Consider the following 139391-nt stretch of genomic DNA (forward strand, 5'->3'; position numbering starts at 1 on the left):
ACCAAGACCCTCTCCCCTGGCGCGCTCCTCCATCAGAACCGCGTCACCCTTCACGCTTCAGCCTCGTTAGCGCTTCCCGGGCTGAGGAGAGCCCCGTTACCGCGGCGGGTGGGGAGCGGGGAGCGGGCTGCGGGCGAGGAGCACGCAGGGCCGTGCCGGGGGAAGGCTCGGGGTCCGCCGGCCGCGGGCAGCCGTTCCTCTTCTCCGCAGCTCTGCCATGGCGGGAGGAGGAGGATGCTGCCGTGGCTCCGAATGACTCGTCCTTTCCAGGAAAGCAGCCCCCCTGAGTTTTTGACCAGGCTTTACCGGTGCCAGCCCCCCTCCCCGGTACCGTTCACCGCCTAACACCTCTCGGCTCGCTCCCCAGGCGGCGGGGCGGGGGCCGCTCGCTGTGTCCCCGCCGGAGGCAGCCGGGCTGGCGGCGGCGCCTCCCCCAGCGCGGCGGCCCCGGTTCCCCCCACACCCCCCCGCCTGGGCGCAGCGCCGCGCGGGGGAGCGCCGCTTAAATGCCTCGGCCGCGGCGGCAACAAAGGCGGGCGGCGGCGGGCGCCGGAGCGGCGGTGAGTGGGTGGGTGAGTGGGTGAGTGCCCGAGCGGCGGTGAGTGCCCGAGCGGGCGGCGGGGCCGGGGCCGGGGCCGGGGCCGCAGGTGCCGCGGGAGGGCGGGAAGGGCCGCGCCGCCCCCAGCCCGGCCAAGCCCCGCGGCCCTCGGGGGTCTCGGCGCGGCCGGGCGGCCTCGAGTGAGGGGCGCGGGGCGCTGCCTTGATTGACAAGTGCCTGCTCCGCTGCGGCGTGACTTTATTAATTCCTCTTATAATCATTATTGTTATTACGCCATAAATATAAACTTTTAAGCGGTAGTTGTTCGTGGCTGTAGCTGCCCGGGCTGCTCGTCCCCACTGCCTCGGGCTCCTCTCGGCGGGAAGCGGCGGGGCCCCGGCGCGGCTCGGCAGGGCTTTGCCAGCAGAGCCCCCGGTCGGTCCTGGCCGGGGAGCCTGCCCGGTGCCGGCACCGAGGGAGGTCGGGCAGGGATGAGGCAGATAATGCCAGCGGAACCCGCACCCCGCGGCTCCGGCTCCTCCTCGCCCCCGCTCTGTGCTTATTTCATCTGCATTCAGCCGGGCCTGGCTGGCGTGGGTCAGTCCGCACGGACCTACGAGTTGTAGCAAGGGAGAGACACCGTAAGTAATTTTAGAAGTAGCTAGATTTGTTTTTAATAGCTCACAGCAGGTCAGACTGCAGAAAGGAAGAATAATGTTTAATGTGTTTTCTGTGTTGCCATGCACTAGTGTTTTCTTTTGGGGCACATCTCAGTTGCTGTATTTGCGAGTTCCCCTGCAAATCGGGGCGGTGGAAGGGGACCCGGGGAGGTAAAGGAATGAAAACTGCTGCTGCTGGATGCTGTTTCCATAACTGCTTGCTGCAACTGGATCTAATCACTGACAGTGTGAAAACAAAAATAATCCGAGAGGGAAAAGGTGCTATCGCGGGGCAGCTGGATGTAGCAGGAGATTTTCTTGGCTGTGAGGGAGTGAGAAACCAGAGCTGCCTATTAATGCGTGAGGAACGAATGTGTAACTTGCAATGTGTGACTCCTTCCTTCGTGGCACGCTCACCGGACTGCACTTGCCTAAAAGGTTGGTAGCTAACCTAACGGGATTTTGTAACCCTCCTTACACAAAGGATTGTGGAAAAATTTTCCTGAGCTGGGATAACCTTAACTATGTGGGAGCACTGTGATGCACGCCTGCGCCTCCTCCTGCTCTCGCAGGGGAGTCAGTGGAGGGAGACCCCAGCGGCGTGGGGCAGGCTGACCTGAGGCCTGGTACCGCGGGGGCGGGGGGCAGCTCTCTGTCACAGCTTTTGCTGCAAAACCTGGCTGTCGGCCTTGGTCGTGCCTCTGAGAGTTGTTCTTATCTGCTGGGGTCCAGGACAAGATAAGGTAACTGGCACACATGCCTTGCACTTCACAATCGTGCCCTTTTGCCTGGGTCACTCTGTCAGGGAAGGTTTAAGCGAAGCTTTGAGTAACTGAGGAGTTTGTATAGACGTGAGTGATGTTGAGTGTTTCCCCAGGAGGAAGAATATTCCCAGGAAAAACCTTCCCCAGAAGGCCCCTGGGACAGAGGCCAAGAGCATCTAATGAGGCAAACTTTTCCTATTAGCTGCAGCTTTTGCTGTTGGAGGGTGAGGGCTTGGGGGGCTGGAGTCAGCAGGCATGGGGACCTCTGAGGGCAGGCAGCCCATCTCCAGGTCTCCTCTGCTCCGAGCAGCCGATCTGCTCACCTCGGCATAAGACGCTGCTTTGGAGGAGATGCAGGTGCTGAGTCTAGACAGATCATCTGCTTTCTTCTGGTTTAGCTAATAAATTGGTTCGCCGCTGCTGGAGGTGATGGTGCCGCAGAGACGAGCAGCTCTGCGGTGCTGAGGAGGAGCTCGGGGAGCTCTGGCACAGCCGCCATGGGTGCTGGGGACAGGACAGCCGCGCCGGGCTGCAGCTTGGCTCCAGGCAGATCTGTCCGCTGGCTCGCTTTCCTTCGTTTCGTGGTCGCTTCCCTTAGGCACACGTAATACTGTGGAAGGAGCTCTGGTTTGGGCTGCGTTCCTACGCAGCGGCGGTGACTTAGCGTGGGTTTTGTGGGTATATCGTGGGGTTCTCTGCCTAAACGTGTGCCTCTGGCAATAGGCGGTGGCTGGCCTGCCGATGGAGAGGGACAGCCAGCCTGTGCGGTGAGCTGCCGCGTTACCAGCGGGGCTGCAGTGCTCAGCTGGGCAGGTATCTGTCTCTTGCTGACAGCAGATGTGAGGTTAAATTTCAGAAAACAGGAGGAATATGTGATCATCTCTACCTGATTCCTGCGCAAACAAATATTGTTGATGAGGCTTTAATAAGCAGGCTGATGGCTACTGGTTGTTTGCAAATAAGCTGTAACTTGGTGTGGAAATGGACGTGCGTTGTCCTTCACTGAGACCTAGTTTTCTAGGGACAAAACAGGCGCCTACGTAAGTCTGGATGTGAAGCGATTGCTGGCAGAGCCTGTTGCAGGAGCTGGAAACGCGCAGGAGGAATTAGAGGTGCCAGGATGAGGTGGCCAGCGGGGGTCTAATGAATGGCGAAGCAGACGCAGCCAGTAATGCTTCGTATCTTTAACTCTGTCCCTGAGACGGTGGTGCAAGAGGAACTCGGCTGCGGAAGCAGATTACTGTATATTCAGAGGCTTATTTCCCTGCCCGCCTCTGTCCGAGGATAGATGTCCTGCTGAAGGGCAGCCCTTTGCCGAAGGTAGCGCGTGCGTGACGCCGCTCACACCAGCGTCTTGACCACAGACACTTGGGAAGCACGCGTCTCTGCTTCTGCGTTGCTCCAGACTGGAGGAAGCGGGGGGTGATAAAGGGTGCTGGTCAAAATCCATTTCAGGTTGTCCTGCCCTTTGCTCTCAGGCTGGCTGGCGCAGAGGAGATGTTCCAACTCAAATTCTTTCCCCTCCTGTGCTTCTCCTGACCCACCTGATCCGTTGCATTGGCAGATTTTGGAAGGGCAGAAATGATGCAGCAGAGTCGTGGTCGTTCTCCCTTTCTGCAGGAGAGGCTCAGCGACACGCGCAGCGCCCAGTGAACATGGCATTTTCCTCTTCTCAACTCGACGTTCACAAAGATGACAATAGAAGATCTCATGGAATTGTTTTGATGATCTTTTACAAAATGCACAGACCTTTTCCGTAGCCCTTAGATTTTGCAAGAGCGATGTAAATCACAATTCTGCCACAGGATTAGCAATCCAAGAGCATTATGAATCAATCTGATACTTTGTCTTAACCGTAGCCCTTCTTAGACTGATGACCTATATAAAGCTTTCGCTATAAGTGCTTCACTGAGGACAGGCTTTGTTTCTGACTGTAAGGTGGTGCAACTGCTGGAGATCTTTGTGTCTGGAGAACATTTTCATTGAGATTATGTAGAGATTGATTACAATTTCTGGTGACTTCAGATGTGCTTGAAGTCTGTGCTGCTTGACTGGTAACTTGTCTGTGAAGTGTGAAATAGAAGTGGTTCCTTTGAATGTTCTTTTAATTATAATTGTGCTGATTAAAGAACTAGAAGATGAAATAAGATGCTTTCAGTATAAAGTGCTCTTAGATGTCTAGCTAGCAGGGATCATTATTATCAGATGCTCTAATCACTTGTGTGATTAAAAACCTTGGAAAAATATGTGTGAACCACTTGTAAGAAAAAATCAAGGTTTATTGCCTTTCTGAAACGTGCACTGCCGTTCAGCCGTTAGTGAGATGTGCGCCCAACGCTTCCTCCATAAAATCCCTCCTTGAGGCTCACCGATGGTACCAGTGTGAGTGCACATCTGTTTCTTCCACTCGCAGGTGAGTTTTCCTTCTGATTGCTGGAGTAACGAGGTGAACGATGATACAAAGGAGGGTCTAGAACTGGGTCTGTGAAGCAGTGACTTAGCTGTTTTATGGCAGCACTTAAGCCCATTCCTACCTGTTCTTGTGATTTCAGCTCTGCAAGATAGATCCCTGAGTTTGAAGGATGCTGGGAAGCAACAAGAAGTGCACGTACACGAGAAGTGTGTGTGTGCTTCCCAACGTAAAGGTCCTTTCAAGTGGAGTGTGCGTATGGCAGCACGTTCACCTGCAGATCCGGGGTGTGGAATCTAATTTGGTCCTGTGAGCTGCTGAGGAGCTCATCGGTGAAACTGGTACCAGGGCTGCGTGACTGAGCACTCCTGCGCAACGCAGGAGGTCTGTCCTCTTGGGTTTTGTCTCAGCAGGTCCCAAGTAGTGCCTCTGCTTAGCTCGGGTTTGCCGGTCCCTCAGCAGTGTTTGGAAGCCGCCTGCTGAGTCTCTGCCTTGGGCGCTTGGCTTGCGGTGTCTCTGACCTGACAGCTCTGCCAGCATGTCATCAGATGATCTTAAATACCTGCTCATCATCTGTTGCTCACAAGTTACCACAACCCCTGCTCTCAAGCAAAGGTTGCACAGAAAGCTCTAACATGGCATCTTGCTGCTGCTTCTTCTGATAGCTCAAAAAAGGTCTGTTTATGAGATCTGTATTTAAAATAAAAACATTGCACAGAGCAGCGCCCCCCCCCGTTACCAACAGGATGCTGAAGGGCAGGGAGGCCTCCGCTCTTTCACACTTACTCCTGTGCCCCAGATGCCTTTGCCTGGGAGCGGAACGTCTGCGCAGGCCGAAGACGAGAGCTCTTTGCCGGGCTGCGCTGACATCTCTGCGCGCTCCCGATGCGCGTTTCCTCTGGGAACTGGCAGCTACTGAAAATTAACTGAGCGAAGCTGCTTGCTGCTGGAGGAAGCAGAGAACCTCAACGCATCCAGCGCAGGACGCCGATCTGTCTGTCTGCGCGTTGCATACTGATCTTCCTTCCGCAGCTCCCGTCGTACCGCCGGGCGGGTTTGTCCTGGAGCCCTGGCTTGTGCCTGGGATTCCTGAGGGCCACAGAAACTGCAAACAAGCTAACGCTCCCCTCATGAATGTTGCGTGCATTCCCACGTACGATGGATGAAGCGGTTTGCATTTTCAACTGTAAAATTTTGCAGAAAAATAGAAGTTGTTGACAGCAGTGATTGATTTTTTTTAAATATGCGTTATGGCTTGCCCTTTGTATCTTTGTAATACAGCATTCACTCATTAGAAAAGCAAAGGGGTTCAAATCAGCCTGGCTGCATTCACTGGATTTTCTGCAAATACCCCGCGTGTGCCAGCGGCGTCCCTGGTCTGTGGGGAGGGTGTGCTGGCACTCCATGGGATGGGATGCCCATAGAAATTGTCACGCCAGTCTTGCAGCAATGATAGCTGCTTTCTGAAATGGATCTCCTGGGGACTAAAAGAGATCTGTGGTTGCGGTTTTCCCCCCTGCAGATGACTAATCTCAAGGAGCTGCTTTTTATCTTGAAATAACATTTTACTCTCAATACCAGAGTAAGGAGGTTTTTGTTTTTTCTAAATTTGTGTGTAAAACAAAATCCTCAGGAAACGCTGCTGGCGGAGGGGGAGCGTAGAGCTCCCTGTGCTGTCTGATCCGAGCGGCTCAGGCGCAGAGCATCTCGAAAGCAATCAGTTTGTCTTTTAAATAAATAAATAAAAATCATCTCTGATTGCTCGGAGGAGACACCCGCATGCTATGAGTGGCATTGCCTAGCAGGACGGAAAACGTGAGCGTGATCCTTTGTTAGCTATGTCGGGACGTTATGTTTCTTTGGTTGGTCGGTTTTTGTTTTCTCCTGTCCCCAAGGTATAGTTCTGCATAACTTAAAGATTTTACTTTGGTCCAGGGATGGATAATCACCGTGTTATTTCTTGATTGTCCTTATGGCCCGACTGTAATCCTGCCATTCTTGGTGCAAGGGATCTTAAGGAAATTAGAGGTTTCGATGTACAAGATTATAATGGTTGGGATCAAGCTATGTATTTTTTTTTGTTTTGTTTACATTTTTATATAAATATATGTTAATACTCCACCCAGCTCTTATTTCCCCAGCAGAGATTCAGTATAAAGAATTGTTGGGGAGCTGGGCGCTTCGTAAGTGAGGTCCATCAGCAGAAGCGGAGCAGAGATGGAAACGTGGTGGTCTGGCTCCTCTGTGCTGGTTTGTTCATGAGCGAGTCTGCCTGAAACACCGTGTATGTTTTATGAGGGTCTGGAAGGTGCTGGGTGGACTTTGCTGTCATCCAGATAATTGTCTCTGTGAATTCTGTTCGTTTCCCATTAACAGCTGTTCTTGCAATCTTGACATTCACTTTTCACAAATGCTTGTGTCCATGAAAGAGCGGGGCTTTCCTGGGAAGATCATAAAAGAGCGACCAGTTGTGCCTTAACAAATTGTTTCCAGAGCTCGATGGCGTATATTTTATGGAGTCTGTAACTCTGCTTAGGAAGCTGCCTCGTGCCTCTCTGAACGCAACGCGTCCTGGAGAGGAGCCTCCTCTCCAGTGAGTGACGTGCTCTGGGTTACGCCTGACAAGTGCTGCAGGGGCAGGTTTCAGTGGAACAGAGATGGGACTCGGGTTGAATGAATTAGGAGTGGAGATGACAGTGGATTTAGATGAGATCTGAGGAGGAAATTCTTCCCTGTGAGGGTGGTGAGGCACTGGCACAGGCTGCCCAGAGAGGTTGTGGATGCCCCATCCCTGGAAGTGTTCAAGGCCAGGCTGGATGGGGCTTTGGGCAACCTGGGCTAGTGGAGGGTGTCACTGCCCATGGCAGGGAGTTGGAACTAGATGGGCTTTGAGGTCCCTTCCAACCCAAACCATTCTATGGTTCTGTGATGAAGCAGATAGTCCCAAGGATGCGTTTTAGTGCTGGAGGCAGGGGGATTCCTGAAGTGCCTGTAACATGAAAGGGTGTTTTGAGAGCAATTCTGGAAGGACACTTTAATTCAAGAATGACTCATGTGATGGGTTAGTCAGGCTTTCTGCTCTTGATGCAGAGTGGGGACTGAGGGATCACTGGCATTTTCAGGCTCTTCACATTTAATTTAACGTTTATTTAAATACCAGCCATCTTGAATCTGGCAAAATGAGTAGTTCACATATGGATTGAGGAGTCTGAAAAGGTGATGGAGACTTGACGTTGAGTAGTGGCCCCACGTGTTGTGTGCACAGACCTCTGCTGAGCTGACCGTGTCGAGCTGGCAGCAACGCTGCCTGCTCTTAGCTGGGATCTGGGAAGCACAGAGAGATGGGAGAGCTGCTCGGAAGGAATCATCTCATTTTCTTTAGATTTATCTGCTGGTTTTCAGAGCAGTCACTACTTGCTGTCTTCTATTTTATTCTTTTATAATCTACCGTGGATGTGGCCTGGGAATATTTTAGGTCCCGTGGATGTGGCTCAGCAATTTCAAATGTGGTTAGAAGTGCGTTTTTAAAAATTGAGGTGAACTTCTTCAAGTCTGCACCTGGGGTAAAAATCAAGATAATTTTCAAGTGTGGTGTAGCTTCCTTCTGCTTTTCCGCTCTTTAATTTTGGAAACTTCTTATCACTTGGTAAATGACTTTGCAAAACACTAACCTCTTTCATATGGACAACACCATTTCAATGAACTACTTGTTCTGAGGCATTTTCCCTAGTTACTAGGGGAGTGCAATTGGATAAATATTTTATTAGATAGTCATGGGTTGTTTAATTAGATGAATAGATGATCGTATACGTGCAATCTACGGAGAAAAATTCAGAAAGGTTAATTAAAGATTAGTTGTAAAATTTGATGTCAGAAACGGCGTTAAGTTTCAGCATGGACGCTATTAAATAAATTTAGTTCATGTGAATGGAAATGAATGCAATTTAAGCTTACCGTAGCTACAGATGCGAGGGTGTACCAGAGTCATTAATGCATATTAACTCATACTTTTAAAATTCATGCCTGCCATTAATTTGGCCTGATTTTTCCCATCTGTCTCCATGCAGACAACATACCGGAACCCTGACTTTTTTTGAGGCGTTGCAGAAATGCCTTTTTCCCCCTACTATCCCTTCGCAACCTCCGAGCTGAGATTTGACGCTGGGTGAGGACAGCAAGCAAAACCCCGTGGGTAATAGTTCAAATGCTTAACTTTGCGCGTAAATGTTGTCTCGCCAGTGCCAGCGTTTCACACCTGTGAAGCGTTCTTGGGCGCAAACGTCACATCCTGCCGCGCGCGCACCGAAGCAGGTGGGTGCGGCGGTGGGGTGGCAGCCTCCGAGGCTGCAGGAGGGGGGTGGCTCCGTCACAGCCGCTTCTGCTCGCGGCTCAGCTCCGCCGTCTGCAGGGATTTAAAGCTGAGTCTTGGCCTGTCTGTTTGTCAGAGCCCTTATCGGGCAGCACTCAGCACCTTGGTGGTGGTCTGACCTGGGCTGAGCTGATAAAACCAGTCACTGCTTTCAGGAGGTCTTGGGTCTTTCTTCCCAGCTTCCACCCATGTGGACCTCCCCTGCTTGCTGTAACTCCGTAACCTGGAAGAAAACAAACCCGGGGGGTGATCAAACCCTACGCAGGGCTCCCAGTAAGCGCAGGCAGCGGCTGCGAGCGTGGTGCCAGCCCCCCGTGTCCCTGGAGCGTGCAGCCCCAACAGATGCTGTTCTGGGCCCGCTGGCCCTGGGGGCTGTGGGACGATGGCGGTGACTTTTGGAGAGCGTGGCCCGCCACGTCTGCCCTAAGCTCACCTGCCGGGATTTCGGTAACCGCAGGCTGTGCTGGTGGTGGGGGTTTTGTGGCTAGATTTTTCCATTGCTGGCTGCTTTTCTAAAGTGAAAACATGCTGGCTGGGCAAGAAGGTAATCACGTCCCGCTTCTCCCCACCTGAGATTGCCCCATGGGCTATTGCATGTTTTAATGCTCCTTGTTGCAATCTTGCAGTGGTTTTCAAGCATTTCTTAGGTGGGCAGCCTCGAGAGCACCTTGCAGCCATTCCCAGAATATCAAATCTGCACACCTTTTCCCTTGGCCAAATGCCTGGCTAACCATATGCCCCAAGAAACCACCTTCTCCTTCCAGTATTACTCCTTCTAGCCCCTCTCAGCTCCTGCCAGATTCCTAAGTAGCCGTCTCCTAGATAGCTTTGGGGGTCTCTGGCCCTTGAGCATCTTTGAGGCCCCCCCCCCCATCTTTTTGCTTTCTTTCTCTTAGGTTTCATGAAAACAAACTCTGGAATTGGAGAAAAAAAAAAAAACAACAAAAACCTGACCCAAAACCAACCAACCACTCCAAATGTCCAGATACGTTCTGCCTCTCTTCTCTGTAGTTACACTTGCTGTTTTTCCCCAAAGTGAATTTAGCTGTTGGTGTTATCACTAGTTCTAATGAATTTTTTATAGCCAATTACCAGGAGTCTATTAGCTGTGTGTTTGTGTCAAAAAGTAGGTGTACTGGTTCAGAGCAGATGAGCTGCAAAAACTACCCGCTTAAAAAAAGCTCGGGGAGAAGCTACTTTGGCGTTGCTCACTGGAAAAAGAGCAGTTCTTCAGCTCTGGTTTGGGGAGGAGGGTCGAGGAAGTTGAGTTTATCTATCTCGAGCAAGATGGGTGTGAAATGGAAGTGTTCATGCTCGCAGTACCTTGTCTGGAGAAAGCAGTGAGAAACTTCTGCAAAGCCGGTAGGCGTGGAAGAAGGATCCTGCTGGGGTATTGCCTGGGTGGAGCTGCTGCTGGGGCAAAGAGATTGGATTAGCCATCATTCGCACAGGTAATCTTTCTTCACGGCCGGGAGGTAGCTCCTGCGTGAGCCGTGGCATGGGTTGGCTGCGTTTCTGTTTCTGTATTGTGTCCTGGTGAAGTGTGGGAAACAAAGTCCTGCCTGACCTTGGCTTTCAACAGAAGTTTCTAGCTCTGTTCATGGGAAGGTGGTGTGATGGCGGGGGATTTCTTCACTAGCATATCCTGGTAACGTCGCAGCTTGGGTGTGTGTGCTTCCCCAGGCATATGGTCAAGGTAGCAATCAGTAACTGGATTTTCAATCCCTGCCCTTGAGGGCTGTAACCCTGTTCTGGGGTAGCAGAGGTTGAGGTCTGGCAGCAGTGATTGTATCGTCCCCAAATCCCCGCCAAAGGTCGCCCCTTAGTGCCTGCACTGCTCTCTTTCTTGGCCGCTGAGCCCCTTTTCTGCAGAAGGGATGGTGTTTGGGGTACTGTGTCTTCTGCAGTGCAGTTGCCTTTGTCCAGTGTTTGCAAAGACTTGTTGCTCTGAGGCGGAGTTGGGCCACCTAAGCGTAAACTGGCAGTATTGTGAAGCGTTTGGATTGAGTGAGGGTCAACAATAGCTTGTTAGGCTGAAGGCATCAAAACCAAGCAGAGCTACGTCCCATCAAAATGAACGCAACTCATGGAATTCCTGTAGTTCAGGCTACGTTCATGCCTTTGATTTTATTTTTTATTATAATTTATTTATAAGAAGGTTCCGTTTTGTAGCAGAGGTAGTAGCATCAGCCATACCAGAATTTATATATAAATGCAGCAGTTTACATTGTAGAAATGGCAGGTTTATCAGGTATTATTGTGTCCTTGTGGAGCTTTTAAGCTGTCAACCTTGGCCTCAATAGCAGGAGGAAAGGGTTGCAAAGCCAGGCTCGCAGAAAACAGGATAGCATTTAAGTTACACAGCCCAAATTTGACTTGTGTGTGCGCTGCAGCTTCTGATTGCACGGTTTCACAGCTGCTTCTCAGCATGACGCTGCCTTGCTCATTTTGCACAACGAATGTCTATTTGTAGTTTTGTGATTTTGGTTTGGGTTTTCTTTCCTTTCTTTATGCTGCTTGAGATTGTGCTTTACTGATTGTGCTCTTAAACCCTGCCCCAAAGATAGAAACCCAAGTCCGCTGTGCTTCTCTGTGGTCTTCTCATAAATGTCACAGCATCTGCAGTTTGCAATGTGTTTGCGGGAAAGTATCTATCTATAGATGAAGACCTAAGACATGATCAGGGTGCTCAGTCAATTTTGGGTGCTCTTCTGGGAGTTTGCCAGGACTTCGCTCCTCTTAATAATTTGTGATGTCCCTGAAATGCAGTTCTGGTGCTGAGAGCTCAGCCCATGTGCAGGCTTGATCATGGGTCTGACCTTGTGCAAGGGTCTGGCAATAAGGGATGTGAAAAGGTTATTTTAAGATGTTTGTTTGGTTTCATAGCAGCTCTAACAGAAGCAGGCAGGAGTTGCTTCTCTCTGGCAGCTTCGATTTTCCTCTGTCAGGGGACTTTTTCTGGCCTTTGTGCCTTATTTATGGCACCTTTTTTTTAATTATTTTTATTTTTAAACTTACGTAGTGGAAAAAACCCTAGGCAGAACCTTGCTTCAGTGCTGTCATTCAGAGAGTGCTTCTGCTGCGTGAAGGAAGTGTGCTATGATAAAATGAGGTGCAGGATTATAATGCTGTTGGGGTTTTTTGGTGTTTCGTAATGTGTGGGGAGAGGAGAAGGCTGTTCTGCCAGTGGCTGGGCTCCTCAGTCCACCACATAGGCTCCTGCCGCTTGAGTCATGTGTCAGTGGTAGCAGTGAAACAGTCTTCTCTGTGGACCATCGGTGGGGAGTACGAGGCGCTTCGCTGACAGCTTGTGCGAGGAGGATTTGTTGGCTGGTGGGCACTGCTGCCCTGGGGAACCGTGGGCTCTGTCAGTGGCCCGACAGGCAGGTAATTGCTCCAGCCATTGCCCCTTCTCCAGCTGGTTCCCAGACCACCTCCAGGTCCTTGCCTTGGTCTTCTTCATTGACCAGTCCTGGTCTGAAGCTCCACAGCATCTCATTCCGGTCCTTGGCTGAGCCCTTGTCTGGGTTTCATGTCCCACTCCTCTGCATCTGGCAGACCCAGGCCCCTTCCTTCCTCACGTCTTCTCCTCATCCGACTGACATGAGTGGTGGGTGCAGCTCTCTGCTAGCGGTGGCGGGCATTCGTGCCCCTGCTCCCGGGCAGGATGCCCTGTGGCAGCATGTGGGTGCCCTCCCGGCCGTGCTGGCACCCGCTTTGAGCCGCTGGCGAGAGGGACCTGCTGCACTGCTTGCCCTGGGGGCAATTAATGATTTTTCTATTTAACCATAATTAACCTGACAGGCGGGATTTTGATTATGTTGTAGAACGAGTCGTGGTGGCAAGATTTCTAGTTTTGGGATGAATCGGCATTAACAATTAAGCAATAACCAGTTTCCTTTACAAGAACACAGACAGCAGGATGTTTTCCCCTGCCGAAGCAGCCGCCAGACATTGGTTGTGGTGCAGCTGGGGGAGGCGGGAGGGGGAAGTAATTTCTCACCTGTAGAAGGAAGAAGGAAGATAAGCCGTAAGGCTCTGCCGGCTGCCAGTGGGAGCGATGCTGAACTACAGCGCAGGCTTGTTGCCTCCTCTCGCCTCCTGGTCCCACTGCCTGTGGTTACTGGGTTGGTGCACATACCTGTCGCGCTGGAGCCTGGGTGTTACTAGGGCATTAATCAAGTCCCTTCAGGCAGATAAACTCACCTGGGCTGGTACGAGACCTTCAGCATCCTCCAGTATCTTTCCATACAGATCCGCTGTCTGAGGAGGGAAGAAGAACTGGTGATATATTAATGGTAATTTTTACAACATTGTTGTGTGTGAGGGGATAATTTTAGGTCCTTATTTAACCTTGGCATCTTCCAAGGTATCTTCTCTCCCAGTAACTCCCTGTTATTATTCCTGGGGGTGTGAACGCTTGCCCTGTAGAAATGCTGTGCGGATGAATCTGTCAAGCCCAGGTTTGACCAGAAGGCAAGGGGGGCTGATCACTCCTGCGCTCGTGGCTTGTGGGACAAGCGCTGACGATTCCAGCTCTGCTGAGAGACGCTGCCCATCCCGCAGCTGGTGGCTGCCAGCTCCCAGCACGGGCTCTGTGCACATCTGGAAGGAGCCGGGCTGCCAGAGGTGCTCCTGAGCAGGCAAACTTGCTGTCCCGCTGTGGCGAGGGGCGCGTGTCCCCTCGATTCTCTTACTTCCTGGAGATGCTGGTGAATGTTTCCAAGCATCGTGCCCTGTTAGTGGGAGGGAGCGGACGGACAGCTGAGCAGCTCCCTCGGCCCCAGCCTGGCCGTTGTGCTTCTCCCCCAGCTCTGCGGCTGCCCCAGGCGCTACCACGGCAGAAGCAGCACGGCTCTGATGGCATCTCTGGGTTCGCTTTTCAGTCATGTCTAAAGGCTGGCTCGGGCAGGGAGGGGAGAGCCAGAGGTGGATTGCTGTATGTTCTTAAAAGCGTTGTCCCTGAAGAAGTGCTGTGTGGCTGGACAACCAGTGTGCAGGGCTTGCTCCACCTCCTGTGCTCCTCTGCCTCCCTTTTCTCCCCTGTTTGCATCGTTTCCCAAACTCAGACGTGCCCTTTCTGCAGGTCACAAAGCCCGGTGGGAGCACAGCCTGCAGCCAGGGGATCTTGCGGCTCTGCTGAGCTCACTGGCCGGGGATTTCCTAGCCTGGCATGTAAACGTCCTGGGGCTTAGGCTCATCATTACTCATCCAGCCTTCCTGTACTGCATTACAGCTGTCCTGTGGTCTGCCTGGCCAAATTTCCTTGCCGGAGGGTGGCTTGCTCTAATTGCTTGCTGTGATGGCTGACCCCTTGCTGGGTGAGGTGGCTTTCAAAGGTGCAGCTACGCTGAGGGGGAAGCAAAGGATGTTACTTTTCAGTCTAGCAGCCAGCTCTTTGTTTTCCTCCCCTTTGACCTAACCCTCAAGTGCCATTTTAGTTTCGTTATTTCTTACCCAGCAAGAACCTGCATCAGCCGGTGCTGGTGGAACCTCAGCACCCGTGGTAAGGCATTGCGTGTCGGTGTCTCTTTGCCCCTTCTTTTTTTCTGTCTTCCACCTTTCTTGCCTTTTACCCCTCTTATTTTCTATCTTCCTTCCTTTTCTCATCACACAAACTTTGTAAAGCCTAGGCTTACCTTTTTCCCCACTGCTTTCCCTCCCCTGCCGTGGTGTGCTGCAGTGGGTCAGGGTCCCCGGCTGATTTGAGCTGGCCGTAATTTGGGATATCAGCGTGTCAGGACCCGTCCTTAAGCTGTGAGCGCTTGGGTTCCCTGCTGAGAGCAGAAAGCTGAGCTGCTGGACGCAGGGGTGAAACATGTGCCGGGTGATGCACATACACTGGAAACTTGCCCAGGGCAGGATAATTATGGGAGGCGGTGGTTTTTTCGAGCGGACCGTGTGCTCTCACTTGCTGAACAGTCTTGTGATTAATATCTTATTTAAGAGGATTTTAGGACACGGGCTGCAGTTACACTGAGTTTCTTTTAGAAGGAGAGGTTAGAAAAATAAACTCTGTAAAGGCTTTTTTGTGTTTCCAGCAAGGGTCATCAGCGAAGTGCAGCGCATCACTGCTCCGCTGCGTCAGTGTAGGCGGCGGGTTTTGCTGTTAGGGGGTCAGTGGGAGAGGGGTCCGCAAGAGGGGCTCTGCACGTGCCTTTATACAGGCCGCATTGCGGAGATCTCCTTAGGGACCCAGAACTCCAGTGCCGAGGGCGAGTTCTTCTGCCCTGATGGCGGCATTACCAGCTCTCCCTGACCCTGGCTCCTGGCCTTAGGGGAGTTCTGCAGCCAGCAGGTCTTCGCCAGCAGATTTTGCCTTCAGAGTAAGGCTGTGTGGTTTTACTTGAGCACAAGTTATCTTTAAAGGTGTTGGCGGCTCGGTTGTTGGCGGCTCGGTTGTTGGCCTTACCCAGGACACGCTTGCCCGTGGTGTGGGCGCAGCAGCATCTGCAGGCTCTGGGTGTTTCCTTGTCACTGCTGACTTGCTGTGTGGTCCTGGCTGGTGGTTGTAATCTCCAGTCCGGTGGTCCCTGTTCAGTCTGATATGGCTATCTAACGTCTTCCCCTTAATTTCTTCCCTAGGCTAGAGAACTCGATTAAAAGGGAGATGGGAGCATGAAGAATTGTGTGCAGAGCACGGATGTGCTCCCCATGGTGGCATCTCCTACAGATCTTACCTGGCAATCTGCCCCTGCCTGGAAGGGTTTGACAGGAACCGCTGCGGACAGCGAAGGAACCTGGAGTTGAAGGTGATGACCATGGCTCTTCCTCTTCTTTTCCCTGCCCCTCTTTTCCCTTTCACACACCTGCAGCAAGAGCACGGCCGCCGTCGGTGTGATGAGGCCACGTGCGTTCAGAGGCGCTGCCGTTTGCACGGGGGCTGTCTGGTGTTGCGTGCAGAGTCAGGAGGACGGTAAAGAAAACAGGAGGGGTGCTCTGCCGTACCCCTCGTAACTACCCTATGCTTCTCTTTTAAAGCAAAATAAAACATTTATTCTGCTTCTTGTGGGAGTCCTTGTAGATGGTTGATACGTGTTGGTTGTGCTCCAGAGATACATGCCTAAGATCCAGTGATTATTCTTACTTGCAGAAAATTAATATAAAATGGGTGCTGGGGGTCGCTTCGGTTAGGGCTTTCACCAGAAACCCTCTGGGGTTCTTCCCAGTGGTGCTAGGTTAGAGTCATTAGCTGGCTGCTTTCATAGCTGACCGCTGCTGAACGTGCCTCAAGTGCTTTCGTTACTGGTGCCACTGCTTTTCCTTTCTGTCACTCTTCCCCACTGGCACGCTGCCCCTTATTGCCAGCTGCCTCCTGGGAGCTGGTCCAAAAGATCCGTGTCACGCCCTGAGTATTCCTAGAGCTCCGTGCTTTGGCTTTGGGCCTGATTAGTGCAATAATTGCGTGAACGCTGCTGCCCTTTGGTATACAGTGAGTGTACGCCGTGAGGTTTTGGTCATGCGAAGCGAAACTTTTGGGCAGCCTGAGCCATTGCAGTGACTGGGGAAGGTGGTGATGCTGGGACCCTCCTTCCTCTTGTGCATGGGAAAGCTAACTTAGCAGGGGGCATTCTTAGAGGTGACAACAAATACAAGTATTGAATTCAGGCCTGCTTTCACGTGGGAAGAAGGTTTGGGATGACCTCGTTGTGTAGCTGTTTCTTTAAATCCTTAACTTGCTGGCATCAAGAGCACCAGATGTTGCTCCCCACTTCCTCTTCTGCTGGTAACACGCTAGTGTCCTCTGCTCTGCTTCAAACCTGAATCTTTAATACGGAAAATGCGCCACTCTTTCTTCCTTGCTGGCCAGGGAACTCTTCTCCCTCCCAGTGTTGTATTACCTTTAGCATTGCAAACCGCAGCGCTTGGGCTGGGGCGGCGGAGCTCCAGGTGCCTGCCTGCCCGGGGGCTGCTGGATGCCCGTCCCCAAAGAGGACAGAGGGCAGCTAAAATTTGCACGGATGTCACAGACAGAGTAGTATGGGGCCTGGGGAGCACTGACAGGAGCGACCACACACTGCTGGAGGTGAGTGGAAAAGAAAGAGTGTGGCATGTTGCCTTGGGCATCTTCGGGAGCTGCTTCTTTCATGGGGAAAGAAGGGAACTAAGCTGGAGACAGCTTGGCTTCTGCCAACGTGGGATTTGTATGGAATAGAGAATCAAAAAGCAGGTCAGCTATGGAGCTCCGCCTCTGTAAAAATTCGGGGTTTTTTGAAAACAAGGCGGGGGCGTGTTTAGTTTTGTTTTTCTTCCTTGTTCCTCTGCGGAAGTCCTCTGCTCGCTGGACGAAGATGCGTCTTGGGGTGTGACCTCGTGTGGGCTGGTGAGACAGCAGGATCTCGTGTAGACACGGGAGTCATCCTCCCTCGGGAGGCGTGGGAGCACGCGGCAGCCCTGTGTGCAGGTGCAAATACAGATGTGCAGCAGTGACGGGTTACTGTTATTTTGGCCTTGGTCGAATGCCAGTCTCCGGGACAGCTGAAATCTAAGGCCAGGCCAGCCTCTCAACCACAGGTTCGCTTTTGGTGCAGAGATATTCCTTCTCTTGATCTGCTTTGCCAACACTGAACTGAAGAGTTACCTTCCATTAGTGCCAGGGCAAAATCTTTAGCCCCTTTTGAAACGCTGAGAACTCTTCCTGTGGAACAGCCAAACCCCAACCCCCTGTTCCTAAGCACGGTTTCAGACTAGGCAGCCTGGTTAGGCCTGGCTTGTAATACACAAAGGCTGCTGGGGGAGTTGAATGTTTGAAAACCGGCAAAGTGGTATATTTGGTCTGTAATATCTGTATCTCTCTGTCTGCCCAAGCCTCTTGTCAGCAGTTACGCTGTGTAATGTGTTAATATCTGAAATGGAAAAGGGCCTTTTATCTCTCCTCCTTTGGGCGCATCTGAAATAGGGAAGTAAACCCAAAAATAGGCGCACCCCCTCCATCACCCCCCGGTGCCTCCATGTAGCCGTGTGGGAGCTCTGACCCCCGCTCCTGTGGGCAGCGTTTGGGCTGAGCAGAGCCTGCCCCTTGGAGGAGAGGGGCTGTCCGTGTGTTGGGGCTGGGTGGTCGAAGGTGGAGGAGAAAAGGACGGGGATGTGCTTCGGTGTGTCGCGGCCAGGTTTAGCAGTGGTTCGCCAAGGTGGGTGTCCAGACCGGTGGAGCACACTCGCAAAAACCTTGGGCCACGTAGTCATGTATCAGCCCCGAAATGTCTTGGTGAGCAGAGGACACAGGCACTGCACACAGGGGATCCGGGAGAGGTGGGAGAAGAGCTGGCCGAAAATGCAGATGAGGAAAGGACTTCCAGCAAGGAAGGTCTGTGGAGGGTGGGAGGAGGGCGGGAGGTGGGTATATGGATCTCACCAAGGCGGGGGGGCAGCTGCCTGCCACTGCACTGTGGGGAAGGGCCACGGAAATTGGGGCATCCCGTCGTGCGGTGCCGATGCTGGGAGGGGTGTGGGAGGATTTCCCGGGAGGAAGATGAGAGTCCTGCAGATGCAGACGCGGTAGGAAGGCACCCGGTTCCTCACGGGTAGCACGTATATCCGTCTCCAGCCCTCCTCCCCTCCTCCCTGCAGTGCTGTGCATCCTTGGTGTCTTAAAAACAACTCTTCTAAGTACCGCTGCAGTCAGAGGAGCGGTTTCGCCGGGCGCTAACCACCAGCGCTGCCATGCGAGCGTTTGATCCGGCGGTGCAGAGCACCTTTCATCTTCCCGGGCAGCAGCGGCGGCCTGGCAAAGTCAGAGGGAGCCGGCGCCTCTAGACGAGCGCGTGGGAAATTTCTGCTCGGCTTCCTTGCTCTCACACAGATGGTTTTTCACCTCTTTGGGCTGTAATCTGGTGAGATCTCTGAGAGCTCTGATGTTCAGTCAGCTTATAGCAACCTCCCAAAAGAGGTCAGGGGAGGTTAGCTGCAAGCGTGCTCGTTTCTGAAGCGCTGATGTGCTATCCTATTTGAGGTGGCAACAGATAAAGCCAAGATAAGGCTTTATATACAACCCAAAGTGAGAGGAAACTAAAAACTGGGGCAGGCTTATAATTTTTACCACTTTGCTTTGGGGAAAAAAAAAAAAAGAGAATTACTGTTCCTAACTGACTTCAGAAAATATTCATCAGACTGATGCATTTTTTTAACTAGCTATTTCTGTATTTGATAAATTCAGAGATGACTTGTAATTTCCCTTGACGACTTACAACTCTGACCTATATGTGTGTTGGGCAGCTTATGAAAAAGCTTTTATTTCAGCAATATCAATTTGTTACTGTATCCTTAATGCATTACTACCGAATTCAAAAATAGGTGGGAATAGGTATATAAGTACATACATATATGTATTTGTTATATATTGGAGACACACACGCATTTCAGTGGAAGCAGAAGAACTTTAGCTGAATTGGCCTGATTCTTGAAAATAAATTAAAAAAAACCCCCAAACCCGAACAAAAAGACCAATGAAATGCAAATTAATAATCCCAAAATAGCGCGAGGGCTCTGCTAGGCTTCTCTGTCGTTTTCCTTTGCTTTGATATTGGAGCGTTGCAGCTCCTCCTACGCGAGAGGAGACCGTCTCACCAGCACGCCCTGGGCTTGGTGGCTCTCTGCCTCGGAGGCTGCTGGGGCGATGGCCTGAGGATGGAAGAGAAACTGTGTGCCTCCTGCCAGGAGACGCCAGGACGGCCAGGGCTGCGTGCCTTCCGATGTCTCTGCGACAGAGCTCCCACCCTGAGAAGCTGGAGTGGGAGGTGGTGGGACAGAGCGAGGCGTGCCGTTGGGAAGGATCCCTTCGGCGAGAAGGGGCAGGAAAGCGGAGATGAAGGGTTGCCCAGGAGCAGCTCCATGAGACTATGGTGGCATTCCCGAACAAAAACCCTAAAAGCTTGTCCCTTAAAAGCATACTGGAGTAAAAGTAGGCAGATTTGTTTAAATAAAATGAAGGAGTAACTTTTAACCTAAAGCTTTTCCACTTTGAGCTTGGATCAGATGTTGAGCAGCAAGAAGAAATGGCCTTGGCTGAGGTAAATTGGGCATGTGCTGGAGGTGGCACGAGACCCCCCTGCCAGCCTCGAGCACCCTGCGGGGTGTTGCGGCGTGTGAGGTCACCGCTGTGTGGAAACGCCGTGTGCCCGCTCTGACGCGGTTAGGCACGGTGCGTGTGTCCCGGGGTGTCCTGTCACCCACCCCCAGCAGCTGGCAGCCACCGCTGCGCCTGTGGAACATCTCGGCTGGATTTCGCCAGGTTCCTTGTCCGCACAGAAGCGTGTCTGCTGCTGGGATGTGGATGGGTTTGGCACTTGCGCTTACCTGTGCGGCCCGTCGAGGCGTGGTGTTGTTAGAGATGACTGTACGTAGTGTTTGCTGCACAGACTCATCTCAGAGACGAGTTTTGCAGTATTCTGCACCTTTTCCCTGGTTTGTAAAGGTTTGTTTCAACCAAATGACAATTTTTGATGCTGCGGTGCAGTTTCCTTCTTTGAGGGTGGGGGAAGCCCCAGCAAAGCACTTTGGTCTTCTGTGTCTGGGCTGTTGAGTTCTTACTTGAAAGAATTGGGTGGATTTGGGGATTAGGCTTCCTGAGTGATGCAGCATAGATTTGGTTAATGTTGAAGTTCAGGGCATCTGCTTCAGTGATGCGCTCTGGACCAAGATTGTGGCATCGAAGCTGACCTGCTGATCGCCCCACATGTACCATGTTTCCATCCATACTGGGAAGTAGCTTCTGATCAAAGAGGGTTCAAGTCAGGTGAAACCCAACAAAAAGAAGCTTTCCAAGAATGGTCCAACATCTTGTGGTTGCACCGGCTACTTGGGTTACTGCATTTCCCAGCAGCAGGACACCAACAGAAGTCATAAGGAACACTCCCTCCTATCCCCCTGATTTTTCACATGCGCTTTTTTGAGCTTCCCTTTAGGATTTACTTGGTGAAGAAGATGAAGTCGGGATTGGCAGTGCTGACTGATATGGCGAAATGCTGGAAGAACTTCAATATTAAATCAGAATCAATTGGCGATGTTATAGAAAGAAATATTGCAGTACAGATAAATTTAGGTTTCTCTCGGGGGATGAACTTTGCGAATTAACGCTGTTACGTGTGTGCTTATCTCGGGGCCCTCCAGCTCTTAAGTGCTAGGAAATGGCTCTGGTTTTGCAGTTATGTTTAGAAAACAAGGTAGGGGTGAGGAGTGGAGTGTTGTAACTAGTAATGGAAATTACTGGTGGTTGAGAATGGCCTCTTCCAAAGCCATCTGTCGTAGGCACGACAGATGCCCGACTTCTATGTTTGGGGGGAGTTTCCGCCACGAAAGTAGTAGTCTGGTGCCTTTGTGGCCAGGTGGCACTGAGCGGACGGGAAGAGAGCTGCGTGCCCATGGGCAGGAGTCGAGCTCTTGGCAATGACGTCTTCCTCCCATATCTCATCCCTCCTCCCGTATCTCACCCCTTCTTCCAGCGAAGTGCCGGCTGGTCCTAGGGGAGGACAGGGATCTTTCATTGCTCTGGGAGGCTCAGAGAGCTTTTTTAGGTCATGCAAGAGCTCTGTAAGACTGCTGAAATGTGTTGTGCTAAATGCGGTACGAGAGCAAATATTGAATGGAGGAGATATACAAAATGTCTGGGGCCTCCTTTACTGCGTTAGGGAGTAACTTAACGTTTCTGCTGGAATTAGCTGCCTAGGTCTCCTCCTCCATGCTGTAAGTTGCTACCTGGCTTTGATGAAGAACACGTTTGTGCTGGGATTCATCGGTTGTCTTGCTTTTTTTCCGCTTTCTCAGCCACCTCGTTCTCTGTTTCGTGCACCTGGTTCGGCACGGTGCGGCGAGCCCTGCACGCTCAGCTGGTCTGCCGTCATGCCGTGCGCGAGGCTTGCACGCTCAGCCTGGTGCCGTTTGCACGTGTGTGTCCGCAGTGCCTTCAGAGGCCGCTCGTAGCCGCGGCTGGCACAGGCGAGCTGGCTGCATTTCTCCCCGGCCCTGCGCACAGCCAGGGAAGATGGGCCCTGGTGAGTGACACCCCGGGACAGCCGTGTCCTGCAGACGTCGGGGATGGGTGCTGCTGTGGGTAGAGACCGAGTTACTCCTGTCCGCTCCTGCCAGTGAGGTTGGCAGAATGGGTTGGCATCCTTCGTGGTGGAGGCACAAACTCCCGTGAGCGTGGGATTTCTGTGGCCGCGAATACCGGGGTGGAGCGAGCAGCCTGCTTTGCGGGGAGGTGTGCGGTGCGGGTCCGCGGTGGACCCGTCGAGCTGCCGCCTGCGAGCTCTGCTGCCAGGCTGATTTCTGAAGTGCCGACCGTGGGGAGCGAGCGATGTGTTTGGGGGCAGGAGCTGGGTAGTGCTTGCCAGGCTTTACACCTGCTCTCCTGAAGGAGGAGGATGCAGGGTAAAGGCACCTGGAGTAGGAGATACTAAATAGAGCGGAGAGACACTAAAATGGCTTTTGTTGCCTTTTTGGTGTCTCTGAACCTCAGCAAACTTTAAATGTGTTTCAATTTCACAAGCACGGTATTTTCCTCCCTCCAGCAACTGCGTAGATTTGATGCACTTGAGCTCACTTGGTATCGTGCCCGTAACCACGCGGACATCCCAACCCTGGGATGCCGTCAGGGTGTGTAAGTGGGGAAGAAAAAGGGAATTCCTTGGGCAGGTCGTACCTGGCACCACGGAGCTGCCGGATGCACAGCATGCTCCGTCGGGAGCTTACGGCTGGAGCCGGTGCAAAGGCCATGCCAGGTCCTGTGTCCCACCGGAGAGTGGGCGTTGGACGCTAGTTGGAGGGGCACCTGCTTGCTCCTGCAAAGCCTTCTTCGTGCTGGGTCCTTAAGCGCAGGACATAGCCTTGGGTTTGGGTGGGAGGTATCGTTGAACCTGGTTTTCTTTCCTAAGCGCCTCGGGGGGATGCTGAGAGAAGAAAATAGCAAGGAGGGTTTCAATGAAGGCTTTATCAGGAAAGTTTCATTAATGTTTTCTGGTTTTATAAATACCTATGCGAAACTTGGAGGGCGGAGGAGTGTCTAAAGCTCTTGCAATGTCTTTAGGCACCCAGATTTGCGCTATACATTTGTATTGCCTATGATTTATAAAATTGAATTTTATTCGGGTAAGGTCACTTCTCTGGCGACGTTCTTGTGGGCCGATTGACGGTAGACACATTTGAAATGATGCTCCAAGGGGATAGTGTTACCAGATGGATAAATCAGACTTTTGTTTAAAAACCAGAGCCGTTATTAACGTCTGAAGTCCAGCCACGCTGTGAGCTCCTCGCACAAGGACGTGACTCACTGACGTGCCTTGGCAAAACGCGTATTTGACATCTGCTACTGCAAATATTTTGATTTCTTCGAACCTGGCTGCTGCTTCACCAGTGAGCCATGTCCGGGACTTTGGGGTATATGGATTCCTGCTACCTCGGCTGCTCTGCTGCAGCCTGACGCTGAGCTTGGGCCAGGGCTTCCTCGACAGCTTGTGTTGAGTTAGACCTGGCTTTCCTGTGGTCATTTCAGTCTTGGTTTAACCAGTGGAACTGATGATGCGTGGTAGAAGCTGTATCAATTTAGCTTACCTAACACCCTGGCTGTGGAGAGCGAAAGCAAGCATTTTTGGTTTGTGGAAAAACATCTCATTATTGTAATGTCTTTTTTTCAACCTCCTTTTCTGTCAGAGATGAAATACTTAACCGTAATTTTGATGTTTCCATTTGTCTCCCATGCCTCAAGTTCCTTGCGTAGAAAGGAGCTGTTTTGATTTTTGACGGATAAGTAATTGAAGTGCTTGTTAAATATTTTTCTTGTGATTCCTCTGAGCGTTATTGGCTTTGATGGGCTCTAACGTGTGTCCATTCTGATAGTCTCTTCAGTGCCATCGGAACATGCCTCTTTTCACAGCGCCTGATGCTTTTTGACATCTGTGTGCCTCTCTTACATTATGAAGTGTGGATTTCTTAGTGAAAACCGATTTATTTTAAATGTAATGCAAGAAGTGTTTTGCTTAACACAGAGGGGTTTGAATAGTGCTTTCTGAAGGCAGTGGCCAGAATTCCCATTTTACTTCTGTCCTCCAGTGAAGTTGGCGTGATGGGGGGCTGCTGTCGAGTGCCAGCCCTGCCATCCCTGACAGGGATGAGCTCTGGGCGTGAGAAGGAAACCCACATCTCTAGCAATGGTAGATGCACAGTTCTGCAAATTTATTTCACTGTCTTAATTTAAATTGAGATGCTTCTCTGAGTAAGTTGTAAAGCGTTATTGCATTGTCCTTGAGGAGATGGAAGGACACGTGTATGGTATTCTCATGAGGAAGAAACACGTGTATGGTGCTCTCCACCATGGCTGGTGTCAGAGAAACATTACCGTGAAGGGTATCATAACTGCAGCTGGCACAAAGTGTGTTTATTGTCCTGGGGCCATGGAACACCAATTACATGTCTTGGTGCGAAATGATATTTGCAGAGGCGTTAAGTGTTCACCTGCCACATGCTGCTAGTTTAAAATAAAGAAGTGCTCCCCTCACATTTTGAAAGATAAGCATCGTAGAGAAATGTGACTGTGGGCAACGGACAAGTGGTTTGTTTGTTTGATTTGATTTGAAGGTGTAATGTTCCATGTAAAGTAAATATCACACCCTGGAATTTAAAGTTGGGGAGGATTTTTATTGTTGGCTTCAGCGTGGGAATGGTCATGGTAAAGCTGACTGAGAATGAAAACCTCACTTGTAAAGTCCCGATGCTGAGGGGTCCGGGTATGGGAGGAGAAGCAGCGCTTTTGGGCATCGGTGCTCTTCAGGCATGGTATGATGCACTCTCTCTTTCTTCAATTTGAATATGAAACTGGCAACTTTAGAAACTGAAAAGGTTTGTTAAATGCAGTGGTCTCCAAACACCTTACGGAGCGAGGCTGCCACGGGCATGTGCCCACCGTGGCGTGGCTTCTGTGTTGGACCGCACTCCGAAGGCTCCCGTGGTGGCTGGTTGGCCGCGTCCGAGCGGGAACACGCTGCCGGAGCCCGGGGCTTGCCTGGGGCACGCCAGCACCCCACGCGCATGGGGTCTCTTTCCTGCCCATTACTATTAAGAGGGAATATTTGGCAGGCGTCTGTCCGCAGCGTAGGAAGCAGGGGGTTGCAAGGGAGAGGTGCTGGTCCCACCAGCCGAGAGCTCGGTCCTGTTAGAGAGCTCGTGAACACACCGTCCCTCTGGGCGAGTGACCCACCAAGCAAGAAACGTGTGTGGTATTCTCCACCGTGGCATGCCTTGATAATTATTTTTTCTTGTCCTAAGAGTTAAATTGTCCTCCCATCTTCATGCACCTGCAAAGGACCGTGCAGTAGCCCATTTCTGCCTTAGCTGGCAGGATCAGGGACTGTTACTGCTGATCCAGGGCGATGGTTAGAGCTTGTGGCTTTGCAGAAGGAGAAGAAAAGCTTTTTGGTGTTAACCGCTTTCCCGACAGCGTTGGAGGGATGGGTGGTAATGTGATACGCTTGTTGGAGCTGAAGGTCATCCCTCTGCGGATGCCAGTCTCTGCACGGGAAGGCGAAGGGGCAGGAGGATCGGCCCTTCTCCAGGCACCAGCTGTTGGAGCAGCGGGGCTGCGCTGTTTGGTGAATCCCTCCCTTTCTCTCTCGCTGTGTCGGTGTTGAAGATGGTCCCTGCACACGTGTGTGTGTGTGTGTGTGTGTGTGTGTCCCTGCTCCGGGTCTGGACAGGAGCATAACAGCAAACAGAAGCTCACTTCTTGGGACAGCTGCTTCTCAACCCTGCGGGTGCTGCTGGGCGTACGGCGTCTTGCTGCAGCCAGGGCGCTTGGCGTGTCCTTAACCGTGTGCGCTACCTGGTTCGGGCACCCTGGAGCGCATTTGTCATCACGTATGTCATACCTGCTAAGGTAAAGCGGTTTATTAGAGCTGACCTCTGACAGCTCCAAACGTACGCTTTGTTTAAGACCGTGCCCTGGTACGGGCTGCTCCGGGGCCAGAGCTGTGCAGGCGCCCGGCCGGGGTGGGGGGAGCTGGGGACGGGGAGCCCCAGCAGCGCTGGTCGCCTCTCGGGGCTGGGCGGCCGATGGAGAGCGTGCGGTTCTGCAGGTGCCTGGCGGAGCATCTGCAGTGAGTGAAAGCAAAACTGCCGCTTTTTAGTTCGGGCAGAAGGAAGGGGAGGCAGCGTGCTGCTATGCAGAGCCACCCTCCAAAAACAACACGGGACCTCAGAAAAGGGGGGGAATAAAGGGCTGACACAGCCAGAAGTGAAGGCTGCTGCCTTTATTAAATCCCAGTGTTTGTTGACATGTAAACCCAAAATGAAACACATGCTTAAACTGTCTCCTGTGCCTCCCCCCAAAATCTGCCTCTCCTGTTCTCCTGGAGGATTTTTTTTCAGCTGTGACAGCAGCGTATTTTTTCCGGCACATGCAGAGATTTTTAATGCAGGCAGGACTAATGGAATGATTTATACAAGTGACTTGTATAGCTCCTCAACACGTCATCTGAAATTTAACCATGTTCCTCACTTAAAACGCTTCTTTTCCTCCTTCTCCACTTTTTTTTTTTTTTTTTTGTTCTGTTTGGTGGCATTGGAAGCACTTACATATATGTATGGCTCAACAGATGCTTTATTTTCACAACACAGCGATGTTTTGAAAAAAACCTCAGGCATTGCTAGAAGGGAGTCCTCCCTGTTTATATATTTACAAAATTAAAATACACACAGTTGAATTACACACAGCCAGGCTAAAGAAAGTATCAGAGAGATCTTCTGAACCTCAGGTCCAGAGGGACAGATCTTTCTTTAGCTTGAGCAAATGTACTATCACCTTTCATCTGATGTCTTGAGTATATGAGAAGTACGGCTTCTTCGTTTGCAAAATGGCATGATCATAGTTTGTTTAATACTATAAAGGATCTTGATTTTTTTTTTTTTCCTGAGGACAGGAATAGGGAATTTTAAGAGCAGATGTGGATTCAAGGTTACTTCTAGAATCCGAATTTTTTTCTCCTCTTCAGTTTCCTTGGGAATGTTATTTTATTTTGAGAGGAGGGAATCCTGCCCTACACCTCCATGTCTTTCCTTCAGGTATCCTTGTTTCACACGCTTTCACGTGAATTCATTCTGCCCCGGCCACCAGCCGCTGCTCTCTTCACAGCCGCTTTCCAGAGGGTGCTGGGTGGAGGAAAGGGTTAGTAACAAGAGTGTACAAAAAAGGAACAAAAAGGGTAGTCGAAGTATAAAATGTTCATGTGGGGGAGCCTAAAAACATTCAAAAATACACCAGGAAAAGCTGGGAACGAAGCTTTACTGCTTCGTATTTAGGCACGGCACAGTTGTAGGTACAGATGGAAAGGCATAAATGACGGAAGCCTGGAAAGAAATGTAAACGCTCCAAGTTTAAATATGAAATCATTATCACATTACCCAAAAAAAGACTAAGGAACAACTTGCTAAAGTGAAAAGCTTCTGTGCATGCATCAGAGGCAAGAAAGCTGCAGGTGAACGGTGCTGATGTGTGAACGGAGGGAGCGAGGAGAGGCGCGGTGGAACGGGGGGATGTGACCCCTGCACGTGCCCAGCCCCAGGGGCTGCCTCTCTCAACTTGTCCTTTAAATTAAATTAAAGGCATTGTTTGACACAATCGCATTTTAGAGGGACTCTGCTGGGATCCATTGCTTCAAACCAGTAAATGTAATAAAAATAGCTAACACCTGTAGAACACGTAAGAATTAACGGAGAAGTCTCATCATCTGTTTGCAGAAGGGTCACGTTTCAAATCTGTCTGGCGGTTTCCTCTTCTCTTGTTTTCAGAAGTTAGTGAACCTGGAGAGGGGGAGATGGCACGCTTGAATTTTCAAGGTTCTGGTGAGATTGCTCACCAAGAGCCTCAGAAAAAACCAAACCCTAAGCTGTCGTGGGATGAGAGAGCTCCTGTCCTGGATTAGTGACTGCCTAGCGGGTAGGAAACCAAGCGGTCAGGTTTCACAACATCACAGAAGTCCCACAGGGATTTGCTCCGAGATCTCTGCCATTGAGCAGCGATAACAGATCTGCGGAGGAGGGGAGGAAGGGCTAGGGTATGGGGTTTGTCTTCTGAGGGCTCCGAGGACCAGAGGAGACACGGGCAGAGGGATCCGGTGGTCCTGGGTGGCTGGGCAGCGCCACGGCGAAGGAAGCCTGTGCTAGCAGGGGTGCGGTAACGCTCTTTCGTTGTGTTTTGCTCCTGCCCCGCGCCCTGTGCTGGGGACAGCTCTCGGTGAGCCAGCGCTATTTGCAGAAAACCCTGAAATCACTGCTGACAGCCTAGAGCTCAGCGCTTAGAAACGGGCAGAGAGGGAAATAGAAGGGGAGGAAGTTTTGGAAGGAGAACAAAGCGGCCCCTTTGTGTTTCTGCTGGAGTACGTGGCCTGAGCGTGTGCAGCTGGGGCGTCCCGGTGTGCCGGCCTCGAGGGACCTTCACCGGCTGCAAACAGTGCCGGGGAAGTTCACCGAGAGAGTCGGAGGTACGGAAAAGCTGCTGTGCAAGGCGGGATGGGAACAAGCGGGGTTCAGCCTGGAAAAGCAACGGATGGGGAAGGGAGGGCGTTTGTTAGGAGAGGTGGTGCGACCACGAGCGACGGGCAGAAGACGAAGGCAGAAGGATTACCGTCGGTGCGATCGGGTTTGCCCGGGTGAGGCGGAGAGAGGAGGGCTTGTCTCTGTACGGTGCACAATTGCAGAATTCATTGCCTTGGGCTGTTTGGGAAGTGTGAGTGGTTTCAAGAAGCAATTAAGCAAATGTGCAGAGGATGGGCATTGGTACAGCTGATGACACAGCTTTTTGGAAGCTGTGTGTATTTACTGGAAGAGAAATATATTCATACGTTTGCCCATGCTTAGGTGGTTTCTCTGTGTATCTGCTGTCGGACGCTATAGGAGACAGGTAAGGGCTTGATGGACTTTTTCTTTAACGAGGTGAAGACGCTGTTGTTAGCAGTTTTAGGGTAAATCTGCAGTGGGTTGTGGAAATGGGGATTGCGTGGCGTTCTCTGCAGGGGCACTGCTGGCTGGGTGGCAGGGTCTGGGACGCGAGAGCAGGACTTTCACGCTCTTCTGTGCTTTGATGATCAAGACCTGAGTCCAATGAGATACTTGGACAATAAAGGTTAAGTATAACTGTGTGGATGGGATATAATTCCCTGACTTCCCTGAAGATAGTGCATCACTGACTTGTTCTCCACGCAGGATTAATTTGCGCCCGGGGGACGTGCTGTGTGGGGTTAGCCCGCCAGCCAGCGCTGCACCCCACGGCGGGATCTAGGTTTCAGGAAGGCAGCAGCTATTTATTTCAGTATTTTTATAGGTTTGGGGGATTTTTAAATTTTTTTTTTGTCCTTTCTTTCTCAGTGCTCATAGCTGACACCTTGTGCTTTGTGTAGGTGATAAGTTTCCATCACCGCCAGAAGAGCTTGTTTGTGCTAACCGCTGCGATGCGGGAGCACGCGCAAGTGACTTAGCTAAGGATGGGGAGCTAGCCTACGTTGCCTGGAAGGGCGGCTGCCTTCCCGCTCCTGCAGAAAAGGTTCGGTGGCAAAATGCTACCTCACGCTAGGACGCTACTTGCGCAGATAAAATAGAATCATATCACGTGAAGCAGTAGTAATAATTCAACTGAACTGCAGTGAACCCTGGCGAACAAAAGGTACCTTGAAATGTTGTGGCTCTGCTAAAATGGACTCGCTTGCAGAAACTACTTTGCCAGCTTAAAAATCAAAGCAAAATAACTGTTCACGTTGCAGCAGCACGTACAGCCATCAAAGGAAGGGAACACGTTGTGATCACCTGAGCGCTGAAGGTGAGTTTTCCAGGTTCCTTTGTGTGGCCTGGGAAGGAGAGAAGGTGTCGTGACTTGTTGGACATCTTCCGCTGCGGGGCATCGGGAGGAGCGTCCCAGCGGGAACTTGCACTGAGCTGTAAGGTTGTTCCACCTTGATGAACCTGCCACTGCAGATTATCCTAGCCGTGGGAAACGAGAGGTGACAGCACTGAGACGCCCTGCTGTCACCTACCCCGGGAAACCCCTCAGGAGAGGCTTCTGGAGTCAAAAGCCTGGCAGATCCCTCCAGGGGCCAGCGCGAAGAACTCCGCTCTGCGGGGCGGCAGGACAGCCGAGACACCTCCCGTGGTGCGGAGGCTCAGTCCTGCCCTGCAGAAGACCTTGGCTGAGAGTCCTGGAAGCCAGATCCTCATCTTCGGTAAAGAAGAACAGCGTGAATAAAGTCAGGTCGGGGGCTGCACGGTGTCTCAGAGTTTTGTACTAAGCTGACGCTGGACAACTCTATTTCGGTGTTTCGATTTGGAGAACATTGCTGTCCAAGTGTGGGTTGTCCGCAGAGCCCCTGACAGCGTGGAGGCTGGCTCAGCAGTGCTTTCCACTTTAGCAAATGGCTTTTGCAGTCCCCTGCCTTCACGGGGCTCTTTCTGTTCCCGGGGGCACGGGGCAGACCCCGAGCGGGCTGACCCATCGGCGTCTCCAGCTGCGGAGGGGACCGGGACAGAGGCAGGGGGGAGAGTGTCTTGCAGAGACCGCAGCAGAAGAGGAACTGCAAACATCACAGGGAACCTTGCATTAACTCCTCGCAGAAGAGAGCGCAGTGACGGCCCGCACCCCCTGCCCCAAGCTGCTGCACCTCCGTGTCTGAAAACACACCGGCCAAAAAGCTTCTGCATGCCTTTATAGCACGTGCTTCTCGAGCAAATGGAAAATGAGGTGGTCTGTCAAGGCGGGGGAAATTATTTCAATAAAAACTAGAATTACTTGTGCTTCTCGAATCTTTTTTTTTTTTTTTTTCTATTTTTGTTGTTTAAGAACTGGAGGTAGAACAATGTTTGCTTTTTAATTGCGGGGTGCTCTGTAAGAAATCAAGTTGAGTTCCTTAATAGAGTTAAAAGAAAATACAAGTAGTCAGCATTAGGAAGCTTTAATAATTTAGTATTTAATCCTGTGAAGGGTAACATTTGTAATTTAGCTTATGTAGCATTGTACTGACTCGGAGTTCCTGCAAAAGCAAGCTACTTCTTGAATTGTACAATACTGTGAAATCTCCCTTTCTCTTGCTGCATTTCCCTGGTAGAGTGAAGCTGTAAAGTCTAAAATACATTTTTCTATTTTGTGAGGTCCCGTGGATTAAGATATATGTTATAAAGCCGCTTGTCATACGACTTGCTCCAAAAAAGCAGGGAGACTTCTCTGCCACTGCATTTGAGGAAGAGAGCATGAACTGCCCACGAACAGGCAGTAGGACATTTCCCTAGGAAAAGTTAGCTGTTCCTTTCCTTTCCCCTGTTTGTCGTGTGAAGCATCGCCATTGGGATTTTTCCTTCGTTGCGTTACGGGTGTACCCACTGCCAGTCTGGTGGGAGCGGAGGGCAGGCAGCCTGCGAACTGGTTCCTGCTTTGGCTGAGACTGGGTTTCAGGCTGAGGAGGAAGATGCCCATGTCGAGTGGGCGTTTAAGCATTTAAGAGGCTGATGTGGTGGTACTGTGGTTGCTGCTGGCCCTTCCCTGCCGGGGTAACAGCTTTTGTGGGACTGCAGGGCTTGTCTGAGGAAATACTTACTCATCCCCAGAATGACAAGGCTCTTCCATAATAGGACTTTTTTCCTCTTTTTTTTGCAGATGTTTCTTGAACTCTTCAGTACGTCACAGAACCATCGTGTTTTGGGATATCCTGCTTAAACCCTCGGAAGAAAATCTGCCAACGGCCAAAAATGACTTGAGTTGGAGAGCTGCTGCTTTATCCACAGGTAGTGCGTTGGGAGCTCAGTATCTTCTCAGTACCACAGCTTAGCACCGCTTGCTTTTCAGCAGGTGGCCGAAGGAGGGAACTGTTCCTGGCGCCTCGCTAGGAGGGGTGGTGACCTGCATGTGTTTGTCTCCGGAGGAGCACCGGCACACTTGCTGGCTCTATACTGCTCCCATGTTTTCGGGCACATCCCGGAGCAGCCTGGTGTGTTTATCAAAGCGGGTTTATGAACCCAAACGTGCCTCCGACCCTACTGTGGATTAACTGGCTCCCAGCCGCTGTTTGAGGTTTCATGTGGGGATGTGCTCAGCCCACCTGCAGGCTTGGAGAAGTTTCTTGTGGAGTCACCAGATGCGTCAGTACCAGGCTGGTGAAGCTTCTGGTGTTCATGAACTCACAGCTTTTTATTTTTTTCCATAGTTACATGCCTCATTATGTGCTTCATTAGTGTTCGTGCCTGTGGTCAAGTAGAAGCTCAGTTCTGGAAATGCTAGTGGTGGGATTTGGCTGTTGGCTGCCTGAGATGGGAGGTGAAGGAAGGCAAAGTGGAGACTTACCCTGCCGCTGGTATGATAATACTGGCTGTGTTAAACTTGACTGTCACTTGTGGAAAGGAGTAGAGGAATGGTTTGAGCGGCAGTGGCCTCAGATCACCATTACATAGCATGCGATGGCTAATAGCCAGCTCAAGGCTATCCGTTTGGTGTTTGAGGTGGCGGACTTTGAAATGAGATCTTTAACCGACCTGAAATTTTAAAATTGCCCCTCTGTGCTTCCTCTCCCCTCCCATTGCCCGCACTCCGACGTTTATATATACGCACGGCTGTGCGTGCAGCCCTGACTGAGATGTGTTCCTCTCTCCCAGGACCAGCTTCCTGCCCGGTGTTCAGTGTCCCATGTGGATGCACCGTACACTATGGTTCACGTCAATGTGTTGAAAAAAATCATGTGTGTTCTTGTGGTGATACTGGTAGCTCTGACCGTTTGCCTGTGGAGAGAGACGAGAAGAAGCTACTACGTTCCTTTCAAGACGGAGGGCGATGATTCGCAGGTTCACAGGACTTCGGAAAAATGGAACCCACTTAAATCGCAGGAGCTTTTCCATGAAGCAGCCAGTGAATTGGGTCAGATACCCAAAACTTGGTTTAGTAACCACAACAAAGTAAAAGGCAGCACCTCTAGAACGGCTGAAAAGTCCAAGAGGGCAGCACACTCTGTGAAGGTATGGGATAAGGACAGTTCATCCAGAAATCTCATACCTAGGCTGCAGAAAGTCAGAAGAAACTACCTGTCCATGAACAAGTACAATGTGACTTACAACGGGAAGAGGAATGCTGCTAAACTCAGCCCGGAGAAGCTGCTCTGCCAGCTGCAGAACAGGGTGAACGTGACCATGATACAGGGATCGGATGGTCCTTTTGATACATCTGAATGGCAGCAATACCTACCAGGGAAAAGCCTCAATGAAACAGTGGGCCGCCTGGGTCGCTGTGCTGTTGTGTCCTCAGCAGGGTCTATGAAATCATCTCATTTGGGACAAGAGATAGGTTGGTATTTTTCTATTAGCATAAAGTCAAATAGCATTGTTTGATAACTTACGCCGAATAGAAGTAACCTACTGTCATGCTCTTACCAGTAAGTCTCTGGCATGGTCACAAAAGTGTTTAAAATACAGTGAAATATTATCCTTAAACTTCTTCTAAAGTTAGTGAACATTACAGCCTAGGAGGAGGTGGGGGTAACGGTCCGATCCTCCCTTTCTCTCTGAGCGTACACACCGCGCAGCGCAGGCTGCCTTACGATGCCCTAGATCGCAGCACCTGTGAGCCTTAGAGCTTGGGCAGGCCGAAACGGGCAAGCCCCAAGGGCTTGGGTTGGGTTGAGCTGAGAGACCATGATGTGTGTGCAGGTAGTTCTATTCTAGCTAGTCCTTTCAATTGTCATGATTGCCTTGGCATCCCCAGAGGGCAGAACTTATACTGGACACCAGGGAGAGGTCTTGGTTCCTCAAGTGTTTGTTTCTTGGGAGGGTTTCGGGTGGGTTGAGTAATGCCGATGCGCTCATCGCACAGTCGATGGTCAGAAAATTTTTCATTCAGAACGACTTCTTCAGAGAAGTAGTAAAAGCAAACACTAAAGGGGGAAAAACCCACTGAACACAGCCCTGAGCAATCTGGTTTTCTTCTGGTAGTTGCTCAAAAGTTCACCCCCAAACTCCTTTGTGCTCCACAAGGCAGGTGGGCAGGTGCTGGAATGAAGTTGAACAGTCTGAAGTGTGTTAAAATGCTATGAAAGATGCGATGAAAAATGTAGTGGTGGTTTATTAACCAGGATTGCATTGCCTCCTGGTAAAAATTACAGGTGGGAGTTGGTGTAATTGTTTGCTCCTCTTACGCGTGTTTGAGGGCAGGTGGGTCAAGACTTGGGAAGCCAGTTCTGACTTGTTTTGTTTGAGTACCTGGCTTGGCTTGTTTAGGTGCCTCTTGAAGTTCAGTAGCTAAAGGTTTCCACAGAAGTGACCTTCTGTTGAACGCTATCCTGTCACACACTGGTTTGTGCCCAAAGATGTCTCTGTTAGACTCTAGCGTACTGATAAAACTGCTCGCTCCTCCGTAAAGAGACCTTCTCAGGAGCTGAGGGTGGTGTTTATGCCGTGCTGGAATGCAGTCCATGCCAACACTGGATTCGGTATCGGAGCAGCAAAGAAGTGCAATGGGCTGTGCTCCGGCTGCGGCACAGCTGAGAAGACATCAGACGTGGAAAGCCATTCCGTTGTTCTCTGGGCCTGTCCCCGAAACTGAAGCACCACTTTGTTCCAGATCACAAGGGATGGATGCTGGAAAGGTCACTGTGTAACGTGCCTGAGGCGAATGCCGTTAACCCCTGCTGGCATCCCTGGCTTGCGTTCCTCGCGCCGGGGTTGTGGACTTTAAGCTTCCTGCCAGCGATTCGGCAGAGTTTTGGGCACTGGCAGCCTGGAGCTGGGCAGGGTGAATATCGAAGGATTCAGGAGTATTCAGTATACATGTACGGTTTTTTGCAGTTTTGCTGTGACGCGATGTAGGAAAAGCCATGGTTTTGTTGGAGGAAGGTGCCAAAGAAGATACTACATCTGACAGGCGTAAAATTAAGTGTTTGCATAGATGAGCACAACACATTGCTGAATTATTATTCCTTAAATGGCCTGGAAATATTTGTTCTGTGTAATCACGTTAAGATATCAAATGAGCAATTAGTCGATGTAAGGGCAGGTGACAGAGCAGAACGGGGAGAAGCTGGTGAACAAGCAGCTCTTCTCTTACTGGGCTTGTGGTGTTACGGGAGGTTATAACTCACCAGTGAAAAATGTGATATGGGAAATACCAAGTGCAGCACAGCCACCTGGAGACAGAGTGCTCCAGAGAGCCAGCTACTCTGCCTGTGCAGTCATTAAACACCCTTTTTAAATGCACATTTAGGGCGTAATAACTCTTGATGTCTAGCTGAAGTTGTATGGGGAAATTATAACCCTGTACTCCATTGATGCGAGGTAGGATGTGGAGCAAAGGGTCTGTAGTGGTAACTACAGAGCTGCTTCTCAGTGTGGACATGCTTCTTTTTGGAAACATCGCTTTTCTGGGGTTTGTGTGTTGCTTTGGAAGGGCTCTAAACAAGATCCACTTGTCTATGAGAATGAAGTAGCTGAGAAACTAGGCTCCTCTGCCAGTGATTACTGATGTTCCACCACTGCTTGTGAGAGCACTCTCGTTTTCAAGAAAATGATGTCGAAAAGACCCTGTTCTGGACCAGATGGGCCCTCCTGCCCTGGCTGGGGGGGCTCAGCAATTCCCCACGGACCCCGGGTGCAGCCGCCGTGAGCTGTGGTTGCGTGGCCTCGGTGCGAAGGCGGGGAGCTGGTCCTGCTCCTGCAGCTGAGCACCTCTGGCCCTGTAAGAGGTTTCCTGTCCAAATCTATCCGGTAGGTATGGGGAAGCTGGTTTGCCAGGGTGACGTACGCCCTTTGTGCAGCAGCAGCAGTGGGCTGGCTGCGTGGCATTACAGCAGCACGGCCGGCTGTGCGGATGCTGGAGGAATGCTGTGCTATCTTGAGAGATGATGCCAGCAGAGGAAAATGCAGTGAATCCCAAGGCATGTAACAAGCAGTGCCTGTTAAATGCACAGCGGCGGTTTTATTTCTGTAACGTGGGAGGTACGCTGGCAGGCTGAAGCCAGCTTCGTTTTCCACTGGGGTGGTTTAGATGTTTCTCGGGCTGATCACCCTCCAAGCTGCAAGAGAGGATGCTGGCTCGCCGTTATTGCCTAGTTCCTTAGTTTGCAGCCAGCCACATGGTAAATGAATTGTCCATCAGTCTCGCTCCTGGTAAACTACTTGGAAGGAAGGAGAGAGGGAGGGAGACGCAGCACTCCTCCGTGCAGGGCAAATGCTAGGGCTGTGCTCTCAGCCTGCCAGTGCATCGTAGTTTAAAAAAGTGGATTTTTAAAGAGTTATTGGTCATGAAGTTAGACTGACAGCTTGTTCTACAGAATCTGGCTTGGTACTTCTCGTTGTTACGCGGAAAGCCGGGGGTAGCCAGATTGTATTGAAAATGCAGGTGAATAACCTATGACACGTCTCTTCTATCACTCAAACCCCGGTTGGTAGCTCACGGGTTTCCACCCTGTTTTGCTTTCAGACAGCCACGATGCCGTCTTGCGATTCAATGGGGCTCCTATCAAGGGGTTTCAAGAAGATGTGGGGCAAAAGACAACAATTCGTCTTGTGAACTCCCAGGTAGGTGTGACCAACGTGTGCCAAACGGGCCAAGCGTGGCAGAGCTGCGTACCTCCCCTGCGCCCGCCTGGGAGCCGAGCGGCAGCCTGAGATAACAACGTGCACGGGGCTTCTGGCTTCACCTGCTGCTGGGAGGTCTTCGAAATGAAGCTGGGGAGAATAGGGCTTTCCATCTGATTTCTCCTGTCCCTAGCAGATAGCCGTGGGATGGGAACGTCTCTCCTTGTAACGGGGGACAGTTGGTAAATCTGAGGTTACCGCAGTTAAAGTAGCGCGTGCTAGCGAACCTGCAGTAGCCTGCTTGCGATTTACGGCAGGCACAAGGTAATTTGATTTTTGTCTTGGCTCGAAGCGTCTTTGTTAGTACAGGAAGGCCAGTTGTGTGCCTGCTGCTGTGCTTTGGGAGCGCGAGGCAGGACGGCACCGCAGCTCGGCTAACGCCGCTCAGCAAACAGAGGTGTGCCAAGAGACGAGTTGTGCCTGCCCCAGACAGGGGTGCGAAGAAAGAAGGAAGTTTATTTGGCTATTAATAAAAGAACAACGCTTCTTTTCTACGCAACGATGCCTCAAACTCTGTAGATAACATTTAACCAGGGCTATTACATGGCTGAAGACAACCGGCAAAGGACCCACCTTTAAAGCTGTAGCCTGCACACAGCCAGGAGAGGGTATGGGCTCAGGGGGATGGGTTGCAGTGTTCAGGACCTCATTGCAGAGCACGGCAGAAAGCACCTTTAGTGCAAGGCATTCCTTGCTGAGTTAAATTTTCCCTGACTGAGAAGTCTTCCTAGGTATGAGGCTGTCCCTCTGCTGATTTTCGTTGGAACTTAATAGGCTTTGAGGGATCCTCTCAGCAGTTAGGACCGTGTCTAGGAATACGTTAGCAGGGTTGATACGCCACCTGCTCAGAGCAGGGGGAGACCCGCAACAGAGACCGTCGCTGCTCTGAGTACATCTCAGAGAGCGTCTGCGCCCTACCTCCATGTAGCTGTTACCCTTCATGTTTGTCCGTTTCGGGGGGAGAAATTTTCAGGTGTAGACATGCAGAGGAGAGGGAATCCCAGTCGTGCATGCTGGTGAGGGAACGGGGCGCAGCTGTGAGGTACCAAATAGGCCAAGAGTCGTTGGGCGGAAGAGCTGGTGCAGCGTTGCACGCCGAGGATGAGCCCCTGCTCACCCGGGGCGAGGGGGAGCGGCCTGTAGGCACGTGAAGGCTGAGGGGGTGAGCGGGGGAGAGATGGGGGGCTGAAGCGTAGCTTTTGTACTCCAGAAGCAAAAAGGCACTTTCCTTGGCTCAGCCCAAAGCTGAGACTCGCAGGCCAGGAGCTTTCTCCTGTGTGAGGGGCCCGTCGGAGCTGTGTAACAGGGTTTGAAGTTGCTCAAAGCAGCGGCAGGAGCTTGGCCATTCTCTTCAGAGGCAAGACATGGAGCTAGCTTTCCCTAGATTGTTTTGCACGTCTTTTGAAGCATGTTCTTGCTTCTTGTGCAAATGCTGTTGCTCCCTCTTTCTGCTCTGGGCTCTGGCCTCCACCCCTTGCTGCCGTGCTCTGTTCTGCTGCTTGTGGCATCTCAGTTCCCCTGCGTCAAGCCACCAGGCAGATGTGGGGTAGTTTGTCCTTTCTGAACCAATCTGGGTTTAACAGACGTATCTGGCTGCTGACTCCTTCTTCCTCTGCCCTGTTTGACCTTTCCTTTTTTCCATTTTTCCCTTCTGTGTGCATTTTTATGATGTCAGATAGGTGTTATCACTTAAGAAAACTCTCTCTGGAGGATGTGCTCATTACCAAACTTACTGTGATACGAAGTCATTTACCAGCAAAACTGTGTACATGAACTGTGTGATACCAGGGTCATCTGCACCGGGCGGAGGGTCACCCTGTAATGGGGCAGCAATAACTCTCTGTACGGAAGCTCGTATTTTGGACGAAGTGTAGTTACAGCCATGTCGTTACAGTGCTCCATGCAGATCAGCTGGCAGCCGCGGGCGACGCTTTTTGTCTGCCACCGTCCCCTCTGAATGGAGACAATGGCTTAGAAAACTTCAATTACAGGGAGAGCAAAATTATTGCAGTTTTTAGAGGCTAAAGTTAACTCAAAATGCAGCGTTGATCTAGCTGCTGAGCAGGGCAGAAGGTGCTCTCCGTGTGAATCATGAAGGAGTCTCTATGCTGGAGTTTCTAAGCTGAACAGCTCTAATTGCAGTCCCTGTTATCTTCGGGGATAACTGGATTGGGAGCCTGGTTTTCTTCTGTATTTTTATTTGCATTTTTAATGGTTCAGTGTTGTTCTAATTGTGGCGACATCATTTAACCTTCTTGTTACCGGGGTTGCCTGAGTGCGTTTTGTTTTCAGCTACTTTGCAGGCATCATCAGATACGGGCTGGACAAGCTGTAATTTGTTCTTGTTCTGGCTTTGGCTTTTCTGGCTTTTTTGTAAGCGGTCACTGGGAGCAGGGATGGGATTGCGGCTTGGCTGCTCTGGTTTTGGCTCTTACTGTTGAACAATCCTCGGTCCATTCCCAAAATGAAGGAAATGGGATCTGAATCTCATCAGTCTAAACTATCTAATCTGTATTGAGTAGTATCTCTTCGGCACGTGTTGCCAGTGGCCCTAAGTCACTTAATAACTATTTGAAGGTATTTTTCTGTAATTTGCTGACCAGTCTCTGGCACATATCTAGGGGTGGATGGTTTTAACAGAAGAGCGGGGTATCTTGTACATCTGTGTGCACAGGAAAAGATTAATAGATTCCTGTTGGCAAGGGGTTTGAAATTTGGATCCTCAGATCTGAGGATAGGCTTGTAGGACCACAAGCTGTTGTTCTGAAGAAAGAAATTCTTTAACGTTGCCTCGCTTATTTTCTTAGACCTTCACTGGTTCATTGGTACTGCTTCCTCTGATGGTGTTCTCCTGCAGTCTTATGCAAGGCATCCATTTGCCCTCGGAAAGCGCTCGCTTCTTGCAGAAATAAGGGCTGAAGAGCATGCGGGGAGAGTGCCGATGTCGTTCTGCAGGACACAGCTCCCTTCTGCAGAGCTGACCGAGGACCAAAGTACCTCGTTCCTCCCAGCCCTTCTTTACAGTCCTCCTCGGCTGGCTTCCCGCTGTCACGGAGAGCACGCTCTGCTTTGGCTGCGTTTGCTGTTACTGGCACTAACGAGCCTGCAGGGAGGAAGGGAAGGGAGATGGCACGTCGGTAGAATGGGGTGAGATAGCGATGGGAAGGGGGAGCGTGTTTTAGATTACAGGGCATTGACTGCGGCAGCCAGAGAGAAGGATCTCGTTTTGATACGGTACCGGGAGGGTAGGGACTCTCTTAGCAAGATACTCGCTAGTTAGTGCATTGGCTAAAGAACAAATTAACTAGGAAATCAATAGATCATTTAGCTACTTGGGATCTAAAAGCTGGGCAAGACATATAAGTCATGAAGCAATTTAAATTAATTTAACAACTTGGAAAGAACCATTTGCTATTAAACAGAACAAACAGTCACCGAAGGTATCTGGGGAGGCAGATTCCTCGCAGCACCCGGGTTAGACGGCTGCTGGGCAGCTGGTGGTGCCAAGGACCAGCTCTGCGGTGGAGGGAAGGAAACAGCAAGCGCTTTGTGCCTGCGGGGTTGCTCCCCACCTGATTTCTTATCCCCGTGCTTTTGTGCCTGTCACAGCTCTCTAGGGGCATGTGTGCTTCTGCCAGCTCACGTGGCTTCGCTTTCTCCAGTGCTCAGTCTCTCTGGAAGCCTCCTTTCACATGTTTCACATCAGAAGAGTTCCTGAAAGATTTCTACCCTTTAAATAGAAAGGAAGAAATGTAAATAAAGCGCCCGCGTTCCTTGCCCTCGCCCTGTCGCGTTGGGGTGCCCCATCCCTCTCGTACCCGGCTGGGGGGTGGCTGGTGCCAGCTGCCGTGCCCCCTCCTTGCCCCTGCTCTGGCGTCCGTGGAGCGGAGGCAGAAGTTCACACCTGCAGCGCTGCACGCTCCGGCTAACAACTGGCCTAGATATTTTAACTGCTGCGAGGAAATGAAACCAGGCAGTACGCGCGGTCAAGGCCAAAGGCTGATCCCGCAGAGTTAAGAACAGATGCGAGGCAACTCTTTTTGCTTTTGGAATAGTTCACATCTGGGCTGGGCAGAGCGTCCTTGTGCTCTGGTTGTGGGGACAGCCGGGAAGGCAGCCTGGAACACTCAAGGATAAATTGGCTAGCTCTTAATTAGATCCGCGGAGAAAACAGGACAAACGGGAGCTGATTTCTGTGACGATGCTTTTCTTCAGCAGGTGTTTACAAGCTGTGTCTGTAGGGGTTACGCCGTTGGGTGGGGAGGGCAGGAGATCAGTCCCTGGCTCATTGGACTCTGTTTGCTTTTTCCTGCGGAGCTGGGTTACCCTCGGGTGCCATGAGCTGTGACAGTTGTGTCCAGATTGTCGAGGGACACTTTTCTGTTAGAACCGCCTGGTTTTGTTCGTTTGGGAGAGCCGCTGGTGGAGCAGTCTCTCTCCACTGACGCTGTCTGTAGCCCACGGGCTTTGTCGCGGTGCTTTCCTTCTCAGTGCCGCTCTCACAAGACTCAAACGTCCCTTGCCCGGGCTGCATCGCCTCCGGAGAGGCGAGGTGGGTGGGCTGGGGGGCCGTGCTCGCTTCTGCACCGGTGCTCTCCCAGCCCTGGCTGCCAGGGTTCGTGCTGCTCGGGAGAAACCGCCCACGTGCAGGCTTCTATGGTTCAAGCGAAGGTTCTTGACAAAGCCAGCAGTGTGTTTGCGTTAGGCTCTCCCTGGACTGTCCTGGGGACTGGTAGCAGCTACTGATGTTCCCACCTGTTCCTAGTAGTTGCAACGATGGTATCCATCGTGCAAGCTGGGTCACTCCGTGGGTCCTTTTTTTTTTTTTAATTGAAGGCAGATAGAAAAAAACCTTGTAAAGTGTAATGGCAACTTTTCTTGTGACTCTGCTCTAAATCCTGTGCTGCTGGATAGGACTGGAGTGGGCACTGGAAGGGCATCGCTGGGAGCTGTGTCCTTGCCTGCGTGCAGCGGGGCATGCTCAGTGACCAGCAGTGGGGGGCTGTGGTATTGTTTTACTACAGGTATGTAAAACATACATTCAGAGTATGTTTTATTGCCTGGCGGCTTGCTAATTCTGACAGCATATTGTATATTATCGTATGTGTTGTGTTATTCAAGCTTGTGACTGTGGAGGAGCAGCAGTTCCTGAGGGAAGCACTATATAACACTGGAATCTTAATTGTCTGGGACCCAGCACCCTATCATGCAGAAATTCATGAGGTAAGGCTGAGTTTTCTGTAAATAAAATTATATTTGTATGCTTTGAAGCGCATCTGTTAACTTGCTTCCTCCTAACGTGGGCAATCACTCATTTTAAGGCGATTCTTGATTACCTCTTCGTTATCACAGATATATCCATATGTACTTGTGATCACACATGCACGCGTGCTCCTGGAGAAACGCTTGTCTGTTCCCGACGGCCGTGACAGGCCCCAGGCCAAGCGTAACGGGTCGCCGCCGTTACTGTCCCATGGGCTGACGCTGCAGGGAGGAGGTCACCACTGGCTGCAGCAGCTGTCGTCTCCTCAGAGGATGATGTCCTCTTTCTGACAGCTGCTGTAAGATTTGCTGGTATTTCAAGCACCAGAGAGATATTTGGTGCATTAGGAATGGATTGGGGAACCCTCTGAAGGTCTTAGCAAAGGCATCCGGGCTATGTCAGCTAGACTTCCACTTGTGGGTGTCGCAATCCCTCTAGCATTCGCTTTTCATTTTGATTACAGAAGGGCGTTATTTGATAAGTGACGAGCTTTGGAGGCTCAGGGTGGAAGCAGGTAGGAGTGAATAGCCCATTCTTTACTTTTATTTTAAGCTCTGTCTGTAACTGAGAGGTCTTTGGGTTCCTTTCTCTGGACTGCGTTTCCTATTTTCTCACTGATGTTTATTCTTGTGTCTGGTCCCACACCTCCAGGAGACGCGAGGGTGTACGCACAGCATGTTTAAGAGTCAGTAAAACCAGCATGGGATATTTTTAGCATAGGAAAAAAAAATAAATCTCAAAATTACTTTAAGAAAACAGAAACCCTTCCTAAGTGTTTTTACTGAAAGGGGAAGTTTAGGATGCAAATCAGCCGGGCCTGTTTTAGGAGGCTGTGCTGAGGACACTGGCCTGCAGATGCTTTGTACTCCAGCGTGCAGAGGGGCTGGGGTCTGTAACATTTAAGGCAGACTTCTCAACATCATCTGCTATTGGGGGGTGCAGAATGAAATTACGCCAGATGGCCCTTCACTGCCAGAGAGAGGAGACTGGGGTTTTTTCCTGCTCCGTTCACCCAGTCAAGCCACTGCCGCGATCCAAAGGGCCGATGAGGCGGCGGGGCACAGGGGGTGAGGGTGTGCGGCTCTAGCAGCGCCTTTTCTCCCTGGCAGCAGCGGGTTCACTCGTCCTCGTTTCCCGCTGGTTCGGAGAAAGAGTAGGCCAGAAATAAAAAGAGTCTGACTTCTTGTTTCTGTTTTCCAGTGGTACAGAAAACCAGACTACAACTTTTTTGAAAGCTATAAGTCGTATCGCAGCACACATCCAGAGCAGCCCTTCTATATCCTGAATCCAAAAATGCAGTGGCAACTCTGGGATATTCTGCAGGAGAATTCCTTGGAGCATATTCAGCCTAATCCACCGTCGTCAGGAATGCTTGGTAAGATAACTGCTCTCTAAACTTCTCGCTGGGTTTGCAGGAATTCTCCAGGATGCCTTTTTTCCAATAGAACTACAGATTTATGGTGCTTATCAGAGTTCCTTTTACAGTGTTTGTCTTATGCCAAAATTTAAGCTTCCTGTCTTTAAAGCAGCAGCTCAGTTGTGTTAAAGTAAGAGGTTTGCAGCACCCCTCTGAAACAGCAGTTACAAACGTGGCCTGGTTCCACGTGGAAACAGGAGAGCAGATGGCAACACCAAGATGTTCTCTAGGATTTCTAGCTTCAAGAGCAGTTCCTGCGGGGTGCCAGAGGAAGAGTACGGCTCCTGTGGGCTCAGATCTTGTCAGACAAATACATCTGGTTACTACAGATGAAATCTAAGTGCTTGTCTATTTTTTATATATATATGTATTTATATATAAAATATATATAAAATATGGAAATATAGACATATGGAAAAAATATATATAGCTAAAGACTTAATGGGGCGTTGGGGGTGGTCAGGGTGAATAGTTGTCCTGAAAAGTTGAGTGACGTTCCCCCTTATTCACTACGCTAACATCTCGTTCGTCAGCATCCAAAATCCAGCCTCTCGGCAAAGAGGCTCATTTTACATTCTGCTGTCGCAAAGCTTTTCCTTCTTATTGGAGAGCAGATCTCATGATCATCAGACTGAAAAGGAGTGAACTTCTCAGGAAGTTCACATATATTTGAAGTCACAGCATAGACATATGGTTTTGTTTGCCAGGTGGATGTCCGACTGCTGTGCTTCACCCCTCCTCTGCTCCCATCACTGCTGGGGCACCGGCGCCCTTCTGTGTCCGTGTAAACAGAGTCGCTTCTTATTTTTGCCAATCCAGCCTCTAGTTTTTTTCCGCAATCTTGTTCTTGCCCAGCAACCTGTTACACCATTGCTGGGGTACGTGCAGAACAGCTGCGTAGCAGCATAGCCAATGACTTCAGCAGCAAAATTCTTGTTAAGTGGAGTTTAGGGGCTTGACGGCAGGCACTGGGCCGCGTCAGATGCAAATTCCTCTGTGGCTTAACGTCGGGCCGGGTTACCTGCTTTGTAACACAAGTCACCTCGCCAGGCTCGGGGGCACAGACGAGTTCCAGTTTGCAGCTCTGGGTTTCCTGGAAGACCTAAGCGTGGATAAAAATTCTCGTGTGAAAAGGTGGATGATAAAATGCACGTTAGTTAAACAAGTGGTTTTGCGTGTGGGTTCTTCTAATGTCTTGTAGACTGTGTTCCTCTGATCCTGCGTGGTCCCTGGTGTTCTCAGACACTGCATGAATTTTCTGTGATAGTATATGTTGGTTCTGGTTCCCTAGTAACAGCAAGAATATTTGCTATTTCTTACCTTTGGAAGAAAAGTAGCCAATAACTTTGGTTTACTTCTGGCCTGGCCAGAAGGTTGACAGGTCCGTGCCCAGCACTGGCATGAATGTCCTCAAGTGGTGGGTCTGCCTGTCGGGAGAGACAGGAGGGCAGCGCTGCTCTGCTGCGGGGGACCTGGGGGAGCCTGAGGAGCAGGGGCTGTTCCGTCTCCGTCAGCCGTCCCCAAGCACAGTCGCTGTTATGTCCCCTGCACTCACAACAGGCAGGTGGGGAAAAGGTCTCATCGCCGCTTACCCAAGCGGGTTTGAGATGGGCTGTTTGGATCGGCTAATTGTAGCGCATGGCTGGCAGACGCCCAAGTTTCCCTGAAGGTCACGGAGAACGGCAGCGCTCTTAAAAACGGGCCTTTTGGCCTGGCTGTGGCTGTAAGCAATCTGCTGTAATCAAGTCAATCGTAGGCTTTGCAAGAGAGGGCCTCAGAGAACAGCCCCATCAGGCTGGACATGTTTTCTCCCCCTCTTGTCTGAACGTTCAGAAAGGAAACCCTTCCCCTTGGAGCTGAATGCTCCTTGCTGTCTCGCTGCAATGTTTAATCGGTTCTCTGGTTTGACACGGGGATGTCTGCTTTCTTTCCCTCCCTAGGCATCGTGATCATGATGACGCTCTGTGACGAAGTGCACGTGTACGAATTTCTCCCTTCCAAACGGCAGACGGACATTTGCCACTATTACCAGAAGTTTCATGACCGTGCCTGTACCATGGGAGCTTACCACCCCCTCCTGTTTGAGAAAAACTTGGTGAAGCATATAAACCAGGGCGCAGATGAGGACATCTATACTCACGGGAAAGTTACTTTGCCTGGCTTCCGAAACGTGCGTTGCTAGCGGATCAGTTTTTAGTGTGTTTAGGAATTTTTCCTGACTGTCAAAGCACTTTTTAAATCAGGGTTGTCAGTTTTGTTAGGTCTAAGCACTGGTGTGTTTTGACAGCTCTTCCATGTTGCAACACTTGTTCTTAGGACTTTGTTGCCTCACTTCTCCCGGCTCTAAGGTGGCGTTAAGGCATTGCGGTACGTCCACGTGGTATCTGCATGAGCCACTGCAATACATTTATTCCCGGTGGAGCCAGGCTCGTGCAGCAGGTGGATATCTCTTGCATCATCTCAACCGATGATGGTGTATGGTAGACCCAGAAGAGGCTTGCTAAGCAGAGTTTGCACAAGTCAAGATCAAATGCTGATTATCGTTTGGTTTGCTTCAAAGGGGTTATGACAACAAAAAACCTGCTCCAATGAGAAACAAGAAAAATAATTTAAAGCTTGTCCCCATAGTCCTAGGAGCTCTTTAGAGTGGGGCTGATCTATGGAAACACTGTCAAAGCTGCGTACCGATAAGCTAAACTCAGTCCAAAATAACCATGGCAACTTCCTTTCGAATCGTAAGACTTCTGAAATGATTCAGGTGGCATTTTTGGCAGAGGAAGAGGGAGGCACTTCACAATTCAGTGATTCTTGCAAGACTTTTAAATCTTTTTACTTTTTTTTAATCACTTAAAATAAATTTTAGCGAACATTTACTTCTCCCGTACAGCGCAGTGCTTGGTACAGAAGAAGCCTTATTTCAGAAACGTTTTGGGGAAGGTGCTCCAAGGCACAAATGGGAGAAGTCACGGGAAGTCGGTACCTCTTTCCAGCTCTTTGCTGGTCTACCTTTGCAATGATTGACAAATTACTTGCTGGCTCGTCTCTGGTAACAGAAAGGCCACGTAGCTGTTGGCCGGATGAGTTGCAGTTCTCTGGAAGCTAACCGAGGCGCGCTCTCAGTCGCTGCGTGTGTTCTGGGGCGGGGGGAGCAGATGCATTGCCCCCGTGTTTCATGAGCGGTGGGGAGGGAGGGTGTGCTCTGCTTCTTGTGCTGAAACACAGGTGGAATTGGGGGGGGGGGGGGCAGCTTTTCCCTGCTCGAGGGGACAGCCCTGTAGTGGCACGGTGGAAGTAGCAGCTCTGCAATCTCTGTAGGTCAGTGAGAACACCTTCCACGTCGCTTTCTGTACTGATGTGTTTCATGATGTCTGTAAAGAAAGCTTTGTCTTCTCCTGTTTTGAATAAATCCTGTGAAGTCATTGGCCTGTTTTCGCCTTGATGAAACCAGTGTAAATGTCATTGCTCTGTGGCCCTGGGGACTTGTACCAGCCTTGCCCCGGCGCAGGCAGAGCTAGGAGGCGAGCTGCTCACCTGCGCGTTTCAGTACGCCCGTGGCTCTTGCCCCGTCTCGGTGAGAGGGCTGCTGCGGAGCTCTTCCTCCCGCTCTGAGGCTGGCTTTCTGCACGCCCATCTGTTGGGATGGATTGGATCTCTCGGTGTTTACAAATTCTATGTCGTGTCATATAAATATATATATAAAAAAATTCAGGTCCTCACACTACTGCTCAGGGGCACTGGGACAAGAATGCGGTGAAGGCCATGAGCAGTCGTGTCTGGTTAGGCATTCGTTTTCACTGTTAGGGAAGGAGAGAGCTTACAGAGGAGAAGCCAGCAGAGGTTGCTCAGGAGACCCATAGCAAACCTCTCTCCACCTCCACCCTTAGACTGGAACAGTCCTACCTCTGGCCCTTAGATCAAGGGGTTGTCTGCCACAGCGATTTGCCTTCTTAGTATGTGTTTAGTTGGGATTTGAAGAGCTTCTGCCTTTTTTCCTAGGCTGTCTCACTTGTTATTTCTCACAAAGTTATTTTCCCCACCTCCCCTGCTGGGGTGACTGGACCGGCCACCCTCCTCGGCTTGGGCCGTGCGATGGGCGGATGGTACCTTGCTGCAGGGGAGCAAGCACAGTCTGCTGTGGGGAGGGGGGGTCCCCCAAACCACCTTCTCCTCTGCAGTGCTCCTGCAAGAGGACAAAACGTCAAACAGGCTCCCCAGGGTCATTCAGAGCCCTCAGGTACTTACCAGCAGTAGTGTGGTACTGGGCATGAAATTTCAAGCATGACGCTAACGGTTTTAGCTAGGGCCAACATGTGAGTCACTGGCAGTCTAAACAGAGTTTTACAGGAATTATGACAAAGCTTAAAATATGGCAGTGCTAACCCTCCTTTTTTTTTTTTTTTTCTCTTTTTGGCTGCATAGATCAAAATCTAACATAAATTGCAAGTGATGACAAGTCTGGTATTTAGAAGAGCCAAGTTTAAGTTAGTGGGCAGCGATAGCTAGACTGTGACAAAAGCCTTATCCCTCCTGCAGTCTCTAACCGTTCCCAGAGTGTGAACAGCTTTCTATCCGTGTGGAAAGCGGGAAGAGGACAACGCTGCCCTTTGCAGTTAGCCACGGAAGGGCCAAGTACTGGGAGAGATGCTCCATAATGATATGGGAAGGGCGGGGGGGGAAGGTCAGCAAGTCTGGGGAGGAGGAGAATGAAGGGATTATTTTGGCTTTTGATGTTGGTAGGATCTCTCCTCTTGATTGTGGTGGTGTTTCTGAATATTGCTTAGAACTACTCTTCTTGAGCTGTAACTTCCTCCCTGCAGAATAACCAGGAAGGAATTATTATGTCCCCTGTAGCTTCTAGCGGAAGCTACAGTCGTTGCACACTGAAAGGGGAAAGGAAAGGGAATGAAAGGGAAGAACTGGAAGGTGGTGGAAACTATACCTTAATGTCAAAGGGACATCACCCTTGATGATCAGGTTTAGACTTTGCATTATCCAGTATTCCACTTATTTCTGCAGCTCTGCTGATTAACTGACAAAAAGGATGTTTTAGTGTGACAGTGAATTGACAGGTAGATAAACACTGCCAAGATAGCTTCTTTCTAAGTGTGGGCTCTGGGGAGCACGTATCAGTCCATTTTGGAAACCTAGCTGGTCCAGATTTAAAAAGTAGCTTTAAATTCCTAGAATTCCAAAACCAGACACAGTTTCTGGAGGAAATCTCAACTTTTGATAAGACTTGTGATAATCAAATACTATAATTTTTTTAGACAAGGCAGTAGAAACCGATTTGTGATGTTAAGGTATTAGGAAGTGACAGGATTTTTTTCTCCACGCTATACATACACCCATCTTACAAAAGAGTCTAGTCTTAAATGTATTAACATGTAACAGGGAGCGGAGTGTGGTCCTGGTCTGGCACTCCAACTGGAAACCATTTCTTCTTCTTTGCCTTTAGGTGCAGTAGAGAGCCAGGGGCATGGGCGTGGAGACTGGAGCCCAGAGGAGGTGAGGTCCAGTTGTCAGGGGCTGGTGGTTGGATGACTAAATATTTGGGCATTGTAAAAGCAATGAGGGTACGTTACTGGCAGAGGAACGTTGGACTTCATTGTCTTTGAAAGAGAGCTTTCATTGGGCTGACAAAACTGCACGTGCTTTTTTGCTTGTTTGTTTTGCTTTGCTTTCACTAAAGAAAAAAAAAAGGAGAAAAGTCCCAGAAATTCCAATTGTGTGTACCTGAGTCAACACACCCTTTCTCGCCTCCCCAAGAAGAACAGAGTGTGTGAGTGGGAACTAGACCTGACAAGACAGTTTATATCAGCAGTGCTGGCACTCCCTGGAGAGCAGCACAGCCACCCCAGCCACATACTCCTTTTGTTCCCTCCGCGTGCGCCCAACTGAAGGAGCGGGTACAAGCAAGATGGCTTATTCTTCTCTGTTGTGTACCATGAAGTCTGATGCTCTTGTCCAGCACTGCGGATGTTTGTTTTCACTTGTGAATTGTATCAGCCTGGCAGGGAAATGTGTTCATGTACTTTGGGTGATGATGCAAGGCACAGCGCAGAAGCATCGGGCTTCATTTTGGAGCAGCTAATTAGCGTGCACAGCCATTGATATCTTAGATCCTAGCAACACTCCAGAAACAATGTGCCACAGGGATGGAAATGCCCTGGTGCATTTCTAGCAGAGGTGAAAGCGGGAGAGAGCTCGTGGACACATTACCTGGTGTCCTGAGAAAGGAGCTGCCTGCAGCCACCATGTTCAGCATGGCATCACCTGGAGCTAATGAGCTCACTGGGAAATGTTGGGAGCAAGCTGTGACCCAGCTGGCTTTGTGCCTCACTCCAGGTGAGAAGGAGCCACAAATCAGGACTCCTTTTTGAAGACAGAGCTTGGAAGGAGGAGGCTGTGCTTGTTCCTAGCTTGTTTTTAAAATGAAGATGGGGGAAAACTGGTAAGTGGCCCTCTCTGCCTTGTAAGCAAACAGCTGCTTCTCTCTTTGAACTAACCCAACAAGATGCTTAGCAGCCTTGTCTGCTGAAAGGTATGGAAAAGGGGTTCAGGGTGCAAGACCGTGACTGGTCATGCCAGTAACACCACGGAGGGAGATCTGGTGTCTCCTGGAGTCGGCAGTGCACAGCGATTGTCTGCTGTTCGTGTTGTGCAAGTGTCACACACAACTTGTCTGCTGTTCTAGAGTCGGGCATGGAGGGCTTCTTTCCGCGTGTCCCGTTGTATCCGTGCAGGAGAACCTTAGAAGGAGGATCCTTGTCACAAGGTGATTAAATCAGCCAAGCTTTTGCTAATCCTGATCCAGAAAAAGCTCTCTGGTGTGTGTTCTCACCTCCACCGAGCCTCAGCAATTCACTAAGGCCCCGACGGGTGCTTGCCTCGTACTATCTGGTGACGCTGAGGTGCCCTAGGCCACTTTGGGTCTATGAGTCTAACCTGTCTGAATGTGGAATATCCGAGTCCTTCTCCAAAACGGAAAGACTAGAAAGAAATGCAGGGCCCTGGATAGTGAAAATTGTACTTGCATTTGTAGCACAACATCACTAATGTGTGGGAAAGCAGGCTGTGTTTCATTAAAAGCGAGTTTCAGGTACATCCAGCAGCATAAAACCAGGAAAACTGAATTGCACGCTCAGTGTGTGGTTTATATATTACCAAATCGGTGTTATTTGTGGTGTCTGAAGTGTTACATAAACACTAATCTTCACAAGTGTGCGGAGGAGGGACTTATTGAGCTTTTTCCTGCTTGGCTGAGTCTTCCACACCTAGTCATAAATGCTGAATAGCTGCATTACTGCTTAAAATACTTCTCAAAAATGGAGCCAAACCTTGACCTGGGATAAAGCAGTGAAGTATCCTGCCTTCAAGAAAGCTATAAATCATTTTCATGAACTGAGAATCTCTTTCCCCTCTCAGTCACCTGTTCTCTCCTCAGGTGTTTTCATGGGCATTATCCTACTTGCTGTCTCTTGGTTTACCCAAGGTATATTAAAGGTCCATGTTTCTTAAGAAAATGTGTGAGGGGGCATTTGCACTTGAATGTGGGAAGAAGGCTGAGCAAGCAGTCAAAGCTGGACCTCCTGTGTCTAGGGCAAACTGCAAAGCAAGTTAGTGTTAGGGGAATGGAGTTTTCCAGGTAATTTCGAAGGTGTCTCGTCCCAGGTGCCAATTCAATGCTATTTCTATGGGCTCTGTGAATTTGGACTCAAGCAAAAGAAATTAAGGAAAATGGTGAAGAAAACTTCTTATTTATTAGGACTGAGATGTTCAAAGCAGTTTGAACAAGAAGCAACTTAATCTTATTAAAGTAGGACTGTCTTGGCAGATTATTTGAGCCTGACTAGGCTAATTGTGACCAGTAGTTTAGAAAAACTCTTTTCTTATTTTTAATGTTTGAGTTCTAGCTTGTATAAATAAGATAAGTATAGTGGTCTCTTATCTTTATTTTTCCTACTTCAAATTCTAGGCATTGTTTGCATAGGAAGACCGGTGAGCGACTCGGGCGATGCGATAGCAATTTAGCATTCTGGCTTTTGAATGGCATGAGGTAATGCTATGGATAAGTCGTGTATCCTGGCAGCAGGTCTGAGCTCTGTGTGTTCAGCTGGTCTCCAGCTGTACAGGTCTTCAGTGGCTCCAGAGATGCCAGGCGTGTGGAGCACTTTTTCTGCCCAGTGATTTCAAGACTTTCAAAGTCTTGCTCAATAAGCTTTGGGAGAGCTTGAGCTGTCTTTGAGCTCACCTCACCTATGAGACGAGCCATTGCCTCTGAGCTTCCATACCGAGCTTGCGTCCAGCTCTGAGATGTCCCTGTGGCCCAGGGGGTGGAAACAGTTCCTCTTTGTGTGAATCATTTTGGTTCTGCTGCCAAGTGGAGGTGACACAGCTGTAGCTGGGAGTGGTTGCTTTGCATGTCGTGATCTGACTGCACATACTGGTGAGGGATGCCAACAAAAAGCCACAAAATGGGTATGTATTCGTAAATGAAACCTACACAGTCATTGTTGGATTGTCGTCTTGTTGACCCTACCCACGTTCTGCTGGGACACTGGCACTGAGTGGGGTTGGCTGAGTGGATGCTTCATGCAACCCATATTACAACAATGCCAACTTCTGGGTCTCTCTTCTCATTAATATGAAACTTGAAAACAGGCCTTCAGTGCCAAGCCAACACACCGTGTCCTCCCTAGCTGTGTCCTACAAGGAAGGAAGGTCTCTTCAGATCTCAAGGTGTGTAAAGCAAATGAGGGCAGAATGAGTGAATGTGAGTGGGTCTGGGGTACCTCAGGACACCTGCAGCTGGAAGCTGGACTTTGGTGTAGGTGTGGTGCCCCAGGTTTCATGGTGAAAGTTTCATCCAGCTCTGCATGCAAGTCCCTTCTGACATCCTCCTGCCTGTATGCGCCCAAACCCGTGCAGTTCTTATTTACTCATTGTTTTAGTTTTACTCTTTTATTTAATAGTGAAACTTAATGATGGTGCTATAATACAGCACTGTTATATGTGGCAGAGAATGTACTTTTTTTTTTTTTTACTGTGTTGGGGAAAAAAAGAAAGGCAAATGAGTAGCCTTGGTGGTATGTGTGAACAAGGAAGTGGTATGTCAAGAAATCAGTTATTTTCATTGCTGTTTGCCGTAAGATGGACAATACGGGAAACAGCTTTAAGTTAATTAATTTTCAGTTCTCTTATATAGCTATTAATATTAAAACAAAGCTTGCATCGTCCCCTGCTCCCCCTTTTTCTGATCAAGCCCTGTCACCCTACGAGTGTGAACGGCCGTGCTGCGTTTCGCGTTCCCTGGGGCTGTGTTTCACCCTGCCGCACCTTTCCCTGCCCTGGAAGGGCTCCAGGGAGTTGGAAAGAGGCGATGAAGGTCGTGGGTGTGTTTTGCCTTTATGAAACCTGTGTGTGCGTAGTGGTCTAATCCCATCATCGTTCGCTGTTCATCCTGCGTTGTGAGCAGATGGTTTCTGTAGATCTGGGCTTGACGTTTCCGCAGCCTCAGCATTATGTGGATGCTTTACTCAGTAATCTTCCGGCATAAGCAGTAAAGCATCTTTGGAAAAGCTGATACACAAATTAATAGCAGCTGAGCACCTGAAGTCATGCTTTGTTTTCATAAAGTGTGATTTGCCAGCACACCCCTCTGTTAGCCGAGGTCTTAAATTCCCCACCGTGCCCAGCTGTACCTGAGAGGGGCTGGTCACAAGGGAGCTGCGCAGAGGAAAAACAAGGAATACAGGAAAGTTCTAAAAGTGGGTCCAGGAAAGGTCAGCCTCATGGTTTGCTGATGCAGATGAAGCCGAGGTGGTAATGCAGTGAGAAGATCTTTAAAGGGTGGGGAGAGGGATATGACTAAATGGATTTTCAAGAGAAAGAGGTATCAGTCGTGTACCACAAATACGCGTAGGAGCATACCCACGCTGCTTTCAGCAGCAGGAAACTGAATGCGAGGGCAGATTTTAATTTTTTTTGCATCTCTGGTAGAAACAATATGGATGTGAATACAGCTGCCTACGCCGAGCGTTTTGTTACAAAAGCCCATACTGCATCATCAGCTTAATCACTCCAGACTCCCCAAAGCAGTTGGGAATGCCTGAGTACCTTCTTCAGCGAAACCCAGAAACACTTTATATTTTGCTTCCACGGAGAGCTGAGACCGCAGGGACTTCTCAATACAAGGTCGAGAATCACAATGCTGGCGGAAGCACGGAGGCGCTGAGATCGGTCTGACCCTGTGCACAAGAGACACCCATCAGGTGTTATTTCGAGTTTGCTTGCTCCATGTGTGCTCTGGAGAGCCCCCCCCCCCCCCCCCCCCCCCACCAGCTTGCTTAACTTCCTTCAAGTTAAAAATTTGCTTGGTATTTATTTGCTAACGTGCCTTTTGCTTTGGTGCATGAAGACGGTGATCTGGCAGAGCCGACCACAGCAGTGTCCACGAGCAGAGCCCTTGAGAACAGATCTTCCTTTGAAGTGGGAAGGTGCGTTCTCCACGGAGGGCAGTGCTTGGCACTTGTTCGTTTGACAAACAGTAACAAAAAAATTAACAAGCATCAGGAAGAGTAACCAGGAAATTACATATTTGATGAGAACGGGAAGAACTGTGAAACAAGTTTCAGGAAATAGTAAGCGTACTTCAAAAAACAAACAGAAAAGAAAACCCCCACATCTCATCAGCCGTGTGTCTAACGGGCAAAGTACCTGACACACAATTTCATAGCTTGGCGCTCTGCGTCCCAGCTGGCAGTCACGAGGGTCCGAAGTCAGTGTGATTTTGCTGCAGTATTAATATTTAAGGCCCTTTTACTGGAGCAAATGCACAGGCACGTATCAGAAATCCTGTAGTGCTACACAAACTGTTTCCATTTGCAAAGCTGAAAAAAAAGCCCTTGCCTGGTGCAGAAACTGGAGCAGTTTCCCTTGCGTAAGTGACGTGAGGACCCACCGCCCCACGAGGAGACCGCAAGAAGTGATTTGGTGCCTGGGTGCTGGGCTGCTGCTCGCCGAACCAGATTCGTGACGTGCCCTGTGAGTTAAGGAGTGCGCTTGTACTGTTGGGGCTCTGCTGGCTTTTAGCGCCGTAGGAGATAGATACGCACAGGCCCACGCACGGACACTTGCACAGGGAGAAGCAGCAAACAGATGCACAGTGGAGCTGGAGTGTTTTAAGGAGGAACGGCAGAGAGGGGCGTTCCTGGCTCTGGGGATAACTTTGGGCGTCCGAAGGGCCAAGTTTTCCCATAATAGTGCAATCTGTGGCCAGACTGCACTTCTGTATTACACTCGTGATGCTCGTTAGTCTGGTGTATATTTATATTTTAATTTTGAAGTCTGGGTAAGGTCATTAATCCGTCTCGGTAACGGTTGAGTGCCCACGTGCCACATTCAGATCCACAAGCTGGAGGGCCGTCGTGGGCTGAGATTCTCTGTATTTTATGGTAGTGTGTTGTCAGCGCATAAGAATTTCTATTTTTGCAGCGCGTAGCCTCCCTTTCTCGTCTTTCGGGGTAGGATGGAAGTCTCCAGGTGCTTTTCTTGTATGTGTATCTAATATTTCATTATGAGGGTGGAGCACAGGCTGGAATTTGGGTACTGGAAACGTTTGCAGGTGTTTAAAATGTGAGCAGATAAAATCAGTGGGAATTTTCACACTTAAAGACATGTGGATGAAAATGAGTTTCTTTCATTCAGCTACTGTTGAACGAATTTTGCCTGCCTTAATTAAGTTCCCAAGGTCAATGCTTCCAGTCCTTTCAGGCTGTCATACGGTGGCTGGTGCTGTCACTGCCGCTTCAAAGATGGTTTGTCTGATTAGTTTTGTAGTATTTGAAGTAATTAAAGTCACCAGGGTAGTCTAAAACTACCTTTCTAATGTCTGTTACCACAGCTGTTCCTCAGTTTCTCTCTCAGGATTGGTCATTTGATGCTTTTAGATATCTGGCTGGAAGAAAAGAACTCAAAAAAAAGTCTAAATATATCAAATGGGATAAAACCACAGTCTCCCTCCCCAACCACAAGTAGATGTTTCCCACAGAGGAAAAATAGTATTTAAAAATATATTTTTAAATGGAAACAGCCTTTGGTATGTGTTATAAAAACTTGCAGAATTGCAACTTTCTTATTACAAACCTAGGGAATCATACATTTAAAATGAAGAGTCACCGGAATTTTTTGAGAGCCTTGAAATAACCTGGAGCCTGATGGTTTTCTCTTCTGAAGTAATTTAGCATCACCTCAGAATGGCAGTTGTACTAGTTTGGGTTTCCCTTTTCCTTGCTACAAGCACATGGGAGGTATAATGTTGTACAACGTCAGGAGTCTCTTGTTCCTGTCTATTTTTAAGAAATTGGGAGAAAATGACACCATTTTAGTATTCATCTCAGCCATTTAAATATGCGCACATGGCTCTCCCTGTCTTGCATATTTTTTTTCTAATTAAAATTTTCTAACATACTTTCCTCCTGGAAGCCAAAGTTATTAATATCTATCCTCTCAGGACCCTGCTCATCTCTGAGTCACTTTTCCAATTACAAATTAATTTATCCAGTATTGCTCTTTGCTGCTATGAGCAGTAACGAGAAACACACCAGTCTCAGACTGAAATTTGCTGAAGGGAAGAAGTATCATGCCCATGGTGTATCTTTGGAGTACAGCTTGGCGAGAGGTATATTTACTGAAACGTGCTGGGAAAGCAAGCAGTGGAAGTGCGACGACTGATTTACCCCAAGGAGCTTTGCAGTGTGCGAGTGGGACAAACCCCCAGGGCGCGGGGGAACTCCCCAGGGGTTTGGGGTGGGTCTTCTCCCCCCCGCCTTCCCTCCCGACTCTTGGGATGCCGGCTTTCAAAGTGGCCTTGGCTTTCTCCCTGCCAACTTATTCAGGAGAAGATATGGATTGCCGAAGATGTCCGGTGCTCCGATTTACAGATCGTCCGCAAACTTGCCAAAGAAATGGCTTGTTATCAGGGTAGCTTGAGATCGCTCTTTCCTGGCCATGGAAAAATGCAAATATTTATCTGTTTGTTATTTGAAAAAGAAAATGCTGTTAGAAATACTCTTAAAAGATATGGGTGGGGAAGGTGAAGGCTAAAAAGCTTTAGTTGTTTTCAGTGCGATGAAATCTGCGGTGTCTGTAGCCCAAACCACGGACTGACTGGCATGAATACCTGCTGGAGCCACTGATTCGGTTGTCCTGAAAAAGCCTGTGGGGAAATCATATTCCTGAAACACGGGGAAATGGCGTTTGCTTTGGGATTGTCTGCCAGCGCAGAGAAATCTCATGAGTCAGTAAGTTGGTATCTTAAGGGCATCGGCCCGTGAACCTGCCGCGCGGTCGGGGTTATCAGCGAAAAGGCATAAGCTAAAACCCCTGTGGGGTCACCCGCACTGCGGCGAGGACGCTCCCACAGCGTGGCTGCGCCTTGCCCAAAGACGGAACTGATGGCTGACCTAGGGAGCTGCTCGTTAAAAGCTAATTGTTTAGGAAGCTGTGGCGTTGCTTGGCTGGGTCTCAGTTACTCTGTAAATAAACCTCTGCCTTGACAGACGGGTCAGACCTCAACCCCTAAGGGATGGATTTGGGTCCCTTCATCGGGCTGCAGCCGTTGAGGAGAAGCTCAGGCTTGCAGAGCGCGCTCGTTTCTGTAACTGCTTCCCTTTTCTGATCTGTTCTAGCAGGTCTAGATGGATTTCCTCTGTCCCCCATGTCTTAATTATTTTATTCTTATCCAAAAGCAAATTTGGAGAAGTACAACTAAAATAAGCATCCCCGCTCTTTTCTGGGAAATGCAGATCCCTGTTTGTCAGACGTGTCTACGACCTTTCAGGTTAATGAGCAAATTTCTGATGCAGCGTGGGGGTAAATCTCTCCTGATGTCAGATGGAAAGGTCAGTAGACGGAGGCATTTCCCGCTGAGACGGGCTCGGAAACGTGTATAGCGATGAGCAGCCTTGATGGAGATGTCTGCACGGGGCAGCTGTGTGCGGCACGGTACCGCTGTGCGGGTCTCGGCCAGAGACGGAGTGAGGGGCAAGTGTCCCTCTCCAGGAGAAGTGGATCACTGGTGTTGCTGAGCTGGGTCGTGACACCAAAGCAGGAGCCAGCGCTCCTGGTTTCGTTAGCAGTTACAGACTCAGCTACAGATATTTTGGCACTGAAAAGCCTGTCTTACAGAGCTTATTCTCATTGATTTACTAGTGTGGTGTTTTGGGTTTGTTTTTTTTCTTTTAAGGGGGAAAAAAAAAAAAGACTGATCTATTTAAAAAAAAACCCACAATAAACCTTATCTATTTAGGCAAATTATATTAAAAAAACAATATGTAGAAATAAGATTGACTGGAGCTCTTACTGCTGCTTTGATTAATCAATCTTCCTTTGTTACAGAAACATTTTTATTCTATTATCTTCTATGCTTTTTTCCCAAAGTGAAAATACTTTATGATAAAGTACTGTGCTATATTAGATAATTCTGATAATAAAGAAATCTTGGACTGTTAGTCCTCCTAACTGCATACTCTCAAACATTCTTATATTTTCCCTTGTATATTTTACGATAGTCTTTTGAGATGTGTCTTACATACATTCAATAGAATAACCAGCTAATTAACCAGCGATGATGGGAAGGCTAATGTGGGCACAACTACCCTCCTTTTTCATGCTTTGCAGTAAAAGAAACACGACTTTCACTTAGTACAGTGAGAGATGATAGACTTCCACTTGATCAAACAGAAGGACTTTTCCACTAAAAATTAGCTGCACTGAAAGAAGGGGTGGAAAATTATGTGGCTAGCAAGAATATATTAAGACTTGAGTAATTTTATTCCAAACCTTTTTATTCCCTTTTGCTTCAGGAGTAACGGCAATGCCTGGTAAACAGGAATTAAGAAGAAACTTCCTATAGGGGTATCTTACGTGGTGATGGCTCGCTATAGGGTCTCTCCTGCCTTTGTCTGGAGTTGTAAGAGCAGTCTGCCTCCAGACAAAAGCAGCACTGCTGAATGCCTTGCTGCTCTTGAGGAATGTGGCAAGTCAAGCGCAGGGCTTTTAATACTGCACCTAAGACCAAATCTGAGCTCGTTCGGTGGAGAAGTCCAACTCCATTCGGAATGAGTGGGGGCTCTCTGGGAACCAGGCGAGTGTGGGGCAGTCTCGCAGGCATCTTCCTTTCACGTTCAAAGCCTAAACCCGATAGTAACTTTTAGGATAAGCCTCAAGAAACAAACGCTTCCTATCTTCTGCTTCAGCAAGCGTGGATCAGATGAGGCTATATTTGCCGTTAGGATGTTATGTAGTATTAACCTTATGGGCTTACTCTGGTATTTAGAACTGAATGTGTTCCCACGTTTGGGTTAAACAGATCTTGTCTGAGTTTAGCACAGTTGACTCTGGCAAGTAGAGTGGCTTTGGCTTGTAATTGCTTTAACACCATAGTTCCACTTATTTTTAAAGAAAGTGGTTCTTAAAGGGTTGAAGGAAAGCAACCGTTTTTGTTAGATTGGTTAATCAAATGCTTGTTAAAATCCAGGGAGCTTCTCTAGTAGCAGTAGGGCGCTAGTTCTGTTTTGGTTATTCCTGAGATGGTTAACAAGGGTAGAGCAAATTGAGTCCTTCAGCAGACATCACTGTATTGTCACCAAGCTCCAGATAAGTGTTGATTACATTTACCCTGCCTGACACTTTTTTATTCAGTGCTTTTGTTGGTAGTTCATAGGCAGTCACCTACAGCCACCATTGGTTGTCCCTCAAGGACAGCTTATTTGGAGACGTTGCAAACAGCTAAGCCCTTGTTCTCAAAGATAGCGTAAGGAGAAATGCTCTAAGATTTAGTAATTTTTTTCCTACTTTTGAGCCTGGGATAGGTTTTCATGGGTGTCTGAAATCCTGCTGTAAGAGTTTGCAGCAGTTTAGTGTCTCATAAAACTGCCTCCTAACTGCCTGCTGGGATGTTTGGACACAGCTTTAACAGCAGCCCCAAGGAGTTAAATAGCAGCGGAGGTGATTTTACCAGCTCGGGAACAAATGGGCTTATACAGGAAGTCATAAAAGCTTCTTATAAGACATGATCATCCTATTGGGAGGAATAACTTAGACCTCAATTTCAAAAAAAAAACCCTAAACCTCTCATCTTTATTTATGCTAAAAATAAACCTGTGGTTACGAGACGTTTTCTACTTTTGGATCGAGAGGAAATATTTTTTTTTTGTTATTTACTAAATTTATAAGTGAGTTATCTTGGCTTTTTCTTTGCTGTTTTCCTCTCTCTCATTTGTATTTCAGTTGTAAGATAGCCATTTCAATGTAAAACCCACGACTGATGTTGGGTTTTTTGCAATGGAAGACTCTGATGTGACTAGAGAGTACCCACCATTCCTTATATCATGCGCGTGGACCTTGACACATCGTATCTGCAATTGAGTTGGGCACCTTGTCTTAGCCCAAGCAGAGCTCTGTTGGTGTCTGTGCTACGGCAGGGCGCTGCCGGGAGTGGAGACCCCCACCTGAGGGAAGGGCTCTGTGGGGAGCGCCTGTGGGAAGGTTGTTACAGGTCTAACCACGGAAAAAGATTGTGAAACTTTCCGCTGATATATTAGAGATCTCAGTGTCTTTCGTGCTAATTTTAAACTGTAAGATGTTTCTCATGGACTATTTATAGACTGGTTGGCTTTTCAAAGGTCCAGAGGGATGACTTCTGTAGAGCAGGCCTGAGAACTTCACCCAAGGAGGCTGGCCAGGAGCCCAAGTCTTCCATTTTTTACACTCAAACGTACAGCTCACGGAGTAGGCTGGATCCTGCACAGTCTGAATGCAGCTTCGTAACTCGGACTGACGATACTGGTGCTGAGGGAACTACTCAAAAGCCTTCAAGTGAAGCTATGTAGGTATGTGGCACTGGAGACAGAGATACCGAGAAATTCCAGTGCCCCAAAATCTGTACCTTTTGAAAACCAGGCTGTTGGGTTACTTCCTGAGTGAAGATCTTCTCCAGCTGACATGCTCCTAAAAAGTTAGGAAGAGGCCACATACATCCTCACAGACCAAGAACAACTCATTTTGAAGAAGTCAGTTTTCATATCTGACTTACTCGGTACGCAATTATTTCCTCCTTGGTTTCTGTTATGCTGAAAAACTTGCAGCATGGCTGGATCTGAGGTTTTGGAGCTTAAGGGTGAGAGTTAAATCCCTTTTCTGCTTGGTGGTGCACACGCGGAGGTTTTGTACCTCTGCATGGCGAGGATAAACATCGACGGGCAGAAATAAATATAAAGAAACAGGCAGTCCTCTCTCTAAGGTCATTATAGAAGGCCTTAGGCAGGAATACTTTGAGTCACCGAAGGGATTTGGGTTATGCAGATGTGCAAGATAGGATCTTTTGCCTCTGTGTGGGAGTCACTCTTGTTTGATGTGAATGAATTACCAAAGCAAAGGCAGGTAATTGGTCATATAATGCTTGTATAAATCTATTTCCAGTTCTTATGATGAAGCGGGATTGTGTGCACTTTGACTTCAGTCCTCTTCTATGTTTTATTTTACATCTTCCTTTTAATAGATACTGAAATACTCGCTCCATTGTTCATCCAGTTTGGGCTCTGTAACTGCGCCACTGATAATTTAGAGCGAGTGAAATAAGATCTTCTGTATTCATTCCTGCCGCGTCTCCTTTGACGGGATGTTTTTCTTCTTGGATCACAGCGACTGCTGCTAGAACTGTTTGTGGCTGGCACTTAGTGCATTTTTACTACATTTACATCATAAGTATGACACTTGAATGAACCCTCACCAGTGGAGCTTTTTTGAACATCTTTGCCTTCAAAAGCACTCCAGGCTTTTAAATCTCCTACCTGGGAGGTATTTTCTAAGGGCTCATTAGGCACGAGCATTAGGCTTTGATTTATTTGATGAAAACATGGTTGCCGTGTGCCATGCTGGCTGCTGTGGGACTGAAAGCAATGAGAAGTCTCGTCTTTTAGCGGCATCAAATGTGACGTGGCAAATGCGCTGCCATTGGGACATAGCAACAGGCATCCTTGGAGTTTGAGATCTTTGGCTTCGTTTTCAACTTTGACTGTAGCTGTGACTTGGGGTACTGGAGGCGTGCAGCTGGGTCAAGCCATCTTGTACAGAAGCCATCAACAGAAGTGTGGTGGTACCTCATTGAGGCTTTTGAGGTCTGGAGCATCTCTAGTGGCTGGGGGAGGCCAGCCCAATGGTAGGGGCTCTCTTCACACCCGTGCGGTGGTGTCGGTATCGGTGTGTCTCGGGTGCGGCGGTGGGGTGGGGTAACGCGGTACCCAAGCTGGTGCAGAGCTGCGGGGGTGAGTGCTGCCCCGCTCGGCCCAGCCCGCCCCGCTCACGGCGGTCCTGCTTCCAGGCACCTTGTGGGTGCTGCCCTGCAGCTTCTCTCGAATAACAAAACCAAATAAACACAGCGACGTTCAGCTCACGGGAGGCATGGGAAAGAGCTGGCGAGAGCGGAGGCCCATGATGGATGCGTTGGATAGCTGTGGTGCATCTGGCAGATTAACGAGGGGATGCTCAGGCGTTAGCAGGGTAGGGACTGGCTCTGTTGACAATCCAGTGTTTGCTCTTTGGAGGGCTTTTGGCTACGTGAGGATATTCAGGAAAGTTGATCTGAATTAACTCTTTAAAAGCAGATTGCTTAACTCGCATTAAACCCTCATGTGAACTTAGAAACATTTTCTCGGGGCTGGGTGTTATTTCAGTTGCCAGCTGTGTGACCAAAGAGCGCTGCTCTTTTTGGGTGATGGTCTCTAGGGCCTGTAGGAGAAAATAGCCATACATCCTGTGCAGAAGACAAATAAAATCAGTCACTACAGCAACTGAAGTAAATGTTAATCATGCTAAATACAGTTCTCCCCTGGGACTGAGCTATGGAAAAATAACTTGTTCGTCAGCTCCCTACCTTTCTGGGTGCCGTCCTGTCTGGGTCCTGCGCTGACCAAAACTCTCCTGCTGCTTATTGCCGCAAACCCTGCAGAATAACTCCAGCGTGAATGCTGGCTGTCCCCTCTTGTACGCGACCAGCGAAACCGAGAGTTTCCTTGAGTTACCTCTGGCGTCTCCTGCAGCCTTCGTCCTTCTCCCAAAGGACTGCTGCTAGTTTGTTTCTGCCTAAGCTTTGCCAAACTCTTTGCCTGGGAAGAAAGCTGAAGTCTCCCAAATGCTTAGGAAGGATTAGAAACCTTTTGGGGCTGTAACATTTCACGGCTATTTTTTTCTGGAGTATGCTGAGTTGTGGCGATCTGATTTCTCAACCTACTATTCCTGCTACTATTGCTGCTGCAGAACTCAGCCTCAAGTCCTCTGTCAAAACAGCTTACCTGTGAAAGCACGGAGAGACCAAGCTGTTCTGCTTGCACGTAAGAAACGAGGCTAGCAAGGTACAGCACGAGAATATTTTTATTTAAAAGTACAATGCCCTGCGTGTTTCCAACCAGCATTGGTGCAGCTATGTGCCACTTGCTGGAGCAGGGTTACGGGTGGTGTTTGCCACAGGTGACAGCGTCAACGGAACAGAAACTAAAAATTTGTGTTGAAAACACAAGCCACAAACTACTTAACACCTCAAAGACACCTACCAAAGCCAAATCAGTATACTTTGAGACAGAGCAGATTCTTGCATATACTAAAATCACCAGTCACATAGTTACAAAGTTAATGTAGAAATACATATTGAAATTTAATAATCCACCTAGAGACAGTATCAAGGAACAGAAAAGATGAACGGAGAAATTCCTGGTGTGCTTTGTAATCTGAAAATAACAAACCACCCTTTAGAGATGTGTGCTTGGGAATAAGTAATTGATGTGTATTCGTTAGCAATAGGTGCGTCCGTTGCTTTGATTTCACCCGCTAATATAACCTCAGCAAAAGCTTCACTTCATGGGTTCAGCTTCTGTACTTGAAGTATTTGGTGTTATTTAGGTTATTACTATAATTGCGGCTTAGGAATAAAAAAAGAAATAGGTTGCGCAGTAATGCGTGAGTATGAGAAGGCTTTTGGTAACATTGCAAGGAAAAAATAAACCCCCATCCCTGGAAGGAAAATACAGCTTACAATCACCTGCAAAAATCAAAAATTTCTCCCCGCAACAGGGACTGTCAGAGCGACGTGCAGCGTGCTCTGTGGGGTGAGGACGTGGGGATGGAAGCCCACCTGAAGGATGCGGCACGCCGTGCTGTGCCAGCCCTGCTGCTGGCGAACGCCCTCCGCCTCCGAGAGCGCACGCGAAGGGCTTCCGTATTCGGTGGCAAAACTGCAGGTTTAAGACCTTTTGAGCAGGAATGACTTTTGACGGATCCGAGCGCGTTTGGCAGGCTCGGCGGGGGAAGCGGCGACGCAGGCGCTCGCGGCAGCAACCGTGCCGAGTCTGGGCGGTTTGGAGACGTCCTGCGTGGGGGAATCAGCCCGAGAGGTTTTGTGGCAGGTCGTTCTCACTGCTGCTCTCTCTTAAATGCAGTACTCGGTTTTAAAGTTTCTGATGGTCGGGTCTAGGGCTAGGTATATTTACTTCCAGGAAAGAATTGCAGGCAAATCTAGCATCCTCTTTCCCGGGCAGCTGCAAGTGGTGACTGTGCTGAACTCCTTAGCAGTTTGCTTGCTCCTGAATGTGCTATATGTACATATTGACAGGGAAAGATCTAACCTGGGCAATTTGAAAGGGATCCAACTCAAGCAGTGATCAAAAAAATCCAATTAACTTTTTGTCCCACGTTACCCATTCCCCCACACCACTGCGTTTCCCGGTGCTGGCTAATGCCAGGTAATTAATTAATGCCAAGTAATTAATGCCAGGTAACACTGTGACAGCAGTTTCTGATAGCTGCCTTGGCAGTGGTGTGGACGTACTTCGGTGTGAAGCTCATGTGAAAGATGGCATTTCCCTCTAGTTTGATGGGATTTGAAAAGTAATTCTGCACAGACTGTTGCTATTTCATGTTTTCCTTCCCATTCGGGATGACAAAAATATGTCAAAATATTGGGACAGTGCTCAGCGTTAATGAGGGAGAAGGTTGTTCCGTGTTTGTTCTTAATTCTTCCTCCAGCTGTACTTTTGAGGCTTTCCAACACCTTTCTGTTTGTAGACGATGATGCCATCTGCCACGTCGATTCCCGAAGACGGTCCAGGAGGAAGATCCTGTAAAAAAAAAAAAAAAAAAAAGATCCCCAACCAGCTTTCCTGGTGGGGTGACTGGGGCTGTTCTGGGTGAGAATACACCGTACCTGCTGCTGCTCCGTGCCGCAGGGTTTCACCTGCCGTAAATGAACGCAGCCGCACCGCTCACGGCCCCCGCTGCCTGGCCTGGCCCTTCTGGCTCCACAAATACTCAGATAACCACACCTCTAAAGAAGAGCTGGAATCGCTCTCGCTTGTGTCTTAGCGCTCACAAAGTGGCAGATTTCCAGAGGTGAGGGCTTTACCCAGCCCAGTGCTGAGTATTTGGAGTTGGTTGTTTGCTGGGTGTTATGGGGAAATTATTCTTCGGTGCAATAACTTTCTAGGCTAATAATTAAAACAAAAAACCTCTTCCCTAAAATACCTGGTTTCTCAAGCTTCGGCTGCAATTCCTATACTTTGAAACATATCCAATACATGCACTTGTAATTTCAGTAGAGCTTTCAGTCGTAACTGCAGTTCTTCGTAATCCCTTCAGGTTTGTACTGAAAAGCGAAGTGAGACTTTGCAGGTACAGTGTCATCCAAACCAGAGAGAGACCGTCTGCAAGCCGATAGTTTCCCTGCTGGAGAACAACCTGTTTGCTTCCCCCCTCACGTGGAGGTGGTTTCCTGGAGCTCTTCCGCAGCAAGGTGCCCTGCATCTCTGTTTCAGTGTTGGGTTTGGGCTTCTTTGGTTGGGTGGGTTTTGGTAGAAAGTCTTCAGAACACGTGGGTTTGGGTTTTTTTTTTTTAAAAAAACCTTTTTTTAGAAGCATCCATGTTTTTTATTTTGTTTTCTTCCAAAACTCCCGTCAAACTCCCAGCGTTTGATTCGGGAAGTTCTTTGAGAAACTGGGAAACGTCTTATTGGTGAAACCAACCGCTGAGGAAGCAACCAGGTGAGTTTGCATTAGAAACAAAGCCACAAAATGAGGTTATTTGGCAAAACTCTCCCGTTTGGACTCAAACTCCCCAAACACGGTGGCAGCTGGTGGCGTTGGCCTGGCAGCCTGGGTCAGGTGCGGTAGGGAGCCACCAGCACAGGTTTTTGTAGCTGCTGGGGTCTCTTCCGGAGGCGGGTGCGGGTTCCCGGGGGGGTCCGGGCTCTCGGCCGCGGGGCCGGCGTCACCCTGCGCCCGCCGCAGCATGTGGCAGGACCTGGACGAGGACTTGTTGCCGGAGTTCGTGGTGGTTCTGTTGCATCTCAGAAGCGCCAAAAAGCACCTGTAAAACTATTGCACACATGTAGAGAACAGCAAGTTAGCATGAATTTTATTCATTTCGCTTTTTATAAGACAGGCTTCATCTTACGGTCTTTATATTCATTTATGTTCCTGGAGTGGTCATGAAAAAAAAAAAAAGTAATAATATTTTGTTTGAAATCGAATTGTTTTGTAGAACAAAACAGGTCCGTGTGCTAAGTGGGCGGTCATGCTGAGGTTCACGTCTCTCTAAGGTAAGGTGGGACGGGGTCCCAGGGAACAGGAAAGAGGTGCCTGCTTTTTTCCTTCATCTGGGCACATCAGTGAAAGAACAACAAACCCAAGGAAAACAAAAGAAGTCATTTTGGCCCGCGTTTCGTGAACAAGGCAATGTTAGCACCACTGCAATATTTCAGCACTACAGGGGACAGGTGAAGCGTTAAAATCCAGACAGGGCATTTTGCTTGCTTGCGGATTGGGTGCTGTGTTTGTTTTGGGGCAGCTGGGTTTTTAAATTTATTTTTTAGATTAATTCATGTTTTCATTATCCTTTGATTAAAAAGCAGTAGGGAGGGAAGAGAGCCAGAAACGAAATTTTCAGACCAGCCTGTAGCAGTCCTCCCGTGGTTTTATTTAACCCCAGTATTACTGACTATATAGCAATACAGAGAATAGAAAGGACTAAATGCTTTTCAGCTGCTTTTCAGGTTTGTAGGATCCTGGTACCTAACTGAGCCAGCTGCGGGCTCGGATGGAAACGCCGTCGGTCTGCTGTGGCGCGGAGATTTTGGGGAGCTCCGAGAGATGGCTCATGCCAGCCTGCAGTCCGGCTAGCCATACGTGCCCTTACTAGAAGCACGGTAGGGATTGAGCTGATTGAATCGCCAATGGAAGCGATGTTGGCTGGTTTGATTTGCATTCGACTAGGGAAAAGAAGAAAAGTTGTGTAATGTGTTTTGGTTTAAGCTCTCAGATGGGGGTTGGTTCGACATCCGTTATTCAAGGGATTGTTTTCAGTTGCACGGCAAAGCACACAGCGCATCGGAGAGCAGGGGGAGGCTGTTGCGTGAGGTTGAGGAAGCTGCCTGTAGCAGAAGAAATACCAGTTTTACATCTTAGGGATTGTCTCTGTGGCCTCCCTACAACTGCACAGTCAAATACTGATAGCCGATCTCTAGCGTCAAGAGAGTCCAAACCAGCTTTAATAATAATTCTCTGTACAACAGGGCTGATGATAGCAACAAGCTCAGACAACTCTTGCTATTGATGGCCAAGGGAAAAATCATGCTGCTTTTTGTTGGCAGAATTGCTTGCTAGGGAAAATGGCTTTTGAGAAGTTTCACACAATTTCTGCATCAGCTGCAATTCCCTTTTTTTTAATGCGAAACTGAAATTTCGTAGGAATTATGGACTTTCTTTGTACAAATAATTAATCATTTTTATTTCATTATATTATATATAATGTCTACATCTATTTCATTTATTGTAAATTTCTATTTTTCTGGGTTTTGCTTCCCCCCCCTCCCCTCATGGTCAAGTTCACATGGGTGGGTGAGGCTCTTTCTGTAGCTGCTGAACGCTCAGGGAATTTCTGTTACGGTGTCAGCGTCTCTGTTACCTGGTTAACCTTCACCCACCCCTTGCCTGGAGGCGCTCACTCGATGCAAATGTTATTTTATCCGGCCCGTTCTCTGATTTTTATCCAGCGCTATCAGAGATTTCTGATCGTTTACCAAAGCCGGGGGCGGGGGGGGAAGCCTGGATGTAGAATTGTTTTAGAAATACCATGAAATTAGAGGGAAATGACGGCTGCATCAGTTAACGAGATATCCCCTATAGATGGATTTCCATAACCATCTTCAACACAGACAGCATTCCCAATGCTGTCTGGATGACCAGCACCTCCTGTTTGCACTGTAAATCTGTCTGGCACCCCTGTTTCCCCCCCCCCCCAGCCCCCAGGAGGGTGGCTGCAGCCATGGGTGCAGCGCTTCTCCCTGTCCCTTAGCAGCCTTGAGTTTGCAAAATTGCCCCGTGAATATTTTGCAAATCAAACAGGCAACAGGGATGCTGCCGGAGAAATCCACCCCGGGCTGGGTGTAAGGGCGAGGGGGGGATTCTGGTGCAGTTCTCTGGGTAGCGGGTGGGCTGGAACTCTGCGGGTGCTGGGTTGCCGCTGGCAGACGGAGTTTCGCTGGGCTGACCCCCGGCTAGTCTGTGCTCCGGTGCTCGTCGGCATAGCTCGCCGCTATAGCTCGCCGCTATCCCGGGGCAGCCGACAGTTACTCAGGGGTCAAGGAGACACCCGGCTCAAAACAGAAATAAAACTTCTGTGACCAGTTAGATGATCCAGCAGCCCCAAAGGTCAGACATCTAAAATGTACATAAACGCCAGCATTTGGAGTGCCATGTGAACAAAGTACAGTAGCTCCTGGGAGTTCCTCTTGTGACCATGGCTGTGGAGGTTAATTCAGAGAAGCGAAAAATATTAACCTGCAGTGTGAGATGGGAAGAGCAGGCTGTGCGAGAACGTGGATGTGATGGAGAGGGCAGCGGAGGAAATGTGGAGGGAGCACTGGTTCGTTGTGCTGAAGTACAGCCTGAGACAACACAGGTTAATTTGTTTGAGTATCTTGTGTGGTTTGGGCTTGGTTTGTTTTTTTTGTTTTGGGTTGTTTGGGTTTTTTTTGCATGGCTTGCTAAGGAATAAATCTCACTTTATCCTGCTCTGTCCGTCCCTCTTCTCGGCACACAGCTCACTTTTGAACCAGTTTCGGAGCCAGATCTAACAGAGGAATGAGCAGTGCCACTTGTCTGGATGAGTTTTATGGAGAGAGGCAGCTGGACAGAGATGGGAGAACCGGGAAGAAACAGCAGAGTAAGCACGAAGGATCTACCACCACACCCGAGAGCTGTCCCTGGGATGGAGCAAAGCTGTCACGTTAGCAGAAAGGCTCAGGTGTTTAATACGAAGGATTTCACACGTGTGTGTGAAACATTAAAGTAACCTGCGTCAGCATTTTCTCATCTGAGGTGCTTCTACGGTCTTCTCTCGAGTGTAGTGAAACTCAGAGTATTGACTTCTTGGTGGTCTGAATATAGAAACCTGAATGCTGATTGCTGCTAAAATACTAACTGAGCAATGAAACCCAAATGGCATTTAAAAAAAAACAAAACAAACACCCACCCCCCCCCCCAAACCTACCGCCCCCCCCCAAAGCGTATACATAACCCTAGTAGTAAAAGTTTATGGGGATCTTAAGGCATGCGTTTGACATGGATAAACCCAGTTTAATTTGTGTCTGCCTCCTGCCTCAAAGCACTCTATTTAGTAAAAGGATTAATTAAGAAAGCATCTGTAGAAAAGATAACTCCTCTGCAGAGCTGTGTTGTTCCATAGTGACCGTTCCGGCCCATGAACACGTTCAGACTAGCCTGTGATTTATAAACTGCCTCTCCCGATTTCGCTGGGGTTGCACGTGGTTGAAGCGATGCACAGGTACCTTTGCAGGGTGGAGACGCTCTCAGGCGCAGAGCACGCTGGTGAGTGGCGAGCCAGCCAGGCCTCGTGGCTCGGCGCTGGGATTTGGGCTGCGGCGGCAGTAACCAGCTACCGCGGTTACCTCGGGGCTTCCATCTCTCCCCTGGGTGCCAGATCAACTGGTCACGCTGCTGCGGTTTATAAGCTTGGCTCTGGCTGGTGCTGCTCCGGGACGTGGGAGCAAGGCTCAGCACAGTGAAGTGGGATGTGGGAGCAAGGCTCAGCCACTCCTCCAGCAGTGTTTCCAGACAGATCCTCGCTGGTCACGGTTCCCACCAGCTGTTAGGAGGAGCGGAGTAGCACAGAAGAGTGACCGGAGGAGTTGAGGGGGGATTAAAAGAGTAAAATCAGGGAAGAGAAAGTTGATGTCACGAAGAAAAGGAGTTACTGTGGGCGATGCGCTGTGCCAGGGCATGGCGTAGGGTAGCAAAGGCTCGTGTCCTGACAAGACTTCATGGATCTGAATCAACTTCAGACAGTATCTGATGCCTTCTCACTTGCCGGAACATTGATTTCTCCTCCTCCACGTTTAACTTGCTGTTCATCAAATTGTGTAGTGGAAAGGAAGGACCCATCAGTCGCTATGTGGACATGTGGGAAGTTGGTTATCTGACTTCCAAAAGTCCAGACTTCTCAGTTAAATTTGCTCCTCTTAGCCCTTTTTCTGTGCTTCCCTCTCATATGGTCTTTCAGTGATGTCACCAATATACTTGTTACTTCCCCTCATTATTTCTTTACTTCTTGCGTACATTGAATCTGAGTAAACATTTTACTTACCTGTTTGTTCAGAAATATGTAGATGATGGGGTTGTAGACTGTGCTGCTTTTGGCAAGGATGGATGGGATGACGCTGGCTGCGGGGGTGATGAGACCAGGTTTCCCAAACGTAGCTATGAGCGCCACGGTCGCGTACGGCAGCCAGCAAAGGAGAAAGCAAATTACCATCACCGCCACCATGATCAGGATGCGCTGCTCCCGGCTCCGACCCGTCCCTTTATTGACGCCACTCACCTGGGTGGGAGAGAGGCACGAATATGCGGGTAGCACTGCTCATGCCGGGAGCAGGTGACGACGGATGGGAGCTCCTGGAGCGGCCGCGCTAGGGCAGGGTTGGCAGTGTCATCTGAAACGTTGTTGGCTGGAGAAGAGCTAGCCAATGCGGGCAGGGTTTGTATGCTATGTACCCAAAGTGTGTACGTAACAGTTGGAACAGGATTAGCGATAGAGCTGTTCATCTAGAGTAGCCTTCTCCAGCTTTCTCTAAAATCACAGCATTTCACGGGAGAATCTTGGGCAGGAAAGAAGAAGGGGGAACCTGCCCTGGTCTAACTGGCCCTGGAGAAGTGGGTCCCAGTGCTCCCAGAAGGACTTCTTGTCCGAGTCCTACCAGCAGTGCTGCGCCCAGCCAAGGATGAAATGCTCTGCAGCCAGAGGCCACTGGGGCAGGACACGAGACAGGCAAGAACACGAAGAACACAGGTTTGAGAGAACCTCCTCCCCTGAATCCACTGGAAAAGTCAGCAGTTGAATTCAACTGATTTACAACAGGGTCCTTCTCTGCACTTAGGCGTAAGTAAATCATACTGTATATAAATACTGATGTCTTACGCCTCTCCCTTGTTTCTTAGTTTTCAGGATGTTTTCAAAATTGGACCTTTTACAGATTGTGTGGAATGCCTGCCCTGCAAAGTGCTGCAGTAAGCACAAGAAACTAGCTATTACAAGCAGTTTTACGGGGAATCCAGCGGGATGTATTTGTGTGCTGGAAGTCACCTTCAGACTAATTAAAAAACCCCCAAAAAGTAGAACATATCTGTAATTGCCTGCTGAGGGAACTCTAATACCGAGTATTTTATAAATACCCTGTTAATGTGCAAATGAAATCTTTTGCGACACTTGTCTGTGATTTAAAAGAAAAAAAGTGGTATTTGCCACTAGGCAAATAAAGTTGTTAATCAAAATATTTCCATTAGTGAGAGGTGACTATTTCACTGAGACACCCCCACAGGCATCAGCAGCTCAGATTTATTCACAGACATCTCAGACAGAAAGCTCACATTTATCTTCTTGTATTGCATGGAGTTGATATGAATTCTGCATGACACTTTCCCTGTGTTCAGATTTTTTGAAAGTCTGCCCTAACTTGGTATAAAACTTTACAGATGCTTAGGCTGCGGGATGACGTAGAAGCAGCTGGATTGGGGCACACGTGTACGGGGATGGAAATGGAAGAGGGGTTGCATTTTGCATCATGTGTCTTCGATTTTTAGGCTCCTGAGAAGAGGTTGCCAGCATCCTTTATCCCCTCACCAAATCCCAATTTCTTTGTGCCTTCCTGAGACCCTCCTGTCCGCCCTCCCGTGCCAGGAGACCCCCGGGGCGGGTGGTGGGTGATGGCTTGCAAGCGGTGCACCTTAAGGAAACCCAAAGCTCCTTCTTTTTTCCTATTGATTTCTGTTCATTTTAGAAAAGGCAACCCAAGAACCCTTTCTTCTCGCTTCAGGTAAGATCAGAGAAGACCAATGTTTTCCGGATATTTTCCAGATCAAAATCAGCCTGGTCTGAGGCCGGGCGTGAGAGCAGGACTCTGGAGGTATTTCCCGTCGAATAACCTTTAGCAGAGCTCAGGTCACGGGGCAGCTGGCGTACTGCTTGGTCTCCGCATCTCTCTGCGTATCCTGGTGCTGTGTGACACGCTGAACGGGGACAAAAGGCTGCCTTTTCTCACTGGGCTGAACACTGACATAACGCTAGTGGGGTATTTCTGATGGTACGTGTTCTACCAGCACAATCCACCCTTCTTTTAGACAAACTTATATCATATATATTGCTCACTTTGCTTTTTAAGTGTTTTCTCCTTGCCTAAAAAGAGAAAAGCTTGCAGCTTTCAGACTGATGCTGCCAGGGAATGGCTTTGTGGGTAAGCAAGGAAAGGTTTTAATTTCCTCGCCAGCAGTAGGAAATGATTATTTTCATCCTACGAGGCCAGAAAGTTTGAATATCCTCCCCCTTCTGTAATTCTCCTTGAAGCATTTTTGCTTTCAATTACGAGGCTCCCCTGGTCACCCAAGGAAACTTGAGACCTTGATATTAATATTCGAGGCACATGCAGAAAACTTTTGCAAAACTAAACAAGCTCAGCAACCTGGAGATGTTGCTGGCACATCAGATGGTGACTTGGATATACCACACGACTCCAGGGCTGTGCTGAGACTTTGCTTCTGTCCATCTACAGAAATCGATGCAACAGCACAAGAGCTGTGTGATGCTGGCAAGTGATGCTGTGGGCTTTTACTTTAATTTTGTCTTCATAACTTCCAGGAAAGTAAAAGCACAAGTCTGGGCCAGGTAGCTTGTCCGTAGTTGCTGGCCCATAGAGATTGGAAAGTCAGCCCTGGTTGGTTCTGGCGTAGGGCTAACGGCGGTGATGCTGCCGCAGGAATTCAGCGCAGGGTTACCCTGGCCGTGCACTGAGCTGGTGTAAAGTGTCCTTCCCTTCTGGTTTGGTCAAAGATATAAACCTCAATTTACTGTGCAAGAATTAAGGAAAAAAAAAACCCCTCACTATTTCTGTAGGTTTTAGTACACAAAATATCTACGGAAAATGTGCTTTTATAGCTTTATGTTTTCTTTGCTGGAAATTGAGTCTCTGTTTCTCCTAAAAATGATCTTTTCAGTTTTCTAGAATTTATGATGCCTCTGTATCACTCATTCCGTGTGTCGCATGTGTGGTCCAGTGTACCGACTTAGCAGGATTGGGGGGGTTCATCTCCAGCGTAGCTGGAGGTGCTGGTCACATCTTGCTCTTACAGTGGTGTTTTCACATGCTTCCCACAGGTGTTAATTTTTACATGGAAAACTAACAAAAAAAAGTTAGGAATAGGTGGGGATCTCTGCCAACATCTGCCGTACCCAGCTAAGGTCCTGACCGCGTTTCTCCTGGGCTCTGCCCTGCATCCAGCCTGTGCCAAGGGCAGGCAGTAGAGGCTGATGTTGGGAACCATTGCTGAGTAGTGAAAAGATGTTTTCCCGCTGGGCTGGAGTCACAGCCCATGACAATGTATGTGAGCAGAAAAAAGGCTAATGCCCTGGAAATGTTACTGTGCGTTCATTCCGCACGTAAGCGGTCCCTGCCGCCCGAGAGCTTGCTAGAGCTGTCTTCCCTCTGCCCTTTTCAGCTAAAACTTGATCACAAAGATGCCAAACACTGAAAGCCCCAATGAAGTATTTAATCCCATACATTATATAGGCATTTCTAGAGGAGCTGATGGAATATGCACTCTCTTACGCACCCCACGACTTCGGGGGTTTGCTGGATGCTGGAGATGGCCATGAACGCAGCAGAAGGACAGTCCCTGTGCTGAGATCTATCATTTCATAGCTAAGTTACTTTATGTTTCCTACTAGAGAGAAGCCTCTCCAGATAGCAATTCAGCCTGCAGAAGTGATTAATTTGCCTTTTTTTTTTTTTTTTTTTTTCCCCCATTGACCGTAATTGGGAACTTTCACATCCATCCTCCTATTGTAGGAGCAGAAATGCTCACAAAGACAGCATTTGTGTGGTGCGGCACCGGATGTCACGGACGGGAGAAAGACACGGGTGAGAGACTAATGCAACAAACAATAAGAGCAGGTTTAACTAGAGGTCACTGTGGACACAGCAAATTCCTGGCTGATATTGCTGACGCATACTGTGCAGAAATAACAGAGTCATCACGTTGCTAGGACAGTAAAATACGCGTTTTCAGCAATGGATGTGGAAATTGCTCAGTAACACCCAGGACCGGAGAGCAGAGCTGAGTATACCCAGGGCTGCCTGGGAGGTTTAGCCACGAAGCTCCCGCTGGGATTAACTCCTGCATCCCAGGTTGATCTGAGGATCTCAGCAGAGTGACCATGTTTTCTCTTGGTTTTTTTGTGAAACCACCATAGTATTTAGAGCTTGGAGAGTTGACAAGGACGCTCAGGGGATTAGGAGGATGATCCTTGAGGAAAAGCTGGAATAAAGGGAGACAGAGGGGGAAAAAACCTCAACCAAACTGGGTATGTGATGCCCCTGGCTTACGTGAACAGAGCTGCTGTATTTCTCTAAAATGGGCGGCACAGGCACCCCTGAGCTGTGGCAGCAGCTGAACCACCTGCAGAGATCACTGCTTGTTCATCAAGAAATAGTGCCCGAGTGCTATGAAATCAGATACACCCCGTTCTGCTCTGCCCTGCTCAGTTAATAGCTGCAGTTACTGGAATATATACTAGAGAACCAGACTCTAACCTAATAAAGTTGCAATTAAATTGCATTGCCTGGACGTTAAAGGCCAATCCAATTTCTTCTAAAGTGGATGTGAGACTTCCTGATGGTCCCTGCACGTCAGCTGGTGCCCCACTCTATAGAATTGATAAATGCAGGTAGTGGGTCTGCGGTAGATATGTTGGATGCTTCAGGGGAAGCTCTCAACCCTTTGAAGTGTTACTGTGCCATCTGTTCTTGGGTGATGCTCATAACTCAGGTGAGGAGATCTATGGGCATGCACATCATTACACCTGTGTGTTGCTTGGAAAGAGCTATGAGGTGCTGGAAATGACATCAGGTGTATCCCGCGCACAAAGCAGGTGGCCAAGGGACCCTGGCGAGCAGGGACAGGAGGCCCCGAGTCCGTGAGACCTCTTGGCATGAGAATAGCCTACCTCTGCAAGCATGGGCTTGTTTAGAAAAGGCTGAGCAAAAAGAAACAGAAGCCCAGCAGAAAACTTCAGTGAGTCAACAGGGTGCTTACAAAAAGGAAAGAAGTTAGCCTTGGAAGCTCTTGCTGGGGCTTAATGAGAATTTCCTTGACGCTCTGAAACAGTGGGCAGTGATACAGTGGCTGGTTTAATAGGAGCTCATGGTCTCTCCTAATAATAAAAAAAGTTTTGGTTGGAAAGGAAATACTGAAGTTTATCAAGGAAAATAAATGACTGATGCTACCATCCAGAAATGCTGCGAGAGCAGGTGAGATTTTATTTTTAAGGAAGTTTTTTCTATCCTTCCTAATATCTGAGTCTTCAAATTATGCTTAAAAGCTTCCCACTGCAATCATAAAACCTAGAAACGTGTTACCTGCATTCATAACGAAAGTATTTTCATATCATCTTTGATTCAGAGCTTAGGCTTTCTTAAAATTCCCATGCATTCAGTGCCTTGTCATGAAATCAAGAGCAAGAAAAGCAAGTTGCCAACTTTGCATTATCTTTCCTTCCTAATTCTCATCTACGCAAGGAGTGCTTTGCTCCTGGCAGACCTTGCGCTTGTACTCCACAAAACAGAGTTGACATTGGTGTAACAGGTTTGAACCCAGCGGGTCAGGCTGCAGCACGGCACAGAGAGGCGGGGAGGAACAAAGCAGAAGACGGGACTTAAAATGACTCGAAGCAAAAAGCAGCAACAATGCTGGTTTGTCACTTGGAAACTTTGGCCTCACCGATTTCTTAGCGTGCTGCTTACCTGGTCTAGATCTAGTATGTTAACATCTTGGGGGGCTTAGCAGTATCGTTGTCCTGATGACAAAACCCCAAATCCCTTTGTCTGAGTCAAAGACAAACCTTTTCTAGCGCCCCTTGCACGACGACGGCTACGCAAGTTCCCAGCTGGTTGTGGGGGGTGGGCTCGTGGGGGTCCAGGTCCTTCCTGTGTGCAAAAGGGCAGTTACTAAACCCCTCCGAGACTTACGTATCTCTGGGTGTGTGTGATTCTGCGTAGAGGCTGTGAAATGGAAGAGGTTTATCAGTCACGGACAATGCAGCACCACCTTCTGCAGGGACGAGCAGAGCTTCGTGCTCGGCCTCCAGTGCGGCTGGGAGCCTCTCCTGGCCCCTGCCGCAGCCCCAGCAACGCTGAGCTAGCGAAGCGGAGACGGAAACGGATTTAAAATAGCTGGTATCAGTTTCAGGAGCAAAAAGTGCAATTATTCTCAAGGTTGGGACGTCTTCCTCGGGATTTCCAGGAAGGAAGCAAGCGTTTCTGTGGGCGAAGGGCTGTGGAGACTCTCGCAGTAGCACTTGCACGTTTCTTCTGTGACTGCAGCGTTCTTGGCGCTTGGTTTCTTGCCTGGGACTCAGTGTAATTTTATGGATAATGGAACACCTTATGCACAAGGAGGAATAAAACATCTGTAAGAAATTGCTTTTGCCTCAAACCACTAATTAATTTCAACCAGAATTCCACTTTTTTTTTTTGTTTGTTTGTTTTGTTTTTTTTTCCAAAAGAGATGTAGCCTGAAGGAGCTGAGCCTCGTGTTTGGAGTCGCTTAGGAGGGGCTCTGCTTTCCCTTTTCAAGGCTTCTGGTCTCACCTACGCTGCCCCGTGCCCACTTCTTGCCCACGCAGAGACTGGAGAGCGAATGTCTATCAATTACGCAGCTAAGAGATGGCACCCTCTCTTCTAAGGGCGTGTGAAAATGCAAAGAAGTCTTTGACCAGATGAATACTTTTTTATTATTGAAGCTTGATAACAGTCCATGTAAGTGATCTATTTTTCCAGCCAAACACTTCCTATTTTCCTGCCTGTTTCCTGTGCTGTTTTGCCGTTCACTCCCTCAGTTATTAAGGCACAGTTTGGGCTGCGCTGAGCATCTCCTCGCTTTTGGAACGCTGGAGAGACTTCCACCTCATTCGGCTGTGCTACAGGGGAAGGGAACCAGGTGACAAACGTTATGACCGTTCATGACGCACAGAACGTCTTGTGCTCCCGAATCCCACTAATGCTTACGCACCAAATTGTATTTTAAAACACACAACTTCAATCCTAAGTGAAGTATATGTTCCCAGACCTGGGTTTACAACAGAATATCCCAAGTTTTCCTGCTCATAAGGAGGGGACACCACTAACAGCTCCCTTTTGGTGGGTCCAGATAAAACACTTGACCCTGGGGCTGTGCTCTCGGTGCTGCCCAGCTCTAAGAGTCGGGTGAAGATTTGCCTCCACAAATCATCTTTTCTCCAATAAATGAAGGCTGTGGAAAATCTCCCGTGGTAAGTGTATTAACAAGAAAGATACTGTGGAAATTTGGCCAAAAGCGCTTAGAGCTGGCTGTAACCCCCAGGTCTCAGGCTGTGACCTGCTGGAAGGGGATCACGCAGCCCCTGCAGGGACCTTCACTGCGTGGGCAGAGGGACCTGGCCCCACCGCTACCCATCGCTGTCTGGGAGCTGCGGTCTCCAGTATTAATGCAGACCTGTGCCAAAGCTTATGGGGAGGCGAAGGGGGGGAGAGAGAGAAGAAGAAATCCATTTCCATCCGCTGTGCTGACGTCTTTCACGTGATTTGAGATTAATGTGCATATCTAAATTCAGTTCCTCACTTGCCTTTATAAACATAGAGGCCTCCATAACTGTAAGGAGAGGGGTTAAATTAATTTTAAATATCAGAGTATTAAAATAATTCATCGTGGTTGATGTTTGCAAAAGCTCGAGTACGGAGCGCAGGTGCGGTGCGGCGTTGCTGGGGGGTTGCTGGGTTCTAAGCGTTGCCTCGTCCTTCTCCCACCGAGTTCTCTGTAACAGCGGGTGTGCTGCTGGGTTTTGGGGTGCTTGAGTGTGCAAAGCAGAAAATGTTTACAGTTCGAAGGAAGCATGTCCTTTGGAGCTATTAATCTGCGTCACACATCTGTCAGTGAGAATGAATGTTAAAGTACTTCAGCACTACTTATGTTCACACTGGTTTGGTTCCCCTCCTGCATCTTTCTCTGATGCTTTAATCAGTAATGACGGTGATGATAGCACGTTCCTCTCAGAGAGAGTGGAAGTTTGCTCAAACATCATGGGATGTCTAGATATAAAATCAAATATTAGCAGAACAGGAGCCTCAAGATATGCTCGCCCAAGACTGTCCAGAGCGTCCTTGGGGTGTCCAGGCAGGCAGGGTCAGTCCTGGCACGCAGCAAGGCCCAGACCTGGCGGCTGCTGCCCGCCCCGAGGAAGGGTGTCCTAGTGCCTCCCCTTCCCCGGGAAGTGGGACACCCTGCGCTGGTCTCCCAAAGAGCACAGGCAACAGCGGTGCTTTTAAAAGCATATCAATTGATATGCTAGTGCATGTGGTAACAGCCCTGTATATCTGCAGAGCAGCTCTGTGCTGATGCACGCTCTTCAGCTGGACCTCTGCAATTGCAGGATGTCTCGGAGAAGACTCTTGGGCTCCTCTCTGTGGAGTGTTTGCAGTGCTAAACCTCTTCTCCTTGGGAAGAAGGAGCGCTCTCTGTGCACCCAGAGAGCTGGCGATCTGGTGGCGTGCCTCTTGTACCTTCCAGGACACTCAGGTACAGCATTGCTCATTTGGGGGTGACACCTGGCTGCTATCGTGAAGCCCGTGGTGTTTGGGGTAGAGCTGCATTAGGCTTGAAATGGCTCCGCACTCCGGGTTAGGGTTCGCTCTCCTTTCGTCCCGTGGTTGTCTGAGCTCAGAGAGCAATGGGAGCCCCTGGGGGTGCAGGCTTACCGTCGGGGCAGGGGAGGGCGGTCGCAGTCCTCCTGTAAAGGCAAGTGAGTCTCTCTTCCAGACTTGAATCTTTGTGATGATGCTTTTCTCTGCCAAGCCTAGAAGACCAGTGATTAGACCGAGGCTTGATGGGCGAGAGGGCGTTCTCCCAAGGCAACTGCAGGCGAGAGGTAACCTGCCTTTGCCTTGCTGCCTCGGGGGGATTTTCACCAGTGGTTCAGGGACTGCTGCAAGGGGTGCTCCTGTGGAAAGATAGACATGGGATTCGCCCATTTGCTGAGCCTCCTCCTCAATTTTTTTTGCCTGGTGACAAACAGACTTAGTTCTGATGGCAGATTTCTCCCTTCTGGTTCCCGCAGCACACCTTCCCTGCGGGCTGGGTGGTCGCGGGGTGAAACCCAGGGCAGTGACGGGGCAGAGAACGGGACGGCCAGAAACGCTGCCTGGCGGGTAGCACAGCAAGGGACGTGAGCCTGGGCTGGCCCCGCGGTCCGGCGATACGCAGAAGAGTAACGCGAAGAGCCAGCGCAGGAGCAGAACGTGGCTTCTGGCGCTGGCGAGGACCGTGCTCTGGGAAGAAGGACAGCGCAGCTCAGGCTGCGGGGCACGGCTGCTCCCTGCCGTCCTGCCGGCTGAACGTGCTGTGCGAAACTCCGCTTCCCCAACGGCAAAGGCCTGAACGCTTCACTTCTGAGTTTTTGAAGCACCTGCTGAAAAATATTTGAGCTAGAAGGGGGGGAGGGGGGGAAGGTTCACAGCTGCTTTGTTTGCAGCTAGAAAAATCCTCGGTGTGTTCATCAGGTAAGTGAGTGCTGTTGGACAAATCTCTGCTGCGCACCAGCACAGTGGGGCAGCACAAGGTATGTCCCCCCCCAGGTTTTGGGAGAAGCCGAGGACAGTCGCTGTGCCATGCTGCCAGAGCAAGTCCCACAAGGAATCACAGTACCCCGGGGTGGAAGCGTTGTCCCTTGCTTCAGAGCTGTCATGTGGCCTGTGGCCCTCGTTGTACGTGTATTTTGTGTTCACGTAGATGTCTGATCTTCCAGTGCCCACGGTTACTGCTGCTAAGGGAGGAGTTCCTCCAGCTCTGGGAGGGAGCACCTGCTGCAGGAGAACCTGCAGGAGAGACCAGCCAGGTAAGGGCAGCTCTAATGATGGACCAAGTACGAGCAGCTCTAATGAGCAGAGGGCCTGCTACCGTTTGAGTGGGAAAACAGGAAAGCATCCCACAGTTGCGCTTTCACTGGGATTGAAGTCAAATGACGCAAAGAAACCCAGTTCCTTGGTTATTTTGTGCATGGGTGGATTTTTCTTGTTTCTAAAGGTGATTGCTCTCTTCAGTCCCCTGGGCTGCACTGTCACTGCAGGCTCCTCTCCTTCAGCTGTCTTAAGACTGATTTCTCTGGCATCTGAAGTGTCTCAGTACTCGAGCTTGAATGCTTCCTGCCTTTGGGAATGTGTTCGTCTCACATCCCCAGTTCAGCCCCAGTTTGTTCTGGGTAAGCACTGCAGCAACATTAACAATTGTCTAGATAAATGCTTGAGAACCAGTGTTAGTACCTCTTCCCCTTCTTGCCAGTGGAAGGGAGTTGCTGGAAAACAGTGCTGTTTCCCCCCCGTTTCCTCCGCCCAAGCTGTACGAAACCGTTGCCCCAGCATTAGAAACTGTTGGCCTTGCTAATTGACGTAATGAAATTAATAGGTAACACATCAAATGCCTTGCTGCATTATTGGTTTTTTTCCTTTCTGTAGCCCTTGCGGGACCAAGGGGGCAGAGAGCTGATGGAAGCCATGCCTAGATGCTGGCTTTTCCTGCCTCGCCTGTGATTACTGCTGGAGCGAGGGGGCGAGGGGGGGCTCTGCAGCGGGTGGCGAGGACCATATGAGCCTGGACACGCTTTAAGAGCCCACATGTGGTTGTTTCTGCAGCACAGTCCTAGACGTGCCTTTGCTCCCCATAGCCAGTGTGTCTGGGAGGTGCTGGGGGAGGCAAGCCTCGCCCGGGGCTCCGCTCTGCCCGCTCGCCCTCCCCGCGGCTGCTCCTGGCTTTGGGCAGGAATTTCCCCCGGGCTGCCGGTGCTGGGTGCCGGTCCCCTGGCTGGCGTGCCGGGGCCAGCTGGAGAGCAGGAGATGGGGCTGCAACCCTGCCGGAGAACCTGACCCCTGACGGGCTTTGCCGCTTCGCTGTGCTGCTCCTTTTCTCTCTGGAGGAAGGATGCTCCGGCAGGGTGGGACAAGAAGGGGAACTGAAAGTCTGGAAACTGGTCAGATTTAGAGTCTGGGGTGAAAGAGCTGCTAAACTTCCCTTAAACCTCAGGAGCTTTGCGTCACTGCGCTGATGGTAGTTTTACACTGATGTAAGTCAACCCAGGGCAGGAGTCAGCACGGAAAAGCAGAACATTTAGCCCGTGTACGAATCTACCAGGATGAACGCTGGTCAATAATGTGGTGGCAGGACTTCAGATTCATTTGTCAAGGAGATGACAGAAAAGTAGCCTGTCAGTGAATTAAGGGGAAAAACCCACACACACACTAATAGAGCGACATAAAAGCTGGAATCGATTATATTTGCATTCTGACAATTCATGTAAGAGGACTCTGCCAAGCTTGCCAAAGACCCTAACCCCTGTGCTCAAAGAATGATTTCTCGGTTTTTAGTGAGCATTTTTAAGGTTTCACGTGCTGCCTCCAGCTACTCTGAAGCCTGGTACCAGAATGGTTGTCTCCTGCAAGTTTCACGGATGCAACGGAGGAACGGCTGCCGTGTGTTGCTTTCAGTGAGCCAGTAATTCCCAGCGGGGGCCTGGGATGCAGACCACATTTGACGAGATGGTCTACCCAAGCAGGTATGTACTTGGCATCTTTACACCCCGTGCCTTGGGCTGTGCACGCTGCTGAAACACAGGAATGGCCATAAAGATCTCTTGCTTCTTCAGGACATCCAAGAGTTCAGGGTGAACCTGATGCTGGCTATCAAGCATTTTGTACTAGAAGAAATCCCAAACTATCGTTTTTGGTCCCCAATGAATTGTTTGCATCACTGAAGTTGTCTTTGAGAGTCTCGTCCACGCACACCGTTTCTGCTGGCTACAATGGTTTTGAAGCGGTAATATAACAGCCACGACCGAGCTTTTCAAACCAGCCACGGGGCTTTGGAGGACGCATCCAGCTCTCCTGCGCTGCCCAGCTTCGTGTCCCAGAGGGTTTCCCCAGCTTTGCCCTGAGCACTGAAATGGGTTAGCCTGACGTCCTCTAACCCCGCTCGGGCTCCTCGGACCTCCTAGGGCATCGGGCTGTGTGAAATAAGAAGTGGTTGTTGGATTTGCTTTTCCGCTTCTCACAGCTTGCTCAGCCCGGTTGCCGGCTGTCCCCCAGGCTCCGTTTCACTTCTGTTGTTTTTGTTAACTGCTAAGTCGATCTGAGCTGAGGGATTACAGCTTCCCTGCTGCGGCACGTAGCGTGGGCGAGATCCTGCGCGCTCATCTGAAGCTACGTGCTCGGCTACAGGGGAAACGACGCGCTCTCAAGACTCTGCTAACAAGACTAAGACTCCTTCTCTTCGCAGCAAACCCCCGTCGGCAGGTTTCTGCTCACAGCTCCCTTGGGGACCGGGACCGGCCCCGGGAGGCAAAGGCGGCTCCTGCCACCCCCCTGAGGCACTGTGGAGAAGCCCCCCGCGCAGGGACCTCAGGAGGAAGAGGTACCCCAGCCCTCGGCCACCGCACCACCTCATCGCGCTTCTGCGGCACAACAGCCCCCCGGGTAAAGCAGCTGCCTTGGCTTTCGCCTGGGTCCTGCCTCACCGGGGGGTCGGAAATCAGTATCAAACCAGAAAGACTTCTCAGAAAGGAGAGAATTCAGAGGAAAGCTCCACGTCTTTGGAAACCTAAAGACCTCTCATTTTCTAGTGGCTGTTGTCAATATTCAGATTTGTTGTCAGCAGCGTACTGTAGTATGTTCAAGCTCCTTTGGGGTTCGTTTGAAATGGCTCAGAGCAAATCCTTCCCCAGGCCATTGCCTGCCAGCCTGAAATGAGACTTGGGGGCAAAAATGGGTCCTCTCTTAGTGGTGACAATTTTCTTCAGGTTTAAGGGAACTGCGAGCTTGAAGCAAGTGGGCAGGGTCTGTCAGCTGTCTGCAAGCAGCACAGGGGAATACGAGAGCCTGGACTGATTTCAAAGATTTTAAGCATCCCGGCATATGTCCTGTGATGACAGTCGTGTCAGAAACCAGAGCATGAAAATACAAATGTCAAGCGAAAGGATATAATTTTTCATGCCTGGCTGAAACCAAACACCCTGATGTCCCACTACAATTTTACTCCTCTAAGTGATGCAGATAACCTCGGTTACGGGAAGCCATTCACGGCAGGAGTTGAAAGCATGATAAAAGGCTTGCAGAGTATTGCCTATAATGTGGGGTTGTCTAAAAGCACGTATGTCTGCTGTTAGGTTCCTTAAATATTTAGCTTGCATGTGAAGCTTCTTTTGTTCAGGTTGGGGTTTTTTCTTCCTCCCTCTTAGATATGCCAGGGATTTTGCTGCTTCTGCACCTTGCTGCCATGGGGGAAGCTGAGCGGCAGCGTAACCGGCCGGGAGAAGCCTGTGTCGGGGATGGCTCTGATGTATCGGACAGCACAACCTTCCCACAGGGGACAACTCTCCGTCCAGGTTTTCTTGTTGTTTCTTGCCTGTGGAGGAGCTTTGGAGAGGAAGAGCCTCTCCTACAGGCACTACCTGCTCCAGCCTCCGCTGCTGTGAATGACTTGCAACAAGCAGTGCATCTAAACCAGTCCTTTTAGCTTCAAAAGCTGGAAAAACTGGAGTGCCGTGAGAGCCGGCCCCCCACCTGCGCTCAGGGGACCGGTCCATGGTGGTGCAGGAGCAGCCGCCGTTCCCGGCAAGGGGTGACCAAAGAGCACTGAGCTCACTATCGGGGAACACACGAGGTATTTGTAGTGAGACGATGGGCTGGGAAAGCATGAGGATTAGCTCAAACATCTCCGCTGATTTGATTTAACTCTGCCCAAAGTCCCTGAGCAATAATAAGCTTAAGTTAAATGTTTACATCTGCAAATGTGGCTCACAGAGTGATTGTTATCTAATTCCTTCTCATCTTTCAGGCGTTTGCTGCTGGAGCTGAGACAAAGCCAGCTAGACCTTGTAGCACTGAGGGATCTCGTGCCCAGCCTGGGGTGGGCTCCCGGGGCGCGGGGGCCAAGCAGGGGGCTGCGTAAGGCAGCGAGAGCTCACTTTGTGCTGGGGGAGAGCGGGTGGCCCAGCCTGTGCTGCCTGCTCCTGGCCTGCCCACGGCCCGGGCCCCGACAGCGGGGCTGCCACGCTCCTGGGTCCTCTCCCAGCGTCGCCGTGCCCTGAGCGGGCAGCGCCGGTGCATTGACGGCTCCCTGGGACTTGGGGCGAAATGCAGATGCTTTTCACCAGAGAACAGCAACCTCTGCATCAGCATTTCCAGCTGCCTGACAGCACCGACCCGTCAGTGTTCGGTACCTAACACCACCTTGGGTGGGTTAGCGCTATTAAAAGCAAATGTCCCTTATCTTGGGAATAAAAGCTCACGGTCATTCACGGATTGGCTTTGTTTTGTGTGCACGGAGTAAGCTTCATGCCAGAGTGACTGCCTTACAGTTCGTATTTGCTAAACTCCAGCTTCTTGCTTTGTCTGGGTCCTGCCAGCAGCTGGATTATGTATGACTTTTTTTTTTAGCACCCTTTTTTTGCAGGGTTCACTCTCATGCTTTCAAAGCAGCAGCATTTGTCTTCAGAAATCCCAGGTCCCACACCCTCCACGGATCGTACAGCCTCTGAGCCTGCAGGTGATGCTCACCTCTCCGCAGGCCTGCTGCAGATTTAAGTCCCTAGGACCAATCTCATCAAGGTAGGTATTAAAACTAGGTACCCCTAGTTTTAATTAGGGGTAATTGGGAGTATCTCAAGTGGTTTGGCAAACTTCCCTCACCTGCGAAGCTGCCATAGGGACTTCCAGCTGCTCACGCTTGAGCGTGACTTTCAAAGCCCCGCTGGCCGGCAGCCTGTCACCGAGACAGTCACAGGACAGCCCGTGTCCGAGCGTGGCAGCACATCTGACAGCAGAGAAGTTAGAAAGGTAGAAAATGGTGGTTGCTGGTTTCTGCTTGGTTCGGGGTCGCAGTAAAAAGGGAGTTGAGGAATCTACTTACCTGCCTTACAGTGCACAGCAGCTTCCCGTATGAATAAACAATAATGACAAAAGGGATTACGAGGCAAAAGATGAAAAGACATATGATATAGGATGCGTTGTTAGCGTCCTTCGAATGCCAGTTCACGGAGCACATTGTCCCTGGTCCTTCTGGCCCATAGCTGCTCCAGCCAAAAAGGGGGGGTGCAGTCCAGACCAAGGAGTACGTCCAGGACAGGACGATGCCTGTCCATGTCTTCCTGTAGTTGGTGGTATCGGCCTCTGTTTTTCCCGTCATGGTGCAGTAGCGTTTGTAAGAAAGTACAGCCAGGGAGATGAGTGAGACGATGCCTGTATCAAAACATACAAGAGCGAGCCCGTTAGAAATGCTGATTAATAATTAAGCACATCTGTCTGCACGTATACATATGTGTGTGTGACCTGCAGCAAAATCCTGGTTTCTCTATCAGGTTCGGTGCACCTGTAAGACTTAAGGAGTAAAGACTAATAGCTCTATTTGCCCAAAGTTCAGGGCTCACCCAGCTTCACAGGCTTCCCTAAGCATCACTGCTTCTGCCTGAAATTATAACATTTGCTCTTTGTTTCCTGCAATTTGGGCTTTTGCCTAGATATCTTTTTTTTCCCCTGCAGCACAGGTGTGTGAGGAACAATCAATGTCCATGCCTGTCCCCTGACCTCTTCACACAACCTTCCCCATCACTTTTCGAATACACATGAAGATGTTGAAACACACGCAGGTAGTGAAGGAAACGGGAAAAAGCTACCTTGTCCCTGCCCTCTCCCCAGACGTTACGGTCTTCTGGCACTTCTTGGATGTTTTCGTGCAGCCATATGAGTTTTGGAAACACCCTGGTGTGCCTCAGCACGGCCGGGCAGGGGTGCGGGCAGCTCCTGAGCCCTTGCAGAGACATTTATGGGTCTCCTGCAATTGGGGTACTGTCAGCAGATGTGAATGGGGCAAGAAAACCACTTAGCAGCAAATCAAAGGTTTCTTCTGCGTACAGTAATGCTACGGGAGGGAGAGGAATTTCTAATGCTGATATTAGAGTTTGTAATTTCACACACACACCCCCCCCTCCTGCCTTGCATTTTGGAAGCGATGCTGTCAGGTACAACAGAGTAACTGGAGCTGCTGGTTAATGCTGACATATTCTGTTTAAACTTTCCTTAGCACGTAAAGGTTTTACATACACAAGCCTGGCTCGCTACCCTGTGTAACTGTATGGGGGAGCAAACATGCAAACAGCAGCCGACAATGTTGTATCTTTAGAGTGGGGGTAAGTGACGTGAGGGTCTCCAAGAGCAGCGGTGTGCAGCCTGGGTGCGATGCTAAGCTCTTTTCCCCTGGTTGGTCTGGTCTGTTACTGCTGGGCAGAGCGATGACTCTACTGGTAAAGCTTCTGACCCCTGTGGGTGCCAGCTGGGGGAGCCCCGCTGATGTCTGTCAGTGTCTGGAGTGTTAAAGCAGACTGGGAGAGATTTTTCAGTGCTGGGAAGCTTGAATATTGTTAAACTTAGAGCAACATTGTTCTAAACTTCTGTTTCTATAGGTCAGGCAATACCGCAGAGCTGGGAGGGCGACCCGGGGCAGGCCTGCGTACCTGCTGTCCCCACAGCCCGCTTGCCACCTCCACCGCACCGCAGGTCTCCCTCCACGCGCCTGGCTGGCGAGGAAGGGGCTGGGTAAAGGCAGAGGCACACGGTGGGCAATCTTTCCCGCTGACTGCCCTCCCTTGCTTGGCAAACACGGTTGCCTTGCCCGGAGTCACACCAGCGCCCAGGACCCGGAGCTCTGCGCTCCCCTCTCGCACGCCGGGCTGCTCCCGACCGAGGTGCCCCTGCACCGGCATCACAACTGCCCTGCGTGGCACCTCCCTGGGGCTTCGTCTGCCCCCACCTCGCCCCCGCTGCCCCGGGTGTGCAACACCGTCCTGGCCTGCCCGGAGCTGCCCATTCCCGCAGTCAGGGTCTGCCGTCAGGTCTGAAAGCCACGAATTCCAAAGAAATTGTGGCTCTTGAGGCTCCGAGCCGCCTGCTCCCTTTTCATTCTTTAAGGTTTGAGGAGCTCTTCAGCAGCCACAAGAAACACGCACGTTGCAGCCTGAATGAGGACTCACACTTAATGCTGCCTGGTGAGTGACGGCATTTTTCCAGAAAAACAACTGAAGTTGGGAAACTTTAACTGCAGTCCTGTGCCTTTTGCATGCTTGGGGGACCGAGTGCCCCGTCCCACAGGCTCTGCTCTGCTGCCTGCCCATGCTCAGACACGCACCCCCACGCACATGCTGCTGGCTTCGGGGCTCCTCACCCTCTGCTCCCCTGGAGCCCACGGGGCTGTCCCGTCCCGTCCCGTCCCGTCCCGTCCCGTCGCGTCCCGGGCGGGAGCCTGGCGGGGCGCAGCCTTGTCTCCTCTCCCGTGGGTGCGGACCCCCCGCAGACTTCCCCCGGCCGCCCCCTCCCCGCCCACGGCCCCCACTCACCGCCGTGCCAGGCGCAGGCGGCCCCCGGCGAGCCCCGGCCCCGGGCGGCGGCGGCCAGCCCCAGCGGGGTGCGGTGCCCAGGGCGCAGAGCAGCCGGTCGCTGACGGCGATGTTGAGCAGCAGGAGGTTGATGGGGGAGCGCAGCGCCCGGTACCGCCAGAAGAGCAGCACCACCGGCACGTTGCTGCACAAGCCCGGGCTGCCCACGGCGCCCAGGGACCGCCGCCGCCAGCCGCCCCGCGGGGCTCAGGCACGGCCCCGGCTCCTGTCCCGGGTCGCGGGCACCGGCCGAGGCCCCGCAGCTGGGAGCGGCGGCGGGCACCGGCATCCCCGCGGGGCTCCCGCCTCGCCCGCGCCGGGCATTGCAGCACCCCCCGCGCCGGCAGCCCCCCCGCCTCTGCCGGTCCCTGCGCGCCGGGGGCGGGGGGGGGTTCTGCTTCGTTACGCTAAAGGGGAAGGCGCGCAGGGTTCGTGCCGGCCGTGCTCCACCGTGTGGAGCAGCTGGCTCCTCTCCTGTCCTCTCTCCGCCCAGGGAGCTGAGACCGGGCGAGACTTCATCACACCTGTGCGTCGGGAAAGCGGCCCCGGGGAGCCGAGCCCGGCTCCGAGCGGCTGCTGCGCTGCGGGCCGGGGAAGAGCATCCTTCAGTGCTCGTCTGGGGGTCGGGGAAGAGCATCCTTCAGCGCTTGTCTGAGGGTCAGGGGAGAGCATCCTTCAGTGCTCATCTGGGGGTCGGGGAGAGCATCCTTCAGCGCTCTCCTGCCCTGTGCTGCACCCGTGGCTGCTGCTTGGAGACCTCCACATAGCAGAGCCCGCTCTGGGGAATCTCACTATCAAGCAAGGGCTTGGAGTTCAAGGAGCTGCTGCAAAGCTGGGAATGCAGGTAAGTTCAGATCAGAACAAAAGAGCTGGCTGTGTTTAGGCACTGAGTTACACGAAATGCAAAACACATATGGCTATAGCGCTAAGTGATGTATGTCTCAGCTTGGCCAGATAGAGCCTTTTGGAGTAAAGCTGTGAAGAATGCAGGCTGCTCCAGAAGCTCCTGTCATAAACGGTAAGGGTAAAGCTTGAACTGCCAACCAGCCATGGAATAAATTGTTTCTTATCGATTCAAATCTCTTAAAAGTCTATAGGACACTTCCTACAACACAGCCGGGTTCTGGCCATATCCCAGCCCTTGGAAAGGAGAGTGATGCCTGGAGTCTGAATGTGCCGTCCTGGCCGGGGGGGTGGGGGGTCTCACACTGTTCTACTCGTAAGGGGAGTTTCTCTATGTTTGCAAATAAAAAGGGAATTTGTCTCATTTCCTGCAGCTTGGTTGCGAGGAGCAATTGGTACTGAAAAGGAAGGGGGGTGAAGGGTGATTCCCCCCCCCCTTTTTCTCTTTCTATTGGATGGTTGTTAGGAGGAGGAGGCAGTTCAGAGTATCTCTGCTTGTCATGAACTTTCAAGTTATTTTTTAAAAAAGCAAAAATCTGGACTTTGGGAAAGGCGGCTGCCTCTTTCCTTCCCTCTGGGATGCAAAGGGTGTGTTGGGTGGACACAGCCCAGCAGAGTGCCGTTGTCTTCTCTTCGGCATTTCTGAAGACCAGGATTGTAACGGGGCAGGTAGCACAAGCAGTCAGGTGGGTTACCTTGAGAGTAGGTATTTAGATAAAACAACAAGGATGGAAAGTATCTGATCCTCAAACTTAATCGAAGAAAGAAGCAGCTGGACAAGGCCAGAGCTAAGCCCTGGGGAAGGTAAGCGTTGCCTATCGCTTTTATCTCTGTCCCTGAGGGCGCAGCTTCCCAAACGCTGACACTGGGAAATGGCTGCACTGGCCGGTGATAAATTATTGCTGATGGGTCTGCTTTTTGGGTGCCTGTAGGAAGCAAGTTTCTGTCTGCTTTTATAAAAAAAAATATCTGATTCATTTCAAGATTTGCATGTCCCTATCTGTGTAGATAAGCCGCAGCGCTCAGGGTGGGCTGATTACAGAGGGCACTGCGTGCGCAGGCAGGCAGAGAGCTTTGCAAGCAAAAAATGAGGCAGATATAGGCAGAGTTCGCGTGAGGCTGGCTTGTTGGATGCTCTAGAACGCTACATAATCTGCACGGCCTGCGTGGAAACTATAATATAATTATAAATATTAATAGAAGTAAAATAAATTACAAGTAAAATTCAGGTCCTGTATGTTTCTTAAAAGGAACTTTGATTCGAGATGAAAAGAGGCTGCAGCCTCTGGTGACAATAAAGCCAAAAGGTTGTTTCCACTGGCTTGAGATGTTTCAGACCATTTACTGAAAATGTATCAAATAATCCTTTTGATAATACAAAATTGCTTTGAACTGACCATTTAATTTTAAGTGATGTGATTTTCTAGGTGAATATCATGGAGTAGAAATTTTCACTCCCTATTAAAACAAAACCCAACAAGAGAATGTATTGAATGTGAAATTGTGTTCTACAAAGCAAATCCATTAAAAACATCTCATGAGATTTCACATTTATTTCTAGGTAATTCCTACCCATTTTTCAGAGGAGAAGCCAGTTTCACCAGCAGCTGAGCAACTTCAGCCAGGTTCCCGGACGATCAAATAAACAAACGCGCTGCTGCGCAGCACCTTTCCTGCAAATGAGACGCCAAGTCCCTTTGCTGCGTTAAATAGTAAGTGAAGAGGAAAGCAAGGGAATGAGAGATTTAGGCAAGGCAGAAAGATAGCAAGGGAGCATTTTGCACTTTGCAGAGGTGGAAGACTGGGCTGCATCTGGGATGCTGTCTGAGCATCCTCGGTTGCTGTCATTTGGGGGTCCAGTCTGCATCCCTGGCTGTTCTGATCCCCTGATCACATCCCACTGTGATACAGCCCGTGGGATTTATTTTCCTAAATTCCATTCTTGTCGTTGACTTGGGTAGTTAATGGTGCAGCAACCTATTTTGGTGTGCTCCCTAAGAGCCTGCAGCTTATTGATTGTCAGCTGGATGGAAATACCAATGTGCTGAAGTTCCTTTGAGGAGCAGGTCTTGGTTTTTGAAGGCAGAAGAAAGGTATTAGCAATGTTAAATTAATTTATCTTGATGACAGCTCTTTGGGGATGTTTCAGAAAGGGTAAATTCTAGTTTAAAAGTTGCAATAGGAACAGTCAAGAGGGAAATGTCATTTGCTCAAAACCACCCAGCTTCTGCTTCTGGGTTAACAGCAGAATTTCACCAGTCGAGTCACAGAGGGTGGGCTGCAGCCTGGAAGAGCTGCTCGCACAACCCAGTAACTTTCGCAGCCCTGAACCCGGTGAGAGGCAGGGATTTCTCAGCGCCGGGGCCAGCCGCAGCTCCCTGTGGCACTGGCCAGGGATGACTGTGCGCTACAGAACCTTCTGCCGGGGTGCGAGTGGGCCCCAGGGAGGGTGAGCGGGGCACCTCCGGGGGGGCAGCCCTGCCTCTGCTGCCAGCGGGCCCTGCCCCGGCAGGGGCGGCCGTGCCAGAAGGGGTGTGAACTCGGGACAATTCAGCCCTGCTCTGCAGAGACAGTGTAATACACATTTTTAGAAGGTTTTAGAAGGTTTCTGAGCTAGGCTAGAGCTGGTACCTGGCGAGGAGCAGGGTGCCATTCGGGCACTGGGGGAGCGGCAGAAGTGCCTGCTGAGAGCGCCAAAACCATTTTCCACCAGACTTTGCTGGGAGCAAAATAATTAAATCCATATAGTCCAAGTGGTTTCTCTCTCTGCTTCATCACTGATCTTCTGCGAGAGGTCTTTTCCATCCTTCCTGATGTGAATAAAGAGAGTCCTGAGACCTCACCGCCTTAATTTGGGATTGATTTATATACAGTGAGAGCTCTGTTATGCATGTGATGCGATGATTTGTGAGTTTTGGTGGCAATGCCCCTGTCCCCTGGGTTGGGCCGGGCCCCCGGGCCCTGGGTCAGAGCACCTCTCGCCCTGGCTGCTGCCGGGGGGGGCTGCAGTGTGGGTGCTCGGGGCACCCTGGGGACACGCTCGCCCCTCTTGCATGGCATTTGGCATACATTTTCGGGGGTAAATCAGAGGTAAATTTAGGACATATTTTCAAGCAGAAGTGCATCTGATTTCACTTTAATTCTCTTTTCCATTTTATTTTGAAAAAGCCTATTTTGCTGCCGGGTGCCGCAGCAGTGGCGTGTCCAGCGGTAGGGGCCAGGGGCCGGGGCTGGGGCAGGGGCTGCAGCTGGCAGCAAGTTTTTTTCCTAAGTTTGGTTGAATTTACCTCTATTTTAGCAGCGGCCACAAGATGGCACAGGGCCACTCCTAATAAGATGCAAATGCGATCACCGGAGAAATGGCTTTTTCAGGTTGCCTGAATCCAGGCTGAGGGAAGGCTGCTTGAAAATGAACTCCAGGCGTACGATGCCTGTGAGACCTGGCCTTCAAGCCGTCTCTGGGACGTGCCAGCCAGGCAGAGGGCAGCCTGCACCCCGCCTCGCCTCGGCACGTACAGAGCAGCCCTGCGATGGGGTCTGCGGTGACGCTGGGGGGGCTGCGGTGACGCTGGGGGCCAGCGGGAGCTGGGAGAAGGTGGTTACCAGATCAACGTCTTGAACAAGGGCTGCCTTTTGTGGCACCCCAGCTTGTACACAGGGACAGGTAAATTCTTCATCAGGCTGGGAGATGCCTGTATTTGCTCTTGCGGACTGGCTGACGTGGCCGGCGCGCTCAGCAGCCATGTGCTGGAGGTTTGGGTTGGCCCTGCGGCAGCTCCCACCGCTGACCTTCATGGGTCGGGGGGCGCAGGGCACGCAGCCGCTCGGCGAACCGAGAGGAGAGTTTTGCGAGGCAGCAGAAAAGGCGGTTCCCAGGGGTTTTTGCAGCAGGTTCGAAGGCAGGATCCCGACCACCCGAGGAGATGACATTTCTGTTGGTGGATGCACACTGCAGCTCAAAACGCGGCATTAGCAGCTGGGCTCTGCGCAGGCTTTGCCACTGCGTTGAATACTGAGTATCAGCATCCAGCTAGTATCCAAAAACGTATTTCCTACACAAATATTTTAATAATGTCTGGAAAGGGGCAGGAAAGTGATCGAGCCAATTCCTACTGGGTTTCACCGCTCTCGGGTTTGTGGTTCCCACTGATGCGTGTCCCGTAAATACCTTGTCCCGTGGTGGACATGCAGCCTGTGGGGTGTGGGACTTGGCTGGTGTTTGTGGGTCATTAACCAGATAACGGAGGTGTTGAATGAGTTTCACGCGGAGCATGGAAAGCTGTCAGGGTGATGTGCTGGTAGGATGTGGGTGGCTGTAGGGGAGCCGGGGCTGTTTGCTGGGAGGCGTACAGCATATCGGGGGGTGGGGGGGGGTGGCTGGAGGGAACCCAGAGTCACCTCTTGCCCTGCTGTTGGAGCTATTTAAGCCACCACCACACAGCAAGTCCTGCAGAGACGATGTGGTGGCAGTACTGCATGGGGATCATGGTTGTGGGCAGTCCCCAAGGGCCATGCCCTCACCGAGGGACACCCCCCCGCCATGGCGTTTGGCCTGAGGGAGGGAGTGAGACCCCTGCAGCCCCCATGCCTCCCAATGGCCCTGACCAGCAGCAGCAGCGGCTGTCAATGGCAGTGAAGTCAGCAATACTGTGGCAAAGTATCTTCTCTCTCTTATTAATAAGAGACGTAATAGTGTTCCAACTGGATTCATTACAGCCAGTGAAAATATGGTAACGAAAATAACTCCCATTGCCAGTATTTGAAGAGTTACAATTCTAGTGGAGAGTGTCCCTGCCCATGGCAGGGGGGTTGGAACGAGATGATGTTTGAGGTCCCTTCCAACCCAAGCCATTCTATGGTTCTATAATTCTATGAATTTACATAAAAAAGAGGCTTATGTGAATAGCGATTATTATTTTGTGCATGGCTCTCTCTTGTCCCATCTATTCTGATCTCAGAACATCGTGGTGTAATTAAACACAGCGGATGAAATGCTGCAGGGAAAGGCACGGGAAATAATTATGTAAAATCAAAACTGGTTGGTTTTGACTTAAAGTAAACTTGGGTTATCTGTCACACAGAACATATTGCCTGCTCCACTGCCTACCTGCCAGCTCTTTCTTGCTGCTGTTGGAAATCAAAGCAATTTCCCCAAACATTTCACAGCCTGACTGCTTTCTGGGTGTCTCCCTGGCATTGCATGGCTGGATCCGTGTGGATTTGAAGGCGGCTCCCTGGTTCTTTGGGACGTGTGCTGGGAAGGTTGGGTGCTCTCCTGCCTTGTCCATCCTGGCTTGCAAAACACGTCTAGAGGTCAACCAACAAGACGCAGGTTATGGCCAGCTGACCTCCTGGCTGTGCTGGGGTCAGTGACCGTAATGCCTACCAGGATTTCCCTTGCCAGAGCTGCACATGGTTGTCTGCCAGTAACACACACGATAAACTCCTCTCACCATTAATTTACCTTGTCCTGGATGCCTCCACTCCGTAATTCCAGTTACTGCACAGGATTTCTTGCCCTCCACCCTTTGAGTTTGGCCAAAGATAGTGATGAGAATGTGTTTTTCCTGGCAGATCAGCCTATGTTCCTCCAAAAGCCAATCCTCTGCTGGTAGCGGAACATTTGGTATGTGTGGAGAATCATTTGATATTCTCTGTCTTGTTGCTGTTGCTGTCCATGACGATATCTCATTTTTCTCCCCTGAAATAAAGTCTGTTGGCTAATGACTTTCCTAATGATTGTGTGTGCTGGTTTTAGCTGGGATAGAGAATTTCCTTCACAGTAGCTAGTACAGGGCTGTGTTTTGGATTTGTGCTGGAAACAGTGTTGATAACACAGGGATGTTTTCGTTCCTGCTGAGCCGTGCTTACACAGAGCCAAGGCCTTTTCTGCCTCTCACACCACCCACCAGCGAGCAGACTGGGGGTGCACAAGGAGTTGGGAGGGGACACAGCCGGGACAGCTGACCCCAACTGACCAAAGCGATATCCCCTACTACACGACGTCATGCTCAGCATGTAAATCTGGGGGGGTAGAAGAACGAAAGGAGGGACGTTCAGAGTGACGTCATTTATCTTCCCAAGTCACTGTTATGCATGACAGAGCCCTGCTTCCCTGGGGATGGCAAACACCTGCCCGCCCGTGGGAAGTGGGGAATGAATTCCTTGGTCTGCTTTGCTCGTGTGCGTGGCTTTTACGTTACCTATTAAACTGTCTTTATCTCAACCCACGAGTTTTCTCGTTTTTACCCTCCCAATTCTCTCCCCCATCCTGCCGTGGGGGAGCGAGCGAGCAGCTGTGTGGGGTTTATCTGCCATCTGGGGTTAAACCACAATATGGTGTGAATAATTCCTGTGTGAACAATTGCTACTCTTTGCTATAAATGGGCAGGCTTAGAACAGACTTTTCTATTTTTTGCTTCTTAAAGATTATTTTTTTTTTTCGTTCTTTATAAATCATCATCTCCTTGCAGGGCTGTTAGCCCCAACGTATCTTAATGGGGTTGGTGAGTTTGCACAGTGCAAAGAGTTGGTGTCATCTCGTTATCTTGATATAGATCATTATAAATATCAGTTATTGCTTTTAGGGAGCACTCTTTAATGACAGTCCTACTAGATTTTTTTGGTATGATTTTAGTGAGGTGCTGAGTGCCTAGTATGACCTGTTTTTTTTTTAAGCACCCAGATGCTTCCCATGGGATCCCTTCAGGTGATCCCATCAAATGTGTGTTTTGGTGATCCTCTACAGAGAATTTTGTTTCCAAATTTGTTGCACTTGTGAGTGCAGCAGCTTTGGTCTATTTACCCTTTTCTAGCCACTAATGAATAGCTGTCAAATTAGAGTGGTTTTAACTAAAACTCAAACAACAGTAGCCATGGCTAGTAATGAAGCCTTTAGGACCCATATTAATTAGCAGCCAGTTCCCCCCATGTTATGAGGAATGGCTTGCAGTGTGAGGACAAATGGCAATAGCTGAAAACATTTACAGGCAGCGGAGATTTAATTAGACTCTCAGGACAAGCTTTGCCTGTGGTGATGCTGTCCTGGGACACAGCTACAGCAACGATGCTCCCAAGGGTGTCTGCGGAGAGACGAAGTGCTGGCAAGGTGACGGTGGGGGGAGGCAGGAGCGAGCATCTGTGCCTGCCCTGGAGGTCCCCAGCTGGCACGACTGACGTGCACCGAGCCATCCTGCTGCCCAGGAGCGTGCGTGCTTGCACGTGCACGCACACGGACTTTATCTGAGTCCCAGAAATGCTCCCCAAAATATTTCTGGGCCACCACCAGCCTTCATAGCAAGAGGTCTGGTCTTCCCCCGCAGTGTCCCAGCAGGACTTCACATAGGAAAGCATTTGCCTCCCGTTAAGCCACAAGCAATGTCTTTGCAGCAACAGCTGTGTATGTTCAGGGGTGCAGAAAGTGTCGATACTCCCTTCTTGGGGGGCTGGGAGACCCCCCCAGCTTGAGTAGCACGCAGCCCCCTCAGCAGCAGGGCGGCCTGAGGCAGCGCAGGGAGATTACTGGCATTTCAGGCAGCTTATTGCATTATTTGCCCTGTGATGGGTCATGAAAGAGATTGCCAAAGAGGAGGATAGATAATACGCTGTGAAAACAAAGAAAAAGCTTAATGGCTTTTTCTTCTCCTTTGTTTTCAAGGCCTATTGGGGCTTCTGGAAGTGCACTAAAAGCCAAAGAGGTCCTTAGGCTCCGACTGTAACAGACATTTCCAGAAATTATTTTTTCAGAACTGGGAAAGGGCAAATACTGAGGGAGTCCCTCCCTTTCAGCCATCGGATGCTGCCGGGTGCACACAAAGCTGCCCCGCTCCCGCGGCCATGGGCGTCCCCGGCACCGTGACGGTGTCGGCAGCCGTCGAACAGGAGAGGACGCTGCCTGTGTGGGGAACACACGGGCAGGTTCCCAAAGCCCTGAGTTAAAATTTCAAGACTTTTCAATTCCCGTCCCCAAAGTCCTTACATCTCGTCCTCCCACAGCACTTTGCCACGCTTCACTGCAGGATCCGAGGACCTTGTCCCCGCACGGCCGGGTTCGGCGTCCCTCTGCATCCTTTGCAGCTGGGCTTGCCTGGGCAGCGTGCGGTGTCTGCAGGGCTGGCCTTCCCGGAGGCGTGGGGATCACCGGGGCGCGACAGCCGCGTCGGTAGAGAAGGGGCTCTGGCCACGCGCCGTCTGCCTGCGCGCACCTCTCTGTTATGATATTTTCTTGAAATTAGGAGGTTAGAAATACGGCCGTCCCTGGGAGTGGCACCTGGGGCTGCCAGGAAAGGGAAGTCAGTGGAAGAGACGGTGTGTATTATGGTCTGTAAGCCTCTGTCAAATAAGGTATATCTGAAGTTTCATAACTGTAAAATGTCTAGCAGATAATACTCTTTACTGTACTAGAAATGTGCAATATTGCTGCATGCCTGGCAGGCTAGGAAACACAGATAAATTGTGGTTTGTGCACACAAAAGCTATACGTCCCTGCTGTAGTTCAGATGTCATTTTTTCTCATAGGTAAATGGCACAAGAGGCTCAGGCCTCCTGTGGAGCGGGGGGGTCCCGCTGTCAGCTGCCCCAGAGGGACCTTGCTGTCAATGTCTGACACTCGCCGCTGATAAAGGACTGGTCCAAATAAGTTGAAAGAGAAGTGTTAATTTCCCCAGAGCCCGGTGTTATTCACACCTGATATTTGTGGTACTGATGAGGACATCTGCTAGATAGACCTTAGTATTTCAAATGAGCCCATTTCCCCCCTCTGGCCATGTTAAAATGAATTTGAGGCTCTGTTCCCCCAGGCAAATTTTACCTTGGCATCAACAAAGCACATTAGCTCAAGGTACTAAAGATGAACCTCAGCAAGGGTACAAACCCACCAGACACACCAAAGAGCATGACATCAAGAAACCCATCCCATAAAAAGAGTGATAATTGTGCCTTTGGGGATTGGTTGTTTTTTTTTTTTCCAAAGATCTGAAGATGCTCTCAGCAGCTGAAGGGCAATGTCTGCATTTGCTGGGGTTGTACTGTGGCAAACCTGTATTTTCTGTTTCCCCCTCCCCGCACTACCCCAGCCCTTACCATCTCCTCGGCAGCACAGCTCAGCTGCTGCAGAGCTGGGCTTGCTCTCAGGGAAACCAGCTCGTCTCAGCGCTGAAACTGCCCCGCCAGCCCCCGCTCACACAGGCAGATCAAGACCGCAAATCTTTATTAATTTGTGTCCGCCCCCGTCTAGAAGATACAAACAACAAGGTTTGCACACCGTGAGTACCGTGGTGAACTCCCGCTGGGTTGGAAAGGCTGCACGGGTACTAACTCAACAAGGCGAGACCCTGGGCTGTACACTCTGTATTTCAAACATTGCAAAAAGCCTGTCCTGGGATTGCAAAAAAAAAAAAAAATAATACAGCATAAGCTCTGTCCTGGAGGCCAACGTTGGTGGTGCCACAGGCTGTGCCAGGGTTGGGCCCATCACGAGGCGCTGCCTCGGGCACATGTACAACGCCGGGCACCGCTCGCCGGCACCGCTGCTTGCGCCGCATTTTGACTAACGCCAGTGATACCAGTGGGGCTGTTTTCAGAACTGGGGATTTTAAACTCCAGGTTCTTTCAGGCAGGAATTCCTTTTACTGTGTATGTGTAGGACCTAAACAGAGCCCAGACAAGGTGTAGGACATCGGGTGCTCCAGCGCTGGTACGGATGACTGCCTCCCTCCCAGCTATGGGCTGAGCCGTTCCCTGGAGAGGGGCTCGAGGCTGCGGAGCGGTATGTGTCCAAATGTCGAGAGGAACCGTCACTCTCATAAGTATCTGCCCGCACAGATGGGGCTAATCCAATCTCTCGCATTTAAAAACTCTGTCGAGGCTGCCAGTGATGACTCAACGTTAAAAAATTACCTTCAAACACCTAGGTCAGACACTATTTCCCCTTGAATATAACTTTCTGGTGACCCGCATTGTTCTAGCATTCAAGAGGACAATTAGAAAAACAGTAGTATTAATTCCCCACAGAGCTCCTGCAAAATAGCCTGCAAGCAAAATGAAGATCGATTGCTGTTGAGAGAAAAAGCAACGCAATGATCGGCGATCAGGAAAGCAAATCAAGTAGAGATTTCCTGTGACATGAGGTTTTCAATGAAATTAATGTTATTCAGTGGAAGGGAAAGGAGGAACCGTGACTTTTTGAATTAAGCACGTAAGCAAGTTGAGCAAATCTTTTCTTCCCTGTTCAAGCAGAGGACGTTTTTTCGCTTGGCTTTACTGGCACCAGGTATTTATGTATGAGCATCTATGTCTGTCCCACCGTTCAAATGTCACTCTGGCTTTATGCTAGTGTAGGAGGGAACAAAATGCAGCCTGCGTATGGTGCAAGGTGCATGAAATTGGAAAGGTCAAAGGAAAAAGTGTGCTTGGAATAGTCCTGGAGAAGAGGGCTTCTCCCAGAGCGGTGGTTTCTGCCGGGGAGAGCAGTCCTCTGCTGCTCGAAGGCTGCCCAGAGCCTCCGACCTGTTAACCTTTAGCAATAGTTAAAGGAAGCAATCTTCCGGGAAATGACACTTTGGCAATGGCAAAAACAAAAAGACGAACGGATGCGGGGGCCGTGGAGCGGTGGGTTGTAGCGGTGTGGACTGCGAGGGTGGGAGGGCTTGGGGTGCCGGGGGGTGCCTGTGCAGCTTTCCCATGCCGCTGTGCCCAGAGCCCCGCTCTACCCTCACCCTGGTTTAATCGCTGCTGACAGCTCCCGGGCACAGGGGCACGGGATTGCTCACGCTGAAGGAAAGCCCGTCTGTGCGGCTGGTGCCCCTTCGGCGGTGTGCACCCTGCCGTGGTGTCACTGCCGAGGGACGTCGCACGGAACGTACGCTGGTCTGCATGGCTAAGATGGACACGTATGTGCTCACAGTCACCTAGGATCAACATCTTTCTTCCTACGGTGACCAGGGGTTGTGGAAACATTAATAGTAACTGTCTTTTAGTACCCCAGAGTTTCAATAAAACAAATTTATAACTCTGTCATCTTGTAGCAGGGTAGAAAACTGCTTTAAAAATTAATGTAATTTGTGGAGAATTATTTCCTGTACCTGCAAGTTTTTAAACCCAAGGGTCTAGGGTGCAGAAAATAAATATCGCAGCTGACTTTGTTCCATGTCTTCTGGTAAAACCAGCAGCAGCAGTTCATTATTCCTTGACCTTTTACTTCAAGGAGGAAAGGAGAACTACTAGAGGCATGATTTCATGTGTGTGCAAAACACACTGTAATATGCTCAAGGCCATGGCAAGTAGAGTGACTGTACAGCTTAGCTGAAGTGCCAAAAAGATCCCGATTCCGTGCACTGAATAAGGCATGTCTGAGGGGCGGTGGGCTGACGGAAAGAAGCAATTCTCTGAAGTTGCATCAACAGCCTGCAGCAGCACGTGTGTTCTCAGAGGTTCCTGCTGCAGCATGACCCAAGTGTTCACGGGTTTGCTCTCTATAAAGAACTGAGTTAGAGGGTGAATTGTGAGCATGCATTTTAGACAGTGCCAGCAGCAGATTTGCTCAGAAACCTCAGGTTTCAGGTGGGGGTTTCTCAAGAGCTCCTACATGTGCAGCAGTGTTGCCACCAGCAGCAGATGGAGAAAGTCCCTGTTTCATCTGCAGGTGAGCATGGAGTGTCCTTGCTGTCCCCTCAGCTCCTTCTGACCTCACAGCATGTCTTTAATTCTCCAAAATCACCAATACTGTGATAAATGAGTATTTAAAACCATTGAAAGTATTTTAAACCATTAAAACTAGGGAGAGGTAAAGAGGGGATCTAAGTAAGAGGCTATTGAGACTATTACAAGAACAAAACTTGGGCAAGTCTAGCAGTCAGTCTGACTCACACCAAGTAAAACCCTGCCCTGAACAGGCAAAGATGGCATTGAAGTTGTAAGGTGGTGGGTTTTTGTTTTTTAATTTATCTGCAGGCTCAGGGTCTGTATCACCAGCATCTGGAAAATGCATTGTGGTCAGAGCTTTGCACAAGGGAGCTGTGGGGAAATTTGCTGCTTTCCTGAGTAGGAAGCTGTGGTGAAAGGCTGTCACACAGATGACATGTCGTGGAGTGAAGCAGACAGAGCCCCAGACACCAAATGAACTTTTTAGTTAAACAGGATCCAGCACAACTTCATGGGTTTCTTGGTTTTTTGGTTGTTTTTTTTTCCTTTCCTCATGTGCTCTGTGAGGCCCGCAGCTTGCTGCTCTGTGCAGCGCCATGCTCAATGAGGGCCGGGGAGGAGAGCGGCCACCATGAGTGGATGGTGTGTTTTTGGCCAAATTTCCTGCCTAAGTTTTGTTTCTTCTTTTCTAGAAAACACTGAAGTCTTCAAGTGGGACGCCCATGGAGGGCGTGGGTATGCTGGCAAAGCTGGCACATTTTCAGGGCTCGGGACAAAAGGCTGCCTGTGGCATGAGGGCAGGGGTTTTAAGTGTCGTGCTGCGTTGAATTCTCACTGGTGATGAGTTGTTGGATGACAGAGTAAATGAGTGATTAAGAGTGAAAATGCCTTGGTGCAAATCAGTAGCTCTTTGTGGGTGCATTGCTTTCAGCTCCGCTCCCTCAGACAGAGACACCAAAAGCCAAGCTCAAAATTAAATTCCACTTGCAGACCCTGGAGCTGAACTGCCCAAAGCACCTTCTCCTTGCTTTGTGTCCGTGCAAGGTGGAAGAAGAGATTAAAATATAACTCCTTGGCACTAATAATCTCTGTTTAACCTCCATCTCGAGAGTCAGTTAGCGTCTGAAAATATTGAATCAAAGGGTGAACAAGTTATTCCTAAAATTTCATTTATTAAACTTATTATTAAACTGTATTCCTAAATTTGTTTTCTATTTCAGGAAATGCAAACAGATAAGATGAAACATTTGGTCATGAATGTTTTTAAGATCTGTGATAAAACAGCAGCTTTTTGGCACAGATGCATTATCACCTTTCACAAGTGATGCGAGATGGATTTGTATCTATCTATCTGATTTGTCAGCTCTCCTTTGCCGCTTCATTGCTAGTTCTTAAATGATGGGATCATCTTCTTTCTGAAAAAAAATGCATGTTTATGGAAAACTCTTCCCTCTGCACCTCTGTGAACGCTCTGACTGCTTTTCCGCCTCTGGCGTCCTGCAGTACAGTTTCACAATTTCACAGATTAATGACGTATCGAGTCTGTATGGCAGGGCAGGGCCACCTGTCTGTAAAGGCAGGATCACTTGAGGACACGGGACCCTGAGTGGTGACTTTGAAAATGAGAAACTGGCCCTATATCATTAGCTTTTGACCGTTTTTTTATCATCTGTGCTGTTCTCTCTGTTCCATTCTGCCTGCCTGCGGGTGTACAGCTAGCTCCAGGTTAGCTCATAGTCTTGAGCAGCGCTGCGCCGGAGCCACCAACCACCTCAGCACCGCAGAGGCTGATGCTGTGCTGATTAGCCAGCCCTGCACCCCGGGCCAGGCAGCGGGGAGTGGGGTGCCGTGCCCCCCGTTAGCTGGTGCAGAGCGGGGATGGGCGCAGTGCGGCGTGCTTGTATGTCCTGTAGAAAAGTACCACCACATGGGGCAACGGAGCCATTTCTCAGCTACGCTGCGCGTTCTCATCCGCATTTATAAAAAAACAAGATGTAATGTAGTTTAGAAGACAAGTGGAAAAATAAGCGTGGGGGATGACAGGCAATCCAGAGGGCAGCAAGTTTTACGAACACTTTTATTTCAGGAAATCAGGGTGCATACATTTCAACCTAGCCTCTGCCAGTAATTCTTAGAAGATCAGGAACAAAAAAAACCCCATGGGCAAAATTCAAAAATAGAAGCAAAAGCCTCTAACATTCACATGTGCCACAATGCCGGAGTGAATGCTCCCCCCAGTCTGAACGCACCTCTGTTCAAATGTAGAAATGGGGAGGATAACTACAGGCAAATTACAGACCGGTTGGTGAAAGCAGAGGATAAACTGATTTGTTCTTTTGGGAGCAGGACAAGGTCAGGCAAGCATGTGTTACAATTACCAGACCTATCTCCGCTCTCCTCTGTTGCTTCCCATTAGCAAAAAACTTTGGGGTTTTGGTTTGGGGTTTGTTTTTTTTTTTTTTTGGTGTGTGTCTTGTAGTTGAGAGTAAGAGATAAAAAAAATCTGCTGGAGCTCTTGAAACATCAGGTGTCTCCATCCAAGCACAGGGTGCTCAGAAACAAAATGGTTCTTATATTTACATAGGAGCAAAGGGTTTTTTTTCAGCTTAAGAAATCAATTATGTGAGTCTATAGCATCAACATTAGCGAGGCTGAATAGGCTGGTGTGCAGCCTGAAGAGCACTAATGATCTGTTCCAGCACGCGCGCAGGTCATATGTAAAATTCATTCAAAACAGAGGCACCTGTATGATTTATTTCTACAGCATTGTACAAGTAGGGTATTGCTGCAATCGGCCCTTGAATAAAGCATGGCTGGCTTTACAAACAGTGCTATCCTTACATCATCTTCGTTTTTCTCCTCCTTGGACATGTGAATGGAAATTGTAAATAAATTAAGCTTTGAATTTGGAATTTTAATAAAAGTGAAGACCTTCTATCCCCAAAGGATTGCACAACTAAGTGACCTTTCAAATTGATAAGGTAGGAAAGGATGTTCATGGCTGAGGGGTGAGAAGAAAAAAAACCACACAAATAAGAGTGTTTTTGCCTTGCTGCCATGGAAAAGGTGGTACTTTCAAAGGTCACCCAGGCTGTCTTGTGAAGGTCTGCAGCATCCCATGTAGGCGTTCCCCCCCTGTTTCACACCACAACCCAAACCGCATCATCTAGGCCTGTTTAGTGTGCTATATTTTAGCAAAACACAAACAGATGTAATTTGTGTTAGTTTAGTATCCTCCAGCACAAATTTGGTAGGAGACTGGTGAAAAATGCCAGGAAAATCAACAGGTCCTCGGGATGACTTGGTATGTACAGCCTTCTCCTGTGGAGGAACTAATCCCTGGGTCCAGGCTAGACACTCCACTTGCAGGCTGGTGCCGCCGGCCTTACTGGCACAGACCTAACTTCTCCCAGTGCTGTAGCTGCCACCATCCCAGAGGTCCTCTCCTGCCATGTCTTTGTGTCCCCTGGCCACTTCCAGCCTTTGCGCAGGGTGGAGCACATCAGTCCTCACCGTAGGGCCAGCCCGTCTCCATCTCTGTCCCCACACCCATGGTGGATGAACCGGCATCAACAGGCTCCGACTCCCCAGCTCTGCGTGGGTGACAGCTCACCTGCACAGCCATGGCAGGGGATCAGCCTCTCCCCACGGTGGGTGTCTGGCCCCATCACGGCGGGGCCGTGGGCGCGATGCCGCCGGCAGCGGGCTCTCAGGAGCGTGCAGTCTGGCTCCCGGGGCTGACAGCTGCAGTTCTGCAAAGGCGACACTCGTGTGACTCATCTCGATGCTGTCTCACGCTGCGGACACAAACACATTTATCAACAAGTGTCCCCTGGAAGGGAAAGCACTGTGCTTTAATGGTTTCCACTGCATCGTTCCCATCATGCCACACCATCAGACACTGAAGCATGCTGCTGCCCCAAGCATCGCCCCTCGCAAAGCCCCCAGGGAGGTATTTGGTCCCTTCCCCACTGGCCTGTGGCTTTTGCCCACGTAGCATTTCTGAGTTCAAAACCTTGTCTACCCGGTTGGAAGATGGGTGTCACTGTCTTTCTGTTTCCTCTCAGTCAGTGCATCCGCTCTGCAGCTTCAAGGGGCTGCAGCAAGCACACTCAGTGCAGCATTTCTATTTGAAACTGCTCCTGTCCCAGGCACTACACCCCGATTTTTGGACAGCAGCACACAGAGGTGGAGCTGGCATCTTCCATTGAAAAGCTTAGCCGGTTCCATTTATTTATTTTACAGCCAGGTCTGCACGTGAGCTGGCACTCACGGTGTGCTCTTCCTTTTAACACTGCTGACTTACTCACATGTCATCCCTATCTTCAGGGAAGGCAGGAAGGAGCACCCAGACAACTACAGGACAGTCAGCGTCACCTTGATCCTTGGGAAAGAGATGGATGAAATCCTCTTGGAAACCATTTAAAAGCATACTAAGGACACGAAGGTGATTGGATTTAAAAAAATCGTACCTGACCAACTTGATAGCTGCCTCTAAAGTGATAACTTTGCTTGGTGGATGAAATGAGAGCAGGGGATGTTGTTCATTTCAACTTTAGTGCTGAAAGTCTTACTGTCTCCCATAATACCTGCTGAGACAGACTGATGAAGTATGGGCTAGATAAATGGACAGGGAGGTGGACTGAAAAGTGGCTGAACTGGCAAGCTGCAAGGGCTGTGATTAGCAGCATGAAGTCCAGCTGGAGGCCATGCCCTAGTGGAGTCCCTTGGAGCTTGAGACTGGGGCAAAAAATGGAGATGCCAAAGAATAATGGCCTGGCGCTAGGACAGAGTGCACCTCGGCAAGTTTGCAAAGCATATAAAACCGAAGGGAGCGTCTGATACACCCGGGGGTTGTGCCACCGCTCAGAGGCACCTGACAGGCTGGAGCAATGGGCTGACAGGAACCTCATGAGGTTCAACAAGGGGAAGTGACCTGGGAACGAACAACCCCAGGCACCAGTATAGGCTGGGGCTGACTGGCTGGAAAGCAGCTTTGCAGAGAAGGAATTGGGATCCTGGTGGAAACCAAGCTGACCATGAGCTGGTAATGCCCCGCTGCAGCAAAGGCAGGCAACAGCATCCTGGGCTGCATTAGCATGAGCATTGCCAGCAGGTCAAGCAAGGTGATCCTTCCCCTCTACCCAGCACTGGTGAGACACATCTGGAGTGCTGTGTCCAGTGCTAGGCTCCCCAGTACAAGAAAGACGTGGACTTACTGGAGCAGGTCCTGGGAAGGGTGATAAAGATGATTAAGGGGCTCCTTTCATATGAGGAGAGGCTGAAGGAGCTGGGACTGTTTAGCCTGGAGAAGAGAAGGCTTGCAAGGATCTTATCCATGTGTATAAACACCCAATGGGAGGGAGTAAAGAAGATAGAGATCTTCTCAGCAGTGACAGTGAGAGGACAAGAGGCAATGGGCACAAACTGAAATACAGGAAAATCCATTTAAACATAAGAAAAAAAAGCGTGATCGATAACTGGAACAGGTTACCCAGAGAATTTGTGGAGATAGCCTTGGAGATATGCAAAACCAGACTGGACATGGCCCTGGGCAACAGGGTCTGAGCAAGGGCTTGGAGTAAACATCAAGAGGTCCCTTCCAACCTCAACCTCTCTGTGAACTAGGCCATCATCCTGAGGCAAAAAAACCTCACAGCATCAGCCTCTGTTTGGGAAACACAGCTGCAGCTACCACAGGCAAACAGATCCCACAGCCTTTCCTCTGTGGTTCTCCTTAGACATGTCTCTCCTGGCCTTAAACATCTGCAGTGACCCTCCAGTCCCTCTTTCATGCTGCAACACAAAGAGGTTCTGCGGTGTTTCATATCAGCATGCTTCCCTGCCCTCTTCCTTCACAGCACCTCACGTATGCTAGATGGTATCTGAGGGTCCTATCAGCGTGTGGTTCAGAGACATTTTACGTGGCTCCTACCTTATGCACGGATCGTTTGTCCTCCGTTACAGACCAACCTGGGGGCTTTGGAAGCCTGGTTGCCTCCTGAGGGCTGTGATCAACACACACATCTCTGTGGTCATAGTGTTGCTGCAAGGTGCCTAAGCCTTGTGGTAGAGCAGAGCGAGTAGGTCTTCAGGTTCTGTTGAGTCCTCTCCCCTGCACAGCCTTGCCGGACAGCTGTGCTGCAGCACCTCCTCTGCTTGATGCCACCTTGTGCCTCCTGAGCCAGGGACACCTGGGCCACATCAGCATCCTGAGGTCCTTTGCTCACCACCCCACTGCCTGCATGCTCTCACCCCCGAGCTCCAGCCAGCAGGTTTCTCGTCTCTCACAGCTCACACAGCCAGGAGAGTACCCATCAGGCTGGCTTATGAGCAGCCAGCCACCATTAGCATCACTGCAATGGAGAAGTGTTACAGATGGTCAGGTAGTAAGGGTAAGTGGGCAGCGAGACAATTCCTTACTAGCTAGATTGCACACTGATTATCGACACCAATTAAATAGCCCATCACTGAACCCTTTGGGGCTTACAGGTCTCTCTCACCCTTTCACTTCTGTCAACACAGGGCCCAACAAGTGAGGCTCTGCCACCCATGTGAGATGCCGAGGCCTTGGTTTGGTTGCCCCCTGAAGCTCTCGGGTGCTTTGGCTGTACCTGTGCTCACACCGAAGTGCAGACTGGAGCCCTGCCGCTGGCCCCATCATGGCCATCTCCTGCTCCATCCCTGCCCCAGGCTCCAAATCCATCACAAGGGGCCATTTGGGTGCAGGAGTCTCTAGCCGAGGAGAGTTGAAGACACCTTCTCCAGCCTAGAGAGCGTCTATGCTATGTGCCAAACTGCTCGGTGTGCCCACCTCCCCGCCCAGAGCTGTGCAAGCATGACTCAATTCAGCACTTAGCTGAAGGTCCCTGTACCTCCAGCTGCACAGGGTGATCTAATACCAGATATCACATCCTCCTAGCCTTGCTTATCTTCAGTTTCAGCAGGGCACTTCAAATCCACAGTTGCTGAGTACCATTGCTAGCTGTTGAAAGCACCATATTAGAAAACCTGAATGATGAGGTTAGTGAGGCTAGACCTCACTGGAAAGTGTTGTCACCATTTATTTGCTCAGCAGATGATTGATATTCAAGACCAAACTGACATGGAATCTTCTCCTACGCAGGAGGAGGAGGTGCTACAGAAACCCTCAAGTACTAGTGAGGTGTTGGTGCCGGGCACCTACCCTGTGCATGCAGCCCGTGCCCATCCTCCAGCCCCACCGGCTGGCCCTGCTCCTCCTGCCCAGGCTGCACAGCTGCACAGCCCCCACATGCCCTACCTCCGGCAGGACCCGCTGCTGATCTTGTGGCGTTAAATCTACAGGTAACATCACTTTGTTTTATCCTTTCGCTATCTGTGAACTGCTGCTCAGGGTTCTGCTGTGGCTGGGACAGTTTCTGCAGGGCAGTGCAGTCCCTGTGATGCAGAGGTCCAAGCAGTAGGTTGCGATCTCTGAGCCTTTCAGTTTCTGTTCTTACTTCAAGGTATTCTCCAGGTACTCTACCTGAAAGATCAGAGCATATTACTTCCTAACAGCAGCTGGGAACTGGAAGCTAAATTCATCCCAACATGGGAAATGAGTGATTCCAAAAGATTTCTTTTTTGTCTAAGTGAACCCTTGATCCCCTTCCACAGTCTTTCAAAGTAGTTCTGTGGTTATGGTGACTATGTTACTGTTTTCAAGGGATTCAGTGATAGATGAGCCTGAAAGAACAGAAGTTTCAAAAACAAAAAGAAAAAAGTGCTGTGCTTTAGATCATTGTGCTTGAGAGAGCTGTGAACAAGAGCATCAAGGTCAGAGCAGGCAGTTTCCAGGTTTCTTTTTGCTATTTGGAAACAGAGAGGAAAAGCCCCTCGCTTAAGTTCTGTGGCAGGAGCCTCACCTAGGGCTCTTCTGCCACGGAGGCACTTTGTCTGCTCACTCTTTCTGGCTGTGCTTCCCTCCCAGGTCAGCTTGCCAGGGCCCGTGGTTAACACCCCTGTGAAGTATTGCCCTGTCCAAGTCTACTCTCAGACCTGTGCAGCATATTTATTAAATCTTTGCTGATAGTTACACATTCAATTTATAGGAAAGTTGGTGAAAATCAGGGCAGTTGCCATAGAGGTGGCAGGTTCGAAGGCAGTTGATGCAGAAGATGCCATGCTGTACCCCTTCCTTCGCACCCCATTTCCTTCTTCCTCTCCCTCTGCTCAGTTCCAGGTCCCTTCCCCAGCCCAGCAGCCCCCCCTTGGCTCCCATGATGTCCTTAGTCATTTCACCCACCACATTCACCCTTCGCTCCTCTGGTACCTGCTCACTTCTGAGTTCCCCCCACAAGGCGGGAGGAGGATTTTACACACAAGACTCCCCCTCCAGTGCAGCTGCTTCCCCATGGGCATCTCACTGGGAAACACACTGGGTGCTTGCCACCACGGTGCTACTGCAACTGCCACTGAGCCTTCAGCCTCTGCCTTGCTCCTCTTCCTCCAAGCTCCCTGTTAAGGGTCTGGAAGGAGCCTGCTACTTCTTGAGCTGTTGGAGGAAATGAGCCCAGCCCTAGCCTTCTCCCCAGCTGGTCACCAGCTTCTATGGAGAGGGACAGCTGCTGATCAGCTCTCCCCAGGCTATGGTGGGGGGGGGGAAAGCAGAACACACTCCACAGTACTAGTGACCTTGTGTGTCAAGCCCCAGCCCGTTCCTTGTCCTCCAGCAGCAGCAAGATGCTGTTGTACAGCTGTCTCCATCCTATTCTCAAAGCTGTAGGTTGCTGCCTAGCCCCTCTGATGCTGCACCCTTCTCACCTACCTCACCTTAAGCATTTCCAGCAGCCACAGGATATGCTAGCTTATCAAATGGCATCTCTTTAAAAACATTTTGTGCTCAGCCATACCCTATCCGTGCTATATGTGACCTGTTTTAAAATGCTCTGCTCGTTTCCTCCCTCCTCCCCCCAGTCTCTGGGCTGCCTCCTGCCCTGGAGCACTTGCAAGCCCTGAGCTGCACCAAAGCCCCGGGGCAGGTCACAGATGCTGGGAACTGGATTTGGGCCACATCTCCAGCTCCAAAGGCAGTGTCAGCCAGGGCCCTTTCACGCTGCAGAGCCCACCAGCGTGGTTTGCCTGCGTTGTACTTCAGCACGGAGGCTGCTGCTGGCATTGCCGACCAGGGCCAATGAAAACCAAACTGAGCATCAGCCATGCCAGCAGACATCTGCCTCGTGCAGTTAGGAGCATAACGATGTGGCAGCTTCGGCCCTTAATGTGAGGTGTTTCCCTGCTGCTACTTACTGTAGTTCAGAGAGGTTTTCTTTGGGCGATAGCTGTCAGCTTCCTCCCAGGGTGCGGGCAGCGAGCAGCAAGCCTCTGTTGGGAAACCCAGGCCTGAGCACACAAGAGTTGGGAAGAGAGCTCTACACAGGAGTCACATCAGTGTCCACTAGTGCCCTATACACTTGCATATCCCCCACAGCAATTGAGTTAATTGTGTGTTTATCAGTTACTTCAGAACTGAAGTCTGATTTTGCAGGCAGTGCTCTCACCAGCTGACCAGAAGGTCTGCATTGCTTGCAGAGGCAAATAACTGCTTAACCAGGCATGTTCAGTCACAGTGTCCCTGCATGTCTGAAAGCTGTAGGATTTCACCAGATCCCTCACAACATCACTCTCCTGTTAGAGTGGTAAAAAACTTATTTTAAATTAAAAGGTTAAATTCTTTCCAAAGTGCATTTAGATGCAAGCAGAAATTCAGTGACATCAGCACAGAAGCATCAGTTCAGAGAATTGTTCCGTGTGCACCTCACATGAAAGCTGATTTTTATCAGCCCATGAACTCACAGTCTTCACACAACCAATACTCTTGCAAAACATCTAATAGCCAATGTGGCAGAGGCTCAGTACCTACTACTTGCATCTCACAGATTTCCCGGGGTGTCAGGATGCCTGCCTTGAGCAGGTAGAAGAGCTTTTGCTCATGGGTTGTGCTGGGCTTTAGCTGTGGTTGCTGCAATCCTTGCCTAGGTCAAAACCAAGCTAAGGGTAATTTTATCTTATTTGTACAGCTTGGCTTAAGGAATTAGTGTTCATGTTGTCACAGGATGCCCATGCTATCTACAGGAGCTCTTCTAAGTGCTATTCTGCTCCCCCCTTCAAGATTCCCCTATTTAATAAAGGCTGTCTGTCATGTCCTATTGGAAGAGTACGTTGAAATATTTACTCATATACTGAGTAAACATAAACAAAGCTTGACAAAGGATGCATCCCAGTTACAGGCTGACTGAGAAGGCCAGCTTTGTAGACTCAAATTCACATTCATAACAAAGTAAATAAAATGCACATTCATAACAAAGTAAATATTTACTTAAATACTCTTTTTTATAGGAGCCATGCATCTTTTAAGAGACAGGAGGAAAGTCTTATCATGTCTTTTCCCATTTCAGGACTCAGAACATCATACAACATCTACACATCGGGACAATGAATGTGTCCAACAACTGCAATGTCACAAACCTAGAAATATATCACCATGTTCGTCTCACTGAATTTGCTCTGTATAACCTCATTTTCTTTTTTGGAGCACTATTTAATGCCCTTGCTCTCTGGGTGTTCTTCTGCAAGATAAAGAAGTGGACAGAAACCAGGGTGTATGTAATCAATTTAGTCTTTGCAGACTGCTTCGTCATCTGCACCTTGCCTTCCATGGCTTATTTGCTATGGAATAAGTCAACCCGAGATGAACTCTGCCAGTTTACAGAGGCAATGTATTTTATCAACATGGTAGTGAGCATCTACATCGTTTCATTTATCGCCATCGATCGATACATTGCCATAAAGCACCCCTTGAAAGCCAGGACCTTCAGGTCTCCATCAAAGGCTGCCCTTCTCTGTGGGCTTCTGTGGGTCTCTGTGATAATCGGTGCCACGTTGCAGCTCTGGTGGAGACACGCTGATCTCTGCTTTCAGAAGGATACCACCATGCCCACTGCTCTGAAGCTGCTTTCTATTTTCTTTGTTTTTACTCTTCCATTAGCAATCTTGACTTTTTGCTCCATAGAAGTAATCAGGAACCTTAAGAGACGTCTGAACAAAAATTCACCAGAGGATAAATTAATCCAGAAAGCTGTTCACATTATTTATGCAAATATGATTGTATTTCTAATATGCTTTTTACCAGCCTACCTTGGGCTACTTGCCAGGTTCATAATGGAGAGTGTCGGAGCTACCTGTTTCCTGCTCCAGGTTATGAAGAACTTCTCCTCTGTGACGAGGTGTATTGCCACATCCAACTGCTGCCTGGATAGCATCTGCTACTACTTTGTGACCAAGGAGTTCTATGAAGCCTTTCCACTGCCCAAACTCAGCACTGAAAAAACAGATCAAATCCACCTCTCGCAGACACACACTTGCTAAAGAAAGATATTGGGGGGGGGGGGGGGGGGGGGTGTGCAGCAAGGGGGACAAAAAATGCCAAACCCAAAAAACCCCAGGACAACTCTGTAACATCAAGATAAGACACAGCTTCAGCGTTATTTGGATAACTATGGCTCTTTCTCTCTAGGGAGATCTTTGTTAGGTTTAGCATTACTAAGTTAATTGGGATTTATACTTTATGTTTCTATTAAACAAATAAGTTATTTCACAGAGATGTGTAAAAGTGTGCATGTAATCGCTGGCCGTTAACATGTCTCCAACCCACCCTCCAGCACCTGCTTGTTACTCTTACAGGCAGACAGGCGAATCATGTATGTCTCACTGGTTTATTTCATTTTGCAGCTTAAGTCAATTCGTCCTCATTGTCAACATGTACAAAAGAATATAGCATGTTTTATCCCATTGTGTATTTCAGGTTGTTTGCATTAATAAAATAGTCCATTTTATTTTTATTTTTATCATATTCCTCTGGTGAGCTGGGAGGGTTCAGGCAGTACCAGCATATTACTAAGTACAAAACAGCCTAGACTCTGCTGACTGCCCTTTCCCTTCAAGTCAATGGGTCAGACAGATGTGAAGGAACACTTTTAGGATGAAAGCAAGATTTGTCCAGTGCCATAAAGGCACAAAGTCCCGGAGATTTCTGAGCTGAGTCCTCCTGCCGGCTCCTCTCCTGCTGCACTGCAGAACCCTGGCACAGAGACACCTCCTTGCAGCGGCCATCCCTGCGGGGCCGCTGCTCCCACCCATGGGGAAGGCCTTGTAACTCCGTCTAGACCTTTGCCACCTGTGCATTGCTATTCCCTGGGTTTATGTTGTGGCACCAGGCTGGCCCCCAGGTTCACCCTCCCGGCTGCAGCTCAGGGTCGGAGTATCACCCCACAGCGAGACACAGCTGGGTCCAGGTTGCTGCATCTTGCCCACATTGAGACCCCTAACGTTTCCATGGGGGAAATGCATTTGTCCATGAGTCAGCAGCCTAGAAAGGTCAGGGGAGATTGGGAGTGCATTGACCCCTTACATGTTATTCAAATGCTCCCTAGGACTGGGCTTTTTTCTCTCTAAAAACTGAAAAATCTCCAAAATGGCCTCTGAGCTCTGCCCAGGCAATGCTCAGAGTGCTCCAGGAGAGAGTGTGGAGGAGCCTTCCCTGCCCACTTACACAGTTTCCCCTGTGACCTACATCGGCCTTCAGGGAGCCCGCGGCTGCTGCTCAGTCTGCTGCGGTCGCCTTGGAACCACCAGCTCAGGACCCAGGAATTAATAGGACAAATCCTGAGGGAGTCAGAGTCTGGCTCCTGTCAGCTGGCTCACATAGATGGAACTGCAACTGCTGCAGCCAACAGACAAGTAAGGCCATCAAAATTACTATAAAATACCACTGGGGCACGTTCTTAAACATGTTTTTAAAGGTCCTGACACCTATGGTGTGCTCACTGCCATACTGGTATCTCTCACCTGTGCCCAGTTGGTAGTGACTATGGTTACCAGCTTGGGCTTTCCAGTGATGCTGATGAGCAGCGCTAGACACCTGGCTGCTTCGCAGAGGACAAGTAGGCTCATAACACCTGTCCCCTTTTTGCAAAGGCACCGAAGAGAAGCATGCTGGGTCCCCTCACCCTGGGCTCACTGTCACAGAGTGCACGAGCGTTGACGTGTCCCCTCGGAAAGGCCATCGGCCCCCCCCGGCCTGGGGCACGCTCTGCAACCGCACCGGCGGCTGTGTGGGCTGCTGTGCTCCCTGGGGGACTTTTCACTGCCAGAAGGGCCATTTGCAACCATTATGGGGTTTATTTCAGAAATTATGTTTTCCCACGATTGAAAATATTAAATTTTAATTGCTAGTTTGTGTGAGGTGAGTGGGGGGAGCACAGAGTGGGAAAAATGACGGTGCAGCACTGAGCGGATTGAGTCGAACAATAGAGGGCACCAGAGACTCGACCATCCCAAAAAGTAGGTGATAAATGAAGCACTTTTGAGGAACAAGAGTTCATTGCTGTGTTTCAGCGCTCCTGAGCTGTCAACAGCAGGCTCCCAGGCAGCTGTGCAGTGCACGGAGCAGCACCTTGCACTGGCACCTACGGCCTCGACAGATCTCCTCCCCTGCCAGGACACCCGCATCTACACTGCAACCTTTCCGAGGACTAAATCCACCTGACAGCCCCACAAGAAACAGGTAATGTCTTGGTGTGCTTGCTCACCTCTTAATTGAAGCGCTAGCCAGGGCTGTCTGATTGTTAACATAATCCTCAGCGGTACACAGATGCCTCGGTTTCCTCCTGCTTTCACAGCTGTTTTGCCTCACTGTTTTGCAGCCATTTGCCATTCAGGGGGGGTCTTCATCCCTCGCTGAGGTTTCACAGCAGTGCTGCTTACCATGCCTTTTCTGTGAGCGTGGAGACACCCGGTTCCAGGCATGCTGCGGCATGGGATCTTGGGAACCGCCACCGGCTCTGTGCTTACATGCGGGATTCGATGGGGCTGGGACGCCCAGCCCAGCCCGGAGGGCTCAGCTGCTCCTTGGGGCAGTGCTATGCATGCAGAGACTGGCTTTTCACTGTAGGATGACCGCCGTAGGACGGCATGGAATGGCTGCAGGGTAGGTGATAGCATAGTACAGCCAAAGACCTATGAGGCTGACAGCCCAAGAGAGCTAGGACACTGGCTGTGTGTTAGTTCCTCCATAAATTCCACTCTAAAAATGACTGTAACCCTGTGGTTCAGTAATGCCGTACCAGTTCTGGCGCCAGGGCAGGTGCTGCGCTTTCCTCCGTGGTTGTCAGATCCATCTCCCAGACGTTGTTAGTTGAACATTTTCACTACAGTTTAGATGTTGATGCTTAGAAGCCGCTGACTTATAAGGCAATATATTTATAAGAGATTGTAGGAATCTGGGCATTTTTCTTTCGTGCCTCACTGTAAACACTTCCTTTATGAGCTGCAGACTAAGTCTAATTCATACTCTGCAGCCTTCTTCCTGGTAGCGGATGCTCTGAAATACTAAAGGACTTCCAGGGAATAGTCTAAGTTCTTGGATTCATGTTTTCTGCCCTAGCAACATTTTGGCTTCCCGTCTTTGAAGGTTGAGATCAGACACATGTGCTCACTTTCCCTTCTCTCTTTGGAGACCTGTTATCTGCTGGGGCTGGTGGTACCCATGCTGAGCTATTCCTTCGCAGCGTCCGGCAGCGAGAGGACCAGGTTTGTGCTTGGGGGTAGCCTGCCCGCAGCAGGCATCCACCCACCACCCCAGGAGTAACGCCACCTGAGCTAACCCATGGCTGAACGGGCTCGAGTCCTCTGCAGGTTCACAAGCCTGGCAAGATCCAGAGCAAATCTACGGGGTGGCTTCAGCAGCAAGGCAAGGACCTTGGAGGCAAAGGGGGAATGCTGCCCAGCTCTGCTTTAGGCTGCCCTAAAGCCAGCAGCTCTCTGATAACCCCAGCAGCAGCAAAGATAAGGGAGCACAAAAATTATCATTCTGCTTTGCAGACCCTTTGCTATTACCCAAACTGTGCAAACCAGGACTGGATGGAAGGCAAGGCAGGCTTAACCCTGTAACAGCTGCAAGAGAGGGTTGCCTCTCTGGTTTTGTGTTAGCTGGTGCTGACAGTGCTGCTCTGGTAGATGGTGCTGATGAGCCACCGAGCCCCTCCAGGGGCTGCCTACACATGCAGTGCAGGGGTGTGAGGGGCCGCAGGGCCACGACAGCCTGGGCACTGCAGCAGGACCCAGCCCAGAGGACTGGTCCCCGAGCGCGGTCTCATGCCTGCATCCTTTTCTTGCAGAGAGTGCCCAACATGGAGAACTGCACTGAAAACAATATGCTGCAGAATGACACTGCACAGAATATTTGGCTATTTCAACTTACCGTCTACATCCCGGTGCTCATTTTGGGGATCCCACTGAACATCATTGCTTTCTGGGTCTTCTGCTGCAAGCTCAAGAGGTGGACCGAGACCAGGGTGTACATGATCAACCTCATGGTCGCAGACAGTTTTCTGCTCTTTGCCCTGCCTTTCCTGATATATTTTACCAGCTACGACCATCCCGTAGACAATCTCTGTTTCACCATACAGAACATCTATTTTGCAAACATGCCTATGAGCATCCTTATTATCACCCTGATTGCAATTGATCGATACATTGCAATCAAGTTCCCTCTAAAATCAAATATTCTTCAATCCCCACTGAAATCAGCTTCTATCTGTGGGTTTCTTTGGGTAGTACTGATAATTTATTCCTACTTGCATCAAAAATTTCATAAAGCAAAGGAAAACTTGTGCTTTCAGAAAGAGTCTACTGAACCTAACTATTTAACGTTATTCTCCATTATCTTTGGGTTTATTGTTCCCTTAGGGATTGTGATTTTTTGCTCAGTACAAGTCATCAAATGTCTCAAAAAGAAAATGGCTACGAGCCCCCATGAGACAACGTTAATCCAGAAAGCAATCCACATTGTTTCTGTGAATTTGTGTGTGTTCGTTGTATGTTTTTCACCTTTCTACATCACACTGCTCTTGCGGTTTGCAGTGGATGTTGCTGGAGCTTGTTCTCTGCTCTCAGAAGTTAGAGCCTCTGTTCGGATCTGTGCATGCTTAGCAAATTCTAACTGCTGTTTGGATGCAGTTTGCTATTACTTTGCTGCCACGGAATTTCAGGAATTTTCTTCTCTGTTCCCCACTTGTATATCAATGAGGTCCAAGACGAACCAAAGCCAAGAGTCACAGCCACCCACAGAACAAGTCATGATATAAAAGGTGTAGTGCACTGTAGGTGTTAAGAGCCACAGTGCTGAAGCGAGGGAATGGGACCACCTACAGTATTTGCAATCGTTATAGGTATAGGCATACCTGCAAAAAGGGGCAACCCCCTCCAACGGGTCTGATATTAACTTGAATTTTGTCCTTCTGTCCTCAGTGACTTGACTCCAGCTCTGACTATTGTCTTGGACTGTTGTATCGCAGCTTCAGGCATCTCCTGGTCCAGAGGGAAAGCCATGTGGTATGGAGAATAGATAAGGCTATTGTTTCTGCCATGCGCTTATTTGTACGTATCACACAGCTAAACATAGGAAACTGAGCACCCTTACAGCAATACACAAATCCACTTCTAATACTGTAATATATATGGTCACTTAAAAACCAAGAGAAAGCCCCTGTACTACAATGCCAAACCTAACACATCTGTGCTGCTCACATCAAAGAATTTGCCCGTACAGTGGTAGTTTCCTGCCAACCTATATCATTTCAAAGCTCATATCTATCACCAAGGTGCAGCTATTGCTGTGCATGGAGTAAACCGCAGGAGTTAGCGCCGTGAGTCTGTTGCTCCATTGCTGCCATAGAACACTTGTATTAGCTTGTGGCAATGCCCTGGCATTTGTGAGACTAAAATATTTGTGGGTATAAATAAAGCCATTTCTGCGTGGATAAAATGAGCTACACAAAGCATTGTGGACCACAGAACAGATCCTTCGTATTCTGCATATCAATTATAAAGCTGTGAAGATCTTATCTCACCCAAGCGACTACCGTAAGCCCTGGTGACAGGTTTGTTGTTGTATTTTAATGGGATCAAATCTTCAGTGGGTGTCCTGTCTGGTGAGAGGTGATTGCATCCGCCCTAGTTGTCACAGCCTCATGCTGCAGGAGTGTTGATGCCCAGAAAACAGCAGCAAGCAACACGGAGCAGATGCAGCCCTGATCCCTCCCTTACCACCCATGAACAGTTTTCAGGGGAGGTTGGTGAGAGTGGAGTGTGTAAGGCCCTTCTGCAGAGACAGGGCAGATCCACAGCCGAGGGCTTCTCAGCATTCCCTGCGTGATGAAGCATTGCTTTGGATTTGGGTTTTTTTTCTTTCAGCTGCTTGGACAGTGCAGGGTGGGGGTTCAACAGCTCTCCTATACCTCATTTTGAGACATTTAACTCTTTCCAATACAAATTACAGAGACCCTTGATCTACCCTACCTGGATACGGGATCAGGCATTGATTTTAATGTCTGGCTTTGCAGGTACCAAATTCCTCTATAATATCCCTGCTTGCTGACTATGCACGATGTATCCTCCCACCCCATGGGGAAGTGACACCAGAGCACTCAAAACAGTTTAGCCGCAAAGGGGCACTGGAAGGAAGTAGCACAAAGAGAAAGCTAGGCTGAGAGGGGAGCCAGTGCCAGGACGTGACTACTTGATGTTTATCTGCACAGAAATTTCATCTAACATTTTATCACATAGTCACTTCAATAACTTAAAGTCAGCATGGGAAACATTAGAAAGTTTTTGAAATGCATGTGATAGCTGTATCTTGGTTAGCTTCATGGTCCTTGACTTTCAGTGTCTTCTGACTTGTAAACCCCTAAAAAATTCCTCCAGGGAAGCCACACCCATATTCTGCTCATTTAAACCTATAGACAACTTTCTTAGTGACAACTTACAAATAGTTCCCCTACAAGTGGCCTGTCACCTTCTAGTGTCTGCAGACCACATGCTGAAACCACTGTCTTGACATTCACCAAACAATATAGGAAACAACTATTCCCCTCACAGAAAGTACTCCCCATGCAAACATTAGATCTACCTGCTTTATATCAATACTTTGGCAGAGGTCCGAGAATGATGGAAGGTACAGTGAGCAACTGTGGCATAAAAATGAGTTAAACTGCTCAGGTCATTCAGATGATCATTTATGTCCTAATTTTCTTCTTTGATGTATTATTTATGCTCTGGCATTACTAGTATTTTACTGCAAGCAGAGCAAAAGGGCTGTGTGTGCATGTGTGTGACCAACTTAATCATTGCACATTGTTGTTTGAACCTCAATCTGCCTTTAAAAGTCTGTTTTCAAAGACAGGAAAAGATACAAGAGACAAATAGTGCCTGATCTTAAAAACCATCTGTTGCTTAAGGAGATGCCTGAGCGTTATCACCCTTGTAGCTGTCCACAAAGAGGATGCAATTAACTACCCCTGGAGAACAAGAGGCTTAGGGTCCCTCTTAACCCATTCTCCTTTATGGCATGCTGTCAATCTTCATGACAGGCATCACTTACATGTCCAGACAAGTGGTGTTCAGCAGGGAACTTCTGTTTTCAGAAATAGCACAGAGGGTCTTCAAAAACACATATAGACTTCATCTTTTTTCAAAATAATAAAAATTTTCATAATAATCTCTTTGGAACAGGCATTCGCATATAGAGCTGCATGAAGTGAATTTTTGTAGGAAGCAAACTGAGGTCTCCCACCATTCGTGTTCTAAATTTAAAAGATTAAGTGTTCCTTTTTCTTATTGTGAATTAGAAATTTGTTGACTTCACAACCCCTGTTATCATTAAGTAATATTTTTGTTGTTTGTACCAAATGCTACAAAAACAAAAAAGGAAACATTCTTTTGCAAGTGAAAATAAAGATATCTTATATTACTGTATCTATAAATAAATCTTCATTTATTACCATTATACATCAGAGTCCTCTATTATCAATGCTAAATCTCTACTGGAGATTGTGAGAGGAGACTTAGCTACCACAAGATCTGCCTTACAACAGGATATTTATAGTGTAACCCGAAGACGAGCAACGAGCTTTCTGATTACCTGAAGACATATGTACTTCCTTGGACAAAAATCATCATCTGGTTTACGTGTCAAGTTGTAATGATGTTTATGATGGGTTTCTGATACCTTCCTTCAGTGGAAACAAAACCTCAGCTGAGTGCTCCCAGTAAATCAGACAGATGAGTTATCAGCACTTGGGCCACAACAAACTACCAGACACCACACTGCACGGGAATAGCAATCCATGAGGATAGCGACATGATTATCCACAAATCTCTCCTGTTTCCTAGCACAAGTGTTTGCCTAATGATAGTGGGGAACAGCAGCCACAGACCATGAGCAGCTCCAACAACCAGCCGATCCCTTCAGCGTTGGTGCTGCAGGAGTGTGGAGAGGGCTGTAGTAGAGAGCCCTGCGAGCGCATTATCTGCTGTGGCTCGGTTCCTGCATGGCGCTAAGGAAGGTGAAAAAGGAAACAGTCTCAACAGCCAGGGTTGGTCTTGGCGTGAGGTTGATGCAGTTAGCCTAGCACTCCCATTTCACAGGCTTTCCATGCTAAAAATAAGACCAACATGTTCTGCTCTCAACCCTGTAGTTCTGTTTGGTCACAATCTGCTGTTGCAACATCACGACTTCCCGTGAGAAAGCCAGGATAAAAGCCACACAGGGCAGAGACATTGCAGAACCCAAATGCCACAGATTAGCACAGTGTCTCGTGTCCCCCTTACACATTTGGGGGGGTACGGGTACCTCTGTCACCTTGCCAGAGGCCCTATCCCGCTGTGATGTGCCAGCGGCTGTAGCCAGCAGGGCACAATCTCTGGGAGGCAGAAGAGATCGAGATTTTCCCTGGCAGGGAGAGGAGGCAGGAGCCCACCAAACCTGAGCTGTCCTGCCTATTAGCTGCCAGGAGCACAGGAAAACCTCATGAGAAGGGCTGGGAAACAGCCTCAAGCAGGACATCAGGTGGAGCTTACAAGGAAAGGAAAAATGATTGTGCAGAACAGAAACAAGTCTTAAAGATCAAGAAGTGTAAAGATCAAATGGGTCTTAGCAAATTCTTCCCTTCAATATGAAAAGCTATCTATATACACAAATTACAAGCAAAGAAATGAGATCACCCAGTGCTGCTGCTGATAAAAACAAAAAAATTGTCCAGATATGTCCTGAAAACTACCTGATTGCTTTGTCACAGCTTTCAGTAAGGATGAGGAACCCAAGAAGTCCAGAATTTTAAAGGAATTAGCACATGAAATCTCACACCAGCAACAAGGATTCTAAATAAGTCAGCCAAAACAGGATCAGGAGGCAGAGATCACCAAATACAGTCCCTTCTCTAGGTTGTGGGAAGAAAGGAAAGGGTCTGGCCACTAACAGCTCTACTATGTTCGGACCTGAAAAATGCGCAGTTTCAAAACACGTCTGAATAACATTAAATGGGAGGGAACAAATAGTGCTCCACCTTACAAGAATATTTTGCCTCATTGGCTCCTTTCAGTAGGAAAATCACTTTTCCAGCCAAGCTGTGGTAGACACTGGTGTGAGTAAAAGGTCCTTTGGAGCACACTGCGAGCAGTAACACACTTTATAGAGGCACTGGTACTCAGCAGTGCCGTAGGCCCCCAGACTACCCCGCCAGAAAGCTGCCAGCAAGGAAGTGAGAAAACAGCATGAGTGTCACCACCACCGTGCCACATGGTGACAGCACTTGCAGGGCTGAGACGGGCTGAAAACTGCAGAGGCAGGGAAAAATACCACGTGAGCATCGTTGGTCCATGGCAGAGGTAATAAAGCTCGTGACTTGATGGAAGAAGGGTGCCATAAGCAGCTGCAAGAGCCTACAGGGTGGCTGATGGGGAGCCGAGGGGCAGAGAAGAGAAGCATGAGGATCCTGACCCAGCAGTATCCAGAAATCAGACAGGGACCTGAGAGCCACACCAGGAGACATGTAAGTTCTCTGCAGATGTGTTGGGTTTGCATGACAAGGTTTTGGTAGCTTGGGTGGCTAGAGGGGTGGCTTCTGTAAGAAGCTGCTAGAAGCTTCCCCTGTGTCTGACAGAGCCAATGCCAGCCGGCTCCAAGACGGACCCGCCGCTGGCCAAGGCCAAGCCAATCAGCGCCTCTGGGATAACATATTTAAGAAAGAGAAAACCAGCTAGAGAGAGCTTTTGCAGCTGGAGAGAGGAGTGAGAAGATGTAAGAAACTCTGCAGACACCAAGGTCAGTGCAGAAGGAGGGGCAGGAGGTGCTCCAGGCGCCGGAGCAAGATCCCCCTGCAGCCCGTGGTGAAGGCCATGGTGAAGCAGGCTGTCCCCCTGCAGCCCATGGAGGGAGGATGAGGGGGTGTAGAGATTCCACCTGCAGCCAGTGGAGGACCCCACGCCAGAGCAGTTTGCTCCTGAAGGTCTGCACCCGTGGGAGAGACCACGCTGGAGCAGTTCTTGAAGGACTGTCTCCCGTGAGAGGGACTCCATGTTGGAGCAGGGGAACGCTGAGAGGAGTCCTCCCCCTGAGGATGAAGAAGCAGCAAAAACACCGTGTGATGAACTGACCGTAACCCCCACTCCCCGTCCCCCTGTGCCGCTGAGGGGGGCGGAGGTTGAAGCCAGGAGTGAAGTGGAGCCCAGGAAGATGGGAGGGGTGGGGGGAGGTGTTTTAAGATTTGGTTTTATTTCTCATTCCTCTACTCTGTTTTGCCTAGTAATAAATTAGATGAATTCCCTCTCTAAGTTCTGTCTGTTTTGCTCGTGATGATAATTAGTGAGTGATCCCTCCCTGTCCTTATCTCGACCCACAAGCCTTTCGTTACACTTTTTCTCCCCTGTCTAGTGAACGAGGGGAGTGATAGAGCGGCTCTGGTGGGCACCTGGCCCTCAGCCAGGGTCAACCCACCGCAGCAGATAACACTTCATCATAGCTTTGCCTACTGGTAGCTGGTGTTGAGTTGCTCTGACATATCCTGGTGAACCTGCTGATCACAGCCAGCTGCTTTGTGCCCAGTGACAGGGTTTGTCCTTCGCTTGAAGCCTCACCAGGCTGATCAGAGACGTAGCTGCCCTCATCTGGCCACCACAGCACCAAGCTGTGCATGGGAAGCATCACACTAGGGAGCTGCTATGAGCTCAGTTCCCTGCAAGCCTGACGTTGACTGCTTATGGTTAATACCGGTAATGATTGCCTTGACATAGACAATAGGAGCGAGTGGACAACACTTGAGGCTGATGCAAAGTGAAGTGTTTTCTGTACAGTGGCGAAACTATCACAATCTCGGGAGCTGGATGAAAACTGAAGTACTAACAAGAACAATGACATGAAAATTATGGTGTTAGGGATCAATGAGCTGGGTGTACTAAGAAGTCAGTAACTACTTATGAGCATCCACCAAGAAGCAGCCACAAGAAAGGCAGAAGCAGTCCCTGGAAAGTCAGGAGCAGTATTTAAGCTAAGCTCTATACTGACTACACACTGGCAAGGAATTAATCTCACAAACTGGTTTATAAGGCACAGACAGACAATGCAGAAATACTCCTGAGGCTGCTCTAAGGCAACCTGGAAAGCGGGAAGGGGCAATGTGTTTGCCCAAGACAGCAATTCAAGGTACTAACAGCAGGACCTTTGAGTTTGTTGACCAATTATCTGAGCTCTTCTTGTAAACGGGCTGCAATGGGCAGCCAAGGAGGACTGCAACTGCAACTGCAGAGGGTTCAAAAAGTCAGCAGGTCACAGGGTCACATTGCCACATTTCTCAGAATTTCTGGCTGATGAGAATTATGGAAGACAAGAGAATTATCATGATTCAGAATGAAACCCAGTTACAATAATCACAAAACTGTCTGCAAACCACTGTCCTCACATCTCCAACAGCTCTGTGAATGGGACTGGGGGCCTGCTGGAGCTGCTCTGTCCTGGGGCTTAGCAGTGTGGCAGTCTAGAAGACAGACAGAAGACCTCAGGACCCTCCAGAGACATCAGGCACTGGAAAGTAAATCAAAGGGGAAACCCAAAGCCATTCCATCGCCAGAGGAACCGCGGCAGGGCCACATGGCAGATGAGCGTTTCATCTCACTGCAGGGCTATTGCAGGCTCCTCAGACAATAGGGGGTGGTATGAGCCATGCCAGCGGTGACAGAGGAAGCTCAACCCCAGGGAAATGCGTTGAGGAGGGGCGGGGGTGCTTCCTCCACCAGCATTGTTGGTGCCACAGCCACTAGCAAATGGTCATCGAGGAACACCTGACCGGTCATGGGGCAGGAGCAGCGCTAGGAGGGCTTATTGTGCCTGTGCGTCGCACCGCAGCTGGTCTGGAAGAACATCCACTCTCTTCAAGGACGGTGAGTCAGTAGGTAATTCCTCCCGGCTATTTGCTGATCTGGTTATTTGAGCTCTGCAAGGCACTGCCTTTCCCCAGACATGGTGGGACACCAAAATGGTCATGGAGAAACAGAGAGTGCTGGAGCCTCTGTATTTTCAAAGGCTTGTTTAGATACTGGCCACATTTGGCATGTTTTGGATGCTTAAGGGCTGTCTCAGCCTTTGGTAGATCTCCCCATTGTCTCTTACGATCTACCCTTATTTCTTTTGGACTCATAACTCATTCCTCATGTCCAAAGCACAGAGCTGCTGCAGGTATTGGCAGTAGCACGTTCCCTCACCTCTGAAGAGGTCTCCCAGCATGATTCCTCAGCAGCACAATTTTCAAAGCTAGCCAAGAGCTTCAGCTGCACTTAAACGCTGCGGGACTTGCTTGGGATGCTTTTGAGCCCGGGGAACATGCACCCATGGAGCCATGTTCCCCTTGCAGGGAAGATCCAAAGACATCTCAGACCTCCTGGGTCTTTCCTGTCCATAAATAGTTGCACCTAGAAAATATTGCTGTATTAATTCCTCCAAAGCAGGAGGGCAAACAGCAATATTGCCCTTAGACTCAGGGGAATAAAACCACCCGCTAGACCAGATACAGCTCATCTCTCTATTTCACATGGCTGCTGATCACTTTTCTTGCCATGACTTTTTTTTTTGCAGGTGGGGGTTGGGGAGTTTGCCTTGGAACGTGGCAGATTGTTCTAATATTTCTGAGACGACAACCGACTTTCACAATCCTTTAAAAGCAACGCGTAGCCCCCAGTACTCTGATTCTTGCTGCAAACCACTAAATGCTACCACTGAACATAGGATTCAATGGCAGCCAAAAATAATGAGATGTGTACCAATAATTGCTTTTATCACTAATGAGAAGTGACGCAGAGACAGCTCAGGACTGAAGAAGAGGACAGCTGTCCTTTTGCAGCACATCTCCCAGAGCATTTTGAGCTGCAAGGATGCTGGCTGGCTTCTCCTAAGCACCGCTATAGGGAGACAGATGAGAGCTGAGTTTAAGCAATCCCTTTCCATTTCTGAATGGGTTGTAACAGATCATACAACTCCTAGCTGCAGGATACCCGCTTCTGCCTGATCTGAATCTGGCCCTAAACTGAGCCCAAGCATTTTCCCCTGCTGCCCTCCGCGAGCAGTCTTCCCCGCATGGGACTCATTAAGAACCTGTGATTTTTCTCTCCTCCAGAACTGATCAGGCTTGTCCCTCTTCCTCCGTTCCCACTAGGTACCCTACAGACAGTTGTGCTCTGCAGAGTCATCTCTGCAGTCTGGTTTTCACTGTTGGTAAAGCCCTGAACTATCTGAATTAGTCACCAATTCAGTCAAGAGTCTAGCTTCTAAAAGGTTTAATCTGCTTTTGCAGGAACTGTGCCTCTTAATACCCTCAAAATGAACCTCAGCAGCTGCAGTATCACAGCCTATGAAAGCTTTCCACTTGTCCAGCTGTGTATTTATGTCCCAGTTTTGCTTTTGGGCATTTTGCTGAATGCGTTGGCGCTCTGGGTGTTCTGCTGCAAACTCAGCAAATGGACAGAAACCAGAGTATACATGGTCAACTTGGCTGGGGCTGACTTCTTGCTGCTCTTTACTTTGCCTTTTAAAATGTTATCCCAGTTCTATCATCTGAAGGCAGATACGTGGTGCCTAATTCTGGAAGGTGGCTATTTCATAAACCGCTTAATGAGCATCAGTATCATCACCGTTGTAGCAGCTGATAGGTACCTCGCAATCAAGTACCCTTTGAAAGCCAAGGTGCTGAGGTCGCCGCCAAAGGCAGCTTTTGCCTCTGGATTTCTTTGGATAATCATTATCTGTGTGATGTCCCTCATTAAAAAGTTAGAGGACCGAGGACAAGATGAACTTTGCTTTGAAAAATCTTCTGTTAAGCCCTCAGTGATCACACTGTGTGCTATTATTGTAGGGTTTTTCATACCACTGATCATCTTGAGTTACTGCTCCATACAAGTCATTGCAGAACTCATTAGAAAGAAGAATCAAAACTGTCACAAGGAAAAGGTAATCAGGAAGGCCGTCTACATCGTGTCTGCAAACCTGATAGTGTTCATCGTATGCTTTTTGCCTCTTTACGTCGGGCATCTCCTTCGCTTTATAATGGACTCCGTCAGCTCCAACTGCTCTGCAATACAGAGGGTTAACAATTTTGTTCACCTCGCCTCAGTCCTTGCAAACACAAACTGCTGTCTGGATGCTATTTGTTACTACTTTGTCAACAAGGAATTTAAGGAAGCGTCTCCCAAGCTAACGAAGTCCAAATGTGAAGCCAGTGAAGAAACTGAAATTCAGCTTCCATGCGTAACACATTAGTGCAAAACACATGCAGCTCACATTTTATACTTGCTACGTTCAAGTTCAACTGGGACTCAATAGCAGGCTTTCACACTTTGGTTTTGTGTGAGTGGGACGGAGGGACTTTCTGCTAATGGGAAGGATTCAGACACATGAAAATTAGCCCTGATTCAGTCAACCACAGCAGTCCAGAGCCTGATGCAATGATCTAGGTTGCCACTAATAATTCTCTGCCTTATGCAAATTTGAGTAAAATGATAGCTTTCCCCTGAAAAAAAAATGTCTTCCATTTTCCCATAAAACTCAAAACAAGTACAGCTGGTGGTAAAGGGGATTTTTGTCCCTCATCCCCACCTTGGATCAGTTTTTATGCAGCTGTAGGTGTGACAAAGAAACAGGTTATTGCAAATATTAAAAAAGAAAAAAAAAAAAGTCTAAGTGAAACCACTGCAGAAAAAGAAAGGTAGGATGTTTTTATAAGTCACAAATGTCTTGTTTTTCAGTTGGCAATAATGCACAGTCACAGTAGCAGAGGCAGATTTAGCCTGCTTTAGACAAGTTTACAGCACTGTTCATACTACGTAACAGCTACAAAATGGTCATCAATTGCAGTACAAGGTCAGAAGAAATTCCAATTGCTTCTACTGGGGAAAAACTTTACAGCAAAAGCGTTTGAGTGAACTGGTATTACAGCTACTATCCAAAGAGTTGGGGTGGGGCGGTGGGAAGAAGGACTCTGTATTAGGGTCTATTCAACCTTAGCACATGAAGGACTGCCTAAAGAAAGTGGCAGCGAGTTGTTCCAAGGTATCCAATATAAATAAAGTTGTGTTACTGGCACAGAGTGCAGTCTCTTAATGAGTTAAATGGCAATGGTAGAGGATTGGGTGGTATGGGATCTGCTCTGCTGTCTGTTCCCAAAAGGGACAGCTCATCTCCTGGCTGTCCAAGTGAGGGGCAGGGGGTATGAGCTGCAACTGAAACCAGGATTTTCAAAGGCTGAAGAGTACATGCCACCCTGCGATGCATTTACCCACAAACAGCTAAGTAGGTAAATCCACTAACTAGCCACTTTGTACCAATGCTCAGACTGCACCAACATGCCCCAGGATGGGAGGTACCATGCACGTACCTCCACCCACGTTTCCTGACCCTGGGCTTGGCTTTCATCTGCCTGCACATGCTGGGCCAAACCCTGCTGCCACTTCAGCCACCTTACAGCCCCACATCCAGCTCGGCCTTTGCATCTCCTCCTACTCAAGACACATGCCAAAAGGAAGAAACCCCTTAAAGAGAGACCTGCAGACGACTGTTGAGCAGAGCCCTCCATCCACCTGCCCAGCAAAGCCCATGCCACTAGCACAGGACAGTAGCAAAGCCCTGACAGCTTCTCAAGGGGCTGCAGGCTTCTCACCATGCTTGCCAGAGAATCAGGCAGAAATCTGCTCTGTCAACACCAAAATGTGAGAGCAGGATCTGGCCTTCATTCACTGCACAATGGGGAGAGAGAGTAGGAGAAGCTCCGGTTGCAAGGAAGACCTTTTAAGGAGGTTGGTTTCTCCCCTCTTCTACCCCTGCATTTTCTTTGAAAAGATCAAAGCAGCAACAAATGGCGCTGTGCATGCAGAGATGGGTATCTCCTCCCAGCTCAGCCTGGGGTGCAGCTGATTGCACACTGCTCAGCCCAGCACAGTGGGGATCACACTTTGCCTTTCCCAGCCCTGTGTGCTGATGGGTCTCCTGCATCGCTCTAGTAACATGTGCACTTTGTGACTTTAATTTGAGGGACTGCTCCCAAATAAGGCTAAACATACCTTTAAGATTCCCCCCCCAAACCTCCCCAGTATGGGATTTGTGTGCTGAGAGCGCAGTGATTTGAGAGATTACCTGGTTGCAAGTGTGTTTTCTTCTGTACCTCCAGTCTCACCAACATTGGCATGAGCTCTTCAGACGTGAAAGCTCTGCACAAACCAAACTGCTATTTTAGATATGCAGGGAAAAAAAAAAAACAACTTCTCCCCCAGTAATCTCTCATTAAATGGGTGGAGGTGGTACAAAGCTGCCTACAAACAAAGCATTTCCGAGCAGATTCTGCTAAGCAATCTCACTCCGAGTAACACCCCTTCCTCTAGCCGCTGAAGAAATAAATACCATGCACACTTGCCCAAAAATGCCCAAACTTCCTCACCACCTCACACCAATGCCTCTATGCAGCCGTGAGTCCTCAGGTGCTTACTGAGGTTTGGAGAGAGAGGGAGCCTTGGAGGGGTTGTGGAGGAGACAGTCGGGTTGTGCCAGCGCAGGATGGTGCTGGGCAGGGAGTGCAGGGATGGTCCTCACTGCCACAGCCAGCCTCCGCAGCAGCTCTGAGCAGGACCACTGCCGCTCTAATGACTGCCCAGGAGCAGCTGGTTAATGATGCCAAGGAGGCAGGAGAGCATGTTTCACTGTCAGAAAAGACATGATAAACTACCCCTTTGACATAGGGCCAAACCCTCTGTTCTTCACCATTTGAGCAGGGTCTACCCAAGTACAGGGCAGTCAGGGATTCAGATGTGCTGGGGCTGAAATATGTGGCAAAGGACCAAGAAACCCCCTCAGGCTCCCTAGCTAGAAAACAGGATTATGCTGTTCTGCTTGCTCACTTTTTTCTTTTTTTTCTGTTTTTTTGCTTTTTTCTTTATTCGTTTTTCTTTGTCTTTTTTTTCTTTTTTTCTTTTTTGTTTTTCTTTTTTCTTTTGTTTCTTTTTTTTTTCTTTTTTTTTTCCCCACCTGGAGCTTTTGGGTTGATTTAGTAGAAGAACTGTCCTCTAAATTCACAACCCATCTGGCCAAGCTCTCCCACACCATACAGAGAAGAGCTAAGGGATGAATTAAGCAGTGAGGAGGCAGCAGTAATGTACAGTAGTAGACAGTTCTGGTGGGCTCAGCAACCTCCAGGAGACAAGGGGGATCCGAGCACTTGCCAACAAGATACCGATCGTCCCACCACTGCCTGGAAGGCAGACAGCCCCCACCCCACTCCCAGACAGACCGTAACTATCCAGGTGGAGCCAGCCTTGCCTGGCTTGCTTTGATCTTGCTGCAAAACCTTACATATTTCAGCACATCCACCAAGCTTTCGAATATGTGCAACTTAACCTTCTTAGCATAGGATGCGCTCTGTCATTCAGGCTTCCCAGATTTCTCTGGAGCCAAGTCTGGATGACATCAGCCTCACGCTTTCCAAGCGATGAGGGTACAGGCGTGAGGAGGGCTGGAACCTACACCTCGCAGGCTGGCCAAGGCCGGTATCTCCCGCCATGCATGACCACATCCTGCCCTCATCAGGCCACACTGCCCTCCCAGCAGCTGCAGGACACAAGTAGGCACAAACATCTTGCGCTGGCGTCTCCTACATTAGACTAATTCTAATTCCATGAACTGTTGGCAGAGCTGGACACAGCCAGTTTGTTACCCTGGACAAGCACTGAATGGACTCGTTACAAAAACAGATCACTGGAACGCACAAATGGAGCTGCTGCGGTGCACTGGAAGTGGCTGCACAGGTGGGACACAGACACAGAGTGTAGAAACACATCCAAACCTTCCTTTAACGTTCACGTTGGTGCTCACAGAGGTCTGGTAATGTCTCACACCAGTTTTCTTTCTTGGGGCTTTCCATTTGCTGTTGCTGTCACATTTAAAATGAAGCTGCCTGCTGCCAAGTACTGAACCAGGGCAGCTGACTGAAAAATGAGAGTTCAGCTGAATGTCAGGTGTAGGGGGAAAGTGCGAAAGCTGTCACCAAAAAACTGCGACATACTTCAAAGATGCTTTCATTGAACATCGACAAAGAGGGCACTTTTGGGGAAGTGAAAATCAGAGTAGCTCATTGTCGTTAGCTTGAGATAGAAGCATTCCTATGTCTCAATTTCTGAATGAAGGCTCAGAAACATCACCAAGTCACTCCAACAGGATGACCTCTGGGCACGGCATGCACCAGCCAGGGACAGCATCTGACACCTTCCACTGCTCATCCTCAAAGGTGCTAAAAGGCTGCAGCATCTGCAACTCTGTTCATCAGAAACCCCGGCAGCAGTCTGCTGGCAGCTTTACTAACTTCAAAACTCCCATTTCACTTCTGCTGTTGACATCTTCCTACCAAGATAAACATTTCATAATTCAGCCTTTCTGGCCCTTGGCTTTCAAGCCCGGCTCCCTGCTTTGGTTAAGTAAAAATTTGGCACAGATATTTCAAGCCTGACTTATCAGCCTCAAAATTGCAAGAGCACATCTGTAGGTCTCTTCCCTTGGTGGGTGCCACAGCTCACAGTCACTTGTTTAACTCTTGCCCTATGTTGCCCTATAAAAACAGGCTCCAGAAACATGACATTTCCACCAAAAGTCATGTTGCACCGACCAGGGACCGAAGGACCAGCTTTTCTCAGTGCCCCAGCAGAGAGACCCAGCATCATGTCTCCACCACAGAGGTGTTGCATTTCAGAAGGGTAGGACACCACCACACACTCCCCATGTGGGTACCACAGCTCCTCCATGTTGCTGCAGCTATTTCACAACCTGCTTAAGTTATCACATTTACACTTCTGCCTGTCACAGAGGTTATTCAATAATTTCCCCTGAGAAGAGCCCCGGGTGGCAGAAGGGAGGGGACTGCATAATCTAATCTGATTTTGCAGCAGAGATGCAGCCAAGGACAACTGCTCATCAGTCACCGCGGGCAGGGCAGGGCAGTGCAGGCAGAAGATGATCAGGAGCACTCTTGGGGCAGGAAGGAAGAGATTCTTGTTTAAGTTATAATTCAATGGTAAAATAGATCTTTTACTGCTGCTCGCTTCCTTTCTCTGCTATTATTCTGGTGAACGGAAGAACACGGCTGATGCTCAATACCTTTCTACTCTCCCAGTGGCAACTGGGTGATCATGAAGAATTCAGCCCTTTATTTTATCATTTAGAGGCTTTCATGTTCTGGGCACCGCCCATATCAGACTTGGGTGGCATTTAACATGTCCCTAGAGGCTGCCTCCCAGTCCCCGATGCCGGGCAGCCCCCGGTCACCCACAGAACCACCCTGCACCCAGGGGACGGCGGCAGAGCGAGCCCTGTGCCCAGGAGGAGCACACCCACCAGCCATGGCCCTTCGCCTTCGCTGGGACCTTGGCTCACTGCCACTGCCGTTACATGTTTTCATCTCAAGTGACACTGCTATATTCACAGTGTTTAAGCAATTTTAGAGAGGAGGTGGGTTTTGGCTTCTGTTTTGTTTTTAAAGAAACAGAACTTTGAAAAATTTCAAAGGTGCAATAAACTGTGCAATGATAAAAGATATATCTGACTTTAATAACATACCTGGAATTTTTTTCTTGTACCAGCTGGCTGGACCCAAATGATGGATTTTGTTCCTTTGGGAAGAGCAGGTGATATTTTCAGTAGGCAGAGAGCAGCAAGGGTGGATCTTCACCTCCTGCCTCCCGGAGGGATGGTGGTCTGCAGCGGTCCCAGCTCTGGAAGAAGGGACAAGGGAGCTCAAATACAACAGGACTGCTCCAGGTATGCATGTTTGAGGTTTTTCTGTTTTGTTTTTTTTTAAGATTCTTCTATTCTCACCTCTCACATCAGGGACCTCAGAGCTATTTCAGTCCCAGCAGAGAGATCTGGTCAGATGCTTGACCAACTTCCCCGCGCAATCTGGGAAATGGAGGCTCTGCCAAAAAGTTCCCATGGAGGCAATGCACTGCCCTGCATCGAGGTGCCCACCTCCTGCTGCGCTGCCCAGGGCAGGGCCACCCCAGCACCCACCTCCCTGGACACCCGTTGCCTTCTCCCAGCAAAAGGGAAGTGGATCCCACTGCATGCCTGCCTGGGACAGGGATACTAACCAAGCAGCATCCCCCACTGGTTTTCAAAAAAATAAACGTTAGGAAAAAGATAAAAGGCCTACCGTGGAGATGAGAGCATGGCAGAAAAAGCATCCTGTTTGAAAAAGGGGTTTCCCAGATTTTGCATTTAAGGCACACCCCAGGGTCAGACTGTGCTGCTGGTGACAATTTGTTTGCACGATCATTGTGAGGCAGATTTGAGGTGACAATACTGAAACCAGTTATGAAATCCAGCACATTTCTGTTTTTTTATTAATGCACATTGGCTTTATTTTTTTGGCAGTAAACCCCAGGCCAATTGATTTCCACTAGTATATTTCAACACTTTCCTCTTCCTCATAAACACACAACCCTCTCACGTCTTTCTTTACTTTCCCTTGAAACACTTCCCTATTTAACGTCTTAAAATTTTTATTTTTTTGGTAAAAGTGACCAAAGGAGTAATTGCTCTTCTGCTTTCAGATAGGTCTGTGTAAGCCAGATGCTAAAGAGTGTGCATCACTTTTGTGCTTGGCCAAGTTTCTTCAATTTCCAGCTGCACAAAGGCACAGCACATCAGTCAGCATGTACAGAAGACAGAAATCACAAGAGCTTCTTTTCGTGCACTTACAACCTCTCCCATAGTGCTGGTGAACACCCTGGTGGCACGAAGGTTTCCGCCAGTGTCAGAAGAGTGACAGGGACACACAACTTCCTGGTGCAGCACACACAACTGCAACAAAACAGCCCTTCTTTGCTCCATCGCTTTCGGCGCTGATAATGTCGGTTTGCAAGCCCTGTCCCCAGCACAGGGACTGGCCTGTCCTCTCCCCCTCTGTGGTTCGTAACTGGATTTGCACCAGAGGCATCGCACAAACCTCTCCTCCATGGAGGGATGCTCAGGGGAGCTCTAGGAGTCTTTCAGGTCCATCTGTGAGGCAAGAAATGCCCTCCTTTGGCTCCAGGAGGTGTGCGTATACCTCCCCTTCCTCCTCCAGTCTCTCTGGCATGGGAATCCCCCACCCCAGCACTACTTCCCATGCCCAGCCTGCCCCAGGATCCTGCTGCAACTCGAAACTGCCTTTATGCCTTATATCGCTGTGACAGAGGAAAGAAATAGAGGTACGAGACCCACATGAAAATCCAGCTTTAGAAATTGCTGTATTAGCAATTACCCTTCCCAGAGAGGGAACTGTGCTGCACAGTCCTGCTTTCTTTTTACTTTTTAGATGCTTTCCTTCCTCAGGCAGCTCCATCCTCAGCAAAACCCCAGTGCTCGGCAGAATCACCTGAAATCTCTGCCCAACGGCACTGCGGTATGCCACAAGCTGGACTGGCCTCCCTGTCAAGAGCCATGCAGGATCCAGCTGCTCAGCAAAACCACCCAGACTCCCCCACCATCAGCTGCAGAAACGATGGGTTTCCCCTTCCCTGGGAAAAGATGGACATGACCAGGGTGAGGAGATGAAAGAAGGTGGGCTACCATGGCTGGAGGAGGCAGGGAAGGTCCCATGCCTGCAGGGCAACCTTCTTCCAGAAGCCCTGTGGTATCCCCAATCCAGCCTGAGGGTACTCAGCGCTGTTCTCAGTGAGGAAACACATGAACTACAAGAATTTCCATAAATGCAAGGAAAAGAGGGAAAGAAGGGAAAAAAAACCCCAGAAAAACAAACAAAACCTCAAACAACACACAAACCCAAAAAAACTCCACAAGCAAACTAACCAATCTTCCCGCCATAGAAAAAGTGACTCATGTGCAACAAATTCTTCAGTATGCAGAGAAGTGGCCAAACTGGGAGGAAAGAGGTGTGCCTTAGAAAACACACGACTTTTTTTTTTTTTTTTTTTTTTTTAAACGATGAACGTGCAAAGTGCTGAGCTGTGCCAGCCTGTTCCTTTCTGCAGCACCTTCTGCTGCCCAGCCACCCGGTCCCTCACGAATGCTGTAGATTGCAGCACTGCTGTGAGGCAGGGGCATGATGAAGGATAAGCGGCAGACTTGGCAAACAGCAATATTTTGGGGGAAATGCACGCAAATTAAAAACATACGCTTTCTCTTATCAGTAAGGAGACTTCACAGTAAGAGCAGTAGGTGCCAGAGCTTTTCATCAGGCCTGTATTTATCCTCTTGTTGTTAAACATGTTTATAAGCCATGCTGACGCAGGTGGTAGGGACCGTTGGTTTCATGAAAACCCAGTGCTTTTCTCTAAAAGCAGCATTGACTGTTAATTCTGGTGCAACCTCACCCACCTCTCCAGTGGCAGCAAAGGCTGCTCTCACCCCTCCCAACAGGTGCCAATGCAGGGCCAATGTGGTTTCAGGACACCATTAATCACCCTCGGCTCAGGCAGCACTGGGAAAGCTGGGACTGGCAAATCAGAATGTCTTGGTGCTTGGTGAAGTCCCCTCACTGCCACAGCTTAACAAAACTGCCCATGACTGAAGAGAAGAAAGGCAGCCAAGGAAGGTGAGTGGGTCATAGACCCCAACCGGCAATCCTCTTCCCCAAAGGGAACAATGATTATTGAAGGTCTGCTCCTCCAACCCATCCGTGTGGGAGTGACAAGCCTGGGGGCTTTTCTGCCTTCCATGAGCACCCAGAATCACTTTTTATACCTGTAAAATTATTTTAAAAAGTAAAAACCTAACCACACCATCAACATCTAGCTGTCACAGCATAGTCAGCATGCCCCTGCTGACTACCTGCCGGAGTCTGATGCAGCATTGCACCAGGCAGAGCAAAAGGAGCCAACAGCAGCCAGCGCCCACCAGGTAAATCCTAAGCTGGATACTGCTCTGAATGCAAAACATCTGCCCTCACCTAGAGCTACTAAAGATTGCTCTGAAACTCCAACAGGCCCAAGTTATGCTGTTGTACTTTCAGGGCTGCACAGAAAGTGTCAAACCACTAGAGGGAAACCTGACCTCTGTCTGTGACAAACTCCAGCACACCCCGGAGCAGAAGGGCAGAAGGCAGCGTTAGAAAGCAGGAAAAGGCGTTTTGGGCCAGACTTCTGCTGGGCTGCCCAAGGGAGAGTCCCTGGGAACATACACCTTTGCTCGGATGTCTACAAAGACATTTAAAAACACTCATGCAGCAGTATGTCTAATACATCTGGAAAAGAAAAATCACTCGAAAACTTATTTCTTAAATGCTTTTCCCCATCTTCTTTTAGCCAGTTTCTTCTCTCCCACAGAGGTTTATACAGTAGCCTGGGAGACCTCAGCTCACCTCAGAGGCAAGCAAATGGGATTTGGGAGAAGAAGGAAACCCAAATTGAGGTTAAATGAAAGGGAGGGGGGAAAGAAACATGGGTGCAAGGCAAACCATCGATTAGTATCAGTTTTGATACTTTTGAAATTCATTCAGCTCCTCTGAAGTGCCTTTGTACTCATGCTCTCACTCTGCTCATTTCCACGGGCGATGGGATGGGAAGCAAAGACTAACCTTAACCAAGAAATGTCATTTTTCAGTGGAATTCCCATTCTACATCAGAGGGCTAATCTAAAAAAAGAGAACAATTCTCTGTGGTGGGTTGACCCTGGCTGAGGGCCAGGTGCCCACCAGAGCCGCTCTATCACTCCCCTCTTTCATTAGACAGGGGAGAAAAGGTACAATGAAAGAAAACTTATGGGTTGAGATAAGGACAGGGAGAGATCATTCTCTAATTATCATCACGAGCAAAACAGATGGAACTTAGAGAAGGAATTCATCTTATTTATTACTAAGCAAAACAGAGTAGAGGAATGAGAAATAAAACCAAATCTTAAAAACACCTCCCCCCACCCCTCCCATCTTCCTGGGCTCAACTTCACTCCCGGCTTCAACCTCCGCCCCCCCCAGCGGCACAGGGGGACGGGGAGTGGGGGTTACGGTCAGTTCATCACACGGTGTTTCTGCTGCTTCTTCATCCTCAGGGGGAGGACTCCTCTCATCGTTCCCCCACTCCAGCGTGGGGTCCCTCTCACGGGAGACAGTCCTTCACGACCTTCTCCAACGTGAGTCTCCTCCACGGGGTGCAGACCTTCGGGAGCAAACTGCTCCAGCATGGGTCTACCACGGGGTCACAAGTCCTGTCAGCAAACCTGCTCTGGCGTGGGCTCCTCTCTCCACGGATCCACAGGTCCTGCCAGGAGCTTGCTCCAGCACGGGCTTCCCACAGGCCACAGCCTCCTTCAGGTGTCTCCACCTGCTCCGGCGTGGGGTCCTCCACGGGCTGCAGGTGGAATCTCTACACCCCCTCATCCTCCCTCCATGGGCTGCAGGGGGACAGCCTGCTTCACCATGGTCTTCACCACGGGCTGCAGGGGGATCTTGCTCCGGCGCCTGGAGCACCTCCTGCCCCTCCTTCTGCACTGACCTTGGTGTCTGCAGAGTTTCTTACATCTTCTCACTCCTCTCTCTGGCTGCAAAAAGCGCTCTCTAACTGTTTTTGTCTTTCTTAAATATGTTATCACAGAGGCGCTGATTGGCTTGGCCTTGGCCAGCGGCGGGTCCGTCTTGGAGCCGGCTGGCATTGGCTCTGTCAGACACAGGGGAAGCTTCTAGCAGCTTCTCACAGAAGCCACCCCTGTAGCCCCCCCACTACCAAAACCTTGCCACGCAAAACCAACACATTCTCACAGACATGTTTCTACCCCAGGTGATAAGCAGGAAGACGCGAAGTCCTCAGCTCCCCATCCCTCTCTGGGGATGGGCACTGACTGCAGAGGCAGCCCCCTCCTGCGGCACTCTGGCTCTCGGGGCAATTCTCCTTTCGGAGACAGCTTCCTGGAAGGATGGAGCCATTCCATCAGGGTAACACCTCTACCATGTACTATTGCAACAGGCCACACACTTGCCCTTTGCTGGGGGAAGAGAATGAAACGGATAGGTTTTGCTTATGGAAAAGCTTTGGTCTGTGATTAAAAACATCCTGCACACAGAAAAAGAAACATTGTAGTAGTTTTGGGAAGGCCTGGCATGTTGCTGCACATGGAGAAGAGCCTCACAAAAATGGTACTTTCTTGTTATTGTCGGTCATATGGGCTGTGTATGCTATTAGAGATATCAGGGACTTTGGAGTTATTGGAGATAAAGATTTTGAAGGGAGTATTTTAACCTGGCTGCTCTTCTCAGCTCAAACCACTGCAGCAAGCTGAAGCGATACACATGGCCCTCAGCTAGCACCTGCACCAGCTCGGGCCAGGGGCAGCAACACTGGCTCTGGAGGGCTGGGGCCACTGGACCCGGGCGCCTTTGGCCACAGGTGAGTGCACTGAATTGCAAAAGAACCTGGCCACAGGGGTGTTTTGTGGCAAGTAACTTCACAGAGTGAACCGCTCACATGAGTGAGGTGATACCATGTCCTTTGTACGTGCCTAAAGTGGTATTGTTAGGCTTAACACCCAATGATACACATCACATCTGCTTGATGTGTATGAGATCATAGTCTGTAAGTTTTTTAAAAAACAGTAAATAAAATAAGTTATCTTTTTTGGCTTCACAAATTAACAGACAGACATCCTCCCTGGCCTCGGGCTGCCCACAGCCAGACACCCGCTGCCCTGCCTGTAGCGCAGCCTGGCCCCAGCGCACACAGCAGCCTGCGCTCGCCTGTAACCTCATGCAGCACGGCTCTCCGTGAAAGCTTTCAGGTGAGTTATTAAAGTGCCTTTGCACCTGCAGCCTTGAGGCTTAGGCAGCAATCAGGCTGTAAACCAGTGACCCCTGCTGACAAGAGCCCTGAGCCACCATCAGCCCTCCGCAAGCTGCCAGCACCAAGGCAGCCTCTGCTGCTGCACCGTTCTCTTCCCAAACGCTCACCCCAGCTCTAAGCAGGGCTCTCCCACACGTTTGCCTAAGAGCTCTTGTGCCTGTGACGCTCAAGTGGTCTAGATTCGGAGCATACAGTGAGATGCTGCTCAAATGCTAGAAACACTAGATGAAGAGGCAACACTTCAAAGCAATTCTCTGACCGCCGCTTGCTTGCAATGCAAGCAGCACACTGGGGCAAGCTCTCATCATTGAACTTCGGTACGGCAGAGCAGAATCTCACAGTGTTTGCCATAAGTGATTCTCCTAAACAGTAAAAATATGGCATTTCTTTTACTGTTAAGCAGATACCTTGTTTGTATCTATTTACTAGATTCTTTTCCATGTTAGATAAAATAAACTGTGGACAATGGGGAAAAGAGTGACCTAGCCAACAATTAGTAGCAGGCCCCAGGTTTGTCATCTATATTAACTGTAGCTGCATGGTATTTCTGCCCTTTTCTTTTGCAGCACTAGTGATTTTGGCAGCAGAATAATGTATTTAAAAACATTTAGACATTGTTTAGTCAAACGATACAAAACAATATAGAAATGATCTACCTTCTTTTGCCAGATAAAGGTCCATGCAATGGATATTACCTTTTGTAATATCAGAATTAGCAGTGAAACTTAGAATACCCTTTAGCCGACGCCTGAAAATTATAACATAAGATACAAGCTCCCTTACCTCAACGTCCAGCCAATAACCCCAAAAGGACTGCTTCTGTGAAGCTTACTCTTGCGTACAGATGATGCATGGCAAAGAAACATCTGAAGAAAATTACATTAATTCTTTTCATGTCCCCTCCTATCTGCCCTCCTCCCTTCCCGTCCCCCCCTCCCCGTTTTTTTTTTTGTAGCTCTCCGTTGCTGGTTTTCTTTTTATAGAGTGCAATGATGTATAGGGGAACTCCAGATTTACAGTCAGCTGTGGCCACTGTTGAGATCAGGGAACAAATCTGTGCAAAATTAGGCATGGAGTAAAGCAATGTAGTGATTATACCACTTGGTAAAGGGCTACTGTCAACCTGCAGAAAATAAGGAGGACTCATACCAAGGTAAGAGTTTATGCCACTCTGGGATTATGTGGATTTGTAGTCAAAGGGTGCAATCAGTTAGCGTCTTCTCTGCCCCCCTCACTGCTAACATACATGTAGCTGTCACATTATCCAAGGTGATTTCGAATTCACCTCAATCTTTTGGATGCGAAAGCACAGACTTGCAGAAAAGACAGGAAGAGACCATCTAATGAAAGGTCAGCTCAAGTATTCCCATGTTATAACTAGCAGAATTTTGTCTAACCTGCTTTTAATAACACCTCACAGCAAGGGGTATTTCTAGTTTCATTATCTTCATTACTCTTCAGCATTAGAAGGGTTTACTTTAATTTCCAAGCAAAGCATTTCCAGCTGCACTGTAAATCTATTATTTCTTTTCCCATCTGCAGTGGATATAGCAAACTGTTTATTCATTTCCCCTTCGTAGCTACCATTTATGTATTTGAAGACCTATTTATGCCCTCTGCACTTCAACATCTGTGCTCTAAATACACCCAGCTACTTCTGTACTTCAGATGTAGCTTACTATGTTTGCTCCTGTTTTCTAAGCTCTCTCTTGGATTGAACTGGTTTCTTTCTCTCCCTCTTTCTCAAAACAGGCACTCAAGACTGAATATAGTTCTAAAGCCGTAAAAGATTACATACCCCATAATCATGTTAACTTTTTTCTACAACAGTGCAATCTTCCATTTCATTTCCAGTCCTACTCCATTTGCAATCTACTCTAAGCCCCAGATCTCCTTTTTCAGAGCTGCAGCATATCAAGCTCACCCATATCTCACATTTGTGCTCACAACTATTCCTATGATGTACTTGCAAAATTTCGCATGTATCTCTATACCCCATTAAATTCTTTCTTTTCAAAACCATTTATGCCATTTGCCAACACCATTTGAAATACTAAATTTCACTTCCAATTTCTTGTAGATTCTCTCATTCTTGCAATGAGGTCACAAACAGAGAAAGTAATTTTCATAACACTTATTGAGGGAAATACAATTCTAAAAGAGTATACTCATACAGTCAAAATACAGCCATTTTCTTTGTACCATTATGAATTATTCTAGTCCCTATTAGTAGGCAGCGTACACAAAAATCTAGAAATACTACTGCTTTCTCGGGCAAGAACTCCGTCTTATGCACCGATTTCTTGACAGAAATTGTCAGATACCTATTAAAGGCAGCATGAAGGTAAAGCCCCTTCCTACTGGCTGCAAAAGGTACGCGTTTCTACCTGCCGCTGCACGAGGTCAGACACACACGACGTATGCTGCACCTCTACAAGCTGTGAGCTATGCAAACAAAAGCAATACTGCTGCCATGCTTCAGAATACCAAAGCTGAGAGGCAACATGGTTTGGTTTTAAATTAACCTCAGTTT

General features: G+C 49.4%; 5 protein-coding genes and 4 long non-coding RNA genes across 21 annotated transcripts in view; 4 read left to right on the forward strand and 5 right to left on the reverse strand.

The window, feature by feature from the left end:
• Nucleotides 1–428: 428 nt before the first annotated feature.
• On the forward strand, nucleotides 429–46418 carry ST6GAL1 (ST6 beta-galactoside alpha-2,6-sialyltransferase 1). Of its 10 annotated transcripts, none has more exons than XM_075760919.1 (9): nucleotides 429–560; nucleotides 15326–15492; nucleotides 27515–27662; nucleotides 31362–31489; nucleotides 32354–33035; nucleotides 36162–36259; nucleotides 41441–41542; nucleotides 42783–42957; nucleotides 44940–46418. In XM_075760919.1, the coding sequence occupies exons 5-9, from the start codon at nucleotides 32405–32407 to the stop codon at nucleotides 45179–45181; spliced, it is 1248 nt and encodes a 415-aa protein (XP_075617034.1). In that variant the 5' UTR covers nucleotides 429–560; nucleotides 15326–15492; nucleotides 27515–27662; nucleotides 31362–31489; nucleotides 32354–32404; the 3' UTR covers nucleotides 45182–46418. The 10 variants fall into 10 exon arrangements, with proteins under 10 accessions (XP_075617034.1, XP_075617029.1, XP_075617038.1 ...); XM_075760916.1 differs by lacking the exon at nucleotides 27515–27662 and adding an exon at nucleotides 8439–8563 and having other exon boundaries at nucleotides 496–560; XM_075760914.1 differs by lacking the exon at nucleotides 27515–27662.
• On the reverse strand, nucleotides 7204–14586 carry LOC142602899 (uncharacterized). Its single transcript, XR_012836724.1, has 4 exons — nucleotides 14380–14586; nucleotides 12947–13003; nucleotides 10064–12743; nucleotides 7204–8963 (listed from the first exon to the last, which is right to left on the reverse strand). It is a non-coding gene; the product is annotated as an uncharacterized LOC142602899 (long non-coding RNA).
• Nucleotides 46419–63839: 17421 nt separating the features above from the next.
• LOC142602979 (pinopsin-like) lies at nucleotides 63840–91988 on the reverse strand. The gene is made up of 7 exons (XM_075761823.1): nucleotides 91808–91988; nucleotides 87077–87321; nucleotides 86494–86644; nucleotides 86198–86275; nucleotides 84598–84926; nucleotides 69710–69943; nucleotides 63840–65421 (listed from the first exon to the last, which is right to left on the reverse strand). Exons 1-7 carry the CDS (start codon nucleotides 91986–91988, stop codon nucleotides 65125–65127), a joined length of 1515 nt encoding a protein of 504 aa, XP_075617938.1. The 3' UTR covers nucleotides 63840–65124.
• Nucleotides 91989–100813: 8825 nt separating this feature from the next.
• Nucleotides 100814–109924, reverse strand: LOC142602901 (uncharacterized). 3 transcript variants are annotated; one of them, XR_012836728.1, is made up of 5 exons: nucleotides 109180–109924; nucleotides 108929–109021; nucleotides 107166–107365; nucleotides 105594–106014; nucleotides 100814–103455 (listed from the first exon to the last, which is right to left on the reverse strand). It is a non-coding gene; the product is annotated as an uncharacterized LOC142602901 (long non-coding RNA). The 3 variants fall into 3 exon arrangements; XR_012836727.1 differs by having other exon boundaries at nucleotides 108929–109924; XR_012836729.1 differs by having other exon boundaries at nucleotides 101827–103490; nucleotides 108929–109924.
• On the forward strand, nucleotides 106353–111046 carry LOC104634707 (G-protein coupled receptor 35). The gene is made up of 2 exons (XM_010301293.2): nucleotides 106353–106984; nucleotides 110077–111046. The coding sequence occupies exon 2, from the start codon at nucleotides 110114–110116 to the stop codon at nucleotides 111044–111046; it is 933 nt and encodes a 310-aa protein (XP_010299595.1). The 5' UTR covers nucleotides 106353–106984; nucleotides 110077–110113.
• LOC142602902 (uncharacterized) lies at nucleotides 110579–118189 on the reverse strand. 2 transcript variants are annotated; one of them, XR_012836731.1, is made up of 4 exons: nucleotides 118119–118189; nucleotides 115921–116047; nucleotides 110816–110999; nucleotides 110579–110716 (listed from the first exon to the last, which is right to left on the reverse strand). It is a non-coding gene; the product is annotated as an uncharacterized LOC142602902 (long non-coding RNA). The 2 variants fall into 2 exon arrangements; XR_012836730.1 differs by lacking the exon at nucleotides 118119–118189 and having other exon boundaries at nucleotides 115921–116317.
• Nucleotides 113057–115927, forward strand: LOC104634699 (G-protein coupled receptor 35). The gene is made up of 2 exons (XM_010301280.2): nucleotides 113057–113243; nucleotides 114856–115927. Exon 2 carries the CDS (start codon nucleotides 114868–114870, stop codon nucleotides 115822–115824), a length of 957 nt encoding a protein of 318 aa, XP_010299582.1. The 5' UTR covers nucleotides 113057–113243; nucleotides 114856–114867; the 3' UTR covers nucleotides 115825–115927.
• A 4217-nt stretch (nucleotides 118190–122406) lies between the features above and the next one.
• Nucleotides 122407–126100, forward strand: LOC142602988 (G-protein coupled receptor 35-like). The gene is made up of 2 exons (XM_075761838.1): nucleotides 122407–122962; nucleotides 124357–126100. Exon 2 carries the CDS (start codon nucleotides 124383–124385, stop codon nucleotides 125316–125318), a length of 936 nt encoding a protein of 311 aa, XP_075617953.1. The 5' UTR covers nucleotides 122407–122962; nucleotides 124357–124382; the 3' UTR covers nucleotides 125319–126100.
• Nucleotides 126101–130656: 4556 nt separating this feature from the next.
• The window catches only part of LOC142602900 (uncharacterized), a 45136-nt gene continuing 36401 nt past the window's right edge, over nucleotides 130657–139391 (reverse strand). Inside the window, exon 12 of the long non-coding RNA XR_012836726.1 lies at nucleotides 130657–130804. This is a non-coding gene — a long non-coding RNA (uncharacterized LOC142602900). The remainder of the gene's footprint in view (nucleotides 130805–139391) is intronic.

Source organism: Balearica regulorum, chromosome 9 (genome assembly GCF_011004875.1).
Source record: "Balearica regulorum gibbericeps isolate bBalReg1 chromosome 9, bBalReg1.pri, whole genome shotgun sequence".
NCBI classification, from domain to species: Eukaryota; Metazoa; Chordata; class Aves; order Gruiformes; family Gruidae; genus Balearica; species Balearica regulorum.

Excerpts from the sequence above, each read along its gene's own strand:
- LOC104634707 (XM_010301293.2), top strand. The coding sequence starts at position 110,114 with ATGAATGTGTCCAACAACTGCAATGTCACAAACCTAGAAATATATCAC.
- ST6GAL1 (XM_075760919.1), top strand. The coding sequence starts at position 32,405 with ATGGTTCACGTCAATGTGTTGAAAAAAATCATGTGTGTTCTTGTGGTG. Across the intron at positions 41,543-42,782 it reads ATCATGCAGAAATTCATGAG|TGGTACAGAAAACCAGACTA; the intron begins GTAAGGCTGAGT and ends TCTGTTTTCCAG. Across the intron at positions 42,958-44,939 it reads ACCGTCGTCAGGAATGCTTG|GCATCGTGATCATGATGACG; the intron begins GTAAGATAACTG and ends TTCCCTCCCTAG.
- LOC104634699 (XM_010301280.2), top strand. The coding sequence starts at position 114,868 with ATGGAGAACTGCACTGAAAACAATATGCTGCAGAATGACACTGCACAG.
- LOC142602979 (XM_075761823.1), bottom strand. The coding sequence starts at position 91,988 with ATGCCGCGTTTTGAGCTGCAGTGTGCATCCACCAACAGAAATGTCATC. Across the intron at positions 86,276-86,493 it reads CCCGGGGCAGCGGGGGCGAG|CCCCTTCCTCGCCAGCCAGG; the intron begins GTGGGGGCAGAC and ends GCCTTTACCCAG. Across the intron at positions 69,944-84,597 it reads TGCTGTGCACTGTAAGGCAG|GTGAGTGGCGTCAATAAAGG; the intron begins GTAAGTAGATTC and ends TCTCCCACCCAG.
- LOC142602988 (XM_075761838.1), top strand. The coding sequence starts at position 124,383 with ATGAACCTCAGCAGCTGCAGTATCACAGCCTATGAAAGCTTTCCACTT.